This window comes from Carassius carassius, chromosome 27, assembly GCF_963082965.1.
Source record: "Carassius carassius chromosome 27, fCarCar2.1, whole genome shotgun sequence".
Lineage (NCBI taxonomy): Eukaryota > Metazoa > Chordata > Actinopteri > Cypriniformes > Cyprinidae > Carassius > Carassius carassius.
The window spans coordinates 1,659,312-1,803,490 of NC_081781.1; the positions used below are offsets into that span (position 1 = coordinate 1,659,312).

Below are 144,179 nucleotides of genomic sequence, written 5' to 3' on the forward strand. Positions count from 1 at the left end.
TAAACCCTACTCTAATTAGTAAGACTGTATTTAAATAATAGCAGAAAGCCATTATCTTTTATTTAAGTCAGGGTTATTATAGTTAACTAAAACTAAAAACAAACCAAACCTAAGAAAAAAAATCATTACTTTAAATAAAATATAAAAAGAGTGAGGTATTAAAATAAAAATAAAGAATATCTAATACTACTAATAAACAACAAATAATGTGATGTGTTAAAAAAGACAAATTAATAAAATGGCGAAAACAAGAAAACTTTTAAGTTAACTAGTGTTAACTTTAACATAAATTTTGAGTTCAAGAAAATATAAACAATATAATTTAATAATAAAAAAATCATAATATCACTGATTTATGTTTGGCTATAGTTTTTTTATTTTTAACTTAAAGGGTTAGTTCACCCAAATATGAAAATTAGCCTGTTTTACTCACCCTTAATCCATCCTAGATGTATATGACTTTTTTCTTTCAGATAAATCCAATTGGAGTTATATAAAAAATTGTCCTGGCTTTTTTGTGCTTAATTCATGACCAGCGTTTTGTTTTGTTCTCTCTCTGCACTGATCACTAATAACACTACGCCGATATCCATATCATCCGCTGAAACTGTGATAGTGGAAGTGATAGAAAAGTGTTTATTACATTTAAAATTTGGATGTTAATCTGACCAAAATGCACTGCTTTGCTACAGGAGGCCTTCATTCACCCCTGAGAGCCGTGTGGGGCATGTTTTATTATGGATGCATGCTTTATTTCATGTGTTTTGGACTGTTAAAGTGAAACATCTGCACACACGCACACATACACACCACGTACGCACACACACATACATACTCACACACACACACACACTATATCTACAACTATAAATCTTAACACATTCACTAACTGCTGTGAATCTGTCATTCAGAGCCCACAGATGCAGGCATTTATTAAACACAAGGCTTTGTTTCTGAATAGACCATTTACAGTTTCAAAATGTCTAATTTAGCAAAATGACCTTTAAAAATGAGCTGTGAAATGTAAATTTCATTGGAAAATTGGATTTTTCTATTAGTATCCAAATGCAAGAACACTGCTGAAGCAAATCAATCACATTTTGACTAATAATAGAGCATTTTTGCCATTACCTAGAATGAACGGAAACTGACAGGCCATTTCATATGAAGCAAACTAATATAAATAAAAACCCCTAACAATAAACTGAAAGCTAATGAGAATCAAACACAAACTTTTTTCTCTTCTCATTATCTCATAATGAACCCAAAGTACTTTGCCGTTTCAGTTCTCTGTAAATTGCACAGTGTATTTTAACTAGCAAAATATGTCATTACAACTACTGTAGGTGCAAAGTTTTACAGGCCTCCAATTCTAGTTAATGTCAGGATTTTTTTATTCACACTTCTTGGCTTTGTTCTCTCAGCTTTGCTAGTTTGCACATTGAAGACATGAAAAAAAAGTTTTAAAGCTTGGTCGAATTAAAGCACATTTCAAATTGACCCTGCCAAGAATCTGTGCTGGATACAAAATAATCAAAGTAAACCTACAAAATGCAGAAAATAATGAAGACTGAAGATAAAGCAGTGCTCTGGATTTATTATGAACATATCGTGCTTTAAGTAGAGATATTTTCAAAATTTTCTGTTCATTCGGTTTGATTGAGACACTTGAATTAAACCTCAATGAATTACAGAACACAGGATAGTGAAGGAAAAACATCAAGTGCTCAAGATGTTCCTCATTCAATATTACCTAAAAGCATGATGCACATTTGACAGTTGCATGAGTTATTGAGCAGGAATGAAAACTAGATAAAGAAAAATCTCATATTTTAAAGTTTGCATGACTTCATAATAAAACAAAATAATGATTGTTGCTGAAATTATTTTTGTAGTTCTGCAGTGGACGTCTGCACCCCTTTAACTCTTAAAAAGCTGTCAAACAACAACCGTGTGATTAGGTGCTGATGAAAACTAACCTGGAGCCTGAAGCACTCTGGGTCGTCTGGGGACCGTTTGCTGTTTGTCTGTGTGTGTGTGCACGTGTGTAAAGAACAAACTTTTTAAACTTTCATTTTTGCTGTTGCAGCACTTTTATTGAAAGTTTACTGTCTGACAGACTCTTTCAGAAGGTAGAACAACAAGTTCTAAAGTAGCTTTTTAGTAAAAAGACATCTTGCAATTCTGACTGCTTTTCCAAGAGTTCATATCTCACAATTCTGCATTTATATCTTGCAATTCTGAGAATTTGAGAGAGAAAATAGTCTGAATTGTGAAATAAATAGTCACAATTACCTTGGAGTCTTTATCACCGTGGCGGGAACAAGCTTCCAAGTTTGAAACAACAATGATGACAACTTCTAGTCCTTTAATCCTGATCTAAAAGATTAAACTCACTTGACACCTGATTTTGAGCTGTTAAACTCACCGTTAAACAATCTAATGGGATTCCAAACGGTTTTTAGTAAACACAGACATCTGGAAAGTGCATAATGCGGTGGGAACATGCACAGGCCTGCAGTTTTATCAAAGGCTGCGGACGGAGACAGATGGCTTTGAGCAGGAGCGATAAGACGAGAGAAAGAGCTCTAAATCACCGGTTATCTCGCACAGACCGCCGCTGCGTGCTAATGGTCATCACAGTGACTCACAATGAGCTGACAGCAAACCTTCCACTGCGCTGGAACACACTTTTCAATTTGTGAGTCTAGATTTCACAAATACATAAAAAAACAGATTAGACTCATGTAATCACACAGGGTGATTTACCTCTAGTAAAGATCTGAGTAACTAGCATTATTTTAGCATCATCGTTACAAACTGTGTGAGTTCTCTTCCATTGAACACAAAAGTCAATTTTTCATTCAGATTTTATTTGTGCATGAATAGGGAGTCAGATTGATTCATTTATGTGAATCAGATCGAAGTGAATCAATTCAAAACTCTGATTCAATGCTTTGTATAGCCTAATTCACTCAGAATTGTCCATTGTGTGGCATTATTTGTTAAAATCACTTAGTAAAACATATTTAGATAAATATTTCTGTTTATTAATATGCATTTTCATGCCAATGCATATATATGAAAAATAAATTAATAAATATTAATTGGATTGATTTAGTGAAAGCTGGTTAAAAAAATAATAATCCTGCTTTGATAATTTCTTTTTAAATCTATAGTTTTTTTTGGTTGAAATGATGGTTCCTCTTGATACATTTTTTAAAATAAAAAAACACATATTTTGACCCATATTTCAGAGAAAATATATAAATATAATGGATATTGCCAAACGTTGATAATAAAGGGAAACACGTTCACTGAATGGAAAACCGAGTAAGAAGGAAAGTCATATAGATTTGGAATATGAGGATTAGTAAAAGATGACAATTATTGCATGCACTTTTCCTGTAATACTGTAACGAGTATCTGTCAGCTCTGATTCTCTGGACTGTCTTTCTCATAATGCAGAAATAGCTCAGGCTTTAAATATACAGAAGAATCGAAACAGATCAAAATAAATCTGAACAAAAGACACTAGGGACTGGTGGCCAATTAACAGAATAATGGATCCAAACTAAGATCCATTCAGAAAAAAAGGTCACAGGGCAGCACACTCACGGCTTATAATCAAAGTGCTCTCAGATAACGTGAGCGTTTTCCACTCATTTAATCACTGCACGAGTACTTTTTGAAGGATATTTCCAGGTTCAAAACAAGTTCAGCTCTGTGGCTAGCATCTGTGATGTGCATAAAATCAAACACAAATATGTTTACAGTAAAACACATGCATGAAAATCTGTGGAACTGTTTGAAGATGTAACATGATACTCATGTGACAGAAACACTCACCAACTCTGTGCAAAGTCATAATCCATGAGCAAGTAAACTTAGTATGAATTATAATCCAAAACAATGGGACCTAGATACAAGGCTTTGGAAATTAAAAATGTATTAGTGGAATAGTTTACCCAAAAAGGAAAATTTGCTGACACTTTATTCACCCTCAGGTCATCCAAGATGTAGATGAGTTGAGAAATGTAGCATTCTATCAATTGCTCACCAATAGATGCTCTGCAGTGAATGGGTGCCGTCAGAATGAGAGTCCAAACAACTGATAAACACATCACAATGATCCACAAGTAATCCACACCACTCCAGTCTATCAGTTAATGTCTTGTGAAGCTAAAAGCTGTGTGTTTGTAAGAAACAAATCCATCAGTAAGGCATTTTAACTTTAAACTGTCACTTCCAGCCAAAATACTAGTCCATAATCCATAATAATGCTTCCTCCAGTGAAAAAGTCCATCTCCTGTTGTCTTTCACATCAAAATCCAAACACATATTTGTTTAGAACTGTTTTGCCTTGTAAACGGTGCTTTCATCTGCACATATTTCACTCCTGATTCAGATCAGATGACTTCTTACTGAAGAAAGCATTATGGATTATGGACATGTATTTTGGTTAAAAACATGTTAATGACGGATTTGTTTCTTTTAAACACACAGATTTTGTCTTCTCAAGATGTTAACTGATGGACTGGAGTGGTGTGGATTATTGTGATGTTTTTATCAGCTGTTTGGACTCTCATTCTGACGGCACCCATTCACTGCAGAGCATCCACTGGTGAGAAAGTGAGGGTATGCTACGTTTCACCAAACCTGTTCTGATGGAGAAACTCTCTTGTATGGCCTGAGCACAGGATGCATGGAAGATACATGGAAGTTTCACAATTAAACATCTAGGTTGCAAAAGAGTTACCTGCTAGAAGTCAGTCTCAAAGCACTGGTCTGAGGGATTCATGTCATGCAGGCGCATTAAACCTGAACTCTGATGAAAGGAACCATTGATCAGTGCAGTGAAAAGTCTGCAGACCCACAACCATCTGAAGGAACACATCAGCCAATCAGATTTCTCCACTTTAATCGATCATTGGGTTTATAGAAGGCAAAACCCGAAAACAAAACAAATGAAAAACGTCTCGCAGACAAAGTGAACATTATTTGTCTTCATTACAAAAGAAAGTTAAACTCTGAGTTCAAAGCAGCAAATAAACAGACAAATAGTGTCAATAAAAATAAAGAAACGATGAAAGCTGAAAGAACATTTGGGTTTGCCTTCAGCTTCATTCAGAAACCATTTCAAAAGAGCATCTTGTCATTTTAAATCCTCAGTTTGTAATCGCAGCAACAGTAACCATTAGTGTTTCTAACACAACAACAAAGCCTTAAACCTACAGTGACACTTTAAATCACATCCATTTCTCTGTATGATGCAAAAACACAATTAATTTCTGGGGGTTATAGTCTCATCATTAAAAAAGATGCTTAAAGGGATACTTCACCAAAAAAATTTAAATTCTGTCATAATTTACTCACCCTCATGTTGCTCCAAACCTGTATGAGTTGCTGAAGATATTTTGAAGATTGCTGGTAATCAAACACTTGGTGGTTTCCATTGACTTCCAGTATTTTATTTTTTCTACTATGGAAGTCAATGGCAACCACCAACTGTTCAACATAAAAAAAGCCATTCATACAGGTCTGGAACGACAATGATGACAGAATTTTAATTTATTGGGTGAACTATCCCTTTAATGAACATCAAACCAAAAATAAGTTGGTTTAATAAGGTTTTGTGTGTAAAGTAAATTTGCGATTTTGACCTTTGAACTAAAATTGTATATTAAATTTGTTTTATCTAAAGAAACTTGCATTGCATTCAGTGTGCACATTATATCAATTGATGCATGAAAACATTTACGTTAAATGTATGTAATGTAAAATTTGTACTAGTCACTTTACAATACTTATGAACCTCCAATGAGATCATGTTTATAAATCATAACATCTAAAATTTGACTATAAATCTAATACTTTAAATTGTGAAGTTCCACCTATTTAAGAATTTATATACAACCCGAATTCCGGAAAAGTTGGGACGTTTTTTACATTTTAATAAAATGAAAACTAAAAGACTTTCAAATCACATGAGCCAATATTTTATTCACAATAGAACATAGATAACATAGCAAATGTTTAAACTGAGAAAGTTTACAATTTTATGCACAAAATGAGCTCATTTCAATTTTGATTTCTGCTACAGGTCTCAAAATAGTTGGGACGGGGCATGTTTACCATGCTGTAGCATCTCCTTTTCTTTTCAAAACAGTTTGAAGACGTCTGGGCATTGAGGCTATGAGTTGCTGGAGTTTTGCTGTTGGAATTTGGTCCCATTCTTGCCTTATATAGATTTCCAGCTGCTGAAGAGTTCGTGGTCGTCTTTGACGTATTTTTCGTTTAATGATGCGCCAAATGTTCTCTATAGGTGAAAGATCTGGACTGCAGGCAGGCCAGGTTAGCACCCGGACTCTTCTACGACGAAGCCATGCTGTTGTTATAGCTGCAGTATGTGGTTTTGCATTGTCCTGCTGAAATAAACAAGGCCTTCCCTGAAATAGACGTTGTTTGGAGGGAAGCATATGTTGCTCTAAAACCTTTATATACCTTTCAGCATTCACAGAGCCTTCCAAAACATGCAAGCTGCCCATACCGTATGCACTTATGCACCCCCATACCATCAGAGATGCTGGCTTTTGAACTGAACGCTGATAACATGCTGGAAGGTCTCCCTCCTCTTTAGCCCGGAGGACACGGCGTCCGTGATTTCCAACAAGAATGTCAAATTTGGACTCGTCTGACCATAAAACACTATTCCACTTTGAAATAGACCATTTTAAATGAGCCTTGGCCCACAGGACACGACAGCGCTTCTGGACCATGTTCACATATGGCTTCCTTTTTGCATGATAGAGCTTTAGTTGGCATCTGCTGATGGCACGGTGGATTGTGTTTACCGACAGTGGTTTCTGAAAGTATTCCTGGGCCCATTTAGTAATGTCATTGACACAATCATGCCGATGAGTGATGCAGTGTCGTCTGAGAGCCCGAAGACCACGGGCATCCAATAAAGGTCTCCGGCCATGTCCCTTACGCACAGAGATTTCTCCAGTTTCTCTGAATCTTTTGATGATGTTATGCACTGTAGATGATGAGATTTTCAAAGCCTTTGCAATTTGACGTTGAGGAACATTGTTTTTAAAGTTTTCCACAATTTTTTTACGCAGTCTTTCACAGATTGGAGAGCCTCTGCCCATCTTTACTTCTGAGAGACTCTGCTTCTCTAAGATAAAGCTTTTATAGCTAATCATGTTACAGACCTGATATCAATTAACTTAATTAATCACTAGATGTTCTCCCAGCTGAATCTTTTCAAAACTGCTTGCTTTTTTAGCCATTTGTTGCCCCCGTGCTAACTTTTTTGAGACCTGTAGCAGGTATTAAATTTTAAATGAGCTAATTAAGTGGATAATAGTGTAAAATTTCTGTTTAAACATTTGCTACGTTATCTATGTTCTATTGTGAATAAAATATTGGCTCATGTGATTTGAAATTCCTTTAGTTTTCATTTTATTAAAATTTAAAAAACGTCCCAACTTTTCCGGAATTCGGGTTGTATCTATTTATATTTAATATATATATATATATATATATATATATATATATATATAAGCTCTGTAATGCTTTCCTTTAATTTCAGGCACCACTGTGGATGCACAATACAAAAAAAAATCGCACAAACAATCTTTGTGAACACACACATAAACACACACACATACGGACTGAAGACAGATAAAGAACTTAAGAGCACAGCGTGATGAGTGAAGTGAGTGAATGAGTGACAGGTGTGAATCAGATTACACCAATAAATCAAAAGAATGAAATATAGAAATTACATTTTGCATGAAGAACACGAAGCCTGTTTTAGGAGCATTAATTGTTTTGACATTATTTATAAATAAATATTTTCTGCAATTTACATTACTGCAATGTGCATGAACATTTAATCTTTTAAATTTATATCAGCAAAAATAAAAAGCATTATAACAAATACTACCATCAGGCAAAAATGATATTATATAATTATAAATAAATTAACATACTTACACATTTAAATTTACAGACAATTAATAATAAATAAATACATGGGTCAAAGACGAAAAAGTGTTTAAGCATAAAAGAAAATGTAATACTGCTTTAAATTGTTCTAGCCCCCCCCCCCCCCCCCCCATAAAAAAAATGCAAAAAGTTTTCTGTTTTATTTAATTGCAATTTTGTTTTTGTTTTTCTGAGCAAAAAATAAATATCATACATTTTCCCCTGATTTACAGAAGACAACCAGTAAAATGTCATTCAGTGTAACAATCTTGTCAGGCATATTTACAACAAAAATCTATTTATGACATATTAAAAGACTAATTACTTTCACCCCAAATACTAATGAGTTGTAATTTTACATTTTTAACATTTGCCACTATCCTAGGTTTTGCCCATTTGTTAGTAAGAATTTTTTACTAATTTAAAACACAATAAAATTTAGTATGCTCCATTATTCTTTTAGGTATTTTAATATGTCAGAATAAACATGTTGTTTGAATTTATGCATAAATATTGTGTTACACTGAATGACAATGTAACATTATTTCAACCAAATTTTGACATTTTATTCTCCAAAAACTTATTTGAAACCTTAAAAGTAGACATTTTACTAAGACATTTTATTTGGCTTATAAACATGCCTGACACTCCTTCTGATGCAAAATAAACCAATATCCAGAGTTATTCAGTTACTTCTAACAGTACATTGACTGAACTGCTAAAAGAGAACCGATGATGGGATGCGCACGAGCAGAGCAGCTGGACTGAGTCTCATCCTGCTGGGACTTGGCATCATCACAGTATGTTAAGGGGCGTAACATTTCCGTCACACGCTTGAGGCATTCTGCCAATCAAAATCCGCTGAATAGCTGGCCAATAAGAGCACACCTTGGTTTTTTAGAACGATGAGCTTTGTAAAAATCAACACATTTCAGAAAGGCGGGACATAGAGGAGAAACAATAATGTATACTGTAGTATGTGTAAAATGTGTATAGTACGTGTATGAGTAAATTTTTTTTATTTTATTTTTTACCTTAAACTGCATAAACACATTGCTGTGCATGAAATACCCAAATTAATGTTCTTTTTTGCAACATCATATGATCCCTTTAAGTAAAAGAAAAAAATTAAGATTTGAAATAATATTTTTCTTAATATAATCATATATTATAGCTCTAACAAAATGCAATAATAAAAAAATTATTAATAAATAAATTACAGAATCATTTTTTATTTTTATGAAAAAAGCTGAAACGTTTGTATTAGATTTCATCCCCTGCTTTAAATTAATAAATATTATTTTAGAGTCCAGACCTTTTTTGTACTTCATGAAAATAAATGTCAATGGAAAATATTCAAAATAGGCTTCGCTTCCTAATACAAAATATAACGGCTTACTTTTTCTGTTGATTTTGTTGGTGAAATGTGTTCTCTATGAGTTTCACTCCAGTTTGAGGACAGAGAAAGTCACAAAAAAAGGCAAGAGAATATAAAAAAAAACCACATTAAAACATTTTTTTTTTTTAAATGTATCATTAGTTTCTGCTGATCGGAGTGCTGTTTAAAAGGCTCTTGATGACCACAGCAGTTTATGAGATCCTTTTGCAAACCAAAAAGGTGCGTCCATCCTATAAATACACACACGCATACATCTCTTTGAGTGTCTGTTATCCAGTGCATGGCAAGTTCAGCCGTCCATGCGTTAATTATTAATGTGTTGTTCTATAAGCTCAGCAGCTTGTCTGCTTCGGGGTAAGTGGGATACTTCACCGTCTCGATCTTCTCCTTGACTTTATAGGATGGATAGAGGCCAGTGCGTCCCAGTTTGCGGTTGACCCCTTTCGAGTAGCCATCCCAGTGGTTTCCAGCCACTCCGATGACGTCTCCAGGCTCCAGTGGGATGTCCTCTGCAGTGCGCGCCTGGTGCGGGTAGATGGCGATTTGGTTGTGTGCGTTCTGTCCACCGAAATAGTAGATGTCATCCAAAGAGCGGAAGAAAGCCGAGGCGTCCGGATGAAGAGTCTGCATGATTTCATATGCCACACGACACACCTGAAAAAAACCAGAAGAACAAAGTCAGAAATCTGTTGGGCAGGAAAAACAAAAAGTGTTAAAGTAAAATGGAAATTCTTTACAATAAAGTTAACATTAGTTAATGCATTAGTACAAAGCCCCCTCCACCCCCCACCCACATAAAATTTTTTTTTTCTCTCAATTTAGTTTATCTTGTTTCTTATTCATCTTTTTAAAGCTTCCGGCTTTGCTATCGTTCAGACGTTCTAGCTTACTGCTCTGTGCTTTGCTTCTTATTTCTGTACTTTTCTTTGATTTTTCTAAGATTTCTACACCAGCAGATCAGCACAGTCCTCAAAAAACAGATTTTTTGGCACAAACGATGAAAACTAAAAACTCTTTGGGACTGGAATAATACTACAAAAAGAAGACTTTGCCTCCACTGATAGCAGCTTACATTCCAGAGAGGGGAAAACAACTGCCTACATTCAAACAGAAGAGAGAAAAAATGCCTCCTGTTGGATCTACTTGTTGCATGAACTGCTGCAAACTTTTACAAAGGATTGTGATTCTTGAAACAAAGTTACTAGCTGGACTTCCAAAACAGACGGAACACTTAGCAGATCGTCGTCATGGACCTTCTCAGCATACAGCCGGTGAGTCCCATGAATCTTATGAATCTCAACAGTACCGAGTGTAGAGGAACAAGCCGAAACTGATCGCCACACTAATCGATGGCACAAACAGGGAGCGAGACCCAAAGGAACACGAAATATCAGATTGTCACGAGTTTCTCGCATTGCTGCCGTAGCTTCCTCTACCCCAGATTCGACAATGACAAGGCTTGTGAATACTGGCATTCAACCACCCCCTATACATCTTGAGAACAGATTTGAAGCATTAATGAATGTGGGTGAGGAATCCCCAAATGTATTTAAAGATGGATCTGATCAGCCAGCAGCTAACATCGCTACTAACAGGCGCTCAAGGACGAGCAGACAGCGGCTTTCAGCTCAGAGCGCAGCCAAGCCAAGGACTCTGATAGTGGGTGACTCTGTTATCAGAAACATCCGTAGCAGGACTACAACAACATGCTGCCTTCCTCAAGCAACGGTCTCTGATGTGAACAAGGAACTTCAGAACATTCTGATGAAGCACAAGACTGCAAATCGAATCATCATCCATGTGGGGAAGAATGATATTCGGAAAGAGCAGTCAGAACTCCTTAAGAAGGACTTCAGTGAACTCTTTGAAACACTTTGAAGACTCAAAGTTCAGTCGTTCATCAGTGGACCACTCCCAGCAAGGGGAACAAATATGTTTTCACAGTTGCTTGGGCTGAACACATGGCTACAAAGATCTTGTAATATAAAAGGAGTGAATTTCATTGACAACTGGGGGAAGTCGTGGCCTAATGGTTAGAGAGTCGGACTCCCAATCGAAAGGTTGTGAGTTTGAGTCCCGGGCCGGCAGGAATTGTGGGTGGGGGGAGTGCATGTACAGTTCTCTCTCCACCTTCAATACCACGACTTAGGTGCCCTTGAGCAAGGCATTGAACCCCCAACTGCTTCCCGGGCGCCGCAGCATAAATGGCTGCCCACTGCTCCGGGTGTGTGCTCACAGTGTGTGTGTGTGTGTTCACTGCTCTCTGTGTGTGCATTTCGGATGGGTTAAATGCAGAGCACAAATTCTGAGTATGGGTCACCATACTTGGCTGAATGTCACTTCACTTCAATCTTTTCTGGGGCCATAGACAATTGTTTAAACCGGATGGCCTCCACACAAACAAACTTGGTGCTAGAGTGTTTAAGGACAATATCTACTTTTCCCTCCGTCATCCTTCAGCAGAGTGTGTCAATCCATTCAGCACACACACACCGGGTCCGAGTCATCATGTGGTTGACATATCCCACAAGGACACTGATAACACCATGCAGCCAAAACAAGCACTGCTCATGGACACTATCCCGACTGAGCCCTGCCCACAGACCTCCTCACAGACTGACTGTGATGTATCAAAACAGCTACAAGATTCAGCACCCAGGGATGACTTTCTGGAAAACAGCCAGGGAAGCCAGGACAACATATCACAGCCACCGGAAACACCAGAGACACAGCCCATCTCACCAGACACATTATCACTTTCTCCAGCATCTCCACTTCTGTGCTTCTCACAGAAAATGGAGGAATTGGTGTATGCTGGGACTAAACTCTCTAACTCATTTGCTGCAAGCCCGCAGATATCACAAAAAAACGGCAGGCCCCAAAAACACCAAAGCCTGTGGTCCCTGCTCCTGCGAGAGCTCTTCGACCACTGCCACAACGCCAGGGCCCAAACCCTCTATCTGCTGAAGGTGAACCAAAAACAACTGATAGCAGCTCTCAGTGATATGTGTCGGGTCCCCGCTATAATAACAGCAACATTCACAAATGCCTACTGAAGAAGCGGGAACCCAGTGTGCCTGTAGCTTTCTCTATTTCAGTTTTATCACGTGATAGAAAGTCTAAGGCCATCTCAAGCCGAAGGGCAAACTCATCTAATCTGCGGCCTATTATGCATCAAACTAAAATTGATGTAAAGACACAAAGCACAGCCATCAAGTTAGCATCTTTAAACATTCGCTCACTAAAAAATAAATCATTTCTAATCAATGACTTTATAACCACAAACAATCTGGATTTTATGGATTTTATAGCTGCAATGCAACAGTCCTTAATGAAGCAGCCCCTCCTAACTTCACTTACATGAGTGTCTGCAGGACTGCTAGGAGAGGTGGGGGTGTAGCTGCTCTATTTAAAGATGTCTATCAATGCAAGCAAGTGTCATTTGGTCAGTACTTGTCTTTTGAATATTTAGGGATTGTGCTAAAAGGTGCTCCACGCATTCTGTTTATTATTATTTACAGGCCTCCAAAATACTCTCCAGCCTTTGTTGAAGAGGTCACAGAAATGTTATCAATGATTTCCTCAGAGTTTGACTGTTTTGCTATTGCAGGGGATTTTAATATTCACATAGATAATTCAGAAAATAAAACTACAAAATAAATGATAACGGTTCTAAACACTTTTGACTTGACTCAGCATGTGCATGGACCCACACACAAAGGTGGACACACTCTGGACCTAATCATCAGTAGGGGTCTAAACATCTCATCCATTGTTATTAAGGACATAGCACTGTCTGATCACTTCTTTTCATTCATTTTGATATTTTGATGTCTGCTCAAACTGAATCTAGATCGGTCTCTGTCAGAAGGAGATGCATTAACAAGAACACAAGTGTACTATTTATGGAGGCTATATCTTTAACACCAAGCATTTCTGCAGACTCTGTTGATACTCTCCTTGATTCATTCAACTCAAAAGTTAAGAATGTTATTGATGATATTGCTCCAATAATAATCAGTATGAAAACAAACAGACAGAAATCAGTTTGGAGAAGATCAACAGCAGTTCAGACTATGAAAAGACAATGCAGAAAAGCAGAGCGGATGTGGCGGAAGACAAAACTTGAAATTCACTTCAGCATCTACAAAGACAGCCTTCATGCTTTTAATGTGAAACTAGCCAAAGCTACACAGAATTTCTTCTCAAACCTTATAAACAGTAACTTAAATAACACTCATACTCTTTTTGCCACTGTTGAGAGACTGACAAACCCCCCAAGTCAGATTCCCAGTGAAATGCTATCAGACGGCAAATGCAATGAGTTTGCATCCTTCTTTTCTGAGAAGATCATCAATATCAGGAAGGCGATTAGCCAACCTCAAGTAATGCAGAGGTCAAACAGATTAGGCCACAATATCAAAAAGATACTATGTCGATTTTTGAAGCAATTGATAGCAAAATTCTGTAAGACATAGTGCAGCACCTAAAATCGTCAACCTGCTATCTTGACACACTTACCACATCTTTTTTCAAAAGTGTGCTTAACTGCTTAGAAGCAGATATTTTAGAAGTGGTGAACGCCTCACTTCTTTCTGGGACATTTCCAAACTCCTTAAAAAATGCAGTTGTTAAGCCCCTTCTGAAAAAGAGCAATCTTGATAACACCATTTTGAGCAATTTTAGACCAATATCTAATCTTCCTTTTATGTAAAATTATAGGAAAGGTCGTTTTTAATCAGCTGAACAAATACTTAAACTAAAATGGATACCTGGACAATTTTCAATCTGGTTTTCGACCGCATCACAGCACAGAGACAGCACTCATTAAGATAATAAATGATATTCGCTTAAATTGTGACTCTGGCAAAATATCGGTGCTGGTATTGCTAGATCTCAGTGCAGCGTTTGACACTGTCGATCATAACATACTACTAGAGAGACTGGAAAACTGGGTCGGGCTTTCTGGGATGGTACTCAAATGGTTCAGGTAATACTTAGAAGGGAGAGGCTATTATGTGAGTCTAGGAGAGCATAAGTCTAAGTGGACGTCCATGACATGCGGAGTCCCACAAGGGTCAATTCTTGCACCGCTCTTGTTTCGCCTGTATATGCTTCCACTAAGTCAAATAATGAGAAAGAACCAAATTGCCTATCACAGCTATGCTGATGATACCCAGATTTACCAAGCCTTATCTCCAAATGACTACAGCCCCATTGACTCCCTCTGCCAATGCATTGATGAAATTAATAGTTGGATGTGCCAGAACTTTCTTCAGTTAAACAAGGAAAAAACTGAAGTCGTTGCATTTGGAAACAAAGATGAAGTGTTCAAGGTGAATGCATACCTTAACTCTAGGGGTCAAACAACTAAAAATCAAGTCAGGAAACTTGGTGTGATTAATCAGCAACTAAAACTATAATCAGCAACTATTAAGCAGTAACTAAATCAGCATACTATCATTTAAAAAACATTGCAAGAATAAGATCTTTTGTTTCCAGCCAAGACTTGGAGAAACTTGTTCATGCCTTCATCACCAGCAGGGTGGACTATTGTAATGGGCTCCTCACCGGCCTTCCCAAAAAGACCATAAGACAGCTGCAGCTGATCCAGAACGCTGCTGCCAGGATTCTGACTAGAACCAGAAAATCTGAGCATATCACACCAGTCCTCAGGTCCTTACACTGGCTTCCAGTTACATTTAGGATTGATTTTAAAGTACTTTTACTCGTATATAAGTCACTAAATGACCTAGGACCGAAATATATTTCAGATATGCTCACTGAATATAAGCCTAACAGACCACTCAGATCATTAGGATCGAGTCAGTTAGAAATACCAAGGGTTCACAAAAAACAAGGGGAGTCCTCCTTTAGTTACTATGCCGCCCGCAGTTGGAATCCGCTTCCAGAAGAGATCAGATGTGCTAAAGCACTAGTCACATTTAAATCTAGACTTAAAACTCATCTGTTTAGCTGTGCATTTATTGAATGAGCACTGTGCAATGTCCGAGCTGATTGCATTATATATTTTCACTGTTTTTTTATTTTATTTTATGTAAAATCATTCTCTAACTGTTTTAAATTCATTTTAAACAAGTACAGTTTTAATAATTTTAAAAGTTTTAAAACTGCTTGTTTTATTCTTGTTATTATTTTTCTTCATTATTATTTTACTTTCTTTTATGTGAAGCACTTTGAATTACCATTGTGTACGAAATGTGCTATATAAATAAACTTGCCTTGCCTTGTTTTAGTTAAATTAGTCTTTGATTAAATTTGGTCAATGTGTCCACGGTTTACTAAAACAAGGGAACAAATTATTGATTTTCTATATTACCACAATAAATATTTTTCTGTATGCATGTTATGTGCAGGGCTCCATAAATATGAAAATAGCAATACATTTTTTTTTACAGCATTTATTAATTATATTGTTGTTTTAGTAACAATAATTGTCTACCATTACTGTGATTAAAAACATATGATTTCAAAATGACAAAAATACTGTTTATAAATGAACCTTTATGAATGAACATGGGGCCTGTTTAAAGACCATTATAACTATTATTGCATTTTGGCATTATTTTAATAACAAAGCACGTTCTCTGCCTCAATGCAGGGTTATTATGATTAACTAAAACCAAAATTAAAACCATAATACAATTGCATTACTTCAAAATAAAAAGTTAACTACAATGAAACAAAGTATATATATTTTTTTAGTTTATTTTAGCTAATTCCCAAGGAAACATTTCTATTAATTTTAATTTAGTTAACTTAACTTGATGTACTGAAATAACAAACTAAAACTAAAATAAAAATGATACAAAGAATTTAGACACACACCCATAAAAAAAAAGAAAAAAAAAAGAAAGATGCAAACAGCAAAATGTCAAAAAAAGAGGAAATTATAAAAACTAAAAACTGATTTAACAACTAACACTATCTCAGTAATACTGAAATAACACTGCATTATTTTTGCATATGACTTTATGTACTTCCGTTTATGTTTAATAGATTAATTATTGGCAGAAGTCAGAAAACTATTAGATTAACATTTAGATAAACAAATGCTGTAGAAATAGTGTTTACTGTTCGTTCATGTTTACTAGTGTATTTAATGTTAACAAATTAATCCTTATTGTGTTAAATGTTATTGATAAAATAAACAATTATCAATGTACCTGTGAGGAGAAGGTGCAAACCAGGAAGTCAGTCTGGGACAGGAAGTGGATGTCCAGGATGACGCCTCTGAGTGAATTCTCTGTGTATCGGTTATGTAAACTCGCTGACCAAGAGATGGAGTTATCACTGATGAACTCATAGTCTGGATACCTGAAAAACACAGAATACTGGATTTTAAATCTCATATTACTTTTTAAATATATATTTTAAATATTTTATATATAAAAGGAGGGGCAGTAGGAGACTACTGGTAAATTTAGATTTTTTGTTGGCTTCCAAGTTTAAAATCTTCATTACGTCTTTGATGTTGACAATGAGGATTTTTTACCTGGAAGATGAAATTTTATATTTATATATAAAATTATAGTCAAATAAATTTTAAACGAATAAAAAACAAACAAACAAAAAAAAAATCGGAAACTATAAATACATCTTAATTTTCATGACAAACTTAAAAATAAATTGCTAATTATATTTACATTTTCATGAAATTTTGATGACTGCTGTACATTAACATCTAGCTCTCATTGGATATATGTGTATTCGTGTAATGTAGTGTAAGCTTTAATATATTTGTTCAGTTTGCTGAAAGCAGCAGTGAATTGCAGAACGCATTTGAGGAAAGCTTTGATGTTATTTACTGAGAGCAAAACAAAACCTACTATAATCAGTCGTCGTCGTTCTGTCGTTTGTCTCCCATCTTTCCCTGAACTTTTTTCGGTTTGTTGTGTCATTTTTCAAAACTGTTGTTTCATGTCCTTAAAGACTCATCATAACTCACTTGATTTTTGCCTCCTGTAACAGCGACGGGTCGTCGGTGGCCAAGTACACTTGTTTTTTATCCACGTGGCTGCGTTGAGCCATGTACTGGAATTGTTCCTCCACATGGACCATGTACTCCTCTATGGGGTGAAACGCGGCCTCCGTCCCAACTTTATCTGTCCGTCTGACGTGGACACTGTAAGAAAAACTGGATTTATAGGCTTTATTTTTACAAAAACCATTGGAATTTTCCACTATTTTTTGGGATGGATGCTGGATGCTGACAAGCTCCAAAAATGCATAAAATAAATAAATGTATACATAAATAATATATATATTTGTATTTGCTAATTGTATTTAGGCTCCAAAATTATGATGAACAAAATGTATAGAAATCATAAACTTTTGTTGGCCTCACCGAGCTTATTTTTTTACACCAATCCAAAATCCAATGTTTCAGAAAGAGGTGCAAAAAGTGCAGAAATCAAGTACTTATTCACCAAACACATCAGTCATTTTCTATCTCTATCTTTCCAGCTGATCTCTATGCTTCACTATAGATTTACTCTATTATATTTGTGGGGTTATTACATTTCACAGTGCTTTCAAGAGACAATGGTGCTTCCTATGGGGCCGCAGTCATTTAATTCTCATTTATTCTCAATTTCATTGTGATTTTGAGTCATGTTCACTCTTGTTATCGTGTGCCATCTTCATCTCGCAGTGTTTTATCAGTGAAAAACCCACCCAGACACATCCGCCACGGGCGCAGATAAACACACACACACACACACACACACACACACACACACACATATACACACACACACACACACACACACACACACAGACAGATGGAAAGAAATGTGACAAGACAAACAAGATGAGAGAAACACCCACCCAATGATGGGGTGTTTAAAGCCCAGTTTGACACAGGTCTCCTGGATCTCCTTCTCCAGCCAGGCCTGAGGACGGACCAGGTACTTGACGAACTGAGACACCCACCAGACGGATGGGTCACCATGGAGACGCTGCAGTCGGGGCGCAAGGTCTTCTGGGATAGCGAGCGGGAGGTACGGAGGTCTGGGGTGAAGACTGTCCACGATGGGCAGCTCCACCACCTGAACATCCCGGTCGTGAGCCTCACCTGTAGAGAAACACATCATAGCAACATATGCAACACGTTGTTTTAAACCTCTACTACTGTTAGAGAGCTTCTAGAATCCTAACCAACACACAAATACATACAGTGACGGTCAAAGCTCTAGAGTGATCAATGTTTTTGAAAGTTTTTCCCTCAGAAATCAGTCTAGTATGTTGATTTGCTGCTCAATTATCAACACTTATTATTGGAGGTTATTTATTAATAATGATTCTTAGTATTATAAATTATTTTGATTGCTATAATGCTTTTATATTTGTGTGTGTGTGTGTGTGTGTGGAAACAGTAATACATTTATTTTCATTATTCTTTGATGAGTACAAATATGGAAGTAAAATAATGACTTATGTCTTTGATAATGACTTATGTCTTTGAAACAAAAAAGCATGCTGAATAGCACTATCTGAAAAAATAATGCATTGAATTAACAGTACTTGCATTTTAATGCCTTGTATTTCCAGGGCTTGCATCTTTAGGTCCTGAAATTTAATATAGTTGTTCGTTTAAGCTGTGAATATTACAATTAAAAATATTTCACACACTTTTTCATAATTTAAAAATCAATAATTCATATTCACGTTCCAGAATTCACTTCCAAAATATTAAATCGGTTAAAAAATACGATGTATAATATTCAACAGGCAAATTTCGGTCCATTTTATTTCACTTTCCAAATTAGCTTCCACAAATTCAGTGGTTAAAATTCGGCAGATAATTGGCCCTTTCACATCCGGGAGCTGCAGGAATAGCAGTAGAGCACAGAGGCATGATCTCCATCTGCTGTCAGTCGCTCACCAGCAGGTGGTGCAAGCAGCTGTTAAATAAGGCCAAAGCAACAGGTGGATTAAGTAATACAGTTACAAAAACTGATCTGCAGAAATTAAGCAAGCGCTAAGTAGAAGTTTTGATTATCGGGGCATGTGGAAAAGCTGATTGTGCATATGTTTATTTCAACCTCTTTGCTGTTGCCAAGTAAGCAGCATTCAAAGGAGATTATAATGGTGTTTTACCCAACGCTGAATTACAGAACTAACATTACATCTAAGGAAGACACATATTGCTTTCGGTTGTTTAGTTTGCATAACTTTGTGTCATGGCTTGTGCGTCGCTGTGCTGTAATACTGGGGATCCCCTCACGTCACACTCCAGGACTCCCCAATGACGAGTAAAGCTTCTCAATCAATTAATACTGTGATATAAGACCTCAGATCTCAGAATACATTTTTCCCTCAGAAATCTGTTAAAGAAAAGAAAACACATTACATGGCTCAGCGCACTAACAGTGACAGCGATTAAAAGACAAACTCACATCTTACTGATGAAGCAAACTATATACAGACAGATGTGGATATGAACGCAAGTTACGGAACAAGAAAAAGTGCATGTTATATATATATAAAATCATTTATTTAATTTATTTAAAAAATAATTAATGAATGAATAAGGGGCCCTTCACATATCGCGCCTAATAACGCGTGGAAAAGGCTATGTGCGCCGCTTCCTCCTTCTTTCCAAAGCGCTCGGGCAGAAGCGCTCCTGAGGCTAAGCAACAATGATGCGCTCTCTCCATGAAGACGCGGAAATTTCAGCAAAGGATAAATGGATTTGCAGCACAAAAAAATCGCTTTCAGTAGCTCTGCTACTAAATTTATTTCAAAATGGCAATCCATATACAGCTATGATCAGCAGTTCCTTCATTTTGGCTGAGCTTTCAACGTTGTTACAGGAAAGGATGAAGCTGAATGTTTAGTTCTTGTCACATGACCTGCGGTGCGCTTGTGGCATTCTGAAAGTTGAGATGTTTTTAACTCGATGCAGTGCGGACGCGCCTGGAAAAACGGGACCGCGTCGCACCGCGTGCACATCGCGACCGCGTGCACATCGCGACCGCGTCGCTTCCATTATGAGCGCACATACCGCACGCATACATTGGAAATAACGAACTTGAGCATGCAAAAGACGCGATATGTGATCGCCCCCTAAGAAATGCGGTCTTCTACTTCAAATATGCCGTGGAGAATCACAGAAAGTGACCGAATTCAAGAACATTGTTGCAGCATCTCTCATGCAACGAATAAACACCACTAACTTGGAGAATACAGTGAAAACTCCTCTTCTCGCGTCTGCCCTAGACCCTCGGCACAAACATCTCAGGTTTCTCGATGAAAACATGAGAGAATTAAGAAAAAAAACTTTATTTGAACATTATCAGAACATTTTCCTTGATGCGAGTGGTGCGGATGCAGTCGCCACGATGAAGAAGATGCAATGCCCACTCGTCCGAAAAGGCTGAGCCAGTTCTTCAGCGATGATTACAGAGAGTCCAGCCGAGATGAATGGGAACAGTTCTTGCTGGAGCCATGTATTCCACCAGATGAGGATCCCATTGAGTGGTGAAACGAAAACACGAAGCGCTTCACAAAACTTATTCGCTTAGCACACCGTTATTTGAGAGTCCCGCCAACGTCTGTGCCGTCAGAGCGCGTTTTCTCTGCGGCCGGCCTTAGTGTTAACAGACTAAGGAGCCGACTTTCCCCCGATCATGTTTACATGCCCGTATTTCTTAACAAGAACATTTGAAAGAATAGGAAAAAAGCAAAAAAGATTTGCTGACAGTTTAAAAGTTAAGTGTACAATAGCCTAATTGCTGCAGGCTGCTTTAAGTTTTATCTTTGTTCACTTATTATTATTATTATTTTTTTTGCTTTTAATCTGTACTTTTATTTGTTTGCACGCATTGTTAAAGATTTTCAGATACAAAACACGATGTGTAATGTTCAAGCTTACTGTGTGTAAGCTTGTTCAAAATGACGAAAACAAATGTTGCTGAAAAATGTCTGACTCATTAAACTTAATTTAAATAAACGAATATTCGAATATTCTTTTTTTGTGAGCTCAAATAGTCGAATGTGATATTTGTGGAAAACGCCCATCCCTAGTAAGTCAGTCTTGTATCTAGCAATGTACTACAACTGTTGGAACATGAAAACCCTTTCCAGGGATCTTTAATATGTAAATAATTGTATACTGTAAATATATGAAGGGAGGTATTGGCAAAATCTCACCTGTAGAAAATCACTATGAGATATACAAGATTAAGAATTTGACTGTGTTATTTAAAATTTTAATTAAAACACATTGGACCTTTTAACCCAGTCAGTGGAATTGTCAGACGGTCCCTTGGGTGCGGTAGCACGTCAATAATTTCTTCAGTTTACATTTTCAGAATATACCTAGATTGTTTTTAACTCATTTTTTATGTTAATATAAATTGGTTGCATATTGTTAAAACTAATCATGGTATTGATATCTTTGTGTGACTGTCGACTTTATAGATCAGTGGTAATGGAAATCAATTATAAAGAAAATGCAGCGCATTGGATTCTTTTTGACCCAATTTGCTTGCCTGTATATAGTTTGCATAATCATCAATAAAATCTATTCTGAGATCTGACGTCTTATTTTATTTGATTGAGAAGCGTTACTCGTCATTGGGGAATCCTGGAGTGTGACGTGAGGGGATCCCCAGTATTACAGCACAGCGACGCACAAGCCATGACACAAAGTTATGCAAACTAAACAGCCGAAAGCAATATGTGTCTTCCTTAGATGTAATGTTAGTTCTGTAATTCAGCGTTGGGTAAAACACCATTATAATCTCCTTTGAATGCTGCTTACTTGGTAACAGCAAAGAGGTTGAAATAAACATACGCACAATCAGCTTTTCCACATGCCCCGATAATCAAAACTTCTACTTAGCGCTTGCTTAATTTCTGCAGATCAGTTTTTGTAACTGTATTACTTAATCCACCTGTTGCTTTGGCCTTATTTAACAGCCGCTTGCACCACCTGCTGGTGAGCGACTGACAGCAGATGGAGATCATGCCTCTGTGCTCTACTGCTATTCCTGCAGCTCCCGGATGTGAAAGGGCCAATTATCTGCCGAATTTTAACCACTGAATTTGTGGAAGAGATTTTGGAAAGTGAAATAAAATGGACCGAAATTTGCCTGTCGAATATTATACATCGTATTTTTTAACCGATTTGATATTTTGGAAGTGAATTCTGGAACATGAATATGAATTATTGATTTTTTAATTATGAAAAGGTGTGTAAAATATTTTTAATTGAAATATTCACAGCTTAAATGAACAACTATATAAAATTTCAGGACCTAAAGATGCAAGCCCTGGAAATTCAAGGCATTAAAATGCAAGTACTGTTAATGCAATGCATTATTTTTCAGTTAGTGCTATTCAGCATGCTTTTTTGTTTCAAAGACATAAGTCATTATTTTACTTCCATATACAAAGTTTAAAAGATTATTTATTTGAAACAGAAATCCTCGTAAATATTATTAATGTCTTTACTGTCACATTTGATAAATTCAATGCAAATCATTGCAAATTTTTTTTTTTTTGTACCTGCTCAAAATTGCAAGAAAAAACAATAAAATGAAAGACATTAGTCAGAATTGTAAGATATATACTAAGAATGGCAGAAACACGTTTCCATAATTGATGGCATTTTTTTAATTTTACTGGCAATGAAATAACAGGTGAAATAATACTAGAACATTGGGTGAAATGATAAATACGGGGTGAAACTGTTTATTTTTAATTGGAAGAAACATTCCTGTGTATCAATCTTTTGTTGAATAATATACTGAGCTAATCACAATGCATTCGGGGATTGTAGATACATGCAGCGCTGCCAAAATGGCCAAAACAAAGCATTTAGCAGCCTGCTATGTGGAACGCTGCATTGCCAACGATGCTTTCAAGGTAGAAAGCTCAACAGAATTAGGATTAGAGCTGCAGCATTTGCATCAAGTAGCTCAACCTGGCACTGCTCACTCAACCCATTTATCACCATTTCAAGATGCATGCAAATGTTTGATACAAACGACAAGCCATTGTTTAAAGCATAACCAATTCACAATGCATCTAGCCAAGGTAAAAACAAAGAAAATATCCAATTTGCATGAGAAAACTCATGTTTTTTAACAAGAAGGCAGTGGCCGCACACTAAAGACAATAGCTCACTCTTATCAGCATCTGTCTGCATGCACCTGTGTGCTCATAACAACACCAACACCGCTGCACCTGCCACAAAATGATGAAATATACAGCCACAAACATGCTTTTGTGCTGAATTCTTCATTGTGAGATATAGTTTATTAGCTAGTAACTGCTTCTATTAGCTAGTAGCTGTTTATGGTAGACGAATGTAAAAACCTGGAGCATTTTATTACAATTTTAAACAGTTCACTGCACAAAATGATCTTCTTTTTCAGTATTTTTGTCTTGTTTTCCAGTACAAATATCTAAATATTCTTAAATCAACATTCATTCATCAAGCCCAAGCAATATTTTGCTTAAAACATGAAACTTTTTATTTGGAAGATATTTATTTTTCTTATTGTTTTAAATATAAACTCACTTGTTTTTAACCACACTGACAGATATTTTTCTTGTTTTAAGCATAAAACCATTTCATTTTGGAACATTTTTCCGAAAACAAGACGTAAAAAGTAAGATACATAATAGTCATTTTATTTCCTAAGTAAATCTTTAAGAATGTTAAGATATTAAGCAAGAAATAATAAAGAAAAAAATCTGCCAGAAGAATCCGAAAAATATCATACATATTCAGTAAATCTGTCTTGTTTTTCAGTACAAATATCTAACTTAAATACTTAAATATTAAGTTATCTTTTCTTTAAAAGATATTAAAATTAAGCCATTTTTGCTTAGAAAAAATATTTTTCAGTGGGTGAGAAAAAAGAATCCTGATTTACCACTGAATTCTGCCTTTATTTCATTTCATTTATTTATTTATTTTTATTTAATTTTACCAAACACATTTTTTTCTTGTTTTAAAACACAAATTCATTTAATTATTGCAGATAAAAAACAAACAAACAAAAACAAAAAAACTAAACAAACACAAAAGGTAATTTTATATTATTTATTTAAAGTATATGATATAGGAATATATAGGAAAGCAATACAATAACAAAACGTTAAAGTGTGGCATGCTTTATGTGTGACGATACAAAGTGCCCCCTGAGAAAAAAAAGCCAGATTAGATGTAATGGTGCAGTTTGCATTACACTGGGCAGAGGAAGGATGAGAGCGCAAGAGGAAACCAGAGAGACTTTGATCTGAAGACATATTCCCAAAGTGCTCTGTAGGCAAGTTTCTTCAAAAGTCGCTGGGTTTTGTGTGCCAAGGTGACCTGTTTCTGCACTCGCACACAAAACAATCCAGCTCTCCCTGGTACTGGAATGACTGGCTCTGGTCTCGGGGACAAAGTCTGGACAAGTCAGATTAAACCGGTCACTTACCCGCAGTCCTTTCACAAACACCCTCCAGAGAAACACAGAGGGATAAAAACACACAGGCCAAGAGAAAGAACTGGAGCAGCAGGAGCTGCGGATGTTTATTCTGCAGATCAACAGAGAGCTTACAAAAATACAAGACTATATTTTTATTTCAATATTTTCTTTTTTCATTTTAGTTAAAGTTAGTTTTAGTAATTGTGTTGTGTCTTTCTGTGGTTTTCAGTTGGGGGTTCCATGCCTTGCTCAAGGGCACCAAAATCGTGGTATTGAGGGTGGAGACATGCACTCCTCCCACCCATAATTCCTGCCGGCCCGAGACTCGAACTCACAACCTTTCGATTGTGGGTCCGACTCTCTAACCATTAGGCCACAACTTCCCCTGTACATCAAATTAAACTAATTAAAATGAGAAACGTTACTTTGGCACCTAGCGGAAATAAAAAAGTTTTCTTTGGCTCTAAAAACTGCCAGGGCCAGGCATATCCACAAATAACCAAACAATCCAAGGTTTGTATTTAGCACAGTGGCTAGATGAATAAATAACCAGAGCCACCCAATCTACATATTCCTTCACAGTTTAATAGTAATGACTTTATGAATTTTTTCACTTATAAAATAGATACTATCAGAAATACAATAACAAATTCAGCTTCATTCATCGCACCCAAAGAAAAACTGCAGTGCTTTACAACTATAGGACAGGAAGAGCTAAATAAATTTATCACTGCATCTAAATCAAACAACATGTTTATCAGATCCTGTACACACTAAATTACTGATAGAGTTGTTATCTGTAGCAGAAGAACCACTTCTCAATATTATTAACTCGCCGTTATCTTTAGGCCACGTCCCAAAACCATTAAAGCTGGCGGTTATTATACCTCTTGTTAAGAAACCACAACTAGATCCTAGTGAACTGGCAAATTACATACTCATTTCAAATCTTCTGTTTATGTCTAAAATTTTAGAAAAATTGTGTCTGCTCAATTGTGTTCCTTCCTGCAAAAAAAATATCTCTATAAAGAATTTCCCCCACCATTGCACAGAAACTGTGCTGGTTAAATTTATCAATGACTTACTTCTTGCGTCAGGTCAAGGCTGCATCTAATTGCTAGTTTTACTTGATCTTAGTGCCGCGCTTGACACCATAGATCATGACATAATCATAGATCGATTACAAAACTATACAGGTATTCAAGGGCTGGCTCTAAGATGGTTTAGATCCTACCTGTCTGATCACTGCCACTTTGTTTATTTAAATGGGGAGTCATCTCACCAGTGATCACCAGTAATGTATGGAGTGCCACAAGGATCTGTCCTAGGTCCTCTGCTAGTTTACATTATATAAACGTTGCCCCTTGGTAATATTAATAGAAAACATGGGATTAGTTTCCACTGTTATGCTGATGATACTTAACTATATATCTCAGAAAGACCAGATGAAACTTCTAAATTATCTAAACTAATAGAGTGTGTTAAAAATATAAAAGATCGGATGACCAATAATTTCCTCCTCTTAAATTCGGATAAGACAGAGACATTACTAATTGGAACAAAAAAACTATACACAGAATCTTGTAGATGTAAATTTGCAACTAGACGGATGTACTCTACTGTTACTTCCTCTACAGTCAGAAATCTGGTTGTTATATTAGACAGCAACTTGTCCTTTGAAAATCATATTTCCCATGTTACAAAAACAGCATTCTTCCATCTTCGAAACATTGCCAAGCTACGAAACATGTTATCTGTTTCTGATGCAGAAAAGCTAGTTCATGCATTCATGACCTCTAGACTGGACTATTGTAATGCACTTCTAGGTGGTTGTCCTGTTTCTTCAATAAACAAGCTACATTTAGTCCAAAATGCAGCAGCTAGAGTCCTTACCAGGTCAAGAAAATATGATCATATTACCCCAATTTTACAGTCTCTGCACTGGCTACCTATTAAGTTCCGTATCAGTTACAAATGATCATTACTTACCTATAAGGCCCTAAATGGTTTAGCTCCTGCGTACCTAACTAGCCTTCTACCACGTTACAATCCATCACGCTCCCTAAGGTCACAAAACGCAGGACTTTTGGAAGTTCCTAGAATAGCGAAGTCCTCTAAGGGAGGTAAAACTTTTTCTTATTTGGCTCCCAAACTCTGGAATAGCCTTCCTGATAATGTTCAGGGTTCAGACACACTCTCTCTGGAGATCTAAAGACTCTTAAATCTAGATTAAAAACACATCTCTTTGGCCAAGCATTCAAATAATCAGTGTTGGGAAGGTTACTTTGGAAATGTAATAGGTTACAGATTACAAGTTACCCTGTTTAAAATGTAATAGTAGTGTAACTTTTTCAATTACTTTATTAAAGTAATGTAACTAATTACTTTTGAGTACTTTTTGATTACTTTTCTAAATTTGTGAAAATTAAAGAATAATAAATAAAAGCATATACATCCACTTAAATACAGTTATCTAATAAGCATGTGTCGTATTCTGTGTAATAAACTCCTGAAACATTGGTGTTTTTTTTAAACTGCTGTCTCTGTATATGATGATAGTTTTCTCAAAATAAGTAAAATGCACATGAAGTGACACAGAGCAGTTCTAGAAATTATGTTTATGTGCTTGTGTACTCCTATATTGAGGCAGCAGAGGTTAAAAACACTGCGAGCTTCAGTAGGCCTATGTGTAGTAAATGAAACCATGTCTTTGCCATTAATTTACAGGAGGGGCGGACTGGGAAAAAAATTCAGACTGGAAAATTCAAACTCATACAAACAAATTCATGGACAAAACTATTATTTGTATGGACCTGAGATAAAAAAGGTTTAAATCTTTAATTTGGGGACATGCAAAATAATTAAAGGTTCTCTCCTGAACTGCACCTTCACTTCCATTTTTCTCTTCAGTCTCTTTATTTTGCCCTGTTATCCATCTCTCTCATGACTTTAATACTCAAGATTGAACAAAACTATACTTTACAATACAATTCTCTACAATACTACAATATCTTTATAGAAAAATCCTAATACTGTACACGAGTCATGTTTTTCCCTTACAAAATATTACCATGCTTTTATTAGCTTATATAAAAGTAAAATAACCTTTTTTTTTTTTTGCAAATGGATTTGTATTTATTTTTAAATAAATACATTTGTAAAATAATTTTACATTTTTGGTTATCACAGTTAAACAATAGTAACCATTTTCTCTGGATTTATAGTTAAATATTAAAATGTTAATTTTCATAAGAGTTGTGTTGCTGTCTGTCGTAGCTCCCCCTAAACCTATAAAAAAATCGAAAAAATATTTTTTTTTTCAGCTAAATTCCTACTGTAACATTACAACAGATAATAATGATCTCCTTTATATAGTATTTTGAGTGATGACTGATGAGCAACGTGCTGCTGCTTCCTTAATAAAAAAACAAAGACAAAAAAGCATCTTTACAGATGAAACTGACCTGGAACCCTGAACAGTATACTTCTGCATCTCTGCTCCAGCAGTCCACTCTATTCTCTCTCTCTCTCTCTCTCTCTCTCTCTCTCTCTCTCTCGCATTGATTACTCTGAGTCTAATCCAAACCGTTTGGCGGAGGCGCGGAGAGCGCGCGAGTCATGAGTAACACTTCCTGATTTATTAGAGATTTAATTATCAAATGGCGGATTCGCAAATGATCACTTTAGTACATTCGGCAGGCAATTATACAATAATGATATTAAATAGTGGGGCAAAATCGGCTGCCAGGCCACCGGGAATTGTCCCGGTTCTCCTGGTTCTCCCGGTGTCCAGTCCGCGCCTGATTTCCACAGAAACGCAGAATATGCAAGTCATATATTGCATTTTTGGGGCTTTATATTCACAGACACTAGTCCATGTCATGTTTTGATTCAAGTGTACTGACCTACTTTTGATTTAGTCATCCAAAATGTGGCATATTCCGTCCGCGTTAGGCATTCCGTTTTTATGAATGGATTCTACGAACCAGACTGTATTTCCGCATCCCGGAAATTATTAGGGCGGTATGTCTCAGAATAGTCAGTGCAATTTGGGAAAGATATCAGTTAAATCTGTATGTGGATGTGTGTAAATATTCAAATGTAATCCCCTTTGTAATCGTAAAAAAATTCATAAGTAACTGTAATTTAATTACTCATGTTTTCTTAGTAACTGTAACTAATTACAGTTACAATAATTTTGTAATTAAATTACGTAACGCCGTTACATGTAACTAGTTACTCCCCAACACTGCAAATAATGCATCTCATAATCTTGTACTGCAGTTATATCTGATCACATGCACATTATTGTTATTCTTTAGCTTGGGATAAACAAATAAAATTTTGCTTGGTTGGAACATCAGCTACGCTGATTATGTCTCTTTTTGTTTTTATGTTTTTATGTACACTTTTATGCACTTATATGACAGATTTTGGAGAATCTGTCCACATTCCCTTTACTTTTTTAAAGAAAATAGAAGTGTGAAAGCTGTTAAACATCTCTTTTTGTGTTATGCAGAATAAATAAAGTTTGAAACAACATGATATTGAGTAAATAAAGACACCAAGTTAATTTTTGGCTGAACTTTCCTCTCACACCTTTATTAGAGAAATGAAATGGTTCTGATTAACCTACAAGAACTTAAACTGAGTTTAGAAACACACAAACCACAAATGAACGGAGTCTGAAAGTGTTACATAGAAACAGTGGCTTTGTTTTAATCGTTTGTTAAAAAACAAGTTATGTCTGCTAATTATGACTGTTAAAGCAGCAAAACGTTCCTGACCACAAACCAACTGACAAGCAGCTCATTAAAACTCTCCCTAACAATTACCACACAACAACAATTACCACACTGCTTTATTGCCTTTCCACCAGCAAGTGCACATGTGATCGGAGTATGCTTGAAATGTTAATTAGCTAAAGCATGAAATATTTAAGAAAATCTCCCAAGCCGTTACTGAGCTTATGTAAGAGCACTCTCAGCTCTTCTTAATGCTTCTGGTTTCTGGCTGCTGGAATGGGTTTTGACGAGAATCCTCAGATAATCTATTCCTTCAACAGATACTCAGCTGTAATAATTAGGACACAAAGAAGAGAGGAAAGTTTCACAAGTCCTTATTATGCTTAAATAACCGTCTTGTACTAGAGCTTCACAAATTGTCTATTTAGCATTAAGAAACATTAGAGAAGTGGACTTTAGTTCACACAACAGTTTTACAGTAGAAAATGCTGACGCATAAAATAAAAATAAAGTCCTGAACTAACTTACAGTGCATTTCATACACAGTGGTGCTTAACTGGCATAAAAAGAATAAAGATTATAATCAGTTCACAAGTTAATTTAAAAAGGACTGAAATGAGAGTTGTGTTCATTTAAAAACACATTAAAATGAATTAGAAGGAAAGCGGAAAACAATTAAATCAATGCAATCAGAGTACACAGATAAACATGTATTTTAATTAATACATTTAGATGTTACTGCAAAACTAAACTATCTAAAAAAAAGTCTAATGTTATGTTGGTTTTCCTGGAAATTCAAGAAAAATGGTTTCTATATTGTTCTTTAGATTATACGCAAATTAAAAACGAAATGCACTACAATCCAAAAGATTATTTGAACAAGATTCTTTGAAATAAATAATTTATTGCTACAAGGATGCATTACATTAACCAGAAATGACATTATCTACATTTTGAATGTTACATAAGATTTCTATTTCACATAAATGTTGTCCTTTTGAACTTTCTATTCATCAAAGAATCCTGAAAAAAATGTGGTTTACACAAAAATATGAAGCAGAACAACAATCAGAAATGTTTCTTGAGCAGCAAATCAACATATTAGATTTCTGAAGGCTCATGTGATACTGAAGTAATAATGCAGAAAAATCTGATTTGATCACAGGAATATATTACCTTTTATAATATATTATAAACAGCTATTTTAAATTGCAATAATATTCCAAAATATTACTCGTTTTTACTGTATTTTTAGTCAAATAAATGCAGCATTGGAAAGCAAAAAAGACCTTTGAATGGTAGTTTATATTTCAAGTCATTTGATTATTATCATTATTTATTTTTCTTATTAAATTCAAAACATGTAAACTAACATTAAGAACACTATAACTTTGAACGAGACTAATGTAAAGCAGTGGTAATAGCAACCTTCACCATATCAGAGTCATAGTTAGCCAAAACTAAAACTAAATGAAAATAAATAAACAGTCAAGGCGACAATCACATTTTCTTTTAATTACAAAAAACAATAAAACTAAAATCTAAACCTAAATAAACAAAATAATATTAAAAAATTATAAAAACATAAATAAAATAATAATGTAAAAAAAAATAAGGAAATTACTAATACTTTAAGTGAAAATAGAACATATACAAATAAAATCTGTTTAAAATATTAACAAAAAATAACAATATAGTACTGTATTCATGATAGTAACTATAATAGTTACTTAAAGTAATAGTTTAATATCAATGATAGTAAAACAATGACAAAAGAAAGAAAGAAATCAGAATGAAACATTTTCACTTTCAGATCTGCTCCCTCTGAACACCTACAGCAGGATTGACGCTCACCTGACCAGTGTCCGCTCGAGGCTCCGGATCGATCCGTGCAGGTGTCGCTCACAGGCCGGAAGACTGTCTCCCAGCCTTTAGGAGCGTAACGCCAGTTGTGGGACTCGAGGATCAGGACTCTCTGCGTGCCGTAAGCGATCATGAAGCAGTAAACCACGTGATGGAGCTGACAGCCGTATCCACAGCCTTTATTGATGTTACACACCAGCTTACGAGCTTTACTGCAGTCCTGCGGGTTCTGAGCAACAAATGACATTCTGAGCACTTCATTGCATGCATTTGTATCAATATAGCATACATAAAATAAAATAAAATCAAGATCAAGAAGAGAAATGACATACTGTATGCAGTGACAATTAAAACAGCATTTTAGATTAAATACATTTGTACCAATGTTGCATGTGTAAATAAAATAAAAAATCTAGAAATCTAGAAAAAAGAAGAGAAACAAATAAATAAATACAGACGAAGATGACAAATGAGATATGCAATTAAAATTATGACTGCATTTTAGATTAAATGAATTTGCATGTGCATGTGCACATACAATGAAATATAATAAAATAAAACAAATGTATAAAACACAAAGATAAAGAAGAGGAATTACACATGTAATTAAAATTAAGGCTGTGTTTTAGATTAAATTAATTTGTCCTAATATAGCATGTAAAAATAATAAAATGTAATAAAATTATATATAAAACATCAGAAGACTGTTTCCCAACAATTCCTTCACCAGGATGCAATGCTTGCTTCCAGTGCAAGCTTTCAGGTTTTACGCAACAATCTCTGACAAATTCATATTCTCCAGTGAGAACTGATTTCATTATTAAATGACATTCACTGCATGTAAGCAGGGTTTCAAAGAGAAACCCAGACAGAGAAACAGAGACAGAGGGACAGAGAGGGACACAGTCAGCCCTTTGGAGATTGTAACAGTCCCATCTGATGTCAGAAAGGCTTTCATGAGAAGCTTGAAGTATTAGATCATCTATTTCATTCAGTGTTTTATCCACAGGGAAAGAGTGAAGGTCAATAAGGTGCTACAGCCATGCATAAGCAGGGTCAAAAACAAGACAAAATACAATTGTTTGGGGTCAGTAAGATTAAAAACAAAAACATTTCTTCTTATTAATTTTAAACATTTGTTTAAATAAATATTTGTGAGCAGCAAATCAGCATATTAGAATGATTTCTGAAGGATTATATCACACTGAAGTTCAGCTGACAAATACAAAGCGAGGGACTCCCTCCATTACATCTAAATAAGAAATAACATGCATTTATGCATTTTTATGTGTTTGAAAGACGACACACTGCAGTAATAAATGGTTAAATTAGGAAGAATCAATGAATATGAAGTAATGATGCTGAAAATACAGGTTTAAATCACAGGAATAAATTACATTATACAATACATTCACAAAACATAAGTGTAATGGTATTTCACAATTTCGCTGTTTTTACTGTACTTTTAATTAAATAAATACAGCCCTGGTGTCATTCTTCAAAAACATTAACAAACGTATAGACCTCAAACTTTTGAATGATTAAATAAATAAAAGGTTGCTTGAAGAAGATCTCATATTAATTCTAATATTACAGTACAATAACTATTTGGGCAGAAGTTATGGTTATCATGTTACATATTTGCCATAGATGAAGTGATTCTGTGTGTCCAGCAGGGGAAGATTTTATCTGTCTATATCTCCCTTTAGAAACGCTTTTTCATTTTTATTGTGCCATTAGAGGAAATGAGTTACGATAATCGAATTGTCTGGCGGCTCTTTCACGTTAGTGTATTTGTCTGGGGAATTTTTTTTTTTGAGTGAAGGCTATATAGATTTTACTCTTAATCCAAATTCAATAGTGTTGGCATGGAGTTTGCTATGGCAGCAGATGAAGCACTCTCATCTCAAAAAGCCTCAAAGTGCTGCCTGAGCATAAAACTGGAGCAGCATTCGCTTACAAAAATATACTGGGACCGTACTATTGTACAGTGATGCTGTGGAAATCAGCCCTCAGAGAGTATTTGATATATACCATGGTACTTAATGATAACCAGATTTATTAAAATAATATTAAATAAATTAAATGACAAATACAGAAAATTCTGTGAACTCAGATTTAAAAAAAAAAAAAATAATAATAATAATAATAATAAAATAATAAAATAAAATAAGTGTTGTTTCTATGTTACAGTGATATATACAATTATGGCACTAAATGATAAATAAATCAATAAAATATTCTTCAAAATAAATACAGTACTATGGTACATGGCAATATAGTAGAGTGATTGTATGAAGATCAGATAGGATAGTATTTGATATGTGCCATGGTACTGAATTATAACCAGATCCATTAAAATAATTTTACATAAATAAAATAAATAATCTACAATAAATACAATTAATAAATTAAATGATAAAATAGAATAAAACCATAAAATAAAATTAAAATAAATGAAAAATAAAATAATATAAAAAGTGTTGCTGAAGACTTTTATGTCAAATAAATTGCCGCTGCTGCTGCTGCTGAAAAAAAGAAAAAACAGTCTACTTTAGTTAGGCTAACCATCTAAACAAACTGAAAACCAGTTTAAACAACCCAAGAGAGCAGATAAACTGGCTTTAACTGGGTAGTTACACTACAGGCAAGTACCATCCGTAATGAGCAGCTATATGCTGTTTTATTAGATAACATGGGATCTTCCATGATTCTGTTTGGATTGACTTGACAATCTTTTTCTTGGTTCATTGCAGAAAACAACTTAAGTATTATCTAGGCATAAGTGTCGAGATTCAAAGAGAGACAACGGTACAGAGTGAATAGTTCAAGATGTAAGATTTTTATTTGTCATATACATGGTCATATGGAGAGCATATGACCAGCAGTGAAATGTAAATAAAGTGTTGTTCGCTTTATTGCTTCTGCACATAATTCAGCTCTTAAGCCTAACTCGATTAGTTTGTGTTCCAGACAATAATGATGTCTTGGTGAAGAGAGTGTGCTGTTACACTGGAAAAAATAACAATAAGTAGATTTACTCAAATTTTATTTTGCCAGTTTTTGCACACATACATTTTAAGTAAAATTTAAGTATTGAATCAAGTAAAATCTATTTAACTAAGTAAGGTGCATTTAGCAAAGTAATTGAATAAATTTAACATGGCCAGTTAGAGTTTGATGAGTAACATTAAACAAGGTAGCACTGGAAAACAATCATGCTATTAAATGATGTGGATCATTTGCATACATGTAAGCAAGCAAGTAGACAGCTTGTTATCCTTTGAAGATAATATGTCCACTCAATAATTATTACCCAAATGAACACAGAGACCTCGATACTTGGTACACCATACACAATGACGGTGGATAGTGTTTGAGTATAAATGGATCATTTTGAGTAGAAAATTAACTCCAGATATAACAAAACAGCAAGTTACTAAACCTAACAACAAAATCAAGCATAAAACAGTCTAAATACTACTCGAAAACAGTGTAAATGGTAACCTTTTTAATTATTCATGCCCCAGTGCATGATGGGAAAATCAGGATCATAACTTTGATATTTACTTAAAGAATCCTTGTAAACATAAAACAATTTCAAGTAAAAACTGCTTATAATTTCAAACTTTAATTTCCACAAGCTTAAATTGATTAGTAATATAGAATTTATTTTTTTAATTCTTGCCTGAACTTAATTATTTAATGTAGAAATTACGTTTATTTTTATTTAGTATTTACTTCACCACAAAATCATTTTTTTATCAGATTACACTTAGTATAATTGACAATTATTAAAAATTAAATTACAATAAAAAAAAATGTTTTTCAATGTCATAATTTGATTTATTTTTTAAAACGCATTCATTTTTTTCTTACATAGTGGAAATGGGCTTCCATATATTTTAACCACATTTTGAATTACACATTGCATTGTTTTAGGCTTAAAGGAAATGTCCAAAAACTTGTTATTGACCGTTTTCAGAACTGAATGAACTATTAGTCATTTTAGATAGTTTTGACTAGATTTCTGTATTTGTGAAAAAAAACACCTCTTTTCAACAAACTGTATGATTTGATGATATAATTCATTTCTGGAGCACAAAGTGTGAGAGAGGAAAAATGCATCAATGAATGTTTCCATTAAATATTAAGTATAATATTAATAATAATTGAACACCAAATAAATGAGCAGCAAATCAGCATACTAAAATAAAATGACACCGAAGACTGGAGTAATGATGCTGAAAATTCACCTTTGATATTACAATAGAAAACGGCTATTACAAATGGTAACAATATTTGACCATTTTCCAGTTTTCCCTGTATTTTAGGAAGACTGAGTGCAGGAGGAAGGGTCCCTCTGTACCTGCAGGAAGGAGATCCTGTTCTGCACCAGGCTGGAAAGATCTCTGGCCTCCTTCTCTCTCCAGTCTCCTGCTCCGTCCGCCTGACTGAGATCCTGCAGGTCCGTCATGATGGTTCTGACAGAAACACACAGGAGACGCTCAAACATCCTCCTCTATCAGTGAGTACTGAAAAATTACAGTACGTTAGTGAATATTCATTGATTCTTCCCACTTTTTTTTCTTATTTAGATGTAATGCAGGGAGTCCCATGCTATCTATTTGTCAGCTGAACTTCCATCTTATATATTTCTTGAAGGTAATTAGTTAATAATTAAGGAGCATACAGTACATGCAGGTGAACAGTTCTTTGTGATCGGTTAATGCTCACATGACATGCAGGTAAACAAATAAAATATTTAATTGTTTTAATAAGCGTTTTACTTTGTTGTTATTTTAAAACTATTTATTTTAATTTTGTTTCTATGATTCAATTAATTATTTGTGTAAATGTAATAATTAGCATTTCATGTTGTTAAAACCAACAACTAGAATATATTTTCTTTCTGTTTGATTTTTATTTTATTCATTATCAATATGGTTTTCCGATTTAAATCAATGTGAAAAACGAGTTAGGTCACAAGTAGCCTGATTATATAATCTAAAATGTTAATAACTACAGCTTTTGTCATGTAACTTGTAATCAGTAACAGACTACAAGTTGTAAGTAATCTACCCAGCATTGTACAGCGAATGGGATTTTCTTATTTTATTTCAATATGATACAAGATTATTCTAAAAAAGTAATCTAAAAGTAGTAATATTATATTACATGAAACATAATAGATTTTTTATCACGTATTTTGTATTCCGTAATAGACTATAATTGATAAATAGCAGCACTGTTGACTATTTGTGGTACAATACTTGACCTATTCTGACCATGTTTTGATCCCATTTCTACCTCAACTCTCCCTTCGGTCACATTTGGGTTTGAGGCATCACTTTGAACAGAACTAAGAAATCAAGATAATCCAATCCCGTCAAACCAAACTGAAATGCTACACTAAATCATAATATCATATGAAATCATAAAAGAGCAGCGTGAACATTCAGCCCAACAACAACACAAGAAATAAAGTAATACAGGTTTAAAACATGTTTGATGATCATTTATTTTTTTGCATGAATTATTCCTTTAATAAATCAAATAAGATCTCAAAAAGCCAAAAACACAATTGAGTTTGAGACACTAGTGATGAATTCTGTTAAAGCGTCACTTGCTAACTCAAAACAGATGAGCATATGCTGGGTTTATGAGGAGTTGAATTATTACTTCATCAATGAGAGACACCTCAGGGAGTCGTCCGCTGGAAAACAGCACCGTGTTAAATGTGTATCGAACACTTCTCTTTGTCAAAACGGAAAAACAAGTGTGAATGTGCTGATGGAGCGTCTGAGAGACTCTGAGATAATGAGATATTGACAGCGTCTCGGTCCTTAATTAGTCTAGCGGGTGATAACTCAAAATTAAGTGCTGCGATATTTCTAGTACAGCACTGTTAGTGTCTGGAGCGGTTTCATAATGATGTAACCACAGATGCACATCAATTCTCCATCATCCAACTCACCAAAAAACAATCCTGAATGTTATTAAAGCCGTCAAGAGCATTCACAGCTCATTCCCAAAACAGAAAAATATAAATAAAACATATTTTGCTTTAGGAACATTAAGATTTTTTGCATTTGACTATATATATATATATATATATATTTCCACAAAAGTGTACTGTTTTCTACACTGTTAGTAATCAGAAATGTTTCTTGAGCAGAAAATCCATATATTAGAATGATTTCTGAAGGATCATGTGACACTGAAGACTGGAGAAATGATGATAAATATTCAGCTTTTGTTGATCACATAACTTTTTGTTGATCATATTATAATTCAAAATACATTTACAAAAATATAAAAACATTGTACATTGTATTGTTTATTTTAAATATATTTCTATTATTATTTCCTCTTACTATGATTTCTTACTATCTAGTTAAAATTCTAGTACAGTAAAAATAATAGCATAATGTATTTTTTAATTAAAGGCAATACAATGTGATTTATTAATACTTCATTATTCCAATACATTTTTTTTCATATTTTACATTACAAAAATAATTTTGTAATTTTTTTCTTAATACATTAAGACGAATTTTGAGGGTAAATGTGCGCGTCACAATGCAATACATTTGAATACTTTGAAAAATAGGATTCATGTTCTTCATTATTGTTTTGACTATGTGTCTAAATATGCTTTGAGAGAGACAATAATAAGGTGAAGCCTCCTAGTTTGTGTCTCTTTTCATTTCTCCTAAAGAATTAAAGACTAAACTTGAACAACAGCGTGATCGTACTGTACGTATCTGACCTCTGTTGATGACCGAGGTCCTGCAGCAGCGTCTCTGTGTGTTTCTGTCTGTCTGACGGCTCCACGTGACTCAGCTTCTGTATCTCGCTGCGAATAAAGTACCACAGCTCTTTCACTCCGTTCTCCACCTTCCTCCGCAGTTCCTCCTGTTCTCGACCCGGACCAACTGACAAAGAGAAGAGAGATTCAATTCAGTGCTCTAATTAGGCAATAATGTCTGAAAGGCTGTGGAGATAATGACAACTAAATGGCCTCAGTACACAATGACTTACCAGCTATTACTGTTGACACATGTGTTTTATATAAAAAAGATGGCGGGTAGATTTGTAATAGTCTGAGTTCTTAGAAGAAAAAAAAACTTGAAAAGGTTGCAATTGCTGCTGATCTTCCCTACAGATTTCGACTGTCCTCTTTTTGATTCTGCTTTCTGCTTTCGTCTCTCGCTCTACACCTCTCTGCCTACTTCTTTTGCTCTTATGTAATGAGTTCAATTCAGTGCTTTTCAAGATATAATCTCTCTGGGACGGGGGTGACCCCGAATGAAAACACTGCTCCAAATCCTGCTGTATGCTGTATAGATGTGACTCGTATGAAACTCAGAAGTGACTCGTTTCGATTCTCTGCATACGGTAGGACTCACAATTGTTGTGTTACTAAACTAACAAAGCGATACTATTCTAAGCATAAAAATACTCATATATTGGGGTAGATTATAAACTATACATTTTTAAAAATGTTTCAGTGTTGAATGAACTATTATATTTGTAGTTTATAATGTAGACTAATAAAGACTAGTTTATTTATGCAAAGGATATATTATATATGTACTGTAAAAATCAGTGGTGTCACTGATATATACTCAAAGTTATACTGACAGGAATTCAGTTTTTTTCTTTTTATCAAATGCAAATTAATTTCCTTGGCTGTCAGAAAAAAACAAAAAACAAATTGATTGACACTGTAATCGATATTCTAGTTATTAAATCCAAGTATGAAAACTCATCAAGTTAGTGTTTCTAAGTGGTTTACATTTATCCCATCATAATAACTTATGGCCATCTATCTATCTACAAACACAAACACGTGTATTTGATAGATTTCAAATATTTCAATTGAACTTATTTAGCTTTACTTGGTTTTAGTATCAAAGGAAATGGCATATTTGTCATTTAACTGTTTACAAATATTACAAACAAATCTCTAAATCTAAGAAATAAACTGTATATAGTCCTTTGAACATTTAGAAATGTGTTAAAATTATAAAACTACAAATAAGGGTTTTATTAACTAAAACTAAAACCATGTGAAACATTTTTTGTCAACATAAATGTTATATATATATATATATACACATACATGCATACAAATGAGTAAAATAATAATAAAGATGTATTACATATTTTACATACATGCTGTAGATACAAGTACAATAAAACTAATGCAAATGCTGTTCAAGTCTACTGAAGAATCATTCAGTTAAGATTAGATTAGATTCAACTTTATTGTCATTGCACATGTAAGGTACGAGGCAACGAAATGCAGTTAGCATCTAACCAGAAGTACTATGACTGTGGTTGTGAGGTGCAGGTGCTGAGAAGCTTTCTCCTCTAATCCTGCTCTCATTACAGCAGAGGTGACCTGAGTGAGACACACAGCATCTATCTGTCTTTTATAGGGGTCAGAACACGACGTGAAGCAGCACCAGAGAAACAGACTCTTTAAGGACGATTCTTATACATCTGTGACCTGTGCTCTTCTGGCCCGGGGTGACGATGATGATGCTGCTGCTGATGTTGTTAGATATTTTTGGCAGATCCTGCAGCAATGAGATTTCCCAACTCTGACCCATTCGCTAGCCATGATTATGCATGCAAAGACATGTGCAAACATTCTAACTCTACCTACTCAATGACTCATGCTGTTGTGCTTCTGTTAAGCCTACATGGACGTCAATCTGCAAGTCGAAATCAGAATATAAACAACTATTTTTTTATGTTAAAATGCATTATTGTATCTCAATTTCATATGTAACTATAAGTAAGACATAGGTTGATTTCCTTGGAAAATGTCATATTCTCACCAACGCTCAACTCTGGAGAGCAGTTTATGCATTTTGAGAATTATATTTAAATGAAAGCAATCCAGCCTGATTCGAGGAAACAAACTGCTACTGATGATGCATAGTTGGTTATATCCGTCTCAAAATATTCCCTTGTTGGTTTACAAATAAAATTTTTATTCTTGTTAGAAAAAACAAAAAAACGAAAAAAAACAACTCAATTGATTTATAGGCTTAAACTGTTCTGATTGTATTGAAGGAAGTGCTGTCAAACAATGAATCACGATTTTATTCACATATATGTGTACAGTATATATAAATACACACACACATGCATATATATATATATATATATATATATATATATATATATATATATATATATATACACACACATGTATATATATATATATATGTGTGTGTGTGTGTGTGTGTGTATATATATATTAGGGGTGTAACGGTACGTGTATTCGTACTGGACCGTTTCGGTACAGGGCTTTCGGTACGGTGCACGTGTGTACCGAATGCAATATTTTGTACTCGGAACGTAGGTACATTTTCGTGTTTCCAAACGAACATATTAAGTGGCGGAAGTCTCCGCGTTCAACGTAAATCCCGCCCTGCAGCTGATTCTAAGGCCGGTGACACACTGCTGCGTGGCGTGAGCGTGGCGTTTCTGCTGTGTGTCAGTTGCGTGACGGCCGCTTCGCATTTTCTATGTCTTTACACACCAGAATCGTGCCTGACGCGGCGCTGGCGCACTGCTGCTACTGCAGGTGACATAAAGGGAGGCCGCCGACAGACCAGGATCTTGTCTTCACGACAACAATATCTATACTTCATGTTGAGTAGTCTAGATGGAAATAGGGGTCAACGCGCACCCCCCGGCTTTTTTTATGCCACCTGATTTTTTAAAATCCTTAATGTGTCTATTTTCATAATCTGCCAGGTACCAAGCTGAAATAATGTCCCTAAGGGTTCTTTTATTAACCCTTTGCTGCACCCGACCGGAACCCGAAAAATCAAAAAATGATATAGAAAGTGGCATAACATTAGAAGTAAACAACATACAGAGACAAATTAACACATTTTCCCATACAATTCTGACCCCAGGAATTTAATGGAATGGCTATTTTTGACATTTGACAAAATATTGACCTTATTTCTGGACAAAAATAGCAAAAAATGGACAAAGATGTGTAGAGGATCAACTATTTTTTCGATTTCTGAAGCGCATAGGGTAATCATAGTTATTTATTTATATTTTTCATTATATTTTATTATATGATATTGTTTTGAGTATTTTATTTAGTGGAGAACTTTGCAGCAATATTTTATTTCTTATTCTTTTTTTATTTTATATATATTTATTAAAAAGTATTTAAAAAAAGTGTAAACAAATTGTAAAAAAAAAAGTTTATAGTAATAAACAACCTGCAGTTTAATGTTTGCATTTCTTTCCCTTACTGTACCGAAAATGAACCGAACCGTGACTTTAAAACCGAGGTACGTACCGAACCGTGATTTTTGCGTACCGTTACACCCCTTATATATATATATTTATCATAAATGCATTTGGTCTTATTTCATGTTGGAATGATTTCTGAAGGATCATGTGACACTGAAGACTGGAGGAATGATGCTGAAAATTTTGCTTTGACCACAGGAATAAATTACATTTTACAATATTGTCAAATAGAAAACAGTTTTAATAACATTTCACATTATGTTTGACTGTACTGTATTTTTTGAGCATGAGATACTAAAAACATGCAGTGAACTGCAGTGTAAATTAGACAAATGTAAAAGTTACTTAGATTTTTTGTAGATAGTCCTAAAAAAGTAAATGTATTTACAGTATATCTTACTGAACTGGCAGATTCTATCATTGTTTTTAAATTTGTACTTAAATTAAGTTAAAATAAAAACATTCCGAATTCATTCATATTAAAGATGCATTGTCTAAACAAAAATCTTTTAAAATCTTCCATTTAGTGTTACTCCGACCAGTGGAAGACTATGAGTGTTTGGGTTCTGTGTATTGGACGGTTTTGTTATTGTTTATGATGATCTCCTCTCTTACCATCTCCAGATAATCTCTGAAAGCTGTTGATCTTCTGTTTGGCTCGGCTCAGCTGTTCCTCAAGAGACCGCAGCCTTCCTGATGATATTGGCCCATCCGACTGTCCTTCCGGAATCCTGAAAAACACACATGATTTGTTAGCGAACTCCTTCTGCAGCTTAAAGCGTTTGCAAACTTGCAGCATCCAGGAAGAAAGCAATCAGTCTGCCAACACTGTGTAAACAAACGCAAAACTACAAGCTCCAAATGTTGATTCACTGGAGACTGATTACCAATTGGCCATGAATAAAATAATCATAAATGTCTTCTGTGATGTTCAATAGCGTTTAGTGTGCTGCATAACTTTGTCTAAAGCATAATTGCTAATTACAGTTTGACTGTTCATTTCTATTCAGTTGATTTAGATGAAATCACCCCTTAACTAATGAGCCTTTGTGAAACTCTGCATGACACCAACAACTGCTCATTTAACATTGCATATTTTCATATTGCCCTTATTTTATTACTGAATGTTTACTGAATATTTCCATTTGTTTTCCATGCGACGGTCAATATCCTTCCAAGTGCTGAAACCACTGAGTGGATCGTTTAATATGGTAATCATGCATTAATATTAATACTGCTGATGCATGCATATGCATGAGGGTCTATATGCAAAGGAACAAAGATTAGCATTCAGAAATCAATAAAGCATGTTAGCACAATTTTCAAGAGTGGAATACTAATTGATTCAAAAGATGCAAAAAGGCTTTAATTTTAAAGCAAATAACAAAAAAAAAACCACGAGTGCTGAAAAAACCAAAAGGCTTTTATTTTTTTTATTCAGCAAGGATGCATTAAACTGATCAAATGTGACAGCAAATCATTCATTATGTTGCACAAGATTTCTATTTAAAATAAATAATTTAAATTTTTTTTTATCAAATAACCCTGAAATAAGAAATGTATCACGATTTTCACAAAAAAATATTACCTGTTTTCAATATTGATAATAATGAAAAAAATGTCTTGAGCAGCAAATCAGCATGTTACTGTAGAATGATTTGTAAAGGACCATGACACTGAAGACTGGAGTAATGATGCTGAAAATTCAGCTTCGATCAGGAATAAATGACATTTTAACATTTCATAATATTACTGTTTTACTGTATTTATTTGCTTAGTGAAAGTGTGAAATACACAACATTTTGAAAGTACAGTCTTAGTTTTTTGAGACTTTTGAGAAGCTCCTTTGATCTGAAAAAAAAAAGTTATGTGGCATGAAATACAATCTGTGAAGAAAGCTATAATGAATAATTAGATTAAGGTTTCTCGAGGCTGCAGCAATGTGATCCCAAGCAACCTTCCAATTAGATTCAGATTACAAAAGTTCCAGGTCTTTAATACAATAAACATCCAATTAAGATTTAATAGGAACATTCTAATATTTTATCATATAATTTGGATTGCCTCAGACTTCATGAAGGCATATTCAGAGCCTTTTTGCGTTAAGAGAAGCACATAACTGTAAAGTAAATGAAAAATGAACACCCTGGAAGATTAAATTGGCCTTTCAAGTCCTGAAATGAACGAATAGACCCACATTCCATAACATGTGAATTATGCCTCTCTTAAATGCAGCTTGTAAAAGAAGTAGGTCGGTCCGCTGTAAGCAGCTTTGCATCATGATAAAGAGCTATAGAATCCAGTTCATTTTATAAACACCTGCGGTTAATAATGAGGTCATGTTAGTCATTTACATCATGACTGTAAATTTAGTATAGAGACTGTTAAAAGGATAGTTCACCAAAAAAATTAATAAAGAAAGAAAATAATTTACTCGCCCACAAGGTGTTCTGCTGAATTTCTTCTGTTGGATGCAAAAGATGTTATTTTGAAGAATGTGGAGAGTTGATGATCCCCATTGACTTCAACTCTTCGGTTATCTACATTGATCAAAATATCTTCTGTTGTGTTCAACAGAAGAAGCAAACTCACACAGGTTTGGAACTTGAGGGTGAGAAAATGATGACACACTATTCATTTTTGTGTGCACTATCCCTTTAAATATTTAGGAAACCAGCAGAGATGGAATTATTCGGACAGCACAGCAAGAGCGGAAAAAGAGAGAGAAATTGGGAAGCTTGTGGCCCTCAGGTGTTTGCAGGGAAGCTGTTTTCCCTTTGGACCCTGAATGGTCCTCTATTACACAAGGACCCCTATCAGCTCCCGTCTGGTACCGACTGCTAGATACTCGAAACACACTTCAAAGAGCGCAGATGGCTCAGTGTTCAAGGCTGCAAATATACATCTGCAATATATGCAAATGGGAACTAATATATATATATATATATATATATATATGCTGATGAAAAGTGCCTTGGGACTATTGAATTTAAGTATAAATGAAACATGTTATTAGAGCGCAGAAAGCTCAGTTCAATTCAATCTAACGAGTGTGAGACACAAGCATCAGAGGGGCAGAACTTCAGAACTGCTGATGGAGAGCAAAACAGAGTCTGATACAGGAGCGAACGGCGGCCAAATGACATTACAGTGAGTGTATTACTGTCAGTCACTGCCACATGCAGCGCTCCGAAAGGAAATTATAAGGGTCGCGAGATTAGTCAGAAGATGATGATGATGGAGGCTGAAGCCTGAAGATCACACAGATACGGCGATGAAAACGAGGCAAGAAGATCTGAATACTGCAAAATGATTAGCGAATACGAACAAACCTCTAATCTTATGGTAAGTGTGCTTTTAATTTTTTAAGCAATCAGACTGAAGGTTTTCACCTGCTGGATGATGAAATAGGTGGAAAAATCCAACAGACTTACTTTGAAAGAGGAACCCGAGCCATATCTACAAACCAGAATACCACTGAGACCTGAGGAAGGAATCTTTTCAATAGGACCAGTAAGAATACACTCAATACCACAGTAAATGCATATCAACATGTTAAAATCATCCAGAACACCCGAGTAACTGCATAGCAACATTACGATAATCCAAAACACCCAACAGTAGAGCAATGCTACAGCTATCCAGAGCATCCTAGTAACTGCATACACCTATAACTTTAACATACACCTATAACAAGCCACCTATAACATCATAGCAACCACACAGTAATATGTTAAAAGCACCAGAGTACTCTAGCAACCATATGACAATGCCTTGGCAATCATCTCAAATGTCGTGTCAACACAAAACTAAATACGCTGCAATGTGGGTGAACTTTTCTGCTGATAGTCAAAGTTTGGCTTCGCATACTAAGTGCAGCGGACAATATTCTTAATCGTAAGAGACATTTTAGTGAAGAGAAGCGATTTCATTTTCTGTGTTTTTTGTGTGTGTTTTGGCAAATGCCACTATGAAGAATGTCTGTGGCTTAATATTTTCCAGGGCTCGGAGGCAATTTTAATTGCACATATAATGCATATAATACATATAATGCTATTGACAGAAAGCAGCCGGCCTGAGGGTCTGAGTGCTGAGTCTCTATGAAACAAATCAACGTTATGATGTGTGGAGAAAGCTTCGTAATAATGCACCACACACACACACACACACACACACACACACACACACACACACACACACACAGGCCGTTGTAAAAAACCATTCAATTTTATATCAGCAAAGGCTGCAAACATTTTATTGCTTTGAGCATCAATTCCCTATCTATCCAGTAGGTTTTTACCATCACTTTATGATAGCAGTATGTGCATGAATAAATGACATAAAACACTAAAGTGCCTTTAGGCACTTAAAAAGTGCATTGTTGAAGAGGTTCATTTACGAAATATTTTGTTATTTTGGCAGAAAAGAGAGGTTCTCAAAAACAATGTTTCAACATGGCTGCAGTAATACAAACTTTATATTTGTATATTATTATTCAATAATATATTATTATCAGAATGAGCTTCATGAGGTTTATTGCTAGGTATGTTTTCACATATGATGAATTTGTTTTCATGACAGAAGCTTCCACAGTGCAACAGAATAGAGCTGTAATCGGGCCATAAAAGTTAGGCCCGACAGGTTTCGGCCCGAGCCCGACAAGTACATTTTGATTGCCCGCTCTTTAAAAGCCCGAACCCGTTTACAGCTCGACATTATTCAAATGTGCGCACGCACACAGCTCTTTTGCCTTTTTTCAAGAATGAGTCATTTATACATCTTTTAACAATTTATTCATAACTAACCACTTGGAAGTTGGAATAAAGAAATAAAATAAGTCCTCTGTGACATCTTAAAATCTCAGCACTCTAAATAGATATAGGCTCATTTAGCCTATAAACAGACCAACGCACCAATAAAAACGAGTCTATTTAACAAATTAAATTAAGATAAATTTGTCAATAACGAAATTAAGATAAAGGCTCCGCCGGATTTGCTTCGGCACTAGCAGCTGACATTTAATAAAAGAATAATGCCAACATTACATTTACATTTAATCATTTAGCAGACGCTTTTAGCCAAAGCGACTTACAAATGAAAACATTAGTGTAAATACTCTGTCCACATAATGCATTTAAGACTCAAGTGATTCAACTGGCAAACCGTAGCGCAAGCCCGAGCCCGGCCGAAGCCCGCGTAAGATGATATAAATTAAGCCTGAACCCGACCGAACCCATTGGGTCCCATCGGGTTCGGGCAAAGATCTTCAGCTCTACAACAGAATGACAGCGACAGAACAAAAACACAGATAATAAAACAAATAAATAAACAAATAGAACAAGTAAATAAGGAATAACAATATATAAATTGACAATTGTATGTGCAGATATATTACAATAGACAGTTTTGTATGTATGTGTATATTTGAAGTCCAGACTAAGTATTTGTGTTGTATGAGTGTATAATAGTATTGTGTGTTCCACAGTTATTGTCAAGTGTTCATGACATGGATTGCCTGAGGGAAAATAAAACTGTTCCTATGTCTGGTCATTCTAGTGCTGTGTAGCTCTGTAGCGTCAAGCAGATGACAACAGTTCAAAGAGGGAGTGTGCTGGATGTGAGGGGTGCAGAGTGATTTTTCTAGCCCTTTTGATCACTCTGGATGAGTACAGTTCTTGTATTTATTAGTATTATTATTATTATTTTTTTTTTGGTTAACCTGGCAACACATCCTTTCCAAAAATGAACCCTGGTTTCATTTAAAAATAAAAATCATGGTTACTATAGTTAAACCATGCTAACCACAGATTAACCATGGTTTTGCTACACTAACAATAGTTTAACCTTGGTTAAAAACTGTAAAAAATACAAATGATACAATGTGTCAAAAACATGGTTAGGATACTACAATTTTACTAGAGTAAAACCATGGTTAACTTTCTTAAGGGATTTCCCCATTTGTCCCCATTTGAATAATGATTCATGAACCTGCTCCGACGTTCAGATCTAATTCAAATCATTTGCGATATGCTCATCCGAAGTTTCGATTTATGAACCCGCTCCGAAGTTACGATCTAAATTAAATGATTCACAAACCCATTCCGAAGTTTCGATATAAATTAAATGATAAAAATGAAATAATATACAAAGCCACTCCGAAGTTTTGATCTAAATTAAATGATACTCAAACCCACTCCGAAGTTTCGATCTAAATGAAATGATTCACAAACCCGCTCCGAAGTTTCAATCTAAATTAAATGATTCACAAACCCATTCAGAAGATTCTAAATAAATTAAATGATTTTCAAACTCACTCCACAAACCCGCTCCGAAGTTTCAATCTAAATAAATGATTCACAAACCCACTCCGAAGTTTCGATCTAAATTAAATTATTCATAAAACCCATTCCAAAGTTGCGATCTAATTTAAATGATTCACAAACCCATTCAGAAGTTTCTAAATAAATTAAATGATTCACAAACCCATTCAGAAGTTTCTAAATAAATTAAATGATTCACAAACCCATTCAGAAGTTTCTAAATAAATTAAATGATTCACAAACCCGCTCCAAAGTTTTGTTCTAAATGAAATACTACACGAACCCGCTCTGAAGTTTAGATCTAATTTAAATGATTCACAAACCCGCTCCGAAGTTTCAAACTAAATGCAAAGCAATGGTTTCAAGGTTTGGAAAACCTCCGTTAAAAGGACATACTTTTCTAGCGTATTTACTTCAACTTCTCAGGTAATAGCAATGGTATGACATATTTCAGATGTGGCTGAAATGATAACAAACAGTGGTTACATATATTTAAATGTTTGGCCAAAAATTTTGTAGGCTAGTTGCTGCAAATTGTAAATATCATTTATTTTAAATCATATGTTCTCATAATAATATACATTATGTTTTATATTTTTATTATCTGTTTTTTATTATATAATTTAATACAATTATATCAATATGAAGAATATAAATATATTTTTATCAGTATACAATTCATTAATATTATAATTACAATCAAAGCACACACACTATGGGTATGCCTGTATGAGCACTAGTCCTAGTGAATCTTGCCTTAGTAAACCCCACTAATAAATACAGCTGTTTCATAATCAATATTCCTCCAGTTCCATGCTGCTGGACGTATCAGAGATCTGGGATTGTTATCATGGACCTCCAGGTTTAGAGCAGATCAATGAGAGACTGAGACCCGATCGAGGCTGAAAGACACACAAGAGCCACGATGGACGATCTGTTTGGAATTAAAGCACAGAAGACATTGATCAGATCAAGATTTATATCTGAAATAGATGGCCCTCCATCAGCCTGACAAAGACAAATGACCAACATAGCTCTATTCAATCTAGATTGGCTTTTTGGATCCATAGAAAAGCTGTTTTTGAGAAACTACATGCTTGTGTGCTTTGAGCCAGCTTCCCATAAAAAAACATCATTGCACTGTAATCAACACATTTCCCAATTATTTAATTGTGACAGCTGTAATCCATAATTATTTCTTCAGTTAATTTTGTAGTCCTGATGCAATCACTGATGATCTTGTTCAGAACTTGCTTTCTCCAGGTCCTCTGCAAAAAAACAAATTTTCTTGAACATTGTGCACAATTCTCTGACATTTGCTGTAGAGCGTCAAAAGTCACCCAATGAAACCAAATTTCCTCCAAACTAGTATAAGCTCTTTATAAATTGTGACTTTTTCCACCAGAATTTTAGAAAACCTCACTTTTGTCTCTTCAGAACATCCTGCAAAACTCCTCAGACTCCGTCCTGCTGAGTCACGCGTCACAAATCTGCTCAAAACTGCAAGAACTCTGTGTGCCTCAATAAAAACAGTTATTGAGAGGAAAATAAATATGAGTTCAGTTTACAGTGAGACTTATTTTAGCATTTTAAGTAAGGAAATTAATTCCAATTAAATATAAATATTAAAACATGCACATTTTAAAATTTATATTATATTTATGCATTTACATTTATCCAATAGACTTACAAAATTATGAATATTAAATATTATATTAATTACACACACACACACACACACACACATGCACACACACACACACACACACACACATATATATATAAATCATGGTTGAAAGCTACGGCCAGACTGGATCAGTTTTGCTCAAAAGTACATTTATAATCATGGGATTTTATAATTGATAAAACAACAACACGATAATATACAAATATATGTTTTTACAATGCTTTAAAATATTTTGTAACATTTTACAGCATATTATTAATATAATTATAAACAAATAAATATAAAATAAAAAATCATTATTGAGAGGAAAATAAATATGATTTCAGTTTTCATAGTGATTGTTTTAGCTTTTTAATTACGTTAAAAACAGTTTAAAAATTAAAAACAAATGTTAATAAAAACATTCATATGTTATTAATATTACACTAACATTTCGGCATTTCTCTGATGCTTTTAGCAAAAGTGACTTACAAAAAACGATTAATATTAAGATTATAAAATTTAAAATAAAATCAAGAAAAACATTTATAAACATGTTTTTCTAATATTATTTATTAATATTAAAACAACAATCCAATAATATACATATATATGATTTTAAAATGTTCTTACAATTATAATATGTTATTAACAAATATATATATATATATGTTGACATTGTATCCAGGGCACTAAACTCACATCAGACAGAATCGGGCCAAACGCTGCACATGTTAGAAAGGCTATTTGGTGACAGAACGCAGCCTTGACACCATAAACCAAACTGTGCCTCAAATATAATATTCACAAACAAATTTATCTATAATACACACAATGCATCTTCATGCCAAACTCTTTTGTCATTATTATTTATCAGCATTAACTTAAAATCTGCAAAGGAGTGGAAAAACTGGAAATCAAGATAAAATAATGTTATCAGAATCATTTATACATGTGACATGTGAAAATCAAATAAATAGTTGTACTTTGGTTCAAAAGAAAGACAGGAATCATGTATTTGTGCTGATTAAGGGAGAATACAAGACTTCTACACCTTACAAATGGCTGTTGAAAGCAAAAATAATATGAAATGAATATATGTGACCCAGGATCACAAAAGCAGTCTCTGGGGTATATTTGTAGCAATAGTCAACAATACATTGTTTGGGTCAAAATGATTTGCCAAAAATCATTAGGATATTAAGTAAAGATCATGTTCCATGAAGATATTTTGTAAATGTCCCGCTGTAAATATATCAAAACTTAATTTTTGATTAGTAAGATGCATTGCTAAGAAACAGATTTTAAGGCAATTTTCGCAGCATTTAGATTTTTTTGCAGTTTTTCATATAGTTGTATCTCTGTCAAATATCATAATATCCTAACAAACCATACATCAATGGAAAGCTTATTTATTCAAATCTTAATAAAAAATAAAAAATATATGCACATAAATGCACACATACAATATGCACAAACTGTGACATGATGCTAGAGCAAAACACCAAAATAAGTAAGAAATAAGTTTATCATTCAGCTAATCAGATGCAAAGCAGTGTTATTTGACTGTATTGAGCTGCTTTACCGTAGTGACTGAGCCATGCGCCGCAGGTCTTCATTCTGCTGTTTCAGTCGCTCCAGCTTGGTGAGGATCTTTGCTAGCTCACGGCTGGAGCGTGGCACATCTTCGTTGTCTCTCACCAGATGTCCCCCGATATAAAAGAGCAACGTCCCCCAGGCCAGCAAGACAAGCGCTATCCAGCGCCAGGAGCCCGCCCATGGACGCATGCTGCCACCAAACTCCAGTCACAACCGATGGACGCCGGTCATGTTGGGTCTGCCGGTTAAAGTAGAACTCTTCAAGTGGGGCGTCCAGAAGCGGTTGTGTCTATGTAGGTACATCAATAGACCGTGGATATTTGTGCATCATGACACGTCAAGAAGGCAGATCTACCATTCTGTATCTACACTCGATGATTGTGGGGTTTCTGGCTTTGTAAGTTTCACTGGCGTCTCATTGGCTTTGACAGTTTTTGGAGTCCAAAAGCTGGGATCTCTGAATGCATTACTGCTCTGGAGAAAGAAAGAGAAAAATATGTTACATGGTCGGTGGGTTAGAGGAACACAGAGAAAAAACTATGCAAAAAAACGTCAAGCAAAAAAAAGTGACAACATATAATCACAGATCACTTCTATAAAAAGTATTATCAATTATCTGTCATTGATATCAAAGGTTAAACATCATCAATCAAAATGTTCTGTACATCTTATTTGTGTGCAGCAAAAAGGTTTCAATATCTGCAATATTCACAACATGTGCATAATTATGGAATCAGATTTGTGCCAAATAAAACGAACTTAACTTTTGCGAAAACGAACAAAAAATATACATTGATAAATGAGAAAAACACTCTGAAAATAAAAACAATAAACTAAATAGCAAAAGAGTAACCGCGTCTTCAAATAAACTGCATTCTTTGTTGATTTCACTTTCAGCTTCAGGTTTGCTGAATGCAGTTTTGAATGCGCTGCCAGTGTTTTTGTTTTCGCTTCGCAGATTTACGTTCGCCATTCTGACTGTTACGACCCTCTTAAAAATGGTCTAGGGGTAGAAGAAGTAACATTCAAAAATTTTGCGGTAAACATGTAAAACTGATGGAGGCAGCAAGATACAATGCAGAGACACCAGTTGCCAACAAAGGTGATTTATTGTACAACGTGAAAATCCAAATAACTACCAAAAAGAATATAAAGCATTAAAGAGACAACCAATATATACAAATTTTTACAACTCAGAAAACAAAAACAAAAGAACAATACAAATAAACCCAAGAGAAAGAGGACGCTAGTGACGCCAAAAGAAAGAAAGAAACAAAACAAAAGCACTTCTAACTTATTTTAAACCTCTAACCTAACTAAAGAAAAGAAAGCAAATCTTCAGCGCCAAGCACTATAAACTTCCCTATTCTCAACTAATAAAAACCAAACATACAGGGGGTGGCGTTCACCTCTTACCTAGGGTGTCTAAACAGATCGAGTTACCTAAATGTTGCACAATGGAAGTCGCACGACATCTTTCCTATCCACCTTCCTCTTGGGTAAGGAGTAAACGTCCTAGAGCCTAAGCTCAGCAAAGCTCAAAGAGCAACGCCATCCAAGTCACAAAGTGACAAAAACAAACAAAATTGCAAATCAAAAAGAGGTAAGGCTCAAAAGAAAAATGGTTAAAACAAACAAATTGAAATTTGGCATAAACAAAGAAACAAATCAAATCAAGAAACAAGTAACATAAAACCCCAGGAAGCAAAAAAGGTCTCCAGTTCACTTCCTGGCACGTCCTTTTATCTGATGGTGAAAACTTTACTGGCACTGGATAGGTCGGTGTCACATTGATTAATGAAGACGGACAGCTTCCAGGGCCAATCAGCAGACAAGGGAGGCGCCTAAGAGATTGACAGCCAAGGAGGGAAAGAGCGAGAGAAAGCAGGCACTCACAGGAATATTTATGGATGTAACACTCCCACCCTTAAGAACAAACTCGTTTGTAAAAATAAACACCATACCCAACTATGCTCTTGAGAGAGCATCAGCTAAGACATTCTCTGAACCCTTCTTATGTCTGATTTCTAAATTTTAGCTCTGGACAATAAGAGCCCAGCGCATTAAACGCTGATTGTGGTTGCACATTCGAGTTAAAAACACAAAAGGGTTGTGATCTGTATAAACCACAATCGGAAGACTACTGGAACCAAGGTAGACTTCAAAGTGTTGTAATGCGAACAATAAAGCAAGAGCTTCTTTTTCAATTGTTGAGTAATTTAGCTGATGTTTATTAAACTTACGAGAAAAATAACTAATAGAATGTTCTATCCCATTCTCATCCTCCTGAATAAGAACGGCACCAGCACCCACGGCGCTTGAATCAACCTCCAATCTAAAAACGCGAGTACAATCAGGTGCCATTAAAACAGGGGCATTACACATCAAAATTTTGACTGAATCAAAAGCATGCTGACTCTCAGCAGACCACTCATAAGTTTTAGAAGGGCTGAGTAATGAAGTAAGAGGACTCACGACAGTAGAAAAATTCTTACAGAAGCTACGATAATAGCCTGCCATACCCAAGAACCTCCGCAACTCTCTACGGGTAGTAGGAACCGGAAATTCTGTTATTGCCGTGACCTTGGCCTCCACTGGTCGTACTTGGCCTTGACCAACCTCCTTACCCAGGTAAGTGACCGTTGCTTTGCCAAATTCACATTTTGCTAGGTTAAGCGTTAAATTTGCTTTAACCAGTCTTTCAAATACTGTCCTTAACAGTCCAATGTGTTCTGTCCAACTCAACGAATACAACACCAGATCGTCAAGATACGCATTGCAATTTGGGACATCACGTAAAACTATATCAACGAGGCGCTGGAATGTTGCTGGGGCATTTCTAAGCCCAAAAGCCATCGCTGTATACTGGAGGAAGTTATCTGGGGTAACAAAGGCTGAAATCTCCGAAGCTTGTTGGGTGAGTGGAACTTGCCAATATCCTTTCAGCATATCAAGCTTTGTAACGAAACGTGCAGAACCGATGTTATCTATACAATCCTCCATTCGAGGTAACGGGTAACTGTCTGGCACAGTCACAGCATTTACCTTACGGTAATCAGTGCAGAATCTGAAGGTGCCATCGGGTTTGGGAACAAGCAGGCACGGAGAGCTCCAGGGACTGCAACTGGGCTTGGCTAAATCATTTTCCAGCAAATACTCTACCTCTTGACGCATAACAGATCTTTTTACGGAGTTAACACGATAAGAATGTTGCTTAATAGGACGAGCTCCATTCACCTTAATATCATGTTTCAGTACATTTGTTTGTGTAGGAACATCACCAAACAGACATTTGAAATCAGAAAGTAATGTTACAATGTCTATCCTCTGATCCACAGTCAAATGATCAAGATAGGAGCGTAGATCTTCTAAAATCTCTGAATTTGCTAACCTTGTACCCTGCTGAAAAGCCTGGCGAAGCACCACACCATCTGTGTCCACACCCAAGATACTAGGAGATGGCGCCAAATCCACAGCTATCGCAACAGAAGAGACCGCGGGCCCTGCAGTCTGTTCCACAGCACTTGCGGTTGACGACTCTCTAGTATGATAAGCTTTTAACATGTTTAGGTGACAAACACGGGTTTTCCATTTTCGATCAGGTGTGTACAACATGTAATCAGTTTCACTCATTCTCTTTTTCACAACATAAGGACCAAAGAAACGAGCAGACAAAGATGATCCTGGGACAGGTAACAGCACAAGCACTTCATCACCCAGTTGAAATGATCGCACTACCGCTTGCTTATCGTATTTACTCTTCATGTCTTTCTGAGCATTAGCAAGCGATTCTCTAGCTAGCGACCAAGCAGTATGAAGACGATCTCGAAACGTGCATACAAAATCTAATACATTAGTGTTTGAACTCAACTTGGGTTCTAAAATCTGTTCTTTAAGAATTTTGAGTGGACCTCTAACTTGGTGTCCGAACACAAGTTCGGCTGGGCTAAAACCAAGAGATTCTTGACTGGTCTCTCTGACAGCAAATAAAACTAAGGGAACCCCCTCATCCCAGTCTTTAGCAGTGTCCTGGCAATATTTCTTAAGCATTGATTTAAGAGTTTGGTGAAAACGCTCAAGTGCACCCTGACTCTGCGGATGGTATGCACTTGAGACTCTGTGAGAGATTGCCAGTGATTCAATTACTTGTTTAAAAAGTTTTGATAAAAAGTTTGTACCTTGATCGGTTTGCACTACTTTTGGAAGTCCAAATGTGGAAAAGAACTTCACCAATGCTTTTATGATGACAGGCGCAGTGATTTTTCGTAGTGGAATCGCCTCTGGGAATCTGGTAGCCACACACATCATGGTTAATAAAAATTGGTTACCAGACTTAGTCTTAGGTAATGGACCAACGCAGTCTACCATCACATGTTCAAATGGTTCTCCAATCGCAGGTATAGGAGACAAAAGAGCAGGTGGAATTCTCTGGTTCGGTTTCCCGACAATCTGACAGGTATGACAAGTACGGCAATAACGAGTGACATCTTTTTTTAATCCTGGCCAAAAGAAATGGCTCAAAATCCTATTATAGGTCTTCGTAACTCCTAAATGACCAGCAAGCTGGTCATCATGAGCCAAGCACAAGACATGTTGACGGTAGGAAAACGGGACAACAATTTGATAAACAACATTCCAGTCTGAATTCTTGTCAACATGAGAACACCACTTTCTCATCAATAAGTTATTGTCAATAAAATAAGCAAATTTATTTTCCTTAGCCCCATCAAGGGAAAGAGCGGAATTGAAAGAAGTCACAAGAGTTTTATCCTCCTTCTGCGCAGCAATAATTCTCTCACGTGAGACTGGTAATTTGAGTACATCTGCGTCAGACACAACTACACCTTTATTCTCTGTATTTGAACCATTTTTCTTTTCAAGATTCATATCCAGTGATGCGTCACCTGACAACAGTGGAAACATGAAGGAATTAGACAGATCAACTACATCACCTACTCTGCGCGACTGAGCACGCGTGACGGCGCAGGCTGGGAAAACATCAGGGTAAGTTTCAGACAGTACCTCTAAATCACAAAACGCATTTGGTTCATCAACAACTTCAATAACAGGCATTACCTTTCCACCTGCCAGGTCATTTCCAAGGATAAAATCAACACCCTTCACAGGAAGTGAAGGACACACCGCAACTCTCACGAAACCAGTACACAACTCGCTTTGTAAGTGCAAACGATGAAGCGGGAATTTCACACAACCCATATCAATGCCCTGAACAATCACGCTAGAGCCACAAAAAGTGTTGTCAGACAGCTGTAATTTACCTGCCAAAATAAATGATTGCATGGCACCAGTGTCCCTAAGTATTCTTACTTCTTCCTGGTCCTCTCTTATCCCACTCAGTGAGATTAACCCTTTCGACACAAAGGGCCGATAACTCATCAATTCTTTCCTCAGTATGCACAGCGACTGCAGATTTAAGAGCTTTCACAAACCCCACGCTCTTTGGTTGTGGTTGCTGCTTGCGCTTCAACGCCAAGCAATCCGCGATCACGTGCCCTTTTTTGTGACAGTAAAAACATTCACGCTCCTCTTTATTATGAGGTGGACTAAATCTGGAACGTGACGTTTGAGATTGCGAACTGTCAATCTGTAACTTTTCAGGACGTTTAGAGGCAAATACATTCTTGTGGGTTAAAATAAACTCATCTGCAAGTACCGCTGCGTGTGACAAAGTGGTCACCTTCTGTTCACTAAGGTATACTACTACGCGTTCAGATAAGCATCCCTTAAATTCCTCTAGCAATATCAACTCTCTTAAGGAGTCAAAATCACTCACTTTACTGGCAGCGCACCATTTATCAAACAACACTCCCTTCTCCCTTGCAAATTCCACAAATGTTTGTGTAGGACTCTTTTTGTGTTTCCTAAAACGTTGCCTATAAGCTTCCGGAACCAACTCATATGCTCGCAGGATAGCAGACTTCACAGACTCATATTTCAGACTCTCTTCTAACGATAATGTAGAACAAACCTCTTGCGCTTTACCAAACAATCTACATTGTAAAAGCAGAGACCAAACCTCCTTAGGCCAATGAAGAGACGTTGTGATGCGTTCAAACGCACTGAAGTAAGTATCTACCTCTGTTTCTCTAAATTGAGGAACAAGTGCAATGTGTTTACCCACATCAAAAGCATCTGGGGCTAAACCAACCCGCGGAGGAGTAGAAGAGACTTGAGCGGGGACTGGCTGTACAGCTGAGCTGGTAGCAACATTTGATGCACCTAGCTCAAGCTGCCTCAGCTTCACCTGCGTTTCAGCCTCAATTTCCAGCTTGCGTACTTCCAACTGCAAATTCAGTTCTGCTTGGCGTACCTGGGCTCTCTCTTGCGCTTCATAATGCAAACGGGCAAGGCGGACCTTCAGTCGCGATCCAATCCCGTGAATCAACAGAACTGGGTTAAAACGGCTCAAACGGTGGTAAGCCAGCCTTGGCTTTGACCTCGGCCTCCACGTCAGCATTAGCTCCACCACTACGCTTGTCCTCCTCACCAGAACTGAATTGCGCCAGAGCCACACCATCCACGTTAACATCTCCACCTGTTTCACTGCCCCCAACGTTTGACATAGGCAACACCTGCAACTCATTCAAATGCAAGATCAGTATTTGTTTTATTTCTTCTTTAAGAGACTGTTTACTTACGAAAATCTGAAAATGGTCTGCAATCTGCAATAAATCCTGCTTCCTGCATGAATTAATTTGCTGTACAGATGGACTGATAACAAAATCTTGCAACTTAAACACTTCCATAATTAATAACCAACCAATAAGAATTACACTACTACACCACATGAGAAAATCCTATACTGTCGCGGTACAAACAATGCAATGTCCATTGCTTTGCCACCAACACATTCACAAAGTTACCACAATTAACATACTTTTTTAATATTAATTGATCCTGGATGAGCCCCCATTAAATGTTACGACCCTCTTAAAAATGGTCTAGGGGTAGAAGGAGTAACATTCAAAAATTTTGCGGTAAACCTGTAAAACTGATGAAGGCAGCAAGATACAATGCAGAGACACCAGTTGCCAACAAAGGTGATTTATTGTACAACGTGAAAATCCAAATAACTACCAAAAAGAATACAAAGAATTAAAGAGACAACCAATATATACAAATTTTTACAACTCAGAAAACAAAAACAAAAGAACAATACAAATAAACCCAAGAGAAAGAGGACGCTAGTGATGCCAAAAGAAAGAAAGAAACAAAACAAAAGCACTTCTAACTTATTTTAAACCTCTAACCTAACTAAAGAAAAGAAAGCAAATCTTCAGCGCCAAGCACTATAAACTTCCCAATTCTCAACAAATAAAAACCAAACATACAGGGGGTGGCGTTCACCTCTTACCTAGGGTATCTAAACAGATCGAGTTACCTAAATGTTGCACAATGGAAGTCGCACGACATCTTTCCTATCCACCTTCCTCTTGGGTAAGGAGTAAACGTCCTAGAGCCTAAGCTCAGCAAAGCTCAAAGAGCAACGCCATCCAAGTCACAAAGTGACAAAAACAAACAAAATGGCAAATCAAAAAGAGGTAAGGCTCAAAAGAAAAATGGTTAAAACAAACAAATTGAAATTTGGCATAAACAAAGAAACAAATCAAATCAAGAAACAAGTAACATAACAAAACCCCAGGAAGCAAAAAAGGTCTCCAGTTCACTTCCTGGCACGTCCTTTTATCTGATGGTGGAAACTTTACTGGCACTGGATAGGTCGGTGTCACATTGATTAATGAAGACGGACAGCTTCCAGGGCCAATCAGCAGACAAGGGAGGCGCCTAAGAGATTGACAGCCAAGGAGGGAAAGAGCGAGAGAGAGCAGGCACTCACAGGAATATTTATGGATGTAACACTGACACAAACCTCTCGTGAGGGCGGGCTTAACAGCGGCTCGCTCTGATTGGCTCGTGAGATTTTGATTGGCGGCTCATTGAACCGGAAGTAGTGTTTTAGTGGTGCGGGCGCATGTTCGGAGGTGTAATGGCAATAAGAGGATATTAAAGAAAATTAATGATAAAACACGGATATTTTCCACATCGGAAGAAGTATAGGCTTAGTCGAGATGAGTAATCGGGAGGCTCACAGAGCGTCGTCAACATCCTCCTCAGCAGAACATTCGAGGCAAGCTGAAGTAACGTAAGTTTGTTGTAACTAATATAATAAATAGAGAAATCGAGATATAAGTGTTATTCCTGTGCAGAATGCAACAGTTGGTCTTTATTTAGATTGGCAAGTGTTTGTCACGTATAGGTTTGTTATTTACATGTCTGCAGTGCTCTTATGTTATTTGTATTAGGCCTATGTTATGAAGTTTGATTCAGTCCGTTACCCTGATTTCTCTTTATAACCCAACATTTTGCCACATTGGAATTGTAATTTTATGATCAGCTTAGAGATATTGAGCTTCAAAGATTATGTATACCATACTCCTTTATAGATATAACCTAAAAATCACATAAAGTAAATAAGTTGTCAAAAAATACAAATGTGATTAAATAAATTTGGACAAAAATGTGAACGAGAACCTTGAAATTCCAAGGTGATGATACCTAACATATTCAAGGATGTGCTATTTGCGTGAGATTTTTTAGCAAAGATCTCTGACTGATTTTTATTCTGCAGCAAGGCTCAAACCTTGGTGCTGATGCTGCATTAGCTATACATAACATCATAGACGTGCTTAACCATTCACTGGGCAAAACCAGCACGAGTCAGGGGCAGCGCTCGCGACTGTCCAAATGTTGAACAAGATTTTTTACATGATTAAAATAGAAAACTTATTTGAAATTTAAATGTGCCACAATATTTGTTTTTACTATACTTTTAAAAAAATTTACCCTTAGTGAGCATAAGTGAATTATGTCAAAAACATTAAATGTTTCCAACCTTTGACAGGTACTTTAATGTACAGGAAATGGAGAGAGAAAAAGGTAAAGAAACGGCTTAGTTAATACCGTTTGTTCTAATGTTAACCTTATCTGTAAACTTCTGTAAAGCAGCAGTTAGTTATAAACTAATTGTACGTTTTCAAATGTCTTGAATGATTATTGTACTATATGATGTCATTAAATGTCTTAAATACATATTGTATATTTTACTGCCCTAGATGGCGATACTAGGGATGAGGAGGCACTTTCTGTCCAACAGTGATGCAGTGGCTGACTCGTCAAGCACATAGTCACCTGCTTCTGTCAGAGACAAGCCTTTAAATTACTGTTGAGTTTGATCACACATGAACCCAAACCATTACATTTCCCACTGCACATCTGTCAGATTTTAATGAATTTCAAGAAATCATGAAAACAGCAGTGCAACATGGTGCTTGCTTTTAGTGTAGATTTCAAAATGAACTTGAATGTCTAAACTGTTCTTCCCAAAAGTTTTAATTTCTTAGATACTTTTTTATTTAATTTTCATAGATACTGTTCAACAACACCTGTTAATGATTTTACATGCTTTTGAATGGTTTACAAAGTCAAATACTTTTATTATTGCTTATCATTATTGTTCAAAATAAATGAATGGCAATTTAAAGTGATTTTCTACTGAATTATTACACACCGGAAAATAAAAGACAGTAAAATGTCTTGGTCATGTGACTCCTTGGCAAAAGAAGATGTTTAAACACCAACAGATAGTGGTTTCTAATATAAATCATTCATGTGCCGATAAATAACATTCGAAACATCTTGCATTGCATTTGTCCAAAACATTAAGTTACGTTGACTCTTCAGATAGGCAAAGCACAGGCTGACAGACACAGTGAGAAGGCACAAGATATCAAGATAAATTGGCAGCATAACTTTATGAAGTGTTGGCCTGAACAACCCCGCAGATGCATCTGAACACAATGAGAGGGGAAGCCCAGCAGTCAGAGCTGCCTACATTGTGAATCCAGGTGGGAGATTGTTTCAAAGAAAGAATTCAGCTGTGAACCAACTTCTGCCTTCTTTCTAACCCGTATGACTTTCACAAGTCAAATGTTAAATAGAGCACAAGCTTTGGATGACATCAAGTGTCTGTAGATATAGAGCCCGGTCATTCAATGGTGATGTCAAAGGATTCATCATTCCTTGCAGGACAGTGAGTTTTTGGTGTGATAAAGGACAGTAGATCTCTGGCACCACCACACCATCATCCTCTGTGTCATTGTCAATAGTTTCCTCTTGAAAAATTTGCTCCACCATCTGAAAAAGAAACAATTAGGTAGTTTTACAATACTAACTGCGTTGATCTCACAAAAGATAAGCCTGAACTATGTTTAGTTTGATAAATTGCTAAAGGATCTTACATAATCCCAAAGTAACTATATTCAAGTACATGATGAATAGGTCAAGAATGAAAATCCTGAACTTTACTTCACATCGTTCAAATCTCATGTAACTTAGGCCCTATTTACACATAGCATTGAAATGAGTCTGAGATGACTTTTACTTTAAGGGAAAGGGGACATCATACTACCCTTACTATGACAAGGAGTAGCTTCATGACGATAGTGCAAAAAGTGGAAAAGAAAAAAAGAATTATATATTAAAGTGTTTGTTTATTAATAGTTCAGAACCATGCCAGCTACCCAGTCTATAATCATAATAAATAAAAATAAAAGATGAAAAATTATATGCACATTTGTTGGTATTTTATATACACAGAACAACATGAATTGGTTCAGTGCCTACCTGGAGAAGTGACATCTTTGGTCCTGATAGGTAATATAATAAAACAGGATTAGGTATTTGTTTTTGTATGAAAAAACAAAGATAGAATTGTTTTCTTAACCAGATTAATGACACGGCGTTATCATTAACGTAAATACAAAATAAGACGATTTCCAATTAAATAAAGATCGTTAAGAAACGTTGTGTTTCACATATCCGTTTTAAACCTAAAAAATATGCCCAAGTAACGTTATAACTTAACTTACTTTGGCACCAATGGTCTCTAACATAACAATCTTAGCTTGCGATGCTTTTGAGAAATGCAGTTAAGTTCATATAAGTAACGAACAATCTAAATAAAGACCAACTGTTGCATTCTGCACAGGAATTACACTTATATCTCGATTTCTCTATTTATTATATTAGTTACAAACTTACGTTATCTCAGGCTGCCTCGAATGTTCTGCCGAGGAGGATGTTGACGACGCGCTGTGAGCCTCCCGATTACTCATCTCGAATAAGCCTATACTTCTTCCGATGTGGAAAATATCCGTGTTTTATCATTAATGCTCTTTAATATCCTCTTATTGCCATTACATCTCCGAACATGCGCCCGCGCCACTAAAACACTACTTCCGGTTCAATGAGCCGCCGCTCAAAATCTCACGAGCCAATCAGAGCGAGCCGCTGTTAAGCCCGCCCTCACAAGAGGTTTGTGTCAGAATGGCGAACGTAAATCTGCGAAGCGCAAACAAAAACTTGGAAAGCGAAAACGAAAACACTGGCAGCGCATTCAAAACTGCGTTCAGCAAACGCGAAGCTGAAAGTGAAATCAACAAAGAATGCAGTTTATTTGATTCTGAGTTTATTTGCAGTTTATTTGATTCTGAGTTTATTTGCAGTTTATTTGATTCTATATATATATATATATAAAACGAAGATCAAGACAAATAGATCTAACTTTGTATATAACAAATTTTGTATGAGAAACACTGCAAGTAAGAACAAAACTAACTTGTCTATGCGACCCTGCAAGCAAAGTAGAACTGTCCTTAAATAATAAATGAAGTTGTCAACACTGTAAACGCATGACCCTGCAAAATGTACAGTGCAACAGAACCAGAAAATTTCTGTTTAAAATCAACAAAGCTGACCAAACTGCAAGTGAGAAATGCAACAAGCATGCAACTGTGCAACACTTCAATTAAACAAATCAAAACTATAATCTTCCTGTTTGAATCAATGACATTGCCAGCACTTGATATGCATAACGGCAAGGGTGCAATGCAGCAAAACTAGAACACTGCCAGTGTGTGATCCTGCATCACTTCAAGTGAGAAATGCAACATTACTAAAGTGTTCCTGTTAGAATCAACAAAGCTGTTTACACTGCATGCATGCAACGCTGCAAGAAAACACGTGTTGCAGTTGTAATTTAACGCACTGCCAGTGCATGTCTTTGCAACACTGCAAGCAATGACAGAACTAAAGTTCCTTTTATAATCAATGAAGCTGTTTACATTGCAATTGCATGCAAAACTGCAATTGTGCTGTTCATCCATTCTATTCCTGTTGTAAATCAACAAAGCTTTGCATACTGCAAGCTTGCAACATTGTAAGAAAACAACTAGAATGTTTCGGTTATAATCAATTAAACTCACTGCATGTGCAAAATGTGCAAAAAACAAAACTAGAATATTCCTTTTATAATCAATGAAGCCGTCTACACTGCAAACGCATGACCCTGCAACACTGCAAGAAATAGGATGTTTTCTGTTTAAAATCAACAACACTGACTAATCTGCAAAAGAGAAATGTAACAATTAAAATGTTCCTGTTACAGTCAGCAAAAGTTGTCTACACTGCAGGCATGTGTGATCCTGCAACACTGCAAGAGAGAAATGCAATAAAACTACAATGTTCTGGTTAAAACCAACAAAGCTATGTACAGAGCAATCATGCAAGAAAACACAACTACAATGTTCCAGTTATAATTAAACTCAAACTGCATGCAGGCCATTGCAACACTGCAAACAGTGTGTGACAGTGAAGTTGTCTAGACTGCAAATGCATGACTGCAAGTGTGGAATTATTATCTAAACATTTTAGCTTCACACACTCCATATTCCTAAGGCCAAATTTTATTTCAATGCTTACTTTTTTATGATAAAGTGTTTCTGTTTTAAGACACTACTTCAAATCCAGAGTCCTGATTCAAAACAGTTGCTACAGAGAACACAGCGGGCTAATGAAAATGAACTGAAAACATCCAAATACAACTAAAACACACAAATAAAAATGCAGTTCCTCACACCCCTGCCTCAGCACCCACAAGGATTGATCAAAATGACAATCTCACGATGGTACAATCTCATGACAGATGTGAGGAGACTCTTAAAATGCCTGGACCCGCTGCGGCTCCTCACCGCATACATCTGTTCTGCCCTCATCTTCACGTCTCAACTCTTTCATTCTCAAGGATTCAGACCCTGACAGCTAAATCCCCCTCGTTCCCCCAGACATGTCCCGCAGATGTTGACACATGCTTTGTGACCAATCGCCATGCTGTCAAACTGATGTGATAAGTGCACTGGAACGACCCAAGAAAACCCAGCGTCATCAGTTTTCCTCCAGGAATGAGTGAGACATTCATTGCTGACAGCGATTTGGTGTGATATTAGCATTGGCAACCACAGGCGATGCAATGCTGGTGAGGAGAGTTTAACTTTATGCAAAATTAACAGAGTGATGTGGCAGCTACCAGTGGGAATAAGAGCATAAATTAATCTTTTCTAGATGCAACATAACTACAAAACTCTCATTATAATGAATAAAGCTGTCTTCTCAGCAACATTGCAAACCAACGATGCACAAAACTAGAATGATCCCTTTATAATCAGTGAGGATGATAAAGATATCATGTTGTTGTTTTATCTTAGAAAGCACAGTTTAAAACATTCCTGTTTTAAATGAACAAAGCTGACTATACTGTAAGTGAGAAATGCAACAAAAGTAAAATGTCCCTGTTATAATTAAAAAAGCGTGTCTACAGTTCACTGCAATGCAAAGAAACACAACTGGAATGTTCCAGTTATAACTGATATCTCTCACTGCAAGTGCATTTCATTACAACACTGCAAGTGGTGTGATAGTACTAGAACTGCAAGCAAGCAATGCAACAAAACTAAATTCAGATTCATCGATCTTGTTTTAATCGATGCAGTTTCTACAGTGCAAGCGTGCAGCTCTGCAACACTGACCAAACAAAATGTTGTAATCAACAAAATTCACTGAAAATATGTCATTACAAGCCCTGTGACAGAACTAACAAATGCATAATCGTACAACACTGCAAGTGGGCAATGCAACAGAACTACAGTAGAAGAACTACAGTGTTTCTGCTTTAAAATCAACATAGCTGAATACACTGCATACATGAAACAGTGCAAAGAAACAAAACTAGAATGATCCTGTTTGTTTTAATCAATGAAGTTTCTATACTGCAGGCATGCAACACTGCATGCAAACACAACTAGAATGTTTCTTATAAATCTACAAATTTGCTGCAAGTGCATGCTATAGCAAGCAATGTGACAACTAAAATACTGCTTTTATAATCACAGATGCTGTCTACAAACACATGGCACTGCTACAATGCAAGTGTGCAATGCTACAGAACTAGAATGTTCCTGTTTAAATAAATTCTTAAAGTCTAAAATACAAAATAAAGTACTTTTTCTAACAAGCATTATTCACAAGTGCATGTCCTTGCAACATTGCATGCAATGCAACAAAGTTAACAATGTTCCTGTTATCTCAACATAGATTTCTACACTGCAAGTATGCAAATGCATTTCTGTAAACACATGATACAACAAAACTATTTACTGTTATGATCAACAGCACTGCAAGACAGTAATGCGAAAAACTAGAATGCCAATTTTTAGAGCAAAACTGCCAGAATACCTGTTGTAGACATAATATGTTTATCATAAAGAGATCATTCTAGTTTATTGCATATCTCTCAGTGCAAATGGAGCATTAAAGAGAAATATGACAGAACAGCTTTTAATGCATCTTCATTGAACATTAACAGGACATCAGTTTTCATTAGGGGAGAGAAAGACAGAGAATCCAGTGTGTGGGCTGATGAGGGATGATATGTCTGCAAAGAGTGAAGTTAAAGCAAGGAGCTTGTGTCATCATTTGATCTTCTAATTCCCCTGTAGTAACATCACAGTTGAGTAATTGTGTTCAGTTACATGATCTTTCAGCCACACTGTGCACTGATGTAAAAGTCAAGCCACATCCGATTTTCCTGCCATTTCTCTGATTACAGACTGGGGGGATTCATTAAGAATGAATCACAGCTGCTGATAGCACTGTGTCTTCTTTACAAGCCAAACTATGGAAGCCTGATTCTGCTGCAGAATAATAATAATAATAATAATAAATGTAATTTCAACTTTCATCTCACAATTCAGAATTTGTTCCTCAAAGTCTGAATTGTGGGATATAAACACAGAATTGCAAGATAAACTCTCCGAGGGGAAAAAGTCAGAATTATGAGATAAACTATATTAAAAATGCTCTATAGCTTTTGCAAGAAAAAGGTCTGAACTGTGAGAAAAGTTCTCTCTCTAAACTCTTTAGCTCTGAAATGACTACTTTGCTGTCATAAAATGAACAATATCAAAGCTAATTTTCACAAACCAATCAAATCCCAACTCTCGTTCCCACTAAATATTCTGTTTACTCTGAAATGCATCACATTATGGAATTGAAATATGTTGCAAACAGCATTTTGCATCATTTACACCTAAAACTCACCAAATAGAGCGTCAGAAATATCCTCCTGTACTGGGGATGGATTGTTTCAGGGTTTTGACAGGAGAAAATGACACAGCAGACTTCAGGGGCTCGAGATGCGCTGAGCTGTGCTTCAGAGCCAATCTGTCAAGCGATCATCATCTAGATATGTTTATGGAGTCTAACGGGGGTTTTATGTTTCCTCTGTAAAAAGAGACTAATGAGGACAGAAGATCAACAACGGAAACAGGTGTCAACTACAGAGTCTCTTGTTAACAGGCCCTTGAGATTAGCATAGCACATCGTTTAAGATTAAGATGCATTTATGATAAAAAAAAAAGTTTTATAACACTTATCAGGTAAGCCTATAGCTATACTGTTCTGTTTAGCACAAAAATAAGTCATGTGCCACTTTGTATGGAACATAAAGATAAATAGCTACTTGTGTACACACAACTTAATACTCCCCATTACTGTACATGTGATGCTGCAGATTTTATAAGCTGCGCTCAGGCAGTATGTAGTTTTTGATGTTTTTGAAAGAATCTCAAAAGAATTTGAAATAGCAATTTTTCATAGCATTATAGATGTCTTAACTGTCACTTTTGATCAATTTAATACATCTTCGTTGAATAAAAGTATAAATTTTTCCGTTATTTATAAAAACCCTTTTGAAGAAGAAAAAGAAAGCCTCATACCTCATGCAATTTGTGATGTTCTTTAACCTGAAAAGACATTAAATTAAATTAAAACATTAAAACCCTCTCAGCTTGTGATGCTTCCTGATCAGTGGACCCTGAGCGTTCCGCCCTTTTTCCCATCATGCTTTGCTTCCTCAGTAACGCCTCCTCTGACCTTTCAGACTCAAAGCTTCATCATCTTTATGGTGCTACACAACTGTCATTTACCTGTCAATCACTCAGAAGAAAGGTCAACCCAAATGACCCGCCCGAACCGACACGATGTGCCCAGAACCCAGACAGAGGGTCGTACATCACACAGCGGTACCTGCCCGCAATAAACCTCCCCATGAGCGCTGAATGATGCATGCATGACCTCACCATGAATTATACTTAAGGTCAAAGTTTTGACGGATTACAACAGGGGGCCTACAATGATCCAGCAAAGGGGAATGACAAACTAGGACAGGATTCATCTGGGAGATGCTGGACGCTGTTAATCAAACCAGGACAGGGGCACAGGGATCTGCCAGAACCACGTCAAAACAAGAACACAATCTCAGCAATCATCCATTTAGAAATCTGTGCTTTTCCTCAAAAACTGGGATAGACTGTATCATAGAAGCTTCTACTGTACTGAGAGATCAGGACATGTTATCAACCTGTTCTAATAAACTATAGGGAACACAGCCTGACATCAACTCCAGCTAAATGCAGTCAAACTCAATGCTTCTAATTATAATTCAATGCTTCTAATTATAATGATGTTTAATAAACATATAATAAATATGTAGTTATTAGATTATTATTTAATTTGAAAAGAGAGAAGTGTTATATTAGTATAATGTTATAGTGCTATATTTCAATTTCACAAAGAAATGTGCAGCATTATGTCCAAACAATAATAAAAGGACAAATTTAATTTAATAGTTTGTCTTAAATTTAATTGCGTTGTCGTGAATCGATTCGAATTGTAAAATCTGAATTGTGAAACAAATTGAATCATGAGTTGAGTGAATCATTATATACCTAAATGATAGAACAACAGACAGATAGAAACACTCTCTCTCTCTCTCTCTCTCTCTCTCTCTCTGTCGCTCTGCTCTTCTTTAGAGTTGGGAAAATGTTGTTTAAGTGTTTTGCAAACAAGGCTTTAATTAGACACCAGAGCAAATAATGAGCATTCAGACGTCTCTTCTTTCATGTCTCACTTTCTCTCGTCTGTCTCTCGTTCATTAGTGAAGTGCAGCTCCAGCTGCTGAGGCCAGATGTGCCCTGCAGAACAATGCAGTCAAGGTCAGAGATCCCAGCATCTATCGATCCTGCTCTCAGAGCGCTAAAGCACCGCCAGACCATGTGCTTTCATCCACACTCTGAGCTGAAGGGATATACACTTACAGGGGCCGGGTAAAAAAAAAAAAAATTCCAAAAGGACATAAAAGTCACAAAAGGAACCACTTTACTCTCAGAGTTATTTCTTCAACAGAAATGAGATGAAACAGATCCAAAGGAGACTCTCTCCTGCTACTAGATCTCAGCAATGACTCCAACTGTACTCAAAAGTGAGAGATCTTGCAAATCTCAATATGAACAAGCATTTCTCATCCAATAACGAAATAAATTATTAAAAGGAAAAAAATGCGCGCACACATCTCAATATAAGACAGTTATTCATTCAATGAAGAATGACTCAATGACTCAATATTTAAAAAACTTAAAGTTATTATTTAAATATATTATGTATTTTTATTAAATATATTAATGTTATATATTTTTATTTATTTATATATTTAGTCCTTATATATTTGGTCCTTACCATTCCTTACCATGGTCCTTATAACGTATAATGTATCATTTATATATATATATATATATGTATAAATTATAATCTTTGCTTACAAGAGCATCATTGAATTTTTTTATTTAGTCTCATATCATGGTAATATATACATATTCGTGGTAAAAAGGGTACACTGTACTGTATTAATATGAAGAAATGTTCACATTATTTAATGGTATTTTCCCTGCATTTAGAATTTTGTACTTGTATTTTGAAAGCTGTGTTATGTTTTAGGGTTAATGAAAATGTCTGTAAAATTAAATTAGGCTATTTTGATATATTTTAATGAGATATATCGGAGAACATCACATGTTTTACTCGGGTTTGTTAATTGACCTATCGTGCACATATAATGCCATATAAGAATGAAAAAATCGGAGTAATTAATGACATCCTTGTTCAAAAGTTGAGCTCGTCTGGTTGATTGTTGACTGTTGAAGGATCAAGCACTGGACTCAAGAGTCTGCTATCAAACACTAACGGATCTGCAGTGAAAGGTCACCCGTGGAGAGCAGTGATTTGACATGCTTTCTTTTTTGAATGATCAGAAATGGACTGCAGGGGACAAACTTGACCTTTACTACCTGTGGTACATAACGCACAGCTGCGGCGTCTCTGCTGTAATGAGCCGCGGTGACAGCTGACCTTTAGCGCTTCACAGGCTCCCGTCATAAAACTCCCAGCAGTCATTTAGTTAAAACAACACGCCGGAGTGTATTTATGTAGCTGCAGAAATACATGACAAAAACCGCAAAGCTGGATATTTGTACTGTACTTCACATCTCTGTCTTCACACCAGCATCACGGTCAACCATAGATGCAGGTTGAGAAGTTACCTTATACCATAACTTTATCACAAACTAGTGACTTTATCAATCCCAAAATGCATGATTTCAGAAAGAAAATTCCTCCTAACAATGGGGAAGTTAAGATAAATTAATTACAAAAAGTATTAATAAAAATACTTAATTGGCAAAATAAATCTAAATAAATAAGTACAATAAAAATATTAAATTCAAATAGAATAAATATATTTTATTAAAACTTTCTAAATTGCATTAAAATAAACTGAAATGTTTAAAAAAATATACACTTTTTTTTTAAAGTTTGGGATCTGTAAGATTTTTGTGAGAAGCTGTGAAATATTACTTCAAGTGGTTTTCCATTAAAAAATATTAAAAATCTAATATTCTGTGGTGGCAAAGCTGAATTTTCAGCTGCCATTGCTTAATATCTTTGTGGAAACCACAATACATTTTTTTTTCAGGATTATTCTATGAATAGAAAGTTTAAAAGAACAGCATGTCCATAGTTTTGATACATTTATATTTCCATTTGAGTTATTTTACATCACTAAAATAAAATGCAAAAATGGTATTCATTTTATTTCAAGTAACAAACTTTTCTTTAATGGTTTTCATTTTAGGTTCAGTTTTAGCTATGACTATTACACCCCTGATGCCAGTATCATAAACATCGCTTCTTTCCCTCAAGTAGCACAGATAACTGTACGTATACTTCAGGTAGCAAAGTAAAACCTGAGAGCAACATTACCCACTCCATGGCTGTTTCTTACAATCATAAAAACCAAACATTGACTTTTCTGTAACTGGCTCTTTTATGAGATGCATTTGAGGAGAATTTCTCCCGTTTGTGTTAATGCAAGTGATATACTGACTCAATCTCTAATGCATCACTCAAACCAGAGACTTGGATATAAACAAGAACAGGAGAAAGCATAAGACCCATTCTTCTACTGTAACCTTACAGTATGTTTGTTTACTCTTGAATGCATGTGAACAACATGCCATTGTAAAACAGTCTTTCCTTATTCAGTATGCAAGCTGCATTTTTAGGCTGCTTGTATTTGTATGATTGTTTCAGTTCTGCTGAATTCAATGTAATAGAAGAAAGTATCTCATTCAGCACATAAACACACATCTACTAAATGTTTCCCTGAGCACACGCTCTCTTTCATAAGGTCAGTAATGACGGGATAAACATATGCAATGGCAAAAAAAACTTCAGCACTTTCACACGGCAACTTCTGTGCATTTGTTTGAGCAAAGAGTGTGTCAGAGTAACAGACTGTAAGTATGAAGACATAAGACAGAGACCCTTATTTCCCCTCATAATCCTCTTAAACAGTCTTCTGATTTGATGGTAATATCCTCAGCAGACAGACCTGACCTGACTTGATGTGCTTCATCTGCAGCCGTCAGAATACTGCAACACTTACAAAAGCTGTGCACAGGTCACACTGCATCCTCTAAAAAATAAATTAACCAAATGAATAGGGGTGTAACGATACGCGTATTCGTATTGAACTGTTCGGTGCGAGGCTTTCGGTTCGGTACGCGGTACGCATTATGGACCGAACGGTTCGTTGGACTAATTAATTATATTTGGAAAATAAAAAAAAATTGTGAAATATAATGATATGCGTTCAACAAGGTAGCCCAATAACCCAAACAACGTAACAGGCAACGCCCCTGACACCCCCGAAGAAGAAAAAAACACCAACTTATATGTTTATGTTAGGCTACTCAGTCAGGCGCTCACTCACTCAGTACGCGCTGAAGGCTCGTTGCAAAATGGCCAATGCGTTTAACAGACCAGAAATAGAAGATCCTCCAATAACCAACAGGTCTGGTGTTTGGGTGCACTTTGCATTCCCTGTAAGCTATAATGGTCATGGCAAGAGAGTGGTGGATAAAAAAAACCGATATGTCACATCTAGGGTACACCAGCGGGAATACAAAAAAAAAAAAAAAAACACCAGCGGGAATACTTGAAACATGTCAACTCATTTACGCCGAAATCACCTTAGTGTGTCAGTATCTGGGAAAAGACGAAAGAAAGGACAAAAAAGGATAGCTTACAGGGAATCCAAAGTGCACCCAAACACCAGATCTGTTGGATATTGGAGGATCTTCTATTTCTTTTCTGTTAAACGCATTAGCCATTTTGCAACGAGCCTTCAGCGCGTACTGAGTGAGCGAGCGCCTTACTCTGTAGTGGAAAACGTAGGTTTTAAGAACATGCTTAATGTAATTGAGCCCCGTTACAATATTCCTTCATGAGCCCATTTCAGACAGACCGTAATTCCTGCTTTGTTCCAAAAAACATAAGCCCTATAGAGAACCAATTGAGTAAAAACACACTCAATATAAAGAGTTATAGAGTTCCATATAAAAAGTTACATCTTTGTATTTGTTCATAACTAATATAACATTTTCATTTTTTTTATAAGGAGCTGTTTTTGTTTTATACAGTATACTGCTAAGAAAACACCATAGAAGAGGGGTAAAGAATAGCTCCATCATTGTTCAATGTAAAAAAACAAACAAAAAAAACATACTTAGTTTTAATAAATAAAACATTTTTTAAAAAATCAAGGAAATTTATCTGCCAATTTTTTCTTTTTGCTGTATCTAAAACGTACCGAACCGTACCGAACCGTACCGTGACACCAGTGTATCGAACCGAACCGAACCGTGAATTTTGTGAACCGTTACACCCCTACAAATGAATATTCCTTGCGATTTTAAGAAATCACACATTTATTCAATAAATAAAAAGTCTTATTTTTATGCTTATCAAGATTTAGTTTGTACAGTATTTAGAACCTTTTTTGTAATTCTTTTAATTAATATATAGATTCAGATATTAGATTCTCATTACTATAATAAAATACCATAAACTCAATTTAAGTAATATATCTAGTGTCACATTACTGTAATAAAATGTGATTTGTTCTAAAAATGTAAAATATTAATATAAATCTACAATATCATTATAGTATGTATCATATATTATAGTAATATTATATTTAATATCAATACCAGAACATTTTATGGAAATGTGAATATATTTATGCAATAAAAGAAAATTAAACTTTTTTTCATGACAATTAAATATTTTCTTCTCAAATTCTCAGTGTAATACACTTGGATGCTTTACAACTGTTTATAAGTATTTTTATTCTCAATAGTTATTCTTTCCAATAATTAAACAGGAATTTTTAAATTTTAGATTTTGTGCATTAGACCATTTTATATTCAACAGTCTTATTTCTTTTTCCTTTTTTTTTTGACCGTTTTCATGCATTTACTCGTCTATGAGCTCTGACCCGTCTCTGAGTGATGCATCTCTCAGTGTCACACAGAAAGCTTCCTCATCGTGTATCTGAGAACATGAGGAGACACTGGAGGAAACCTGCTTTTCCTCATCTGCTGACAGCTGATGACAGGATCTGAGCTTTCCATTCAACAGCCGTGAATACACCACAGAAACACTCATCTTGCTGCTGCTCTTCTGGTAAATACACTGATGCTGTTTGAATTATTCATTTGTTTGTTCTCAGAGCACACAAGCTAATTTTTGTTTATTATACCATTTTAAAATGTCTTAGATTTATTATTTAAATTTTGTAACTAATGTAGTTACATAACTAATGATGAACAACTATTCAGAAAATTTGTGATATGGTTTAGTGTGATTATCAAATCACAAAAGCATTGATATATCAATTAATGTAATATATGTAAAATTATATATGTAAAATAAAATTCTCATTATTAGTATTATTATTAAATATTCAATGTATTGCAGTGTTTAATATAATATAATATAATATAATATAATATAATATAATATAATATAATATAATATAATATAATATAATATAATATAATATAATATAATATAATATAATATAATATAATATAATATAATATAATATAATATAATCATTTGTGGCCAAATTGTGCAGCACAACAAAAAAGTACAGCAAATCTAGAGACCTAAAACTATTTATTTATTTATTTTGAATCACATTCACATGAATCACATCAAAATTGTTCAGCCCTAATTTGGTGCATTGCAACTTGCAATATAATTTGAGGTATAATTTGACTGAATTATGACCTTTTTGGCTGGGAATTCTTGCTGATTTCTGCATTAAGATGTTATGGATTCTTGGGCCAAATTTCATTGCAATACATATAAACATTACACTTCCCATGAAGACGTGTGGCCAACAGAAAACTGCTAAGTCATGACCTGCTATCCGAATTAAAAGCAGTAGATTTTTTTCTATCTACATTTTGGGTGCATAATATGTTGAATCAAGTAGATGCAGCAAAGTGGGAGATTGCGGTCATATTACAACAGTGACCATGATTCGTTACTGTGCAGTCTAATTTACCGCAATAGACTCTAAATGTAAAACACAGGACAGTAAACAGATTCTCATAAACCTGTTCTTGGGCGCAAACAGAGACCAAATCAAATGCTATTACAGAAAACAAGAGAAAGACAGATCCTGTTTTGTCAGAGGCTGTTAAAAACAAACAGTGACAAAACCAGCAGAACCTCGTAATGAAACTCATCCGTCGCCGAAATACAATTTACTCCATCCCCAAAATAAGCCAATTCAACGTAAAATGAGCCGCCTTCAATAGGATTACCCACGAATGCCATTTCCTCCCGAGAGAAATATCTAATATGAAAAAGAGTGCCTTTAGTGCTCCTCAAATGTTAATGGAGTTTTCTGGAAGGCTGCCCATGAGGGCGACTGAAGGGGTCACACATAAAACCAAGACAGATTGAGAAATCAAGCCAATGAAGAACAATGAGGCTGCTCGAGCGAAAAGTGCTGGTTTTGCGATTTCTCTTTAAGGAGTTAACCTCTTTATAAACCCTCCTGAGAGGCCATACTCCAGTAGATATGATTTTTTTTACATCCAAAAATTGTGCAAAACAGCTCTTAACAAATATGTGGTTGGATTTTGATGTGAGAGGACAAAAGGAGATTGACTTTTTCACTTGAGGAAGCATTATTATGAATTATGGAATCATATTTTTACAAGAAGCGGGAGATTAAAGTTTAAAACATCATAAAGATGGATTTGTGTCTTACAAAACAGATTTTGGTTTTGGTTTCACAAGACATTAACTGATGGACTGGAGTAGTGTGGATTATTGTGATGTTTTTATCAGCTGTTTGGACTCTGACGGCACCCATTCACTGCAGAGCATCCATTGATGAGACAGTGATGGAATGACACATTTCTCCAAATGAAGAAACAAACTCATCTACATCTCGGATGGCCTGAGGGGAGGACATTTTCAGCAAATGTTCATTTTTGGCTGAACTATTTAAAGCTACGTGACACTGGTTCATTTTTTTATAAGTTGAATGGTTCCGATCACATGTGTCCCGCAGGCATGAATTCAGAGCAGGAACTCAGTTCAGGGTTTCTTTAAAGGGATTGAACGCACGTGCGATGTCACTAATGATACACTGCTGTGCATCTGTCAGGTGTCTGCATGACAGGTTTGACTGACAGTAACGCGTCACTGCACACTTCTCCTTCAGACGCACATCACGCACGCCCTCGTGATTGATGATGTCTATTTATATCAGAACCTCTGCACAGTTTGACAAGACCACACACACACACACACACACACACACGTTACAGTCCCTCAGACACAGTGATTGATGCAATGCTGTTGATTTTCTGATGGAGGAGTATTTAAAGAGGTCATGTAATGAAAATCTCTATCGAAATAAAGGAGTTTAATGGAAAAGTTTAAACAAAAATGTAAATGTAGTGAAAATTCACTAACCCTCCAGCCATCTGAGATGTAGATGAGTTTATTTCTTCATCAGATTTGGAAAAATGTAGCATTACATCACTTGCTCACCAATGGATCCTCTGCAGTATTTTAGCTGGAAGCAAAGTTTTTTAAGTTAAGTCTTAATTAGGGATATGCCGGTATAAAATTTTCCTGTTGCGGTTAATTGATAATGCTTTTATCACGTTATAAGGTATTATCATGGTATTGAAATTTTGTTTTTAAAAAGTGGTCATAATACAGTATAACAGGTTAAATAACTTTTTTTCTTATAACAAAAATAACTAAACATTTAAAACAATAAATAATGGTTATTTAAGATTATTTAAATATGGTTTAGAAAGTAACAGCTGCTTTATTTACTGTGTTTACAGGGCAAGGGCTGCATTTTAGCGCCATCTGCTGTCAGAGAGTGAATGTGCTTTCATTCAGCGCGTCTCTCACGTGTTCCTCGTGTGCTTCTCATGCGTGCTTGTTTACATCAGAGCGCATGCTCTTTCAACCAGCATACAGCGATGTTGTGCGTTTTAAGCAGCTGATGGGAATACAATTCTTAAAATGCATTCCAAATTCTAAATAATTTGTAATGTATAATTATTCACGGTATTTAGAAGTGCCCACGATAACACTATCGTGCATATTAATCACCGCAATATATCGCATTATCGAATACCGGCACAAGTCTAGTCTTAATAATGGATTTGTGTCTTACACAAATTGTGTCTTGGTTTCACAAGACATTAACTGATGGACTGGAGTGGTGTGGATCACTTGTGGATTATTGTGATGTTTTTATCAGCGTTTGGACTCTCATTCTGACGGCACCCATTCACTGCAGAGCATCCATTGATGAGACACTGATGCAATGCTACATTTCTCCAAATCTGATGAAGAAACAAACTCATCTACATCTTGGATGGCCTGAGGGTGAGTACATTCCACAAATTTACATTTTTGGGTGAACTATTGATATAATATTCTATGAAAACACACTCAAACATTCATACAGTAAAAACGCCCATCCCAAGATTATTTATTGAAACTAAACAGAATTTTTTTTTCTCAAATGAAAGCTGCTGAAGTGACTCTGAGCAAATCTTCACCCAGGCCTACAAAACAGCATGTTAAATGTAGAAGATTTTGGGCTGAATTATACCTTTAACATTGAATTGTTCAAATGAGATTTAATGATAAATTATTTCTATCTGTAGGGTCGAGGGTTTGTATCAACACTGCTTTTAGTTTTGATACTCCAAATCCTGGAGGCGAACCAAGACACATGTAGGCAAGAGAAGAAAGATAGAGTGGGTGTCTGTTCGTCCTCTTGCCCTCCACACATACATGCGCACACACACACACACACACACACACACACACACACACACACACACACACACACACAGTCGCCTATAACCTTGTTTACATGCGCTCATCGTGCCTGCAGACTGTGTGAGATGCTTCAGTGCGAGGCTAACAGAAATGGTGTTAGGAGGGCTCTTGGTCTCTTTGTTGGTTTCTGCAAAATCCATCCTCAAATAAAAGCTTGTATCATTGAAACCAGGATAAATTGCAATATAGCTATGAAAAAAAAAGTTTTATTCACCTTTTCATTTCACACTCAGTCCATCTTTCTCTTTCTATGGTAAATTCGCTGAAATTGCAATCATAATCAGATGGCAGCAGACGATCACTTATTGGCTCATTCAAGGTATAGTATACTTATTTTCTCAGGTTTTACTTGTTGGATTCACATTTTTCACACTATAAAATTATTATTACATTTAAAATCACATTTAGTAGAAGATTACAACTTCTTTTACAGACACACACACATTTTCACAATTATTCCACATTATAAGTACAGTAAAATAAAATAATAAATGTATATACCTTGTTAAAAAAAGAAGTGTATGTGTATGCATGCTTAATGAGTATTAATATAATACTTCAACCATTTTATTTTGTCTGTATGTTTGTGTGTGTGTATACACACCATTGTGGAAGTGTTTTAGTGTCAGCTAAACTTTCAGGGTTGGCCTAGACCTCAACAGCATCCATGTCATATAATCCTTAAAGCGCTTGAACCCAAGTCATTTCTACTTGCAGCTATATTTATTATTATTGTTGTTGTATAATACAAATGTTAAAAATAGAACTTCTGTAAAATCCCAGTTCTTTTTTTAAAAAAAGATCCGATTAAGGTGACGCCCACCTGGGCTCAGATCGATCTCCACACACTTCACCTGTCATCAACATGCTGTCAGTCAGCAGCAGCAGTGTGTCCATGTTGCATCAGACCTCAGTGTGTCTTCAGTTAGTGTGTTGAGATGCATGTGAAAACTAACTACATGTATGGGTGCACAGGCTGTCAGTAAGTGGCCGGCTGAATTCAAGTGTTCAGTGATGTGTTTAGTTGATATTTCTTAATTACCCGAGCGAGTGTGTAGGCAAGAGAGTTTTTTACTGATTTAAAATGCCTTTTTCTCCTCTTGTGTATCATTTTATCTCACTGGAGTTCACTTATCATGTTCCACAAGGTTTCTTGTGATAGTTGAGTTGCATTTACTTTGTGACTTTTTATTTTTTACAATTTGCTCATAATACAGGCTGTTTTTACATTGTTTTGTTGTACATTAATTGTGATATATTTTTATTTGATTACATTTAAAAAAAAAATTGATTAAATTGCTTAAGTTTTATTAAATAATTTAATCAGACACCATTTTTGATGATAATGTTTTGAAACCTTACGCATCCAAAAAACAAATAAAAGTTTCAAAAATAAAATAAAACAAAACAACAATTACAAAATATTTAAAAATTGAATTTTATGGAGCCCTGCAATTAAAATATTGTTTACTCTGAGGAGATTCTCAAGGTATAACATATTTGTGGAAAGCATTTCCAGCCCAATTAGTAGGAAATGAATACCGATACTGTCTGATATAAATATAGTGAAACTATTTTGGCCATGTCACCCAACCCTAGATTTGTGCCATTTGGCTGAAGTCACACACACTCCCTTCAGTCTCCCTCCAGACTCCTCCAGTGTGTCTGGACTGGTTTCTAACCCACAACTAATGAGCCGCACGCTGGAGAACATCCTCCACAAATCATTAGAAGAGACTGCCATGCAAAGAGGAGGTGAAGAGGCTGGCAGTTTAACCATTCATCTTCCTCTAGAGCCACTGTGAGTCTCACATTCACAGACCACTGAAAGCATTCTGCTACAAAGTCAGTACTAAAAACAACAGTATCGGTACTGCTAAGAATAGACACAAGCTGTATATCACTTGTGTTAACCTGAACTTTAAAATAGCTGTAGCGTTAACAAAACTCTAAACTCTAAACAAAACTAGCGTGTATGGTTTAAAATAAACTATTATTAGTATTGTCATTTAGTTGTAGTATGTAGTTAATTACTTTTCATTAAATACTTCATTATTTTATACTCCCTTTTATATAATGACTAATTATATGTACTGAAATACAATGGCCATTTTTATTTAGTAATATTAGCAGTAGTTGTAGTAACAACAACCACAACTTCTGCAACTGTAGTCAAAATGATTTATAATTAAAAATGTAAGTTTCTTTCTTTAGTTGTGTGTGTGTGTGTGGGTGTGTGTGTGATCTTTTCATTTAAAAGGCCAATTTTGTGTTTAAAAATTAAACTAATACTTTCATTAAAAACACTGAGGTTTGTTTACCTCTGAACCTTATTTCTAATGCAATAAATAAATACAGTGATAACAGCTCCAGTAATTCTCACTATATGAAAATGTGAAAAGAAACCCACTACAGACACACAAAAGTTATGCCTCAAAAAACAAAAAGGGACTGAAGGCCTTCTTCAAATGTTAAAGGCCTGTCTTTTTCCAGATGGTCAGCATTCAAATCAACAGACACATAACAGCGTTACTCTAAACGCCAGCAGTTTTCTGCTGTAATTCTCTCACGCTTACTCACTAGTGAAGGTGATGGTGTATCTAAGGTTACTCGGCACAGCGCACGCATACTGATGCCACTCTTATCTGAGGTGTTTTTGCTGAGAGACGCAGCGCAGCAGAATGTCAACCAGTCACTGCAGCATCACCAAATCCAGCTGCACACGCAAACCTGCTGCATCTGACCTGCGGACGGACCGGAAACACACACCTGAGGCATAACGTACTATAGCACACAAACTCAGAAGCTCCAAGCTCAACTGCATGCATAACTGCATTCTGACTGCAGATCTGTTGTTTCTGACTGAAAACTAACTTCTAACATAGGGATGAATGATTAATTGAAATAAATCCAAAATATGGTTTTAGTGTGATTTAATGTAATCAACACAGAGTGTTATTGTGGATGATCCATCAGTGCACATTTTTCTACTGGAAGGTCTTCCCAATCTGTCATCAAAATGTAATAAACCATTCTGGTTTGTAACACCCACTTCTCCTGTTCCAAACATCTCTCAAAACATAATGTATTTCTTTGTATGTGAGCAGTAATTAGGCTGATTGTTTAACTGGAGCTTATGCTGCTGTCACTCATCACCACAGGAGGAGACGCACAAATCACACAACTTTCACAAGTAGCTGGACGACCTGCACCACAATCTGTGTGTGTGTGTGTGTCTCGCTCCTGTTCGGCCCACACACTGCTGATGTCTGAGTCACCAATAACTGGAATTAGAGTGTTTCTCCCATCGCTCAACACAGAGAACGAAAGCTCTTACAGCTAAAGATGTACCTCAGGGCAACACGAACAACCCTGGAATAAATCTCACTAACATTTATTTACATACAGATTACACATCAGCAAAGCCACCCCCCACTCACACACACACACACACACACACACACACAAATGTTACATTTGCAAATGTAATTTTTGAATTTTAATTTAGTGATGTGTCAAAATGGACAAATACTCTGTTATCAACAACTATCTAGTTGATTAGTGAGTTGACAGAATCAGAGCGGCAATTTTTGCACAGGCACCAACCATTCGGATTCTCTTCGAAAAAACAACAACCTCAAAGATGTATATGGATACATTTACACTTATTTTTCATGTGGTTGATTGTCAGGTACACATGTGGTTGACGTGAGTGATAACATTAAAGTAACGTTAGATTAACGTATGACCGCTCTCGTCTCATTGCTGCTCCTGTAGAATCACTGTCACGAGCGTTTACCAGCTCGCTTCTGCTTATACAAATACTGATCTGAATCCACGCTGGATTTAATCAGACGCCAGCTTCAGTCCACATCTTCAGCGCTTAACCAGGCGAAACGGTAGTTCCTCTTAAATGGGCCTGGGAACATTCAACCTGTTAATGTGACGACCTCCTGGAAATCATTACCTCATAACACCACAAACTTCTGTCTGCCAGGAACTGCGTCGTGCTCAATTCCCTGGATTATTCCTGGAATATACTACTGGCTGATTTAATTCAATTTAGTTTTTTTTTTTTTTAATACAGTGCTCATCACAATACATTTTGTTTCGAGGTAGCTTCACAGAAAATGCTTGTTTCAGTTTTACAATTAGTTCTGGAAAGCAAACCAATCATGATTTACACATATGACATCTTATAACACTAAAGAAATAACATAAAATAAAACAATTGGTGTATATTTTACAAGAAAATAATATATCAGTGTGTGTTACTTTAAAAGATAACTGAACTGAAAAATTTACTCAATTACAACTCAGAAATTGCTACACTGTAAAAAAAAAAGAAAGATGATTACTTATATGCATTTTATAAGAAAATACAATTACAGTCTTTTACCTCAAAAGTTTTATGATTATATCAATGCATTACTAGTCTTTTTGTAATTGTGAGATTTACTACACTGAAAAATGGTTTATGATTTACTTTGAAACCATTTTAACTCAAAAATCGATACCTTGTATAAAAAAAAAAATATATATATATATATATATATATATATATTACTTCTAATTTTCATGATTAATTCAATGTGCTACTTGCAGTTTCTTTGTGGATTTAGTTTGTAATTATTTTTTCAGCATTTTCTGAGTGAAAATAGTTTTAAAGTATAAAAATGTATTTTGTTTTGAACAGTAAAATGTACTCCAATAATTGTATTTTTTAACACACTTTTATTAAATCCTCAGAATAAAAATTGCTTCCTAGCTTTTTCCCTCGTTTTTTTCAATGCACACATGCATATGTGTTTTTAATCTGTAGACACTCAGTCAGTGGTTGGTGTCTGTGCCCGTCTTGTCTCATTGACTGTACTGTCCTGTAGACAAATGAACAGACGTATAGCCACTTATGTGCTCTAGTCAACGCAGTCAGTGACCGGAATAATAAACACACACACTTACCTATTCGAGTTAGAATACATTTACTTGATTTCAATATGAAATCAAAATCTTTTTCCTATTTTTTCTGTTAGAGTAGATAAAATAGAGCTTGTATGACCTGAAATTCATATCAAATAACTTCATACTGATTTAGCAATAGGAATGCTCCACAGAAGAATGCTCCGCCGAGACTCGCAACATTAGTCAAGAGGTCTGAGACCGGCCTCTCTGCGTCTGTAATCACTGTGTAATGCAGACGAGAGCCAATCAAATCACGTGTTCAGCTGCGGAGAGCACCATTACCCATCAGCCCATATGGATGTGCCTGTCACCTGTAATTGGACTCTGTTTAGCATTGTTTTCTGCTCTAAGAAACACCAGGTGTCATACATCTTAGCGTTTTGCTTTCTCTTGCCGTCTTAAGATTGTTGCCTTTTTTCATCTTTCTGTTTCTGGCTCAAATAAACAGAAATATATACAAGTATGGCATCACATGACAGATCTTAGTTTTTAGACTTTGCCTATCAAGAAAAGGGGCTTTCTTTTTTGAGAACTGGTTCTTATTCATAAATGTTGCAAATAATTTGAAACATTAAAAAATATTAATAAATAATAACATACTGTAACATATGAATTAAAACAAAATATGAATACAAACTATAATAGTAACATTGATTTAAAGAAATATACAGAAGCCGAATGACTGTATTAATGCTAATGGTCTTGAATGCCATTCTTCTAATATGTTATAATGCAATCTGCAAAATAAAAAAAAATAAAAAAATTCAAATAGAAGCCTGAAAAAAGGTTTCAGCAAATTCTAAAACCTAAATGTCAAAACAGGTGGAAAATATCCATAAATAACTTACCTTATAAAAAATTGGTAGAATACTTAGTCAAAAGGGGCCAAAACATACTGTAAAATGGAAGTGTTGAATACAACCCATTAATGCTCAAACACATACAGGGAAACCTCAAAAATCTCTCCCAAGACTGCAGCCACATGTTTATCAGCACAATCTCTAGCATTTACATACTAGAGGTCAAAAATGAATGTGAAAAGCCATTGAAACTCAAGAGAAAGTTTGGAGAGATAATGTGGTCTACTAAGCGCAGAGAATATGAATGTAAAATCTGCTGAGGCATATGAAAATGAACATGCTCGTATCCGATCATTCATTTAATATCCACTACAGCACAGAGCAGCTCACTTCACATCTAAAGTGCCAGATAAGAGACTGTTGAACGCCAGTGCTCAGTTCCACTACATCAGTGCTGAAGCCTGCAAAAAGACTGCTTACTATGGATACTTGCGTTTTATGCACTAATTTGCAAGAACACAGACAGACAAACAGGAAATCAGAATATACAAAACCAAAGATGTAAAGCGTACACATATATTTACAGAAGTGGTTCTACAAGAACCAAGAACCAGTTTTAAGTTCATCTATAATAGCATAAAACAAAAACTGTATTTTTAACAGTATTTCAGGCCCATGCTCTGTTATAGCAACACCTTTTGTCCGAACATCATCAAATTTGAAATGCTTCCTCATATCCATGCAATGCATAGATGCACCATTTTTTGCCAAATTTGATCACTGCATTCAAGAGTTGTGACACTTTAAGTAAAATAGCTATGGCCATAAACATTCATTACCTTGAAGCGGCCATGTTGATTTTGTTTATGCTGAATGGTTTTGACAAAACAAAAAAAAAACAAAAAAATAATCTTCCAACACTGGTATTTACTGGACAAAAAAAAAAAGTCTATGGACTAGTTCATAAAAGTAAAATTAACACAAAATTCAATATGGCAACATAACATTTTGACTGAAACAAATGGGGCAAAGATAGAGTCCACTGAATTAATGTAAATATTTTTTGAGTTAAACAAATATAAAATATACATTTTATACATCAGAAACACAATTAGCCAACTGGTGGCTAGTGTTTTTTAATGTTATCTGAAATCTGATTTGCTATCATAAGAACAGACCAGAAAAGAAGAATAACAGACCAATGAATCTCCACCAGAAAGATAAATAAAGTCAAGAGGACCAATGACTGAAAGACTGCAGTTGTGGACAAAGAAGGATGAGAGAGAGCAGAATGGTTGATGGACTTGTTTAAACCAGATACAAATACAGTCAAGACAGAAATAGATGGATTTATGCAAAGCCAGAGGAAACGAAGAACAGAAAAGAGAAAATAAGAGAAATTTACTAGCTACAAGAGTAGAGGGAGGAGAAATTAACAGTGAACAACATCAAGAAAAAAAGAGAAATTCACCAGCTCCATAAGTAAAAGAAGGAGGAATGAAGAGAGAATGAATGCAATCACATTAGCTTATTTTGTTGTTGTTTTGGATACAGTCAGTGCAGTGGCTAGGATATGTTGGGTTGTGGCTAGGGTGTCAATATAAAGTTGCTAGGGTGTTCTAGGTAGTTACTACAATGTTTCTCTGTGATCTTCTAGTTAGTAGATATGGCTGATTTGCAACAGGACGATGCACACACTCAGCTTCAATACTTATTTAGTAGTAAACTGGCCCAAGTCGGAGGAATCCAATTCAGTGTTGGATCCAATCAGTTATTTCCAGTTAAATATTCTGTTTGACTGAAATAAACCACATTATAGAGGATAAATGCTTCGTGAATGTCTAATGTGATTACAGTACTTCAGCTCTTGCCAAAGTTAAGCTGAGAAAACACAAAACCATTCCAAAAGCGTTCTGGGAAAATGCCTGTTAAGCAATTTTGCACAAATACTTATGTCAAGACTGTTTCTCTTGCAATGGGATTAAAGGTAAAAAATAAATTGCGTTTGGGTGAATAAAATTGCCAGGCAAATGCATTCTGGAAGACCAATGTAGCATCTGGCTAACTACAATCAAAACCACAAATGTTCATCATCAAATGTAAAAATGCAGTTAAATCCAGGTGGAAAACTTATTGTGATAGTCATATACTGGGCAGCTGTTTGAAAGTAATAACTTCAAGTTTGTATCCATAGCAACCTGCTTCAAACATTCCAGAGAGAAGAAAAAAGGAACACTTGAATCTGCTAAACGCATGACTGGTGCTATAAAGAAAGCAGTCAGATCTGTGATGTAATGTACAGTAGAGCACAGACTACAGAAGAAGAATGTTGAAGATCCGAACTGTCAGGATTGCAGTGATCCAGTAAGAGATCTGATGAATTAAGTAAAATGAACACTTTACCATGCTGACTATTTTTGGAAAAATAATGTTTTTATTGTAATACCTGGATCTTACATACCTCTTCTACATCCGAAGAGTAACCAGGGTTAAGAGTCTTGTAACTCTCAGGTCTTTGTGTGACGTTTGAACCTCCTTCTATTTATGTATTTATTTATTTCTTTATTTATTTATCCATCTGTGTGTCTGTATGTCACTCTGTGGAGGTACAGTACAGTTGTGTACAGCTACAGCATTGCTAGCTGGTTTCTTACAGGCCTCGAGGCAAAAGAGCCCACCAGCTGATCTCTCTGATATTCTGTTCACAGTACAGACAGATGTAAGAAAGTATTCTGCATTCTCTCGGCTTGCCCCAAAACACCCTGTAATTCAGCAGCGAACAACGTGACTGATGAAATAACATCAGGAGAGACTGACCCCATGTTTGGCCTCCACTTATATTAAGCTCTATCAGATCCACGCGTTATACTTTCAGCTAAGGGAGATTATTGCCGACTTCATGGGGAGAATCAGTCAATTTTTTTGTTGAAGTGTTGATAACACTGTATGTATGTATGAAAGCGCATCATTCAGGTTTGTAAAATAAAGGTCCTATTTTTTATTTTTTTCCAATAAAGAAATTTATTCATAACAATAAAATATAAAACCTTTCGAGACTGATCCAAGATGAGCTGTAAGAATGTTAAGTGATGATATCAGCTTCTGTGTTTAATTTCTATCTTTATGGAGAAAATGAATGGGAAAATATTCCTGTAAAATACTCTTCATTCTCCTAATGAAGAATTACATTAACCATGATCCTGAAGAGTGATTTGTTACCATTAGAATGTAAATCACCAAGAAAGAGATCAGGAAAGATTGATATTTAATATCAAAATACTGGTTAAAATATGTATAATATTATAAAGTTAAAAAATCAAAAAAAAAAAAAAAAAAAAAAATCTTTATATTTATTATTTGTGAATATTTTTATTTATTTAAAAAAAAATAGATTTAGGGATTTAGGGGTTCGTTATTTCCAACCTAGGCATTTATCCTTTTCTGAAATTTCCGCGTCTTCATGGAGAGCGCGCATCATTTTTGCTTAGCAATGGCAGACGCCTCAGGAGCGCTTCTGCCCGAGCACTTTGGAAAGAAGGAGAAAGTGGCGCGCCTAGCGTTTTCCACACGTTTTTAGGCCCCTTAGTAAACTGGTCTATTATAATTCCATGAAAACTTGCAGAGTTTTCCAAATAGACTACAGGCTAAAATTGGCTTCACAAACAGGATTCTCTCACAGTTTAAGGTTATGGTTAGGAATTTTAAAAGCAAAACCAAACTTCTGCTTTAAAGAGAGCGTCATCCTGTCTGTGGGAAGTTTTCCTATATGGATGATGCAAGAAGTCTCTACTGTACACAGAAGTGGAGTGTGTGATCCTGCTGCTCAATTAATCCCAGTTAAATCGAGCACAGCGATCTGATACAGACATTGATACAAAACTCACCCCTACATCCTTCAACTAAAGACAATCCTTATCCATGGAGAAGATTTCAGTGCCAATAGACATCCAAACTAGCAGCCTAATTAAAGAAGCGAGAACAGAGGAAAAATAGAGGAGAACAGGAGCATGCCACAGCTGAGATGCTCAAGGAAGCAGTAAAAAAATAAATCTCTAATCCGTTTCAAATCAATGCAACTAAAAAGAGTCTTACCTGTGGAGTCCTACAACACGATATTAACGTTTTTTTACACACTGAAAATGCATGCTTGCATGTGCAATTTGTACGATTTAGGGTATTACTAGGTTACTGACCACAGTCTAAAGAGTTCAACTTCAAGTTTCTGGTTCATGTACTGTACATGCCTGGTTCAAGCATGGACCAACAAGGTTAATAAAAGATCCTCTGTGTGTCAAAAGCCTTGCAAGTTAACTTAAATGAATAGTTCACCCAAAAATGTGCTGTTAATTTACTGTATTCACCCTTCAGGCCATCCAAGATGTAGGTGAGTTTGTTTCTTGAGTAGAAGATTTTTTAGCTGAAACTGTGGTCCATGAGGATTCATAAAATTAATAAAACCTCAACAGCTACCGCACTGAGAGAGTCAAAAAAGTATACAGGCAACACAACATTAATACCTGCAGCTCCTGACAATATATATTGAGGTCTTATGAAGTGAAATGATCGGTTTGTGCAAAAAACTGAACATTATTTACTATATTTTTACCTGTAATCCTGAGCCTCAGGCAAATAGGGAAATCTGATTCTTTTCTGTGAACTGGTTCTCTAAATAGTTTGTTCATGTCATCATACAATGACATAATGTATACACAATTACATTATTAAATAACATAATAATGATGTGAAACATGGATGTTTTTCATACATAAACAATAAGAAACCATAATACTTTCATTATGCCCCTTCACGCCTGCACATACTGTATCAGCGGCTCATCTGTCTTCTGCTTAAGTCGAATTATTTCCTCTGTTCAGTGATTGTTTGGGGAACTGGAGTGCTGAATCAGTTCATTCATCATAGGATCAGATACGACAGATACAGACAGTTCAGAGTCTTTGATTGAGTAACTTGTAGATCTGTGCTGCTCAAGCCGTGAACTGTTTTGGTCCGATTTGGTGAACTGGATCAACTAGTCAGTTCAAAAGAATTATTCGTTTGTGAATTGGAAATCAATTCAGACCATTTGTCTGAGGCTCTGGGTTACAGGTGATAATATTGTCAATAATGTTCAGTTTCATGCACAGACCGATCATTTCGCTTCATGAGACCTCAATATATTGTAATGACCCGTAAGTCAGCACTGGCAGCCAGGTGCATCATGGGAATTTGTTTAACGTTCAATTATGAGTTATTTAAGCAAGATGTTTGAGTTCTTGTATTAGTAATGTTATACATGTTCATGTCTAAGTTAATTTGAGTTGATTCGGGTTCATTTACTGCCATGTTATAAAAAGGGGTGACTGTCACCGTCATGGAGAGAGATGTGTAGGGGAGTGACTTGTGATATGGCCTTGCCAGTGTAAGTTTGAATATTGAGTTCTGAAATTAAAGAGTAACAGACACTACTGCCTCCTGTTGGCTGATTTGTTGATAACTCTTCACAAACAGAGACACTCATGGTCGTGCGGTGTATGGGACGCGAGTGCTCGCTCTCCCCGCTAGCGAAAGTAAGTCGCGCTGTATAGATGCTAGCACCCTGCTAGCCGTTAGGTTAAAATAAACAGTCTAGCTTAGCTCTAGTTAGCCCACGGTATTCGAACAACTGTACGTTGTTACATTGGTGTCAGAAGTGGGATTTAGGCCGTTTAGAAGACGGAGCTATGGAGCAAAGTATAGGCGAAATAGAGCGTGCTCTCAGAGAGAATTGTATCACGCTAGAGCGCCTGACAAATGAGGCGACGCAGAGAAACAGGGCTCCGCACTGGCCTGATGGCGCCAGCGTTCCCCGGACTGTGTATCGCTCTCTTAGGCATGGGCAGGATAAATCTGCGACTCTCACACCAACACGCCAAATCAGCGTCCAGGCTGGCCTCCCCTCACGATCACCCGCAAAGCTACCACGATACAGCGGGTTGACGCCCCTGGAGCCCTACCTGGCCCAGGTCGATCTGGCTGCTCTCCACGATGGATGGACCCGTGAGGAGACGGCGACTCACTTGGCCCTCGCCTTGGAGGGTTCTGCACTTGCCTCCCCTCACGATCACCCGCAAAGCTACCACGATACAGCGGGTTGACGCCCCTGGAGCCCTACCTGGCCCAGGTCGATCTGGCTGCTCTCCACGATGGATGGACCCGTGAGGAGACGGCGACTCACTTGGCCCTCGCCTTGGAGGGTTCTGCACTTCAGGTCCTCATCGATCTGTCTCCTGAAGAGCGACGTGATATCCAGGCCCTCACCGATACCCTTAACAGCCGCTTCGGGCAGAGAACCTCTGCAGAGCAGAGCAGGGAAGAGCTTACTAACCGACGTCGACATGAAGAAGAGAGTGTGGGGGCATTCGCCGCTGACATACGTGTCCATGTTAGGAAAGGCTACCCTACCTTCCCAGCCACAGCGAGGGAAGAGCTGAGCCTCCATGCTTTCCTGCGGGGTCTTACACCTGAACGGCTACGTCAGCATGTCCGTTTGTCATCACCTCAAGATCTGAGTGAGGCACTGAGAGAGGCTGAGCGAGCTGAGGAAGTGCTGCAGGCTGGGCCGACAACAGGTCAATCTCCACTCCAGCGCCAGCTAGCAAGAGCAGCAGAACGAGAGCTTGACGGTGTCCAGTCTCAGGAGGAGGTCAGCCGGGCTCAACCAGTGACCCCCCGACGGAGGTCGAGACTAGACCGCTGCTTTCGCTGTGGAGAAGCGGGGCACTTCGCCAGGGACTGCCCTGCCCCGAGTCCCCGGCCCCGGGCAACATCACCCCCGGGAAACGACCTTGGAGTGAGGCAGTGAGGGGACCCTCACCCCGTTCTTTGGCACCCCTCCACAATGACTGCCCTACTGTGGGGCGCTGTGGGCTTATCAGAGGATTGTACCTTGACTGTGTTATTGACGGACAGCCCTGCAGCGCCCTGGTGGATACGGGGTCCACCATTTGCTTGCTACGAAAAGGATTGTTGCCAGGGACGGCCGGTCCTCTTCCAGGGGACTGGACCCCCACCAATACCGAACTCCTCACCGTCACGGGTGAAAAGACAGTAATGCCTGGGAAGAAACTGTTGTCTGTGGCGGTGGGGATGAGCCAGACAAGCCATGAGTTCTGGCTCGCCGACATCAGAGATGAGTGCATTGTTGGTTTGGACTTGTTGGCCCACTGGGGAGCATGTGTCGACGTGCTGGGGTCCGCACTGTGCTTAGGTAATGAGAGCGTGCCGCTCCGGTCGGGTCGGAGTCATCATGGAGAGGCTGCCGCCCCGCAGCCACCGCTTAGACACCAGTGTTCACTGGCTCCGGCCCCCGGCCGCCATACAAGATCTGCAGAGACTCAAGGGGTGCTCCATGGGAGTATTGCAGCTCAGACTAGTGCATCCCAGTCATTAACACCGCACACTCCTTTCACCCATCCATCACCTGAGACTGTTGCTGCTGTTGAGGAGTTGGGGCGGCGAAGCAGTGAGCATCTGAGCGTGCTGCAGCAGGAGCAGCTGCAATGCCTATTGAAAGACTTTGTGGACATTTTTGCTGCTCGAGAGGAGGACTGTACTAGAACAGATTTGGTGCAGCATCACATTGACACTGGCCCCGCTGCTCCCATTCGCTTGCGGCCCCACAGACTGCCTCTCGCCAAGCACCAGGCTGCTGAAGAAATGATCCGAGATATGGCAGCTAACGGCACTATAGAGCCCTCAGACAGTCCCTGGGCTGCACCTATGGTCATGGTGCGGAAGAAAACGGGGGGGTGGCGCCCTTGCGTGGACTTTCGGCGGCTAAATTCGGTCACCCGCAAGGACTCATACCCACTTCCGCGCATTTATGACGCATTGGATTATGTTGCTGGATCTTGTTGGTTCAGCTCTTTGGACTTGCGCAGTGGGTATTGGCAAGTGGAGCTGGCGGCGGAGGCCCGGCCCAAAACTGCGTTTACCATAGGGCAAGGACTGTGGCAGTTTAAGGTGATGCCCTTTGGGCTGTGTAATGCCCCAGCAACCTTTGAGAGGCTGATGGAGCGGGTCCTTAAAGACATTCCTCGTACCCGCTGTGTGGTCTATTTGGATGATCTATTAGTCCATGCCAGAGACTTTGACCACGCTGTCCACAATTTAAGGGAGGTCCTGACAGCCATCTGTAATGCCGGGCTGCGGTTGAACCCGGCCAAGTGTAACCTGCTCACCCGCCAAACGCAGTTCCTGGGGCACGTTGTTAGTGAGAGCGGGGTGGCCACTGACCCAACAAAGGTGGCCACAGTGAAGGACTGGCCCCCACCAACCAACATCAATGAGTTGCGGAGCTTCTTAGGCCTGGCCTCCTATTATAGAAGGTATGTCAGAGACTTTGCTACCATCGCCAGCCCCTTACATCAGCTGACAAATAAGGGTCGGCGATTCGGGTGGTCCGAGGACTGTGCGGCAGCTTTCCACCAGCTAAAAGCCGCTCTTATAGATGCTCCTGTTCTGGCCTACCCTGACCCCAACCAACCTTTCCTGGTGGATACTGATGCCAGCAACGTGGGGGTTGGTGCCGTACTCTCCCAGAAGGGGGAGACTGGAGAGCGAGTGGTGGCTTATTATAGCTGCAGCCTTAGTCGTCCTGAAAGAAACTACTGTGTCACCCGGCGGGAGTTGTTAGCTGTGGTCTTGGCAGTCCGTCACTTCAGGCCCTACCTCCTGGGCACCAGGTTCACACTGAGGACCGACCACGCTAGCCTCACCTGGATGCTGAACTTCCGCCAACCAGAGGGTCAGGTGGCAAGGTGGCTGGAGATCCTCCAAGAGTACGACTTCGAGGTTCAACACCGACCAGGGCGGCAGCATGCCAACGCTGATGCCCTCTCCAGACGTCCATGCCTTGCTGATGAATGTCGGTATTGTGCTCGTCAGGAAGAACGAGATCTGGGCCCATCGTCTGCAGCCACAGAGCCGGGTGGCAGTGGTGGAGACGCAGGGCCATTCACCATCGAGCAGCTGAGACAACAGCAGGCGAATGACCGAGTTATGGTGAAGGTGAGGGGTTGGCTGGAGGCTCGAGCACGTCCAGACTGGCCAGCGGTGTCCTCACAGGGGCCTGAAATCAAGTCACTTCATTCTCAGTGGGGCAGCCTGGAGCTCCACGATGATGTGATCTACAGAAGGTGGCAGGCACCCAGGGGGGGAGTGGACCGTCTGCAACTCCTGGTTCCCCACGCTCTGCGGTCAGAAGTCCTCCATTGGGTTCATGGGGCAGCTGGAGCTGGCCATTTCGGGAACTCCAAAACAGTGCGGCGGCTGCGGCAGCGGTTCTACTGGCCGGGGTGTCGGCAGGATGCAGAGCTACATGTTCACTGCTGCGATGTCTGCACGGCACAGAAGGGACCCAGCCAACGCTCTCATGCACCGTTGCAGCAGTACCTAGTAGGGGCACCCATGGAGAGGATCGGAGTTGATATCTTGGGACCATTTCCCATCACAGAGGCCGGCAACCGCTTTGTCCTAGTAGCTATGGACTATTTCACGAAGTGGCCAGAAGCATATGCGGTGCCGGATCAGAGTGCTTCCACGTCGGCACAGCGACTAGCGGATGAGATGTTTGCCCGTTTCGGGGTGCCGGACGAACTTCACAGTGACCAGGGGCGGAACTTTGAAAGTCGGTTGTTCAGTGAGGTGTGCCAGCGGCTGGGGGTAAAGAAAACAAGAACCACTCCCCTCCACCCTCAAAGTGATGGACTGGTTGAGCGGTTCAACCGCACCCTGGCCACCCAACTTGCTATCTTGACTAGTCAGCACCAGAGAGACTGGGACCAGCATCTGCCCTGGTCCTTTGGGCATATAGGACAGCAGTGCAGCAGTCAAGTCAGTGCACAACGGCAGCGCTGATGTTTGGGAGGGAGCTCCGCACGCCGGTGGACTTGGTGTTCGGGTCGCCCCCCCGAGCCGGAGATTGCTGGTGGACCAGAACTGGACTACTTCCGGCGATTGAAGGAGCGTCTGGGCACTGTCCATCAACTGGCCAGGGAGGCTCTAGAGGACGCTGGAGCCCGCCAGAAGCGGGCGTACGATACCCGGGCCCACAGGCCTACCCTTAAGCCAGGGGACAGAGTGTGGGTGTTCTGCCCTCAGAGAAAGCGTGGGTTGTCACCCAAACTGACCCATCATTGGCAGGGACCCGGAGAGATACTAAATCAAATTTCGGAGGTGGTCTTCCGGGTCCGAATGCCTGGACGGGGTAGGCGGGTGGTGCTTCACAAGGATCGGTTGGCACCGTACCACCCACTGGCCCCAGAACAAGAGAATGGTGGAGGCCAGGGAGGCTCCCCACCATCCACTCCCAGCGCTGCAACGGACAGTAATGGACTCAGGGTTGAGCCTGGCGCTGGGGGTAAAACATCAGAGAGGCCGAAGCGTGTTCGAAGTTGGCCAGGACATTTGTTGGATTTTGTTGTGGGAGAATAGGGTTGTGGGGACACTAACCCTCTTGGGGGGGGGGGGGTTATGTAATGACCCGTAAGTCAGCACTGGCAGCCAGGTGCATCATGGGAATTTGTTTAACGTTCAATTATGAGTTATTTAAGCAAGATGTTTGAGTTCTTGTATTAGTAATGTTATACATGTTCATGTCTAAGTTAATTTGAGTTGATTCGGGTTCATTTACTGCCATGTTATAAAAAGGGGTGACTGTCACCGTCATGGAGAGAGATGTGTAGGGGAGTGACTTGTGATATGGCCTTGCCAGCGTAAGTTTGAATATTGAGTTCTGAAATTAAAGAGTAACAGACACTACTGCCTCCTGTTGGCTGGTTTGTTGATAACTCTTCACAAACAGAGACACTCATGGTCGTGCGGTGTATGGGACGCGAGTGCTCGCTCTCCCCGCTAGCAAAAGTAAGTCGCGCCGTATAGATGCTAGCACCCTGCTAGCCGTTAGGTTAAAATAAACAGTCTAGCTTAGCTCTAGTTAGCCCACGGTATTCGAACAACTGTACGTTGTTACAATATCATCAGGAGCCATGGGAATTAATATTGTGTTACCTACCTCATAGTGTTGTCAAAAGACCCGGTACTTCGGTACCAAGTCGGTACTAAAAAAATTTTAATGTGACGGTACCAGGTTTCTTTAAGTACCGGTAGTACCGAGGTCCCGTTCAAACCCGGTTCAGTGCTATGATTTCCGCGAAGCAGAAAACGAGGACGGAATCTCAAAATCCAGTCATGAAAATGAAACTTATATTTTAATATGGACAGTCATGGAATTTGTCAAAGTTAGCATAAATTAATCAAATCAAATCTCCATATGGACCAGTATCTGTAAATGTTAAGCCGCAAAAGTTGTTTGAAATATGAATCCGTGTTCTGCGCGTCTCTGTGTGAATTAATGAATGGCAGAGACGTGCTGGTTTGTTTACTACATAGACCAAAGCGCATGACGCTTGCATTAATTTCAGCATCTGAGCTTCAGAGTTCTCTCTCCATCAAGCGATCTGAACTTTTCAGTTCATCTCAATGGACGCACAGCGCACCTGTATTTGATGCTCTGTAAACTCTTTGTGAAGGCGCACGACTCACCGTCGCTTTACTGATAGCGCTGTTTCTCACACATGCAAAGAGAGAGAGAGCGAGAGTCTTACCATGCTGAATCGACACGCTATATGTAAACTATTCTTTGTTGTCTTCTCCTGTCAAAATAATGGAGTTCATTTAGAATTATTCATATTCATTTTCGAACAAGCAGAAGACATACCGGTTTCTCCGGTAGTGGGCGGAGCTAATGCGCAAATGGCAATTTCATTGGCTGGCGCTGATCTCTTACCGTCCCTGTTTTGATTTCAGCAAATCATTTTGACCGAACGCAGATAACGTGATTAATATTCATGAACCCAGCAGCTCATCGGTGCATTGTGTATACATTAGTATAATAGTAGAATTAGTAGTAGTATAATCTTTTAATATTATATCTATTACTATTTTTTTACAGAAACCCTCAATGACCAAAAATATCTTAAGCATCACCATCAGTCTTAAGTTCAGTTAAAATGACAAATATGCATTCATTAGGCCTAAAAGTTCATTTTTACATAAAGGCATGGTGCTAGAAATATTACTATTATTTAGTAAAATGTATGTGATACTGCTACTAATGTTGAAAAAAAATTCTAAAACTTTATTTTTTAAAGAAATAAATCACAATATTTCTTCCATGTTTTAAATTTAATAGCAAATCCCCTTTATTTACCAAAAGTAAAATGTGTTTAAATTAATAAATTAAAAGACAAATTAAATTTTGGGTGAAACTTGTTTACTGTTTAATACCGTAAACTGTTTTACTGTTGTCATAATTATATAACTTGTAGAAAAACTTTAAACACAATTGTAGATAAGTATAAAGAATTGGTTTTATTTTTAGTGATAAAAAGTTATTTTTTTTTAATTAGCATATTAAATATTTTATTAAATTAGCATATTAATATATAAAAGTTTTGCTTTGGTACCGAAATTGGTACCGAGAACCGTGGATTTTCACTGGTATCGGTACCGAATACTGAAATTTTGGTACCGTGACAACACTACTACCTCATATGATTTTTTGATACTCAACATGCTGGTTACCATGGACTTGCATGGTATGAATCGCCAAGGACCACGGTCTCAGCTAAAAAAATCTATTTTATTTTTCTACTGAAAAAAGTCACCTATATCTCAGATATCCCAAGGGTTAGAAAAAATACCACCAAATTTTCAATTTTGAGTGCACTATCCCTTTAAAGCAGAGTAAAAAAAGAGCTAAAAGATTAAAAAGCGAGTGGCCCTTCATTTGCTCTTTTCAACTGCAGATGAAAGAGGGATTCTGGGATAACTGCATTTACTTAAAACAGTGAAAAGGACTTTCAAACACGGCGCTTTGAAGAGAAGGGTGAATCAAGAAGATGAATCAGTAACCACCGCTGTGCAGCGATTTCCACTGTTTATTTAAACACATGTAAGAAGATGAGAGTCTTCTGGAAATGTCAAATTTATAGATCAAGACAATCTGCATAATTAGGCTCATGAGCACAGTGAGAGCTTAAAGACATTTCAACATTCTGCCTTATTCCAACTTAAAGCCTGCATTAGTTTGGCCTGTGGCTTAACAGTGTATTTAGTGCGGACATAAACGGAGTACATTTACTTGAGTACAGTACTTAAGTAAAATTTTGAGGGATCTGTACTTTACTCAAATATCATTTTTGGGGAGTACTCATGACTTTATTTAAGTACATTTGAGAGGCAAATATTGTACTCTTTACTCCGTAAGTACCTGTTACTTCTAAAAAAAAAAAAAGAAAAAAGAAAAAAAGGAACAAAGAAAATTCTCAGAAACCCTCAATTTGTTGTTTCCCTCTCAAACGTGATTGGATTGTGCAGGCGCCACTGATTGGGACAGCCTATCAGCAATCACCTTCAGCTTTCCGCCAAAGACTTCATGACATTTAATTGAATTGAAGTACAGTACACAAACACAGAGAGACTTGTCACACAGAGGGTCCTATTTTAACGATATAAACGCAAAGTGTAAAGTGCACTCAGGGCGTGTCCAAATCCACTTTTGCTATTTTAACGACGGAAAAACACTCCGTGCGCTGGGGCGGATTTTTGGAATGGGTTGTCCCTATTCTCTTAATAATTAATGGGCGTAACGTTCATCTCCCATTCCCTTTAAGAGCGAGATGTGGAAAAGCGGAAAAGCTGAACGCTTCTCAAGCGAAGAAACCAATCTGGTCGTGCACGAAGTTAAAGCGCGCAAGCAGATCACCTACGGGACAAGCAGGAATCCACCAAAGATTCCCGAGGTGAAGAAGGCGTGGTATGAAGTAGCAGTGCATGCTTACAAATAGCTCTGCGGGATGAGTCAGTTAATATATGTGTGTGTATTGGCACGATTGTTCAATTAATTAGCCAATTTCATTTATCATTATAAGTAGTAATTGGCTGAATTGCAAATAGGTAGCCTAATTATAATACACACAATGACTATCCATCATTACATTTTCATATTTATGTAGCCTACACAATAATATTCTTTTACACTGTAATCTTTTTGTTTTTAATATTCTGCATTTTTTGTGTGATGCCATCCCTGTGAGTAATAAGCATAGTCAATGCGCACTGTGGACCTGCCCAGAGGTGCATTTTCTACCAACGCACTCTTTAAATAACAAAAAAATATTGCGCCATTGGCTTTAGACTTCAGACCAGGTTTGAGTTGGTCTATGGTGCAGTCTATTTTCAGCTCCTTAAAATAACAATGCACCAGCAATGCACCTGAACACACCTCTTTTTTAGACCAGCACGCCCATGGGCGCACAAATGGGCACAAATGCATTTGCTAATTAAACGATGTGGCGCTGGACTGAAACTAGCAAACACACTTGCGCTGCGCCTTGCGTAGCATTGCGCCGTGTGCATTAAAGGGCCCATAGATTGTGTGTGTGTGAATGGTGTTATTCAGCTGAAAGTATTTTCTCCTGCCTTTGCCTGTATGTCAATGTGAGAGGAAGGGGGTTAATACTGTCACTCAAAAGAGCTGAATTTTATTTTTCCTTCTTTGCACGCTGACCTAAACACAGCTGATTAGCTGATTTTCTTTAATCATTATTATTTTCTCTTCTATGCTGCGTGCTCAGAGGTGTGTCAGAACATTGCTATATTGCCTTCTTTGCTTGTTTAAGTTTATTTATTTGATTGATGAAAAACAGAGAAACTCACATGTACACACAATTGTTAGCTGAATTTTCTTTTCTGATATTACACATTAATGTAAGCTGAGCATTTGCTTTGGTCTTGAGTATGCGGTGTGTTTAACACAGTCAGGTTTAAATGTGGGTGCAAAAAATCCATTAAAACTCTAACAGAGGTTTGTCAGAGCGTTGCTATTGCCTTGTGGGCAAGTGAGAAATGTTTAATAAAGCAACATGGTAAAAAGATGAAAATGATTTGATTTTTACTTTCAATTCCTTTTTCATTCTCTAAGGTATTAACATTAACACTCTTCATAACTCCATGTAGGACGTTTCTGTACATAATTGTAAGAACTGTGGCAGTAGTAATGCAATATTTAGAAAATGTACTCTTGATACTCAAGTACTTTTAAAAACAAGTACTTCAGTACTTTTACTTATGTAGACATCTGACTGTAGTACTTTTACTTGTACTTGAATAAAATTTAGCAAGGGGTATCTATACTTTTACTCAAGTAATGAAGCTGTGTACTCGGTCCGCCTCTGCTAGAAACACACTAACAACCAATAATAAAAACCCATATCATCATGCCGGAAAGTTTGGCAAAATCAAACACAATTTTTTGTTTTGTTTTGTTTTCACAGAGATCTTAACAGTGCATTCTAGAAATTATATAACCATGATGGAAACATAAAATTCTGTTTTAGATGGGCAAAAACAAGGCATATTATTAGGGATGCACCATTTAGGGTTATTATCGTTAAGTAAAACGAAAATTATTAAAAACATTGGTGATTATTTAAATAAAGATGAAATTAAATCTAAACATTAGATGAAAAACAAACTGTTTTCATAAAATATACAATAAAGTTATTTATATTATATGGAAATATAATTCTACACACACAAAGACTTAACACCAAAATTAAAATTCCATTAAATTTTATTTCATGTTACAAATAACTGATGAATGCCAATATATATAGTTTTTTCTGAATAGATAAAAATAAGATTATATACTTTCCGAATTTAGGCATCACAGCACTAAAAAAATAGATATTTGTGTGGATTCACTCAAAATTAGACCTGACAGTATTATGAAATTCTTAGTGTTTTTAAAGATTATTGTCATATACAGTGCACTTCATCACTTGAGCAGGAATCTACATTGTTCTCCCACACATTTCCAGTCACAACACCGACACTTAATATGCCGTATCTCTCCTCAGGCAGGCGGTCTCCCACTCGAAAGCCTGATGCGCTGACACAGCGGACGACTCCAGCCGCCCCGACGCTGTCAGGACGCCTGAATGAGCCTTATTAGGGGCTGTTAGTGCTGAATGTCATGTTTGTACAGCTCTTGTAAGAGAAAATGAGCTCCACTGAGAGAGAGAAAGAGAGAGAGTTGCTTTTATCATTGCTTCTCCACAAGCTTTAACAAGGAGTTTCCAAAAGTCAGCGGTCCGATCGGAGTAATAAGATCATCTCCAGCAGCCGCATGCCGCATCCACAAAGAATGAATGAACGCTGATGAAATTCTTCCGCTGTAATGGTAGATCGGTATTTCTTAAACGACACAGCAGTGGTTCATTTGAATTAGCTGTCCTGCATTAATTGTCCTTTGATTTCCAGGGAATGCATGAACTGATCAAATATTTAACATGTAAAACGCTTTGTATAAAATCATCTGCCATATGCATAACTGTAAAGCACCTATATTTGTTTCTCTGAGCTAACATCTGTACAATCGAAAATGTAATTATTTGACAGATTCTGCAACAAAATTAGTTACTGAAGTTAGTTACTGAAATTAAATGAAAAGCTACACAACTAGATCTAGATATATAGATATAGATAAGAAGAGTTATACCTTAATATAGATATAAACACATTCTTATCTAAACTGTTGCATTCTACAACATAAAAAAGTGGTGTCAAAATGAAGACAACGGATTTCTGTGAATCAAATCATTCTTACAAGAAAACGAGTGAATGGATGGACAGACAGATAGATGAATGATAGACAGACAGATAGATGGACGGATGGAGGGACGTTGGATGGATGGATGGACAGATAGATGGACGGATGGATGGAGGGACAATGGATGAATGGATGGACAGACAGATAGATGGACGGATGGAGGGACGTTGGATGTATGGATGGATGGATGAACAGATAGATGGATGGATGGAGGGACAATGGATGAATGGATGGACAGACAGATAGATGGACGGATGGAGGGACGTTGGATGTATGGATGGATGGATGGAGGGACAATGGATGGACAGACAGATAGATGGACGGATGGAGGGACGTTGGATGTATGGATGGATGGATGTATGGACAGATGGATGGATGGATGGATGGATGGAGGGACAATGGATGGACAGATAGATAGATGGATGGATGGAGGGATGTTGGATGTATGGATGGACAGATAGATGGATGGAGGGACAATGGATGAATGGATGGACAGACAGATAGATGGACGGATGGAGGGACGTTGGATGTATGGATGGATGGATGGACAGATAGATGGATGGATGGATGGAGGGGCAATGGATGAATGGATGGACAGACAGATAGATGGACGGATGGAGGGACGTTGGATGTATGGATGGAAGGATGGACAGATAGATGGATGGATGGATGGAGGGACAATGGATGAATGGATGGACAAATGGGTGGAAGATGAACAGGCGGATGGAGGGACGTTGGATGTATGGATGGATGGATGGACAGATAGATAGATGATGGATGGATTGACAATGGATGTACGGACAGATGGACAGATGTGTTGATGGGTGGATGGATGGATGGACAAATAGATGGATAGACAGATAGATGGATGGATGGAAAAACAATAGATAGATAGACGGATGGACAGAGAGGATTCTATCCTCACTCTTTACTGAATTTCAGACTGAGGGCTATTGAATAATTCCTGATAGACCAATGGAGGGCCAGTATAATATGATAATACGTGAGAGATCAGGCCGCTGTGATCCAATCACTTCTGATAGAGTGCAGTGTTTGATATTGTCTTATAACACAAGATAAGTGAACTTCACCTTTACTGCTTCTATTCTGTTCTAGTGCAGAGTTTGAACCGATATATGTGAGCCGAACTGATGAATTAAGACAGTGGAGGTCATTAGCACAGAATATTACTGAGACTAAAGACCGTATTAATCATTGTGTCCATTACTTTAGAGTGACAGAGTGTGTACTTGTGTGTGGAGTTCTTATGTGTCTGAATGAAAAGGATTGTGTATAGGAAATTAATATTTTGTCATCATTTACTCAATTTAATGTCATCCTGGAAAAAGTTCTTCACAACAGGAACACAAAGGAGTTTTAGATGCTCCTTTTTCATTTAATGAAAGTGACCTGTGGATACCGAACTACCAAATCCAGAAAAAACCATAAAGATACAGTTACAAATATCCTTTTGTGCTGTAGCAAAGAGAAAGTCTTACAGCTTTGAAACTAAACGTGGAAGAGTAAATGATGACAGAAGTCTCTTCATTTCAACTTTTAGATTTTTGATTCAGTTCAACTTTTAAGTTGCTAAATTTGGGACCAGTAAGATTTTTTTTTAATCACTGAGAGAAACTTTTATTCAGCAAAGATACATTAGAGTAATCAGAAGTGACAGTAAAGACATTTATAATGTTACCAAAGATTTCTATTTCAAATAAATGCTGTTCTTTTTTAACTTTATATTTATGAAAGAATCCTGAAAAATACTTAGAATCATGTATAGTCAGAAATGTTTCTTGAGCAGCAAATCGTAATATCAGAATGATTTCTGAAGATCATGTGACACTGAAGACTGGAGGAATGATGCTGAAAATACAGCTGTGCATCACAGAAATAAATTACAATTTAGAATATATTCAAATAGAAAGTAGTTATTTTAAATAGTGATGATATGATAATATGATAATATTGCACTCACAAGAGTCTTCTTTCAAAAACATCTTGCCAACCCCAAACTTTTAAATGACTGTGCAATGCTAATGCAATTCTGCATATTGTTTGCCATCTCAGATGAAATTCAAGAATTAGATTGTAATTTAAAAGGCAACCTTAGATCAGTTTTGAACGGTGCACAGTCCTGAAGTTGTGCTGATTTTTGGGGGTTGTTAAATAGATCTTCTTCCTTTTCTGCTGGGAGGAGAGATGAGCAAACACTGTGCTCAGTAACAGGTGTCAGCACTCGACAGTAATTACATCAGCAATCACGCACACACCCAACGCAGTCTCATCCAAATGTCACTCATGTGTGATGATGATAAAACAACAAACGCCGGCGTGGACCTGAGACTCAACCGTCAAATCATGCAGAGAATCAATAACATGGAGCTCCACATGTTCGTGTGTTTTCAGAGGACCTGATCTGAGCACGATCCTCATGAAGATGCATGAATCTCCATATTGCTCACCTATTTGACTATTCAATTATAATGTTTATATATTTGCTCTGAATTGGTTTGAAGACTGATTCTCCTTATTTAGAGGAACAATCACTTCAGCCAAACTGCAACTTTAGCAAAGCAGATTCAGTTAGATTTTGCAATAATGCATAGATAATGTATAATACTTGTAAGTTAAATAAATCTTAAATTAAGATTAATATTACATGAGCAAACATAAGTTAACAATGAGCAACTGGATATTTAGAACCTAAAATTAAACTAAATGACAATTACTAAACTCAATTACATTAAATACTGTTACTCAATTTAACCTTGCATCTAAATTAGAAGCGTTTTTTTGTTATATTTTGGGATCTTTATGCTTTGGATTATTGGTCGTTTTCTTTGATTCTGCACTTTTTAAATTGTATAAATTAGGATTTCTGAAATACGAACAAACATAAATTAACAATGAACAACTGAATATTTCTAACTTAATTAGATTAATGAATTCTATAAAAAAATTGTGTTGTTTACTCATAAAAGCAAAAGCATTAATTTAACCTTTTTATAAAAAGATTCAAATCATTTAAATTCAAAAACTAAAATACAGCAAAACGTATGCACAATTATGACTGTATAGAATAATAAAAACTAACTCACATACATATATTTCCACTAAAAACAAACTTCATTACCCTGAAAAATGTTGAAACAATTTTCATGCAGAAATTGGCAGTAAATCTCACAAATAAAAAAATTATCTGTAATTAATACACTGAGTTAAACATTTTGACATAAATAGACTTAAATAGTATTTTCTTGTAATATGTACTGTACTCCAATAATCTTATTTACAACTAAATTATAATTCAAATGAATCACTGAATCAGTTTTGAATCAATACATCTATTAACAAAAATATTACAATATTACAATTTAATATTAAATAAATATTAAATTACAATTTAACAATTTCTGCTACTAAAGTTAAATCAAAGATGTTATTAAAGCATCGCTTAATGCTCTTATAAATCACTGAGAATAAAGGCATGTAAGAGCGTGTAATTCGCCGTCCTTTTATTTCAGTGCAAACCTCGGAGTTTATAAAAAGAGGTCAAGTGACATTTCTCTGCCAGTGAAAGAGAGAAGAGTGACTATAAATGGATCGTGTAACATCTGACTGCATCGCATTCATTAAACTAACATAATTACGAGGGCGACTGTTAATCTGCTGCTCGTGACATGAGATTCCAGACCATCTACAGGCCAGACCAACACTAGCCTCCAAAAACAACTGCTCTCGGAAAATGTAACGTTTGTCGGGTCATGGAATGTTGGGACATTCCGTTTTGATGTAACAGCAAACCATCTGGACTTGATCAAAAGGTTAGGTTAACTTTATTCATCTCCCGTGGGAGAAATTTTGACTTTTAGAATTAAAAGACATATTAACATATATACAAAATACTCGAAGTGCCTTACAATTTAACCTGGTGAACTTATGCAGATAACACTCCCAAGAAGAAAGCATCTGTTGTAATTCCATAGAAACAGATCTGTGCGGGGGAGCGACAGGAGAAACACTGCCTAATGTTACCTACACCAGCTTCAAATACTGTGCTTTGTGGGGAAGTCAGAAGCAAGAGGGAAGACAAATTTTACTATCGGTATGATGCTCACAAAACTACATTTTAACTTGGTCACTAGAAATGAAAGAAAACATTTTATTGTGATTAATACTGGTATCATACCGTATCAATCATTATTATAAATTATGATTATTATAACAAATTATTATAACAAAGAATATAAATACACTATATATATATATATATATATATATATATATATATATATTATTTCGTATTTTAAAAAAATATAAACATTGCAACAAACAAACTTAATATTCAAGTTAATGTTAATTTTATTTGTAGTTACAATTAGCTTAATCAATAACCATTATTAAAATAAAGAATATGAAGACTAAGTTTATTAGTTTGTAATATATGATATATAAGTATTAACAATTAACAAACAAACCTAATGTTCCATATGGAAAAGTTATGTAATGTTTATTTTATTGTGATAAGCTGTAATTTAATGAACACAGTATATTATTTAATATAAGCAATAAATAAATAAATAAATGTGCAGAATTATAATAATGCAACAAGTAAAATCCAACATGAAAGCATGAAGATCACAATCAGAGCTTTTACATCTAAATTATGATCGTCTGAGAATGTTAATCATGTTAATCGTAGTGTACAGTATATTCAGAGGCTTCATAATTGTTATTAATGATCATGTCTTTCATAGTTCAAGCATGACACCGTGTGCAATGCATCTTCATATGGCTTCATGACAGATATTCTACAATGTGGATCTTTGAATACTTTGTGTAAATAGGATTCAGTTCCCAAATGATTGCCTGCAGCTTTCATTTTGTGTAAAGGAAACACTGTTGTATTTTGGCTGGCATATGCAATTAACAAAAGTTTAAAGATATGAGGAGTGTTGTTTTTTCCAGCTATACGCCTCTATGCTAGTAAGTTAATAAGGATTTGCAACATCATTTCTGGTTTAAATCGAAACCAGACACAGACCTAATATATGGAAACAGATGAGCAGCTGATTTCTAGCAGGTCTGCTTTATTCAGGAGACTGCTTTAAAGTTCAGGTCTGTCTGACAACACCACAGAGACTCGGTATGATCACCAGACAGACAGATGGGAGCTTCTCGTCCCCACTAGATAAAATCAGCGTGATCCTGGAACAGTGAGTGAACTTTAAACAAAGCCCTGGATTTTAGAGAGCAGAATCAGCAGGTTTCAGATGAAGAGCATTTGCTGTCACATGATGATATTAATAATATATGTAAAATTACAGCCTCTAATAAACACCTTCAGAATTCCTCTGTAAACATCAAAAGATCAAACAGGTAATCTATAATCACCTGCGTCCACAACAAGGGATGCAAGATCTATCACAAGACGTCAGTGAATCAAAAATGCCAGGCAAATGTCAGCAGAGCTCACATAAGTCTGTTCCTGACCTTCCCTCTGCGCTAATATGTGCACAACGCTTTAACATCACATGAACTTGCATGACATGAATGCTCGCACAGAGAAATGTCACTCCAGTGATGTTCCTCGTGTGCCATCAAATCTCTCAGATCCTGTTTAAAGCTTTTTTTTGTAGGATAGTGTAAAATGGTCTTCAGATGTCTTTGACTGCCGTGGCTTTCTGCATTAGGGCTTGAATTTTCAAAGGAATAGTTCAGTCGGAAATAAAAGTTCTGTCAGCATGCGGCTCCAGAGTCGTGCGATTTTCTTTCTTCTGTTGAACACAAAAGAGGACGTTTTCGAGCACTGTCCTGGTCGCTGTTTCCGTGCAATTACAAAGAATAGAGAACAGGCTTTCAAGCTTTATGTCAAAAATGGCATAAAAGCAGGATAAAACTAAAATAATCATTAAAGTGGTACATTTTGGCTTTTGCGCCATATTCTGAAGCCATATGGGAGCTTTGTGAGGAACAGACTGAAATGTTACTCACTATACAAACTAAAAACTAAAACTATAGAAATACTTTATTAAAACATTCTCTTAATTAAAAAAAAAAACTTTAGCTGATATTAAATAAAATATAAAAAGGTTTTATATGCATTTGTTTTTCATAAAAAAAAAAAAAAAAACTATTTCAGTTAGTTGCCAAAGCAACAATTTATTCTTTTTAAAACTCAGGTCGAATTAAACACAAGAACTTCATAAAACGTTAAAATAGTTTTGTTATTTTTATTTATCATTAAATATTTTTTTTCATCTCAGTTGCATCTATTCTCATGGTGAGAACAAAGTAAACAATATGTGCAGTTATATTCAATTAACTAACTAAATCACTCAATTTATTTTGTTTATAAATAATACCAATCACAAATGTAAAAAATATATTCATGGTGAGAACAAAGTAGATAATATTATAAATACAATAAGACATTATGACGATTTTAAAATATCTATCTGTCTATATCTATATATATCTATATATCTATATCTATATATATCTATATCTAAATATATATATATATATCTATATATCTATATCTATATATATCTATATCTATATATATATATCTATATATCTATATATATATATATATTTATATCTATATATATCTATATCTATATCTATCTATCTATATATATATATATATATATATATATATAATTTGAACATCTCAGAGAGATATGCTTTTTAATTACAAGTTTAATCTGATTCCTTGAAAAGATTCAATTTCAAACAATGCTCCTTTAACAAAATGTATACAGTTGCTATTTCTCATGGCTTTTCTTAGCTTTTATGACTTTGTTTGACTTCAGAAGACTTTAAACACAGTGCACAAGTTGTATGGACTGAAAGTTTAATGAGGCACTTTTAAGTTTGAAAGCCTCAGTCCCCATTTATTGCAACTGCATGGAAAAAGACTAAGAACTAAACTAAGAACGAAATTCTTCAACATATCTTTTATGTTCCACAAAAGAAAGCCAAACGATGACAGTATTCTCATTTCTTTAATTTAACTCAACCACAGCAAGTATTTGATGTTTCTGCTCAAACTCTTAAGACTCAGACGCTCTAACAGCAGCAGAAAGCACAGCCAGCTCAGCCTGTCCTCTATCGTTTGACCTGGAGGGGTTTTCCAGCACAAGCGCTGGATGTTTATATTCTTAATTGAATTTTCCCAAGGCCTGCTCCAAACAAAATCATTACAGACAAACATCTCTGGAGACAAATATCCACACCTGAGCCAACGCCACCACAACATGCATATGTGAACATCTGTAATATAGAAGCCAGAACTGACAGCAAATAAAACAAAAAACAGAGTGAAGGCACTCAATAAATAAAGACATTCAATCTGTGACTGCAACCTAGAGAACAAAGCAGCACACATCTAGAGCTCCATCCAGAACGTTCCATTACAGTTAACCATTGCCACTGCTGTTTAATGGAGTCATTACGCTCAAATGATGACAGACAGGTGTGTTCGACTGGCCGAGGGCAAAACAGACACACACACACAAACACACACAGAATATTAATGCAGTTAAGAGAAATGTAAATGCATTACATTAAATGTAAATGTGGCTCTGCACAAACAACATCTGTGGAAATGACTGTATTACTGAATATCAATAAACAAATGTCTGTAAATACTCATTTATGTGTTTAAAAATGACATGCTGACTTATTTGAAGTGGAATATGTGAAGCATGCAATGATTATATAGATTATGAATAGTAGTGATGCACCAAAATGAATTTTTAGTGAGTTGCCAAGTTTTCTAAAACATGAAAATTCCTAAACTAAAAAATAAATAAAATAAAACACAATAAGAAACACTAAATAGAAATGCATAAAATGCATAAAGTTTAAATGCATAAAACCAACAAAAACTAAAATGATGAATATACAGTAGATACACCAAAAAACATTTTTAGTTACTTACCGAGACAACAATAACCTACTATTTTTTTTCTAAAACCAAAAATAACTAAACTTAAAAAAAAAAAATATATAGAATCTAAACTAAAATAATAATAATAATAATAAACATGAAATAATTGTAATGCATAAAACTGAAGCAAAATTACTAAACATTTAACTAAAATTAAAATGAAAACAGAAGAATTCCAAATAGAAGTGACACACCAAATTTCATTTTCAGTTAGTTGACCAAGGGTATTTTTTTTTCTCTACAGAAACTGAAAAAAGTGTTTAAAAATCAATGAATTTCTCAAATTTGTTTTTCATAATCAACACTTAAATAAAAACAGTTGCACATAGATATTTAAATTGCAAATAAGTTACATTTTTATCAACTTTTTAAGTTATGTAATTATGTTTCTATTTGTCATTTAATTACAAACATTAAAATAGTTGCTGTAAAAAAAGACAGATTTATTTAAACATATGACGCAACCACAGCAACAGGTTAAGTAAAAATAGAATAAATATGTAATATAGTGCATATATTTAGCAAATACTTTAAATTTCAATGTATTTTCAGATGCAGATAGCATCTCTGAATTCAAATTAAACAGTGCAAAAATATCATAAGATATATAATAATATAATACATATATAACTCTAAAGCTGTGCTGCTCCAAACACTCACATCTTGCTGCAAATTATTTTAAAAGTCTGTACGTATTTACTGAACCTATGGGAGACATTAGGAAACACAATGAAGACTTTTATGATCCCAAACAAGATTACTGAGAGTAAACAGCCCACATTCTGCAGCAAACTACATCGACACACAGATTCAGATGCATTAGAGACTCATTTATTAAGCGCTCGAGAAATTTTTAACTCCCAGATAAACCGTATGCGTTCAGTATTCAGTGTGTCTCCTCTGGAAAACATATTTAGGTTGCATCCTGAATACACTTTTGTGGGGTTCATTTCATAAGAGATCATCAATTTATTCATTAGTTGTCTGAACGCTGAGAGTTTACCATGCTCTATTCAATTCTCAGACAGACTTGCATTAAACGAAACAACTCATTAGCAATACACATGCTAAAATCAATTCAAACTACCATCCTGAGACAGATACTGTATATTCGCTCTGGTCTCATAATGCAGACAAGCTAGTCAAAAGAAAATCAGTACAGACAACAATGGCTGATCTCACAGGTGTATCCAGCAGGTGTTAGTGAGTCATAAAGGTTTTAGCTAAACTAGTACACAGCTCCTTAACTTTACTTTATAAAACTTAACAACTGTTTTACTTTTATACAATAGATTTCATTGGTTCTTAGAAGAACAAAACATACTCCATTTTACAGTTCTGTGAAAACTACCCTATTTATTCTCTTTACAAATGTTCTTGTTTTTAATCATTACTATTTGTCAGTTTGAAAGCTAGTGCCTTTTCTCATAGTTGTGAGATATTACATTTACATTTATTCATTTAGCAGACGCTTTTATCCAAAGCGACTTAAAGATGAAGACAGTGGAAGCAATCAAAAACAACAAAAAGAGCAATGATATATAAGTGCTTTAACAAGACTCAGTTAGGTTAACACAGTACACGTAGCATGGGATTTTAAATAATATAATAAATAAAAAGAAAACCAATAGAATAAAAAATAAAAAAGAATAGAGCAAGCTAGTTAGAGGTCTTTGCACATACACACACACATACATATACAATTGCATAATGAATTAAAAGAAAATAGAATATAAAAAGATTAGAAAGGTAGCTAGATTTTTTTAAAGAATAAAATTAGAATAGTGAGTGTTAAAGTTAGAGGGTCAAATAAAGATGGAAGAGATGTGTTTTAAGCCGATTCTTGAAGATGACTAAGGACTCAGCTGCTTGGATTGAGTTGAGGAGGTCATTCCACCAGGAGGGAACATTTAACTTAAAAGTCCGTAAAAGTGACTTTGTGCTTCTTTGGGATGGCACAATCAAGCGACGTTCACTTGCAGAACGCAAGCTTCTAGAGGCACATAAGTCTGAAGTAACAAATTTAGGTAAATGGGTGCAGAGCCAGTGGTAGTTTTGTAGGCAAACATCAATGCCTTGAATTTTATGCGAGCAGCTATTGGAAGCCAGTGCAAATTGATAAACAGAGGTGTGACGTGTATTCTTTTTGGCTCATTGAAAATTAATCTTGCTGCCGCGTTCTGAATTAATTGTAAAGGTTTGATAGAATTGGCTGGAAGACCTGCCAAGAGGGCATTGCAATAGTCCAGCCTGGACAGAACAAGAGCTTGAACAAGGAGTTGTGCAGCATGATCCAAAAGAAAGGGCTTGATCTTCTTGATGTTGAATAAAGCAAATCTGCAGGATCGGACAGTTTTAGCAATGTGGTCTGAGAAAGTCAGCTGATCATCAATCATAATGGGTTTTGGGAATCACAAGGAGTTCTGTCTTGGCAAGGTTGAGTTGAAGGCGATGGTCCATCATCCAGGAAGAAATATTAGCAGAATTACATTAGTCAGAATTAGGGCTGGGACAACGCGTCGAGGTCATCGATGACGTTGACGCAAAAAATACGTAGACGCAAAATATGCGCATCGATTCATCGACCTGTTTTTATTTCTCTAAAAAACGTTTGCAAAACGTTAACCTCATGTGCACTGAATATACGCGATGGCCAGATCAACATTCTGTCCAACGTTATATAACCAATCCAGGGGTTTTTCTGCATTGGTCTTTTTTTTGGCGGCTGTCAAAGCCTTATTTGATCGGTGAGTGATGTAGAATAGAATGACTGTGCTGCGCCTGACAGGGCGCGTACGAGAAAGAGCCCCGGCTGTGCGCGCGCACTGACAGTCTTCAAGCAACACGAGCGCTTCTTGCTCTCTCTCTCCCACGTGCATATTAATCAAAATCATTAAACACGATAGAAAAAGGGCGGAACGCCAAAGTTTCACGTGGAGCATTCGGATATTTTTTTTTCTACATGACAGGCTGCTGGCTCCCACTGTTAATTATTATTTTATTTTTTTTTGGGAAAAGCACTCTCTGTATTAGCTTAAAGCCCTAAAGTTTACATTGGTTACTGTATTCTTTCAATTGCTCTAAACAAGTATTTTGGGTGAACTTTTTTATTGAATGCTAGACATCAAGTTGTTGTTATTTTCATCTGAAAGAAGAACTTTTTTTCAGTAAGCTAGGGCCTATGTGTTCAGTAAGCTTGTTTCAGTAAGCTATGTGTTTTCAAGGCTTCAAGGTTTTATTGAATGCTATCTCTATACAAGTGCAAAGTAATGCATTCTTAGTCAGTCTTTTATTTTGTAATTTTAAGAGCAATAAACATATATTGCAATGTTAAGGAATTCATGTTTTTTTTCATTCAGATATGTAAATCAACATGTATAAATTGTTAGTAGTCAATTAATGGGGAGATAATCGAAATCGAATCGGTCTGGAAAAATTAATCGTTAGATTAATCGATGCACCGAAAAAATAATCGCTAGATTAATCGTTTAAAAAATAATCGTTTATCCCAGCCCTAGTCAGAATTAAAAGATATAAATTACTTGTTTTGTGAGATATATACTCAGAATCGTAAGATGTAAACATGGAATCGTGAGATGTTTACTCGGAATCGCGAGATGTAAACAGAATTGCGAGATGCAAACTCAGAATCGCGAGATGCAAACTCAGAATCGCGAGATGCAAACTCAGAATCGCGATGTAAACATGGAACCGTGAGATGTAAACTCGGAAACCGTGAGGTGTAAACATGGAATCATGAGCTGTAAACATGGAATTATGAGCTGTAAACACGGAATCGTGAGCTGTAAACTCGGAATCGTGAGATGTTAACTCGGAATCGTGAGATGTAAACTCGGAACGGTGTGATGTAAACTCGGAACGGTGTGATGTAAACTCAGTATCGTGAGATGTAAACTCAGAATCGTGAAATGTTAACTCAGAATCGTGAGATCTAAACTCAGAATCGTGAGATCTAAACTCAGAATTGTGAGATATTTTTAATACGGAACTGTGAGATATAAAATTCAGAATTGAAAAATATGAACTCGGAATCGTAAGATGTAAACTCAGGATTTTGAGATATGAATTTGGAATTGTGAGATATAAATTCGAAACTGTGAGATATAAATTGAAAATTGTGAAATATAAACTTGGAACTATGAGATATAAACTCAGAATTGTGAAATATAAATTTGGAATTGTGGTATGTAAACTTGGAATTGTGGTATGTAAACTTGGAATCGTGAGATGTAAACTTGGAATCATGTAAACATGGAATTGTGAGATGTAAACATGGAATTCACCTATCAGTAAGCCCCTCCCTTCGAATGCAGATGAGCCAATGGCAGTCGAGTATCAGTTGCATGGTGAGTGGAACGATGTTCCTATGGTACTTATCCTGAGAGGATAGACCAGGGACCAGCAACCTTTTCGGCATGACGTGCCATTTTTTATTTTTATGGTTAACCACTGTGCCAAGTGTGCACAGCCCCCCCCCCCACACCCCGATATAATTCTGTATTTAAACGGTACATACACAATTTTTTATTATACGATAAAAAAAAGTTTTTTTTAACGTTTAATCAACGTTAATGCACTGCTTTAATTGATGAATGTGCACACACAGACACACACACACACACAACACACACCACTCGCACACAGAGATCTGAGATCGTGCTGTGCAAAAAGTAGCATTCAGAAGCTCATAAACCTATGAGTGTTGTCACGCTACTTTTATTAATCGATACTGAATCGCTACATTATATTTCTCAACAACAAAGGGGCAAAATCGCTTCATTGTCTGCAGAGAGAGACAATTTACCACCCCCCCCCCCCCCACTTTCTTTCTCTCAAAATGGCCATATTTCAGAAAATTTTTCATCACTGGATATAGCTTTAGGTCATTTAACATTTCTATGGTAAAACGTATTATTAAAAGTTGACTAATGTTAATTGATTTGCAGCTTCATCTTACCTCACTCTCTTTAACGTTAAACTGACGCTTCGCGCTCTGCTTCTGTGAAAGGTAAACCCCGCCTACTTTGATCTGATTGGCCATCTCAGTGATTTTGACATTGACGAGTGCTGTTAGACCGAGGCTTTGATCTGAAGCACCTAGTATGTGCAGTGTTTGCACGTGCATCCATGCAAGTTAATTCTCACACTTTAATAGTATTTGTAGCTCCTAACAGGCTGTGTGACTATGAGAAGTTATTACATCAAACTGTACGTCATTATACAGTTTTCCTTATTGCTTGTTGGCCACTGTTGGCACGCGTGCCGTAGGTTGCCAACCCCTGGGATAGACAATGTAATTTATTTTATTCCATTTCCAAATCCAACCAAAACAGAGCAAAATGTCCCTAAGCATTCAACTCCAATCACAATAAAGACAAAAACGTTAATTTTCTGGTTGTCATAATCTCATTAAGTTACACATCTACTCAAGCAGAACGTTAATGTCATCTTCTGCTTTAGCAAAGTATCTCTAGATAAAACTAGCTAACATTAGCGTTAAAGTTACCGATACGTCAGTTGTGAGAAACAACTTTGAAATTCTGAGACAGGTGTAACCAGCAGGCGTTAGTGAGTCATAAAGGTTTTAGCTAAACTAGTACACAGCTCCTTTACTTCACTTTATAAAACTTAACAACTGTTTTATACAATAGATTTCATTGGTTCTTAGAAGAACAAAACATACTCCATTTAACAGTTCTGTGAAAACTAAAACTACTTTTTAATCATTACTATTTGTCAGTTTGAAAGCTAGTGCCTTTTCTCATAGTTGTGAGATATTAGCAGAATTACATTAGTCAGAATTAAAAGATATAAATTACTTGTTTTGTGAGATATAAACATCAGAATCATGAGATGTAAACTCGGAATCGTGAGGTGTTAACTCGGAATCGTTAGGTGTTAACTCGGAATCGTGAGGTGTTAACTCGGAATCGTGAGGTGTTAACTCGGAACCGTGAGGTGTTAACTCGGAATCGTGAGGTGTTAACTCGGAATCGTGAGGTGTTAACTCGGAATCGTGAGGTGCTAACTCGGAATCGTGAGGTGCTAACTCGGAATCGTGAGGTGCTAACTCGGAACCGTGAGGTGCTAACTCGGAACCGTGAGGTGCTAACTCGGAACCGTGAGGTGCTAACTCGGAACCGTGAGGTGCTAACTCGGAACCGTGAGGTGCTAACTCGGAACCGTGAGGTGCTAACTCGGAATCGTGAGGTGCTAACTCGGAATCGTGAGGTGTTCATTTGGAACCGTGAGGTGTTAACTCGGAATCGTGAGGTGTTAACTCAGAATCGTGAGGTGTTCATTTGGAACCGTGAGGTGCTAACTCGGAATTGTGAGGTGCTAACTCGGAATCGTGAGGTGTTAACTCGGAATCGTGAGGTGTTAACTCGGAATCGTGAGGTGTTAACTCGGAATCGTGAGGTGTTCATTTGGAATCGTGAGGTGCTAACTCGGAATCGTGAGGTGCTAACTCGGAATCGTGAGGTGTTAACTCGGAATCGTGAGGTGTTCATTTGGAATCGTGAGGTGTTAACTCGGAATCGTGAGACACAAAGTCAGAATTGTGGTGAAAACAGGCTTTCATATGTCAGTGCACATTCTGAAGGAAAAAAGTTTCACTTTATAATTATTCATCAAATTGTAAGAACTTGCTCTGCCTCTAAACTGACTTTCCTTTTCATCTGACATCATAAATATAACCTTTCCACCTTCTCCCTCCAAACCACGACTTTCATTCTGCTATAAATACCCCTTTTCATGATCCAATAAATTCCTAATGAATAAAATAGAGTCCCACCCTGTGGGTTTTCCTAAATAGGTCACATTATGGAAGTACACATACATAGTGAACGCAAAATAAAATACAGTAAACAATTACTGCACGACAGCACATCCATCAGTTGAATTTAACTAAAGAATTAACAAAAGCTTGTGACAGATAGATATATAGACAGACAGACAGATAGACAGATAGACAGATAGATAGATAGACAGATAGATAGATAGATTTTCTGCAATTTACTAAAACAAACAGCTTCTCCGGACGTCAACATGTTTTATCCTTGAGATTCACTGCAACAGGCCGTCTGATTCATTCACATGCTGCGTCTCCTATAAGCTATAAGCTGTATCATAGACGCAGAGTCATAAAATTTTGCTGACTTGGAAGTGTCTATTATGATGCCCAAAAATGCTACACGCACACATATGATGCCCAAAACTGCTGTTGACTTGGAATACGTCTATAATCATGTTCAAAATTGCTTCACACACAGTTCTGATGTCCGAAACAGCACTGACTTGGAACACGACTGTGTTTATGTCCAAAATTGCTGTTGGTTTGGAACGTGTCCGTATGAAGCCCAAACACGTTGCTGGCTCTGAAGTGCATGAACAAAAAGCGGCATGCATCTCAACGCCGCTTGTGTTTATCACCACACATGCTGCACGCGCGTCTTGCTTTGAGACGCGTCTAGCGCGCGCTGCTGCAAAAGCATTTATTTACATATACAAACAGACTCACGTACCGTAAAACCCCGCCGCCGCTCCGGAGGAAGATCCTGAAGGATGGAGGAGAGGAGCGCGTGTGTGAGATGAAATCAGCGAACGGACACACACATCCACCGAACAGCATCCGCGCACTGCGCATGTCACAGCGCCGCACCGACCATCATCATTCACGGGACCCGCTCACTGACACTGGGGTCTGTCTCTGGAGAATATGAAACACAAACACGGAACGGATTCATCACGTCTCATATATTAACCAGCTAACCTTGATCTGCGAAGTAGTAAATGGTTAATGCAACTCAAATGCTCTTTATCAAAGTTAACAATGTGTTGCTGAGTAAATCAAGAGTTTTATATTGAGTGTCCTACGTTTAAACTCGTTACATAGGCCTAGTGTTACATATTACTTTTATTTTATTTTACCGTAATAAAATAATTGTTGAAGCAAAACATTCTTATTTACAGCAATGCAATATATTCTCTTTCCCTTTAAGTGGAATAAATAAATAAGAACAACATTTTTATGCATATTTTTATTTATGCAAAAATAAAAATGACATACAGTACATGCATGCATGCATGCATATTTTTTTCATTTATTTAAACAGGTGTAACATTTGTATTATTAACCATGGCACTGCAATATCTTATTTTCCTCTTTAAGAGGAGCAAATATATTACATATGCAAATACATAAATACATACATACATATTTAACTACGCAATTATTTAAGAGCAACATTTTTTCTTCTTTTTGTCTTTAGAATGAAAAGGAGAACAATGAGAAATAATAATAAAAAACACTTTAAATACAACAACAATATATGCAGTATATGCATATAATGAAAGACTTGCTGCCAAAAAATATTATATCAATATCATTTACAATAGTTTTAAACAAACAAACAGGTGGAAATCACTGTATTTTCAAAATTTACAGAAAATGTAAGAACAGAGGGATACATCTAGATGTTGAAGTTCACCTTTACAATCACATCTTTACAAAATCTCCATAAATAAATATCTGTATATTTCCATAAATAAATATGGGAGGATGCTTGTTCAGACCAGGTGTGTTTTGGAGGACAAAGTAAAAGCGGGTCAGATAAGGTACAAAAATCTAAAAAAATACATAAAAAAGATAATAAGACTCGATTTCATGTTCACCTGCAAATGTGCTAGATTTACAAAAATAAAGAAAGAAAGAAAAAATCATCAAGATAAATACCAGGTCTGTAGAATAAGTCTGTATTCCTTCTAGAAAACAGGTTTTTGGAATAAGGCTGGGTGTTTCTGGTCCAAAGTGGTCTACCATCTCTAAAGCAGCTTGGTCAATAATCTCAAGCCTCAGTGGAGAGAAGTGTACATCATCTGAAGAGAAAAGCACAAACAGGACAAGTAGTGCCATGTACAGAGCATGTAAATACACCACAACACATAGAGTGATGCTGGAAATGTAAAGATGCCACCTGCCTTCTGATCCCTGGGCATGAGATGGTTTAGTTTAGTTAGTTTGAACAGAAACGGCGATGAAAAACATCACAAACATGTTCAGCTTCAGTTTGAGTGGGAGTCAAATGGACCTGTGGCCTAACCGCAGATCAGACCTTTAACAAGGCAAATGTGTTTATATTTCATGAGAATGTGCTGATTGTTTGAAACTGAAAACCTGCCAGAAGCAGCAAACAGCACAAAGGATGGCAGCTCGCAGATCATCATTCATTAAAGAGCACAACACCAGCACTCAATGCAAAACACATTATTCATCAGGATGGGTTTGTAGCACACAGGGGACGCTTTCCTCCGAGCTCACATACACTATTCCAGAGAAAAAACGCCTGAAATCACGCTTTTCCTTATTTACTGTAGCCTAAGAACCAGGTAGAAAGAAGAAATTTATTTTATTTTATTTTCTCTTATTTTAAAAGCCATTTAAGATCAACTTTCACTTAAGTCATAGAACCATTTACATTACTGAAAAATAAACAAGTACAAATCAGAAAAATAATCAAAATGAAATATCATGCCACTATTTAATTTGATCAAATAATCAGTGCATCCATTTATCATATTGTTTTATTTTTATTCTTTACTTCCTTTTATTATTTTATTTCACCAGTTTTTTTTTTTATTTAAAAACAAGATTCTTAAAAACATTTCTTTATTATTATTTACTCAAGTGTTATACTTTTATATTTTATATAAAAAAAATATTTAATATTTTATTTGATCAGCCTTTTATTTAAGAGTATTCTTTATTGCACTTTCCCTTATTTCCTGAAGTCTAAGAACTATCAGCGCATCTTTTTTGTTTTATTTTGTTATTTTTATTTTATTGTTTAACTATTTATTATTTATTTTATTGTTTTATTTTACAAACTATTTATTTCAAAGCAAGATTTTTCATCAGATATAAATATCTAAAAAGCTAATCAAAATTCATCTATTTATCTGATTATTTTATTTTTATTTTATGTTTCATTATTTTACTAGCTATTTATTTTAAAACTACCAAAAATTACCAAAGTCTAATATTTATTAGACATTCGTGAAGTATTCCATTGCATATGTAATATTTATTATCCAACAGATTTATTGTAATGCAACAGTTTATATCTATACATCTTTTAGAGTGAATAAATGCACTTCTATTGATCTGCTGATAGTTCAGTCAGAAATTCTGCAGCAAAACTGTGAGCTGTGCTGAGATCTGCTCATATTTACACACTGCCATCTACTGTTCACATCGTCTCTTCACAGTAACACAGTACTGTGATTTTTACACATGCAACATGTTGACAAACAATAGCAGATAATATTCACATGTGCAGCATTGATTTTACATGCACTAGACTCATGCAACTCATGCAACCACAGGATAAATAAAAAAATTATAAAATAAAAACATGAATCGTCTCCAAGACTCAAAAACAAATAAATAAATAAATAAAATAAAATGAAATTGCCTATGGCTTTTACAGTATCACATTCATCAGCTGAAGAGAGTTGCTTGTTTTTGTCCTATTTTTATTTAAAGACAGAATGGAACCATCAGCTTTGGAACCCATTGTCATGCGCTAGTTGATATAAAGAGGTGTCAGTAATCAATATAAAATACTGTCGCTTCGACTGACATTTGAGGATAATTCCGTGAGCCTGTGGAGTTGACCAATATAATATGCGTAGCGTGGTGAAATCAGACAGGTGTGCAGTGACTAATAATGCAGCTGATTCTAAATATAGGCTCATTGATTGCAGGGTTGCCATGGTGATGCGCGCTTCCGTGCACCGCTCCGCTCCGCCGGCAGATGGCAGCAGTGCTTCATCGGATCAGACTCACGAGAGCAAACCGTTTCATTTCTGTGAACAGAAAGTCATAGAAATAAAAAAACTAGTTACTGAAAAATTTACTGATTTTTTTTTTAAATGTAAGACTAAGCGATATATAGATAGGTCATATTTTATATATAAACCCGAAAATATTAATAATAGAGCAGATTTAATTTTGTTATATGATACAATAATATAGTGCAATCTTTGGTTAAAGATTAAGACTATATGTTTGCCACTTTTAGTATTTTTTTCTACATTTATTTTCTAATTATTTTATTTCAAGGATTTTTTTATTTAATTTTATTTTATTTTTGTTTAGTGTTAGTTAACTATAACAACCCTGATAACAGATTATACAGGGTCCCCAAAAACGATCAATATCAATAGTATCAGTATCAAATAACAAGCCCAGAAAATGTTTTCTGCCTTTATATTTTGCTATTTAATGCAATAATAGAGTATTATTTAATCTTACTGAGATACAGTTGTAGTTTGTAGTTGTAGTTGTATTATTATTATTTTTTTATAATTCATATAGGTTTAATAAATTCATTATGTCATATTTCAGTTTCAGTTTGTTTTTGTCATTCCAGTTAAACTAAATTAAAAGGAGAAACTTTTCTTGCGGGAACTAGTTAAAGTAAAAATAATGTTTTATATTATATTATATTCCAGTTAATGTTTATCTTATTTTGTTATTTTGTTTGTTTTAATTTTTAACTTATTCTATTATAACTGATTTCTAATTTAAATAGTATGTTTAAAATAATGAAACAAAGATCGGGAATGAAGGCAGAAGGAGAGATTGTATGTGTCTGTAACCAGTGTGCTAGCTGTGACTCACACAGACACACTATACAGGCCCAAACAACTGCACTTAACACTTCAAGACACACTTCACTCTTACACATAAAACATTAAACAATTTGATCTATTATTTACTAGCAGAGAATGAAGAGAATGTTGCCTTGCAAAAGTACTGTGCTCATCTTTTCATCTCTAGTAGCTGATTATTTATGAAGTTTTGAGCTTGATGAGGAGGACAGAACACCATGCCGATGTTCTCCTGACATCTGAGATCTGATGCTTTTCCAATCAGCATGCAATCAGCTCAAATAGTATTTCACACACACACACACACACACACACACACACACACACACACACACACACACACACACACACACACACACACACCAATGATGCTTTGACTCCTGGGCACTGCCTTCTAAGCAACTGAAATGATTTGAATCACTCTACATGACCAACATAAAATATACTGTAAATAACCATTTTTATTAGACTAAACTATATTTTATAAATACAGTATCTTCTACAAGAACTGAATAAAATGCATGCATAATTACAGTTTTTACAATCACTTTGCTACTATTTTCAGAACCTTGATGTCATTTTTCAAAACTCTAGACACAAAACTCAAAATGGTTATCACTTGTAACACAGGCTGTCTAATGTTCAAAACATTGCCTTGCGCATTCACATCTTTAAAGAAATCTTGCACTTGCACAATCATTGGTTCAAAACACAAATTTACTGGCAAATACCATTGAAACATAACTATAGATCACCCACACACAAGCAACCGATAGTTTCACTGTGTCATTGTTTGTACAATCATTAAATATTGTAGAACAAAATAGGTGATACAGGTTTTATTATGGTACTACATGTACAGTAAATGCATCTCTGTAAAAGTACTGCAGTAGTAGAGAGAATACTACAGACACAGTGGAATCATTGAACAAAGTTTGTAATATATTGATGCAAAACACTACAGTACAATCACACCATAGGTTTATTTGAATCAAAGCAAAAATAGTTAGCTATGAAATAGAAAAGAAAAGACAGTACTGTAAAACATCAAATGCGGTGTTCCTCAACTTGCTTGCTTGTATTGTAAGAAACAAAACAGGAGTGAATACTGTACTTCTACATTGTCATCAACTCAGGTTCTCATCTACATCACAATGGATGTTTTCATTAGCCAAACATCTTGGAAAAAACATTCGGGAATGGCGAATCCAGGCCTGACACTGGTCTGCTGTGATGTCATTGCAGGCTGTTGCTGCCGCTGTCTTGGTCCGTGGCCTGGTCCTCCGCCACGTTCCCCCACACCTCTCAAACGAGGCCCACGACCACCTCTCAGAAGTGGTCCCTGTCCTCCGCCACGTTCCCCCACACCTCTCAAACGAGGCCCACGACCACCTCTCAGAAGGGGTCCCTGTCCTCTGCCATTCCTTTGACCAACACGTCTTCCTCGTCTTCCTCCCACCACTGCTTGACCTCCATTGTGACCTGGATCACCTGCTGGCCCCATGTTACGTATCACCATGCTCTTGCAATTGGATCCCAATCAACTCTTCACTATATACTCATTCCACAATGCATCTATACAGTGCTGTACTGTCAATACTGTAAATAGTCTGAAAAGGTGGTACAGTATTTGGGGCCATGGACACAGTGTCTGATGAAGCATTATGATAAAATATTAGGCTACATCCATGGATATTGTAGTCTAATTGGTTCATGCTCCGCGCTAATTGGTGACAATGAATCTCGTTATCTTGAAACGTTCATGATTTACAGTAAACATGGAAGATTGTTTGTCTGTTTCCTTACAACTATGCATTAAGAGTAATGCAACAGTTACTTATCATTTTGAGCAGTTGTATCAATTGATAGTTAGATCATTGTAAGGAAATGAATAGACACTCATTTGAAATGTAATGTGTGGATTGCCTTTTGAAATAGTAGCACTTTGATGTTAAGTTGTGTCATATTCAGGGGCGAAAATCTCATCTAAATGTTGGGGGGGGCAATAAACACAACATTTCTCACGAGCAAGTTTTGAAGGGGACACCAATAAAACAGGCAAGATTGTACTTAAGGATATGTGTACAGAGAGGAAAGCCTTACTATTGCATGGAGAATGTTCCATTATCCTTCTTCTCAAACTTTCTTTCTGGTTCAATGAAAAAGCTGACTAAATTGACCAAAACATTCTGCAAAACATTTTTTTTTGCAATGTTTTTGAAGTTGTTTACAAAATCAAGCCACCAAAATACAATGGAATTTGAACTTAACTTCAACTTTTATTTATTTGTATAGCACATTTAATAGCAATGTTGTTGCTTCACAGTTATAATTAAAACATGCATATATAAAAACATTTGCCATGCCTAGCAAAATGAAGGCATACACACTCTTAGATAACAACTGTATAGCAGGGCCGGCCCTGACCAATTTGCTGCCCTAGGCAAGATTTTACCTGGCGCCCCATGCATCACAGCCCATTTCACCCTGTCATTGTGTTCATGATTTAGCATATATATATATATATACATATATATATATATACACACACACACACACACACACACACACACACACACACATTACAGCAGAACTGTTTCCAACACTCATAATAAATCATCATATTAGAATGATTTCTAAAGGATCATGTGATAGACCGGATGTCACATGTGACACTGAAGAATGGAGTAATGATGCTGAAAATTCAGCTTTGCATCACAGAAATTAATGATAATTTAAAGTATAATAAATTGAAAACAAATTATTTTAAATTGTAATAATATATCACAATATTACATTTTTTTCTGTATTTTTGATCAAATAAATGCAGGCTTGATGAGCAGAAGAAACTTCTTTCAAAAACATTAAAAATAGTAATGTTTCCAAACTTTTGGTCTGTACTGTATCCCCCCAAAACTGCACAACTGTAGAGTAAAACATTAATAAAAAAGTGATAATAAAAAATGCGTCTTAAAACTGACATGATTGTACAAAATCACAGTCTGGGGACTCAGAACTCAGAACAACTGCTAACATTAAGTTTAAGGTAAAAATAACTGCCATGAAATTATAGTATCTTACTCCTATGCAATAAATTGTTCTTTCACTACATCTCTTTGCCTCTGTCTTTATCCTCTTCTCTTCTTTTTGGCACTGTATCTATCGCAGACTATGCTCATTTATAATGTGTCATGTAAATTCGGCCTTCTGTCACAATCAGGAAACTTTCACCGTGTCTAGAACTGGCGCGAGCTGCCAGGCCCGTTTCTACGAGCTGTGTGTTAACAAAAGCAGTGATGTCTACATTGGATGCGGCGTCGGGCACGCTACACAACAAATTACCAACAACTGATCGTGCGCGCGCTCTGTTTCTGACGCACTTCAAGCACTCGATGGGCGGATTGAAGAGCCGGACTTTTTTTTTTTTTTTTTTGCTTTATTTGGTAGTATTTCGAATTAATGGTTTTTAAATAGTACCCTATTATAAAAAAAAATGTAAAAAAAAAACTAATAAAAAAAATTCACTCGTTCACTCATTCTGGCGCCCCTATGGATGAGTGGCGCCCTTAGCATTTGCCTATACCGCCTATGCCGCGGGCCTGAGATCGGTATAGAAGTAGGCTAAAAGAGAGGGGAGAACACAAAAAATAATTATTATTTATTATTTATTACGTCAATGACTGATTTGTTCAAAAAGTGGATTCATTCAGTTAGGAAACACCTCCTCATTGTGTTTCTCAAAATAAGTGCTGTTACTGCTGTAGATTAGTTTTCAACTTTTTTCGTTGGTGAAATAGAGCTAAAACAGGCAATATGGTGCCTAAAATGCACTTAATATTAACTTATTGTTTATTAAATTTTTATAAAAATCTAAATCACATTTGTTATGCTAATATCTGGAGAACAACTGCACTTTTATTGTGATGTTATATTAGATTGACTATATTAAATGAAGTAAACCGACTAAATCATAGTGAACGCGGGAAAATCTAAATGCGCACCCGCGCTAATCTAATCTAACGTACAAGACTGTGTGAATGTCGGTGGTGAGGTGAGATGAAAATGGGAGCAGGCAGTGGACCAAAGCAATGTGAGGCAAAGCAGGGAGAACTCGAGATGTTTAAAACTTTTTTTGTTGTTGTTGCTCCATTTGCATTTGTATTGTTTTACTACTTACACAATTAGTTTAACTATATATCATTATATTATTTACAATACACATATTTCAATGATATTTTAGAGGGGGACAACCCTCAGGTAGGGGGGGTCCGGACCCCCCCGACCCCCCCGCGATTTCCGCCTATGGTCATATTGAACAGGTGATTTTTGTTGAATGAACAAATGATCTAAGTTTTATGTGGATTGTATCCAAGCAATTGAGAAAAGGGTTAGAGTTTTGAAAAAATTTGCATTTTGATCATTGGTTGTGAGTTTTGTGTCTAGAGTTGTGAAAAATGACATCAAGGTTCTGAAAATAGTAACAAAGTGATTGTAAAAAACTGTAAAAAAAAAAAAAAAAATTGAGAAGCAAAATGACATTAGATATTTAACTTTTAAGTTAGTTTTTAATTAAAACAAGAAAAAAACAATTGGGGTCACAAACATTTAGTTTTTCATTTGAAGTAAATTTTTCTGGCACATATTTTTTCTTGTTTTAGGCAAAAACTAATATTTTTCAAACAAACCTTAATATAGTAATTTTGCTTCTCATGTAGGCTAAATGTATCTTGGTTTAGGAAAGTTGAGCTATTTGTGCTGGAAAACAAGACAAAAATACTAAGTGAGATAATGTTTTTTTTTTTTTTGCAGTGTATGAACATTTTGAACATCATCTGCCATCTTGGAATGAATTTCTGGCAGTGCATTACAGGATCTTGGTGTTCTCCAAGAAGGATAAATGAAATGCTAGCCAAAAGAAGACATTTTGACAACTTTTGGATGGAAAAGGATCACAGCTTAAATGCTGACAGCTCACAAGCTTTTGGACTGTTGTGGGATCTCAAAGTACTGAAATGAATGCAGAAGATATAGTAAGCCTTTGTGCATGTTAATTTTATCCAGTTTTATCAACTGGATCCGACTCTATATTTGACTTCCACTCATTTAATTTTTTCTTGTCTTGAGTTGTTTTCCACCTGTCAGATTTAACCCTACGTTTATTTACCGCTATATCTCAACTGACCGTATCTCATCTGGTCTGCACACATGTAATCCAGCCGTACTTATAAAGCTCAGGTTAGTTGCCACGGCTCTTATCACTGAAGTCCAGGCTCAATCCCCTCGAGCAGCGTTCTCAGTGTTAGATATCCACCAGAATGGGTCGGGAATCTGTTGTGGATTTCAGCCAGAACAAGAACTCAAAATCACAGTTTTCTGCTGCTCTGTGTGGTCTTAATGTTCGAGGCAGGTCCATCACAGACTCTTGAGTTTATCTAGAAGGATTTCACGTTATTCTGTCACAAAACGTGAGGTTGGAAGTGTTTGGACTCGCTGTATTCTTGTGTGGTAAAGTTTACTGGATAAAAAAAAAGACAGACATTTTAGCTGCTATTGGTCAAATAAATAAATAAATACCCAGTAAAGCGGTAAATAGCAGCATTATTTATTACAATAATAAGTAAACAAAAAAAGATAAAAAAATAAATAAATAGAAGAACAAATTCCAGTTTGTAGTATTAAAGGGTTCATATGATGTGATTTAAATTTTTAATTTCTCTTCTGAGTGTTACAAGCTCTTGGTGCTTAAAGAAGATCTGTAAAGTTGCAAAGACTAAAGTATCAAATCTAAAGAGATATTCATTATCAAAGTTAAGACTCGTCCACGTACTCCTAAAACGGCTCGTTTAAACACGCCCCACATGTCTACATCACAATGTGGGAGTCCAGCTTGGGGTCGTCACATGTGTCCTTTGTTGAATTCACCCACAATTTGTCACTGATGATTCAAAAGCGAGTTTTAAGCAGTGTAGTGTTTTTTGTTTGTCTTTTCTCCAATCACAAATGCAGACATGGTTTTATGTTTATGCAGCGCAATATAAGTATACACATACATATGCAACACAGTATAAGTCATTATAATCAGTAATTATGTCCCCACTGGATGCAAGAAATGCCTCCTTTGTAATGGGTTTTATTAGTTATGTCTGGTTGTGTCGGGACACGGCATCACAGTGTGGTAAGGGGCGTAACATTTCCATCACATGCTTGAGGTATCCAGCCAATCACAATGCACTAGATATCTGGCCAATGAAAGCACACCTTGTTTTTCAGAGTGATGAGGTTTGTAAAAATCAGCGCATTTAGGGAGATGAGAGGGTCTGTATCACCAAAGACTATAGTATACCCAAGACTTGACTCGTATAGTTTTGAATGGTGAAAAATGCAACTCTCAATATGGCCGCTCTATCGCAGGAGGCTTCTGAATGAAAGAGCTAGTCGGTAATCTGTAAAGTCAGCACGTCACTGCAGCTGCTGTTAGAAGTCCCAGGTGCTAAGTCCTGGTTGTGGCTCAGTGGTAGAGCATTGCATTAGGTTGTGGGTTCAGTTCCCAGGGAACACACATTTTGATAAACAAAAAAAACAAAACAAATGTATAGCTTGAATGCACTATAATCTGCTTAGGATAAATGTAAATGTCTATAGAAACAGTCAGTGCTCTAAGACATGCGCTCAGGACTTTTTATAACGCTATTTGAGCAAAGGTAACAACATTTCAAAGATGGCTGCTAAGTGACATGACCTGGTATTACTTACTACTGGAGAAAGCTGCTAACTTGGATCACGTGTGCCTTAATAACCAATCACATTACAGCCTTGACTTCACTGAATTCAGTGAATTCAGAGTTGTTCGATACTAAATCACCGTTTATGGATGAAAGAGAAGTTCTGTAAACTGAATCCCACCTGATGCAAAAATTCAGTGACTTCTCTTATGCAACAGCATTTTTTTTCCATGGAAAACTCAAAAGTATTGTTTAGTGTAAAACATGTTGGAGATTAGCAGATAGGCTCTCTGTTCATTACATTATAAGCCACTTCCTCTAAAAATCTGTTTATTCAGCATAGTGAAGCTTCTCCTCCATTCAAATCCATAAAAAAAACAATTATGCTAATGAGGTGGATACAACAATGTATACATTTATACATTTATTCACTTAGCTGACGCTTTTATCCAAAGCGACTTACAATTGCCACATATGTCAGAGGTCACACACCTCTGGAGCAACTAGGGGTTAAGTGTCTTGCTCAGGGACTGAGCAAGAGAATGAAGAGAATGTTGCCTTGCAAAAGTACTGTGCTCATCTTTTCATCTCTAGTAGCTGATTATTTATGAAGTTTTGAGCTTGATGAGGAGGACAGAACACCATGCCGATGTTCTCCTGACATCTGAGATCTGATGCTTTTCCAATCAGCATGCAATCAGCTCAAATAGTATTTCACACACACACACACACACACACACACACACACACACACACCCACCAATGATGCTTTGACTCCTGGGCACTGCCTTCTAAGCAACTGAAATGATTTGAATCACTCTACATGACCAACATAAAATATACTGTAAATAACCATTTTTATTAGACTAAACTATATTTTATAAATACAGTATCTTCTACAAGAACTGAATAAAATGCATGCATAATTAAAAACAAATGAGAAGCAAAATGACATTAGATATTTAGCTTTTAAGTGAGTTTTTAATTAAAACAAGAAAAAAACAATTGGGGTCACAAACATTTAGTTTTTCATTTGAAGTAAATTTTTCTGGCACATATTTTTTCTTGTTTTAAGCAAAAACTCTTAATACAGTAAACCTTAATACAGTAATTTTGCTTCTCATGTAGGCTAAATGTATCTTGGTTTAGGAAAGTTTTACATCCTGTATCCATCAGTGCAATGCACATGATTAGTGTGATCAATAAACCAGAATTAATATCATCCTGCAATATTTTGCAATATAACACATTTATACCCACAGATGCATTTTTACACATAATTTCCTTAATAGTATATTTCTGACATAACTTGAATGTTGCACACTTAACTTTTCTTTTTTTTTTTTTGATCGTCAACAATGTGCTTTAGTCTACTGTTTAAATATGGCTTCATATTACACAGGTTTATTTATATTGAATACATTCTAATTTTTTTTATGTTAAGCAATATTTAGGCTACTCTTAATGTGCAGAATGCTATAGTTTAACATAGCCAACGACACCCAGGCACATTGAGAATCAGGAAAAGCACTTGAAAATGCAGTAATTCCAATGCAAGACTCCAGAAATATTAGGGATCTGGAAGTAGGTTAACTCATTAGCACAAACAGGTGTGATGGTAACTATGGCAACTACTCTGTACTGAGGTGAGACTTCAGCTAGCAAAACTGAGAGGGTGTCCACATCACAGTTATGAATAAACACATTCTTAAACACATCTGGGAAAGAAAGTGTTTACAATTCCACCATGCTGGTACAATAAGGGTTCAGAGAAACAAATAGTCACTGGGTTTGTGAGGTTAATGATAGGTGTCCAGTGCGACACCCTTGAAAAATGTTACGACATGGTTTACGGCACTGATATCGAACTCTCATTGGTTCTCACCTTATTCGTCACAGATTGCGACATGCCGTGTTTCAGTTGATAGACATTTGAAATCAGTACTGCGTCAGTGCGCCTTCATGGAGAGAAGATTCATAATTTCATGGATTAATAAATTAAATTCTGCTCTGTACCTTATAAAAACTATTACCTCCAGCGAGGACTGCGACTGGAACTCATTATCATTTGAACTACTTTTGGTACCACTTTTGATATTTTCACAAAGAATAAATTATTAATGTTACGTTTGTTTGTCTGTTATTTGTTTATTTATAACAGTAACGTTATGTGGTTTTAAGAAATGGTTATGGGTAGGTTTAGGGGTATGTGTAGGTGTAGGATTAACGTTAGTGGCTCAAAATAACGTTTTAATGTTATATTTTTACTAAAATTGTGTTTTATTATGTTTTATTCTTTTAACATTCTGTATAAAATGTGTAGGTTTAGGTTCGGGTGAGGTTTAGGGATCTTACATTTATCAAAAAATAATCCGATACGCATTGAAAAGCAGCTTCATGAGCTTCTATGGATAACTGACTGGTCAGAGAACACGTTCTATCTGTACATAATTTGAGGTTGTTTTTACGTAAATTTAGTTACGTATCGAACCTGTAATTACATCCAGATAATACGTAAACGACTCTGTAAATACGTAAAGGCACATACGTATTGGACAGTTTTAATTTACGTCTAAATATGTACGTTTTGATTGTGAGATCAGGCTGAATTATTAGATAATTCCTGAAGAATTACTTAGAATCTGAAACAGTATTCTAAAGTGAAAACATAGGGAACCCATTAGTAATTAATAAAGAATTATCAGATAATTTTGCAGGACTTACAGAATTCTAAAGTGAACCTATTAGTAAATAATAATAAACTACATCATTTTGACTAAGAACAACCTATAAAAGTAATCATAAACTTTTTAAAATACTCTCATCTGTTTATTTCAGATGAGAACATTTCTTAATACAGCATATTTTATTCCATTTTAACATGTATACTGCCCACATTTGATCGAAATTAAAAAAACCTTTAATAATCAAAAGTTAAACATTTAGAAGCAAACAAAATCCATATTTCATATCCATTATAGGCTAATAAGTGGGCTGTAACAAAGTTGCTACTGTAGTAGTACTTTGTACTTGTCCTTTTACTCAAGTAATTTTGAAAATGAATAGACCTACTTATAATTTTACTGGCGTAATATTTTATTGGGGTATCTGTACTTTTACTCAAGTACTTGATTTGTGGGACAGCCTGATTATTATAGTGATTTTTTTTTTTTTTTTGCTTATAACTGTTCATTAGTAGTTACTTCATAGTTATTTTTCTTGAACCTTAACTATTAGATAATTAATAGTAGTTCTTCAGGAGGTATGACAGAATATATCAGTTACAGATTAGCTAACTGTTACTTAACACAATCATAAAATTATATTACATACTGATTAGTTAACACATCTTTCTTAGTAGTTAACAGTAGTGAGTTAAGTGTTAATGAATAATCACTTGTTAGTTCTTCAATAATTCCTTATTAGTAATGTAGTAAGTAAGAAAGAGTATTCTAAAGTGTTACCAATAGGTTTGCCTGTTCAAAACTCACCATCACAAGGCTGGTGTACTATAGATGACTGACAGGTTTTACTTAGGTTGTATTAATAAATTAATATTTATTTATTTGCAGGCCCTTTAATAAATAATTGCAATAAATCAGAATGTCTAAAATACACAATTTAACGCATAAAGATAAAATTTGTGATTTGTGTCAGGTCCCAATGCAGTCCTCTATTCCAAAGGTGAAAATCCCAAATGTGGATGTAAATTTATTTCATGCTCCTCATGAATGGGTTTAATGAATATGCAGGCTGGTGGATTTAACTTCAAGCTCGACTTGCTCATCCTCTGTTCAAATATCAAGCAGGACAGAGAATCTGCAGAGAGGATCTTTGATCACATCTGCTCCTCAGAGGAGACGCCTTGTTCTCACGCCCAGAGTCACGACACAGTGTCATTAACATCAAGGTATGAGGAAAAAACAAGTTCCTCTCGCTCTCTCTCTCCTGTTCTATGAAAAAGAAAAGTTTGGCTCTGTTAGCTGCTCTTGGAAGTCCAGACTCAAAAAGTCTCAGGCGGTCAAGTCTCTCCTGTAGTAGAGTTCACGTCTAACAGAGTAATTACCTCTAACGGTTCAGAAAACATACAGCAAATCGTTTGAGGAAGCTCTCAAATCATTGTTCAGCTTCACCTTTGAATCTCAGCGGTGGAGAAGAGGCCCAGCTGAGCGCTCATTAACCAGCGTTTGGTAACCTGCATCAGATTGGAGACAGCCGCGGTTATTTTTGTTTTTGAGATCTCTGCGTAATTATTTTGGAGTTTGCCTGTTAGATTGAGTTGAATACAAGAGGATTTCGAGAGACACAAGATTTGTTTGCAGTATGCGAGCTAAAAAAAAAAGAAAGCAAAATCTCATAAAGAGATGTGACATTTCATGCTGGAAGATGCACAAAACGTGTGGGATTTAAGGTGCCACAAAGTGCAATACTCCAATTACAAAACTCAAAATAACATTGTACACAAGCTAGAGTCAAATGAAAGAAACACTGCTTCAAAGTCCAGTGAGCTGCATAAAATAGCATTGCAATGCATGCACTCTCAAAGATGTAATCTGTTTCCAAACTTATAAATCACATTTTAAATTACCCAATAACAGCGTGTAGAACATATTTTATGCTTCTTAAAGAAATAGGTCACCCAGAATTTTCACATTTACTGAAGATGTACCATCTGGCCATCCAAGATCCAAGTTTTTGGAGTGGTGTGGATAACTTGTGGATTACTGTGATGTTTTTATCAGCTGTTTGGACTCTCATTCTGATGGCCCCCATTCACTGCAGAGTGTCCATTTGTGATCAAGTGATGAAATGCAACGTTTTGAAATCTTATTAAGAAACAACCTCAACTATATCCTAGATGACCTGAGGGTGAGACATTCTTTCTTTTTTTGGTGGGGGGTTGAACTGTTTCTTTCAGAAAATGACATTGTTAGCTAAGTGGCATGTCAAAATCTTTTGGAATAATTCGTGAATCGAGTGTCTCATTTGATTCCTGTGAGAAATACTCAGGTGTTGGTGTCTGCTGAGGATAACTCTCAAATTAGTAACTTTTCAGGTTTCATTTCAGTTAATATGCTGCCTTAGAAGACTGTTGTCTAAGTAGGGAGCAAGGTAACTCACTAGGGAAATCACAGAGCTCAAACCAATTAAAGAAGTTCCTCAATATCAGACAGACAGATATACAGTGAACAAATGTTTTATTTGATTGGCTGGGCTATACAGCAACTTCATGATCTATACACACACACTCTCTCTCTCTCTCTCTCTCTCTCTCAATTTTCAATTTCAATTTAGGTGTGCTTTATTGGCATGACAAAAACTGTACATTTGTATTGCCAAAGCAGTTGCAGCTGGGCTGCTTACAAATAGTGCACATATGTATTTACAGAAAGAAAAGAATAATAGTAATAATAAAATATATAAAAAGTATTAATCATGTAGTGCAAAGTGAATTAGTGTATGTGAATCTATAAGTTAGAAATAAAATAAAATAGAATATGGTATTAGATTTACAGAGGCAAAATATACTCTAAGTAATACAATACAGTAATATGGCATAACATAATCTACATGTGATGGAAACATCAGATCAGGACAGGTTGAGTGTTTTCTCTAATATCATGACAGGCAGACACATATTGAGCAGCAAACACACAGCAGTTCTTGTGTTCTCCTAACAGATACGGCAGTTTCTCCTGGTTCGGAAGAGTTTTAAATGTATTTGCTGTATTTTATCATAGAACACTGTCCGTATGTCCGTGTATTTGGGGCATTCTGTTAGGAAGTGCAGTTCTGTTTCCATCTGATTCAGATCACAGTGTGAACACAGTCTCTGCTCCGCTGGCAGCCATGTTTTTCTGTGTCTGCCCATCTCTATCATCAGCTTGTGTCCTCTGAGTCTGTATCTGGTCAGCGTGCTTCTCAGTTTCTTATCTGACACTGTGTATAGATACTCTGCCATACTGTACTCTCTCTTTAGAGTCAAATAGCATCGCATTTTACTCTGTTTTTTCTGTTTGGGTTTGCCTGTGAGTGATGTAATTCTGTTTGATTTGTGCAGTAATCTGATTGATTCTGATGTGATTCAGAGCATCAGTAGATGTTAGTGAAGCATCAGGACTGAAGCTCTGGACCACCTGAGGGAGGGGACTGCTTTCTTTGCTCATCTCTTGGTATTGAAGGGCTTTATAATGATCAGATTGGGGTTTCAGATGTTTCCAGAATTTAATTGCCCTTTTTTGTATCTTTATGATTAGAGGATATTTGCCTAATTCTGCCCTGCATGCGTTATTTGTTGTATGCCGGTGCATGTGTAATATGTTACACAGTTCTGCATGCAGGGTCTCAATTAGATGTTTTTCCCATTTGGTGAAATCTTGATTTGGATTGGTCAGTGAACCCCACACCTCACTGCCATAGAGTGCAATGGACTCAATTACTATTGACTATTAAATTAATTACTATTAAATTCTAATAGGGATTTCTATAGGACATTTCTGTTTTATGACATAGAAGGCCCTGCATGCTTTATCTCTCAGTTCATTCACAGCATGATTTCCTGTGGATGTGATTTTCAAACCCAGGTAGTTGTAGTGTGATGTGTGTGTTATCGGGTTAGTGCCTAATAGAAATGTGTGTTGTGTTCCGTGGGATCTGGATGATTTTGGTTTTCTTCAGGTTGACTGTCAGGGCCCAGGTCTGGCAGTATTGTTCTAGCAGGTCCAGGTTCTGCTGTAGACCATGTTGAGTGGGAGACAGCAGAACCAGATCGTCTGCATACAGCAGGCATTTGATCTGTGAGTTGTGTAGTGTGAGGCCAGGGGCTGCGGATCGCTCCAGACTGCTCGCCAGTTCATTGATGTAAATGTTAAATAATGTTGGGCTTAAGCAGCAGCCCTGTCTCACACCACGCTATTGGGAAAGATACCTCGTACGTTGGGTGCCGATTTTTATGCCATATTTACTTTCAGTGTACATTGATTTGATAAGGTCATAGGTTTTACCTCCTATGCCGCTTTCAATAAGTTTGTAAAACAGTCCTTGGTGCCAAATTGAGTCGAAAGCTTTTTTTAAAGTCAATAAAGCATGCATATATTTTACCTTTATCTTGGTTAACATGTTTTTCAATAAGAGTATGTAATGTATAGATGTGGTCAGATGTCCGATAATTTGGTAAAAATCCAATTTGACTTCTACTTAGTACCTTGTGTGTGGTGATGAAGTCTAATAGTCGAGCATTTATTATGCTACAGAATAACTTTCCCAGGTTGCTTCTCACACAGATGCCTCTGTAGTTGTTAGGATCAAATTTATCTCCGTTTTTAAAGATTGGTGTTATCAAGCCTTGATTCCAGATGTCAGGATTCAATCACAGTTAGAATCACATTGAATAGTTTTAGAATGGCCAATTTAAATTTACTGCTTGTGTGTTTTATCATTTCATTTAATATCTCATCAGGTCCAGATGCTTTTTTGAGTTGGAGGTTTTTGATTTTTTCTTTAAGTTCTTTATCAGTTATTGGGAAATCTAATGGGTTTTGGTTATCTTTGATTGCTAATTCTAGTTTTCCCAATTGGTTGATTGTTTGGTTTTGTTTACAGTTTGTCTGTTTGTACTTGTACTGTACTTTTAAACATTTTTGTCATTTTTGGGTATTAGATTTTTTCCAGATTTTGTTTTCAATTTGGATTGTTTTGCTGATTTTTCAAATATGTAATTTAAATCTTTGACCGCAAGATTGACACCTTCATTGGTGTGAGCATAGATGTTGTTTAGAAAGTTATCTATCAGTGCTTGTAGTTTTTGGCTGCTAAGTGCTTTCTGATATTCTTCAGCGCTGTTTTCAGCCCATCTGTATGGTTTTCTGATGTTGTACAGTTTACTGGGCTTTGTGTTAATGTTATTTTCAGTCTTTTTGAGATACACAGTGATCGGACAGAAGGGTTAGTTCTCTAACAGTGAATGATCTGAGAGATGAAGGATCTATGTCTGTTATCATATAGTCAGCTGTGCTATTCCCCAGAGGTGAGCAAAATGTGAATCTCCCTAAAGTGTCTCCTCGTAACCTAACGTTGATGATATACAGACCCAGGCATCGATAGAGCTGCAGGAGGTCTTTCCCATTCTTATTTACTATGTGATCATGGTTATTTCTGTGGATATGGGAGAATGTGTTATTAATAACAGTCAGTTTGTTGTTGATGTATTTGCTCCCTTTAGTGTCTGTGAAGTCCGGCTGTAGTCCTGTTCTTGCGTTCAGGTCTCCACAGATGAGCACATTTCCCTGGGCCTGGAAGTGGCTTGTCTCTTCCTCTAATATGGAGAACGTGTCTTCTCTGTAGTAGGGGGACTCTGATGGTGGGATGTATATGGCACACATGTATATATCTTTTCTGGATGGGAGCAGTTCCTTGTGGATTTTAAACCAGGTGTAGTATTTGCATTGCTTCACTGTGTTGATGTGGTTGTGGAGTTTTGATTTGTACCAGATTATTTGTCCTCCTGAGTCTCTTCCCTGTCAGACTGTGTTGAGTTTTTGTGATGGTAGGATGATTTCTCTGTAGTTGGGTGGGCAGTGGGTGACAGTGTCTGCCCTGCTCCATGTCTCCTGTAGAATTATAATATCCATCTCTTTGATGCTCTTCTGGAATTCAGTGTTTGAGCTCTTTAGCCCAAAGGCTGCTGAATTCAATACTTGAATATTCCACATTGATATTGACAGAGTCATTTTAAGAGTTCACGGTATAGAGTTCTTGTTTTCAAAAATAGAGGTAATCCTTTTCTAATGTAATACAGTGTTTTGGAAAAGTAAATTTTTTTTTTTTCATTTTTAGGCAGCTGTTTGCATGCTGTGTGGAATTTCAAGCTGTCAGCTGGGCACTGATGTAGTTTAGCAGCTGTCTAATCTCACTCATCTCCAGTGTATTTGCTTGTCCTTTCAGGGCCTGAGCGTAGCTCCTGGAGTGTGGGAGTGGTGCTGGGTTCGGTGTGTTATCAGCTGAGGCTGCATGGGCGGGTGGAAGGCTGGTTGCTGCTGCTGCTGTTGGGCTGTTCCTCATGTTGCTTCTCTGCCTGGAGTGATGTTTTTGTGGTCGTGGGTGTCTTGGGTGGTGATCTGGTGCAAACTGGGGTTGCTGCTGATGGGCTGGTGTAGATCTGTGGTGGTGTAGTGCAGGTGCATGGGGTGTTCTGATGTGGATTTTAGCATGTTGTGGGGGTCCCTGGTATTGTGCAGCCAGTGGTGGTTGTTCTCTGTGATGAGTTTGTAGGTTTATGTCTGGTTTTGTGTTCTGTAGGTTGGCAGCTGTGTTGTTTTCAGGGGTGTGAAGGTGTTTTGTCTGCCCCACGCTGTGTCTTTCAGTGTTTGTCTGCCCCACGCTGTGACTTCAGTGTGGGAAGTCGTGGCCTAATGGTTAGAGAGTCGGACTCCCAATCGAAAGGTTGTGAGTTCGAGTCCCGGGCCGGCAGGAATTGTGGGTGGGGGGAGTGCATGTACAGTTCTCTCTCCACCTTCAATACCACGACTTAGGTGCCCTTGAGCAAGGCATCGAACCCCCAACTGCTCCCCGGGTGCCGCAGCATAAATGGCTGCCCACTGCTCCGGGTGTGTGCTCACAGTGTGTGTGTGTGTGTGTGTTCACTGCTCTGTGTGTGTGCACTTTGGATGGGTTAAATGCAGAGCACAAATTCTGAGTATGGGTCACCATACTTGGCTGAATGTCACTTCACTTTCACTTTTTTGCAAACACATTGACTTTGTCCTTCTTTATGTGTACATGGTCATACAGGTCCCTGATTGTGATGGAGGGGTGATGAGCCAGGTGCACATTGGGCAGGCGAGCACATCCTTTGGAGATCAGCGTTGACTCTCTGGATGGTGTCTGGGTGGATGTCTCTGCAGGGTAGGAGGGTAGAGATGGTGATCTTTGTGTTGGGGTAGGTCTCTGTAGCCTTCTCTGCTACTCTGCAGGTCAGCTGCCCAACTCTCTCCTGTTCCCTTCTCAAGTCGTTGGTGCCTGTGTGTATGATGATATGTGAGGGTGTGCCAAACCTGGAGTCAGAAAGTATTCTGAGGGCATCCCCTGTTTTTGGCCTGGAAAAAGTATTTCTCCTTGTAGGAACTTCCCATTGGAGTCCATGAGGATGGCAATGTCAGCCTCTGTTTTCACTGGCTGTTTCTCAGCTGGGGTTATAGCTGTCATGTTTTTCTGAGGGATCTCTGGGGTTTTGGAGGCTGCAGGTGTTCCTTCTTCCCTTTGGATGTTGCTGGGCTGTGATGGTTTGGTCGGTGCCGGAGATGTGCTGCTGGACTTTGGATGTGCAGGTGTGGGGGAGGGTGGGGGGACTTCGGGGGCATCCCATCTGTTTGTCCCTTTGTTGAAGCTCAACTTTGAAGTGTGCAAGCTCCCTCCCCATGTAATCTTTCATTTCTGAAAGTTCCTTCCCCATGATCTGTTGAAGTTCTTTGAGGTCTTTTTTGAGTGTTTCCCTGTCCTGATACAGAGTGTCCATTTCCCTTTTAAGTTCTTGGATGGACATTTTCAGCTGGTTTTTTGTCTGGTCCAGCTGTTCTCTCTCTCAGTAAGACCAACCACAGTCTAAACACTGACATCAACTTACACTCCTCCATTCAAGGACACCAGAACACATACAAAATACATAATGTTATGATATAATGTTACATTATATACAGTACAGACCAAAAGTTTGGACACGCCTTCTCATTCAAAGAGTTTTCTTTATTGTCATGACTATGAAAATTGTAGATTCACACTGAAGGCTTCAAGGGCTATTTGAGCAAGAAGGAGAGTGATGGGGTGCTGCGCCAGATGACCTGGCCTCCACAGTCACCGGACCTGAACCCAATCGAGATGGTTTAGGGGTGAGCTGGACCGCAGACTGAAGGCAAAAGGGCCAACAAGTGCTAAGCATCTCTCGGGGAACTCCTTCAAGACTGTTGGAAGACCATTTCAGGTGACTACCTCTTGAAGCTCATCAAGAGAATGCCAAGAGTGTGTAAAGCAGTAATCAAAGCAAAAGGTGGCTACTTTGAAGAACCTAGAATATGACATATTTTCAGTTGTTTCACACTTTTTTGTTATGTATATAATTCCATATATAATTCCACATGTGTTAATTCATAGTTTTGATGCCTTCAGTGTGAATCTACAATTTTCATAGTCATGAAAATAAAGAAAACTCTTTGAATGAGAAGGTGTGTGCAAACTTTTGGTCTGTACTGTAAATACATACTGTACTAATTCAAGAACTACAAATGCTGGTTATACTGAACAAATGCATCTCACCAAGGCTGCATTTATTTGGCCAAGAATGCAGTTGAATTATATTTTAAAATTAAAGTAACATTCTTTTTAAATATATATACTGTATATTAAAGTGTAATTTATTCCTGTAAATCTGAATTTTCAGCATCATTACTCCAGTCTTCAGTGTCACATGATCTTCAGAAATCTATCAATTATAGAACGAATAGAATAGAACGTTCAAAAGTACTGCATTTATTTGATATAAAAATATTTTGCAACATTATAAATGCCATGCATCCTTGCTGAGTAAAAGTATTACTTTCTTACTGACCCCAAATACAAATACAGATACATAATGTATATACATTAGAGAGGTTTTTAAAGCAGAAATGTACAGCTTGATTTTAAATTTTGTTTTGTATTCATGTCATATTGCATGTACTTCTATTGTATGAGCTATACAATTGCCTTTTTTCTAAGAAAGAAAGAAAGAAAACTGAGTGACTTTAATTCTGATGTAGTTAATAAAAACAAGAAGTTTGGGCTAGTTATACCAAAGAACTTTCTTTGGATTGGAAAGTCAACATAAGAATGGCATACAGTATGATGTGATATAATGACTTACTGTGTGATGAAATGCACATTTAGGTTTTTCTCTGCAGCGTTCTGCAGCAGCCGCAGGAGGCTCAAACGCTGAGCCACCGTGACGGTTCTGCTGATTTTGCATGACAAGATCTCAACAGCACTTGCCTTTCACTGAGAGCTGCTCCTCATGCTTCACCTGAGATCAGGACAGGCAGAAGCACTGATTAATATGAACTGTATGTGCATGATTAATTAAAAATATGCTGCTTAAGAATAAGCTATTTTAAACAGATGGAGTTTCCAACTGCTACCAAGTGAAGATTATGCTGAAAATATATAAGAACAACTTTATTTATTGTTCTTATATATCTGTATTTTTTAATGATAATTTAATCAATTGAAAATTGTAATTTAGTTTGATAAAATGCATATACATTATATTAATATTTACATAAATTAAATATATAAATGTATCTTTTTACAACTACATTTTTCTTGTATTTTTTGAGAACTTTGTTCAACCTTGTAATGCTGGGTTATATTTTCCCCAAATTAACTGTTAAAAATGTATAAAATCTAATGTTTTTTTTTGTGTACATGAAAAATGTGTATATTTACATTTTTAATACACTACAAATACGATCAGAAAGCCATGGCAACTTATGATTTTACATTAACTCATCAGAATAAGTAATTATTAATAGCAATTTATATTTATATTAATTAATATTCTTCTGTATCCACAAGTGTGTTTGTGTGTGTGTATATCATATATATATATATGATATGAATGAAATGATAAATTATACTAAAAACATTTTGTAATGTATATTTATTTTTTAGATAAGTCCATTTGAACAACTACATTTTAGTTGGTATTATATTTATAGACTGTGGATGCATGTGTGTGTGTGTGTTTCTACAATGTATTTTCTGAAAACTTTGTTTAACTTCTTTATGCAGCAATTTTCTACATCAAAGGCCAAGTTTTACTGACTTTTTTTCTTTGGCGTGAAGCACAGAATTATTGTGAAGCATACAATTTCAGTCACCAGTGGCACGTTTCATGCAAATGCGATATTGAAAGTCTTCTCCATGGACGTAGCATCAAGTGTCAGGCCAGCAGCAGGGTGTTATAACCTCCAGCTCTCCTGTGGCAGGTCAGTTAGTAGAGGATTTGGGTGTAAATCCATGACGACCCTGCTGAACTACTTCACTCACATTTACTGTGGTGCTAGAGCTCAGTCCTGCTCCTTCATACCATGCTTCCTGGCACAAGCATGCAGAAACAACAACATCGATTTCATCTGGCCATCCGCCCACCATCGTGTTTACACCTCACCCGCGTGACCCATGCGACTGCTCGCAGAACAACACAGCTGAAATAGATGGTATCATGTGGAGTAAAACAATCATTAGACAGATGCATACACCTCTTCAAGAGCCTCCATCACACCGCAGTCCTCTACTCTTCCTTGTGTTAATGTATTCAAAAAACTGCGAACAAAAAAACACACACACAAAAACAAATAGGCCTGGAATTAATAATACGATTCTGTAGGTTATTCTCTGTTTTCTCTATCAGTGGTTTTCAGACAGTTCAAAATGGTCTTAAGTATTGCAATGTTTCTAAATTATGTCTTCTAAACTTTTTTTTTTTTTTTTACCTTTATTTTTACAGGCAAGTAATTAAGAACAGGTTATTGTTTACAATGGCGGCCTGACAAGTGGAATAACCACTTAGGGAAATGGAAGTAGGGCTAAAATAAATGCAGAACATTAGAAATACATACAGGGGTGCGTTTCCCAAAAGCATAGTTGCTAATCTGTTAGAAACATAGCTGGTTGGCAATGGGAAATTATATTGCAACCGACAAAGTTGCTAACTTAGTTAGCAACTATGCTTTTGGGAAATGCACCCCAGGTTAGCATTTGCATAAATACAATTTAAAACATCAAACATCATCATCAATCTATTTGCTGTTAAAAAAATTAAAAAAAATAATTATGTAGTGACGCAACTGCATATGTCCGTGAACGAGTACGATATAGTTTTGAAGGATGAAATTGGAATTCATTTATCCAGTTTGAGAATGTTTTGCAGAGCATTCCAGTCGCAAGCAGCGGCAGATTGAAAAGAGGTAAGACCAATTGCAGAATTAGTTTTGGGAATGCTTAGTTGAAGATGAAGTGAAGACCGGGTGTTATATGTGACGGGCTTTGGCTGCAGCAGGTGACCTAAGAAAGTGAGTGGCCGAGAAGTGTCTTGTAAATGAAGGTGAACCAGTGAATTTTACGGTGATTGTGAAGGGAGGGCAAGTTAACAGATGAATATGGAGCACAGTGGTGTGTGTTGAAGGGTGCATTTGTGGCAAACCTGATAGCGGAATGATAAAGATCATCAAGTTTTGAAAGAGTGGACTTGAAAGCAACCCTGACTATGTCTCCATAGTCTTAACATGGATAGAATGGTCATTTGAATGAAAGAAAGATTGGCAGAGGTGGTGAAGGAAGAGCGGTTTCTGTAAAGGAAACTTTAGTAGTAGTAGAAGTAGCCCTTTATTGTCACTAGTCACAAGTACCAGTGAAATTAGCCATCAACCTGTCCATACATACATACATACAATATGACAAAGGGGTAGACAGAACAGGAAGACAGGGAATTGAGGAAGAAATACAGCATAACATTAGGGAAGCGAGGAGAAAAACAACAACACCCAAACTATGCTCCTTTGGGAGTACAGTGTGAGAACAGGAAAAACACCTCAGCAACAAAAGCACATAATCAATACAAACACACGACTTTGCAACTGGGGGCGGAAATTGGGGGGTCGAGGTAATCCACAGACCGGCTTGTCAGACTGGAGGTACAAAGCGGCGAAGGCAAGATTTGATATAATAAATAATATAATAAACATATATAAACATAACAATAATAAATAAAAATATATCATTGAGAATCATTTTTGTGCTTTATATATATAGATTATGGGTGCATTTTTCAGAGAAATCAAGAAATAAAATGATATTAAAAATAGATTGATAATATTCATTAATGAATGAAAATGAACAAAAAATTATATATTGTGTGTGTATACTTTTTTAATATTAAATAAATCAATCTTTGATGTCAGTATCATCATATTTTTGCAATATCTATTGAGACATACCTTGGTGACATTTATTCAGACATACAGGTGTTTTATACGGTGGGCGAGACAGCTCAACACGCTGCAACTTATGAAAACACATGCAAATTGAAAAAACATCTTTATCAGTTTGACAACACAAGTGTTGCAAATCATCAAAAAACATGCATATTAGATTAGCCTCTTTAAATCTGGACGTTTTTCCCGCCGCAAACTTTAAGTGCCAGGTGCACAACAACCCAATTCACAGCAGAAACCCACACTCTCCCTGTCTGGAATGTTCCACAGTATGGCATAAGACTTATCGATCTCCATAGAGACAATCAGGTGATGCCAATAGGCCAAGTTACAGGTCAGATCAGTTACAGTGCAACTTTAAGAGTTTAAAACAAATTACATAGTGCCTTAACCATAATACACATTGTGGATTTAACAAAGTGAAAACAGTACCTCTTCTCAAACAAACAGTCAGAGTCAACAGAAAGAATCCATATTTAGGTTTAACACCACTCGTGATCGGAGATTTCCTGTATCAGGGTGAAGACTCGAGGGTTCAAGTTAAGAGGATTCTTATTCTGTACTTTGGTTCCTTTTTCTTGGTTTATTGAGAAAACACCTGTAGATTAAAGCATATTAAGCATTTTAGTTGATCAGTAAAAAACTAGAGGGTGTGTGTGTGTGTGTGTGTGTGTGTGTATAAGATATATATATATATATGTATTATATGTATTATCTAAACAGTTATATTAAATTTATTGTCATTTAATGAATGCAACGTTCAAAACATTAAAATAAAAGATAAAAAATGTTTTGGTAACACTTTACAATAAGGTTCCATTAGTTAACATTAGTTAATGCATTAGTTAACATGAACTAACCATGAACGACACCTCTGTTCAGCATTAATTCATATTTGTTAACGTTAACTCACACATGTACTAATGCATCAATTCACATTAACGGCACGGTTAGTTAACATTAGTTAATGCATTAGTTAACATGAACTAACCATGAACTAACCATGAACGACACCTCTGTTCCGCATTAGTTAATATTTGTTAACGTTAACTCACACATGTACTAATGCATCAATTCACATTAACAGTACGTTTGGTTAACATTAGTTAATGCATTAGTTAACATGAACTAACCATGAACAATGCCTGTAAATAGCTGTACTGTTTTGTAGGGGTTAAACTGTACATATTTACATTAGTTTACGCAGCAGTTGACACACACTATATATGAACATTTCTAACTCACTATGTTACCCTAAATGTAAAAATACTGTTGTGTACCTTATCAACACTTTTATATAAGGCATTGATTTGTTGGTAAACATAATTCTACAGTGGAAAAATGTTGTTCATGTTTATACGCACTTTACTATCATTACTTGCATTCAAATAAGCATTTATTAATGGATTGAGTGAACCTTATTGTAAAGTGTTCACTATTTCAACATTAACTGATGTGTTACTAACATTTGTAGACTCTTTATTAACATGACTTACCATTAATAAAGCATTTATTGATGGAATTTATGAACCTTATTGTAAAGTGTTCACTATTTCAACATTAACTTATGGATTACTAATATTTGTAGACTCTTTATTAACATGACTTACTATTATTAAAGCATGTATTAATGGAATTTATGAACCTTATTGTAAATTGATGTACTTACATTTGTAGATTTGACACAAAGCAGTGATTATTGATTTTACTGGACCTTAAATGAGTGAAAGTCACACATCACTTGCATTTTCAAAACCTTTACTACATTACATAACAATGGTCTCAATTAACAATGTATACATATTACAAATTAATAAAAAGACAATTGGAAATTCATTTGTACAACTGTAGTGTTTGAAGCAAGAAAAATCATCTGCAGCAGAATTACAAAATGTACAAAATAAGAAATATATATACTGTTTGTATCAATGAATGGGACTATGGAAGAGGTGTTTCAAAAGAGTAAAAATAAGGATGATCTGGGAGTGAGCCAGCATGGTCAAGTTAGGCTGGAGAAATAATGGGCTTCGGGGAGTTATCAGCTTTGTGTTTTAAAAGTGATATTTTCGATGAATATCCTTCAACAGTCTTCCAAGAGGACCATTTTTGTGCCGATTTCCAAGCCAGTAAGTCCACTCTATCAGTTTTAGATGTTGTTTTAGTAGGTCCTCTGTCCTTTTCCTCTAAGACGCCATATTTTTCCTTTGTAAGTTAACCATGCTCTTTCCATATTTTGTGTATGGCTGCCTGTTATTGGATCTACAAAACACTGATTATGCTTCACAGGAAAATGGTTATAGCCAAGATCGCTTAGTACCCCTCTGTAAGCACGCCATTCATCACTAAGTATGGAACTTCCAGGATGCACATGTCGTACAATATGTGGGATAAGATGGTTTCGGGACCTTCGATGAACGAGTTTCAGAATAGGCTTGTTATTTCTTGGTGCAACCCCCAGCATCCCAAAGACCCACTTTCTTCTACGCCAAGTCTTTGCGAACCTTCCACATCCATACTGAAAAACAAGTATACAACTATACAATATTTAAAAATACAAAGCTTCCAAATGTATAGAATGCCTCATTTCCACTGAGCCGTACGGCACAGTACAGTTCAGTACGGTACTCAATTTTTGTAGTTTAGATTGTCAGAAGATGTGAATGATACCCTAATTCTGAACCGAACCATACCGTACCACTTTTTTGAGACCCTTTCATTGGGGTACGTAGCACAGTAGTCCGGTACTAAAGGGTGGAGTTAGCAGAACATTGATTTGTTGACAGATAATCAACACTTGCGCCTGCTATAAGAGGAATGATAACACAAGAGGAGCCATTTTTAATACAGTTGAAACACAATACCATTTCTTCTTGTGACAAGCAGAAGGACAGCCGAGAAGCAAGAACAAGATCTGCTA

At 36.5% G+C, this 144,179-nt stretch overlaps 1 protein-coding gene across 1 annotated transcript; it reads right to left on the reverse strand.

Moving 5' to 3' along the window:
• Positions 1 to 9,094: 9,094 nt before the first annotated feature.
• Positions 9,095 to 115,530, reverse strand: LOC132107184 (alpha-(1,6)-fucosyltransferase-like). The gene is made up of 10 exons (XM_059513425.1): positions 115,371 to 115,530; positions 51,325 to 51,812; positions 42,369 to 42,484; positions 38,227 to 38,392; positions 35,824 to 35,938; positions 31,446 to 31,683; positions 18,245 to 18,491; positions 17,364 to 17,540; positions 16,582 to 16,732; positions 9,095 to 10,048 (listed from the first exon to the last, which is right to left on the reverse strand). Exons 2-10 carry the CDS (start codon positions 51,525 to 51,527, stop codon positions 9,719 to 9,721), a joined length of 1,743 nt encoding a protein of 580 aa, XP_059369408.1. The 5' UTR covers positions 51,528 to 51,812; positions 115,371 to 115,530; the 3' UTR covers positions 9,095 to 9,718.
• Positions 115,531 to 144,179: the final 28,649 nt, after the last annotated feature.

Bases quoted from the DNA above. Each gene is read 5' to 3' on its own strand.
- LOC132107184 (XM_059513425.1), bottom strand. From the start codon at position 51,527: ATGCGTCCATGGGCGGGCTCCTGGCGCTGGATAGCGCTTGTCTTGCTG. The intron at 42,485-51,324 runs GTAAAGCAGCTC...TGTGTTTTTCAG, and splicing joins CGCATGGCTCAGTCACTACG to GATTCCGGAAGGACAGTCGG. The intron at 18,492-31,445 runs GTGAGCGTCAAT...GTTTCTCTACAG, and splicing joins CTCGAGCGGACACTGGTCAG to GTGAGGCTCACGACCGGGAT.